Source organism: Dama dama, chromosome 30, assembly GCF_033118175.1.
Source record: "Dama dama isolate Ldn47 chromosome 30, ASM3311817v1, whole genome shotgun sequence".
Classification (NCBI taxonomy): Eukaryota; Metazoa; Chordata; class Mammalia; order Artiodactyla; family Cervidae; genus Dama; species Dama dama.
Window position 1 is genome coordinate 42,364,646 of NC_083710.1, and position 144,179 is coordinate 42,508,824.

The window sequence follows — 144,179 nt, forward strand, 5'->3', positions numbered from 1 at the left end:
AAACAAAGGGAGAAGAACCAAATCAACAAAATTAGAAATGAAAATGGAGAGATCACAACAGACAACACTGAAATACAAAGGATCATAAGAGACTACTACCAGCAGCTCTATGCCAATAAAATGGACAACTTGGAAGAAATGGTCAAATTCTTAGAAAAGTATAACTTTCCAAAACTGAACCAGAAAGAAATAGAAAATCCTACTAGACCCATCACAAGCATGGAAATTGAAACTGTAATCAGAAATCTTCCAGCAAACAAAAGCCCAGGACGAGATGGCTTCACAGATTAATTCTACCAAAAATTTAGAGAAGAGCTAACACCCGTCTTACTCAAACTCTTCCAGAAAATTGCAGAAGAAGGTAAACTTCCAAACTCATTCTATGAGGCCACCATCACCCTAATTCCAAAACCAGACAAAGATGCCACAAAAAAAAAGAAAACTACAGGCCAATATCACTGGTGAACATAGATACAAAAATCCTTAACAAAATTCTAGCAAACAGAATCCAACACCATATTAAAAAGATCATGCATCATGACCAAGTGGGCTTTATCCCAGGAATGCAAGGATTCTTTAATATCTGCAAATCAATCAATGTAATACACCACATTAACAAATTGAAAGATAAAAACCGTATGATTATCTCAATAGATGCAGAAAAAGCCTTTCACAAAATTCAACTTCCATTTATGATAAAAACTCTCCAGAAAGCAGGCATAGAAGGAACATACCTCAACATAATAAAAGCCATATATGACAAACCCACAGCAAACATTACCCTCAATGGTGAAAAATTGAAAGCATTTCCCCTGAAATCAGGAACAAGACAAGGGTGCCCACTCTCACCACTACTATTCAACATAGTTTTGGAGGTTTTGTCCACAGCAATCAGAGCAGAAAAAGAAATAAAAGGAATCCGGATAGGAAAAGAAGAAGTGAAACTCTCGCTGTTCGTAATTTTCTTTTTTAATTATTATTTACTTGAATGGCTAGAATGACCAAAGGCATTGACTCCAAGGCAGACAGTAGTATTTTTTAGGCATGCTTTTTACAGAGCTATCAATAATCTTGTTAAACATAGAAAGGAGTTAAGTGTACAATCCAAATATTGGTGATGAAAGCTGTGTAGTCTCCAAGAAATAATAGTAGAAAAAATATGATCATTATAATTGAAATGAGATAATCTTACAATTATTATTGGATATGACTGTTTTGCCAAACTGATACAGCATTTATTATCTAGAGCCAGGATGGAAATCTCCAGATCTCTAAAGGACAGCCATAACATTTGCTTATTTCTGTTCCAGACACATGTACAACTATCACTCTTGTTTAACCTCTCTAATCTTACTTATATTAATGCAAACTTTGGCATATTTAAGTGAAAAGTCAAGAAACAGAATTACTGTAGGTGACTTGCTTGGTAGTCTAGGAGAAACTTTCCATGGCAGTTTTTTTTTTTTTTTTTTTAACTTCACTAAGGTTTCTTTTATTTATCTTTTAACTTTTTTTGTTGTTTGTTTGTCTGTTTTCTACATTTTTTTCCCTGCTTACTGAGTTCTTTTATTTTTTTGTCAGTTCTGAAAGATGGTCATTAGTGCAGGGCATTTGAAGATGAAGAATATCTATGAAATTTCTCCCTTACTTAGTATTGACCCTGGTCTACTCCATCCACAGTATTCAAGTGGATATATATACACATGAAACTTGGGAAACCAATATCCATTTTTTAGTAGAATTATTTTGAAAGTAAATTTTTCTTTGTTTGTATTTTGCTAAATGAGATTCCAAGGGAAGTGAAATGCTTTAGGGAGGCATTCCTGAAACTTCTGTAAACTAGCCTAGAGACTATGTTTATAGTCAAGTTTTCAAAATAAAAAATGACCTGTCTTTCCTATGAAGAGAGATATTCCAGTATTAAACTCCTGCCAAACAAACTTTGTTGGGGTACCTGAGAGTCATGTTACAAATGGCAAGGAAAATAAAAAATGGAGCTGCTTGTAAAGTTTTACTGTTTGGGACTTTTACCTCTGTGTTTGTTTGACACTGGAAGAAAGTTACATTGTAACTAATTTCTGATAGTCCCTGAGAAGGTTCAGCTGTAGGACTGTGCCACTTGAGCTGGGCATCAGGTATACTCATAACCTTTCTCCAAAGAACATGGCAGATAGGAAATATGGGAACATTATTGACAAAGGCCTTTTTAGCCCCTATGCAGCATCATTATTTTTTCAAGATTTTGGTTGTTTTTCAGTCATTAATTTGTGTCTGACTGTTTGAGATCCCATGAGCTGCAGCATGGCAGGCTCCCCTGTCCTTCACTGTTTCCCAGAGCTTTATCAAATTTAGGTTCATTAAGTTGGTGATGGTATCTAACCATCTCATCCTCTGCCACCCACTTCTTTTGCCTTCAATCATTCCCAGCATCAGAATATTTTCCAGTGAATCGTGTCTTTGTATTAGGTTGCCAAAATATTGGTGCTTCAATTTCAGCATCAGTATTCCATGACTATTCAGGGTTGATAGATTTCCTTTAGGATTGACTGATTTGATCTCCTTGAAGTCCAAGGAACTCATAAGAGTTGACTCTTGCACCAAAATTTGAAAATAATAATTCTTTGGCACTTAGCCTTCTTTAAAGTCAAACTCTCAGATCTGTACATGACAGCTGGAAATATCATAGCTTTGACTATATAGATTTTTGTTGGCAGAGTAATGCCTCTACTTATTAATACATTATCTAAGTTTGCTATAGCTTTCCTTCCAAGGAGTGTCTTTTATTTATTATTTTTTTTTTTTGGACGTTCATTTGTATTTATTTCTTGATTCCATGTATAAAGGATGTCATACAATATTTCTCTTTTTCTTTCTTTCTTTCTTTTTTTTTTCTTACTGTAGTGGTTTTTGCCATACATTGACATGAATCAGCCATGGATTTACATGTGTTCCCCATCCCAATCCCCCCTTCCGCCTCCCTCTCCATCCCATCCCTCTGGGTCTTCCCAATGCACCAGCCCTGAGCACTTGTCTCATGCATACAACCTGGGCTGGTGATCTGTTTTACCCTTGATAGTATACTTGTTTCAGTGCTATTCTCTCAGAACACCCCACCCTCGCCTTCTCCCACAGAGTCCCAAAGTCTGTTCTGTTCATCTTTGTCTCTTTTTCTGTTTTGCATATAGGGTTATTGTTACCATCTTTTTAAATTCCATATATATGCATTAATATACTGTATTGGTCTTTACCTTTCTGGCTTACTTCACTCTGTATAATGGGCTCCAGTTTCATTCATCTCATTACAACTGATTCAAATGAATTCTTTTTAATGGCTGAGTGATATTCCATGGTGTATATGTACCACAGCTTCCTTAACCATTTGTCTGCTGATGGGCATCTAGGTTGCCTCCATGTCCTGCTATTATAAACAGTGCTGTGATGAACATTGGGGTGCACGTGTTTCTTTCAGATCTGGTTTCCTCAGTGTGTATGACCAGAAGTGGGATTGCTGGGTCATATGGCAGTTCTATTTCCAGTTTTGAAGGAATCTCCACACTGTTCTCCACAGCGGCTGTACTAGTTTGCATTCCCACCAACAGTGTAAGAGGGTTCCCTTTTCTCCACACCCTCTCCAGCATTTATTGCTTGTGGACTTTTGGATAGCAGCCATCCTGACTGGTGTGTAGTGGTACCTCATTGTGGTTTTGATTTGCATTTCTCTGATGATGAGTGATGTTGAGCATCTTTTCATGTGTTTGTTAGCCATCTGTATATCTTCTTTGGAGAAATGTCTGTTTAGTTCTTTGGCCCGTTTTTGATTGGGTCATTTATTTTTCTGGAATTGAGCTGCAGGAGTTGCTTGTATATTTTTGAGATTAATCCTTTGTCTGTTTCTTCATTTGCTATCATTTTGTCCCATTCTGAAGGCTGTCTTTTCACCTTGTTTATAGTGTCCTTTGTTGTGCAAAAGCTTTTAAGTTTCATTAGGTCCCATTTGTTTATTTTTGCTTTAATTTCCAATATTCTGGGAGGTGGGTCATAGAGGATCCTGCTGTGGTTTATGTCAGAGAGCGTTTTGCCTATGTTCTCCTCTAAGAGTTTTATAGTTTCTGGTCTTACATTTAGATCTTTAATCCATTTTGAGTTTATTTTTGTGTATGCTGTTAGAAGGTGTTCTAGTTTCCTTCTTTTACAAGTGGTTGACCAGTTTTCCCAGCACCACTTGTTAAAGAAGTTGTCTTTTTTCCACTGTATATTCTTGCCTTCTTTGTCAAAGATAAGGTGTCCGTAGGTACATGGATTTATCTCTGGGCTTTCTATTTTGTTCCATTAATCTATATTTCTGTCTTTGTGCCAGTACCATACTGTCTTGATGACTATGGCTTTGTAGTATAGTCTGAAGTCAGGCAGGTTAATTCCTCCAGTTCCATTCTTCTTTCTCAAGATTGCTTTGGCTATTCGAGGCTTTTTTGTATTTCCATAAAAATTGTGAAATTATTTGTTCTAGTTCTGTGAAGAATGCCGTTGGTAGCGTGATAGGGAGTGCATTGAATCTATAGATTGCTTTGGGTAGTATACTCATTTTGACAATATTGATTCTTCCAATCCATGAACACGGTATATTTCTCCATCTATTTGTGTATTTTTTTATTTCTTTCATCAGTGTTTTATAGTTTTCTACGTATAGGTCTTTTGTTTCTTTAGGTAGATATACTCCTAAGTATTTTATTCTTTTTGTTGCAATGGTGAATGGTATTGTTTCATTAATTTCTCTTTCTGTTTTCTCATTGTTAGTGTATAGGAATGCAAGGGATTTCTGTGTGTTAATTTTATATCCTGCAACTTTACTATATTCGTTGTAATTTTCTCTAGTAATTTTCTGGTACAGCCTCTTTAGGGTTTTCTATGTAGAGGATCATGTCGTCCCCAAACAGCGAGAGTTTCACTTCTTCTTTTCCTATCTGGATTCCTTTTACTTCTTTTTCTACTCTGATTGCTGTGGACAAAACCTCCAAAACTATGTTGAATAGTAGTGGTGAGAGTGGGCACCCTTGTCTTGTTCCTGATTTCAGGGGAAATGCTTTCAATTTTTCACCATTGAGGGTAATGTTTGCTGTGGGTTTGTCATATATGGCTTTTATTATGTTGAGGTATGTTCCTTCTATGCCTGCTTTCTGGAGAGTTTTTATCATAAATGGAAGTTGAATTTTGTGAAAGGCTTTTTCTGCATCTATTGAGATAATCATACGGTTTTTATCTTTCAATTTGTTAATGTGGTGTATTACATTGATTGATTTGCAGATATTAAAGAATCCTTGCATTCCTGGGATAAAGCCCACTTGGTCATGATGCATGATCTTTTTAATATGGTGTTGGATTCTGTTTGCTAGAATTTTGTTAAGGATTTTTGTATCTATGTTCACCAGTGATATTGGCCTGTAGTTTTCTTTTTTTTGTGGCATCTTTGTCTGGTTTTGGAATTAGGGTGATGGTGGCCTCATAGAATGAGTTTGGAAGTTTACCTTCTTCTGCAATTTTCTGGAAGAGTTTGAGTAAGACGGGTGTTAGCTCTTCTCTAAATTTTTGGTAGAATTAATCTGTGAAGCCATCTCGTCCTGGGCTTTTGTTTGCTGGAAGATTTCTGATTACAGTTTCAATTTCCATGCTTGTGATGGGTCTAGTAGGATTTTCTATTTCTTTCTGGTTCAGTTTTGGAAAGTTATACTTTTCTAAGAATTTGACCATTTCTTCCAAGTTGTCCATTTTATTGGCATAGAGCTGCTGGTAGTAGTCTCTTATGATCCTTTGTATTTCAGTGTTGTCTGTTGTGATCTCTCCATTTTCATTTCTAATTTTGTTGATTTGGTTCTTCTCCCTTTGTTTCTTAATGAGTCTTGCTAACTAATAGTTTGTCAATTTTGTTTATCTTTTCAAAAACCCATCTTTATCTTTGTTGATTTTTGCTATGGTCTTTTTTGTTTCTTTTGCATTTATTTCTGCCCTAATTTTTAAGATTTTTTTCCTTCTACTAACCCTGAGGTTCTTCATTTCTTCCTTCTCTAGTTGCTTTAAGTGTAGAGTTAGGTTTTTTATTTGACTTTTTTCTTATTTCTTGAGGTAAGCCTGTAATGCTATGAACCTTCCTCTTAGCACTGCTTTTAAAGTGTCCCATAGGTTTTGGGTTGTTGTGTTTTCATTTTCATTTATTTCTATGCATATTTTGATTTCTTTATGATTTTTTCTATGATTTGTTGGTTATTCAGAAGCATGTTATTTAGCCTCCATATATTTATGTTTTTAATAGATTTCCTTTCCTGTAATTGAGATCTAATCTTACTGCATTGTGGTCAGAAAAGATGACTGAAATGATTTCAATTTTTTTGAATTTACCAAGGCTAGATTTATTGCTCCCGATGTGATCTATTCTGAAGAACGTTCCGCGTGCACTTGAGAAAAAGGTGAAATTGATTCTTTTTGGGTGAAATGTCCTATAGATATCAATTAGGTCTAGCTGGTCCATTGTGCCATTTAAAGTTTGTGTTTCCTTGTTAATTTTCTGTTTAGTTGATCTATCCACAGGTGTGAGTGGGGTATTAAAGTCTCCCAGTATTATTGTGTTATTGTTAATTTCCCCTTTCATACTCATTAGCATTTGCTTTACATATTGCGGTGCTCCTATTTTGGGTGCATATATATTTATAATTGTTATATCTTCTTCTTGGAGTGATCCTTTGATCATTATGTAGTGTCCTTCTTTGTCTCTTTTCACAGCCTTTATTTGAAAGTCTATTTTATCTGATATGAGTATTGTGACTCCTGTTTTCTTTTGGTCTCCGTTTGCATGAAATATTTTTTTCCAGCCCTTCACTTTTAGTCTGTATGTGTCCCTTGTTTTGAGGTGGGTCTCTTGTAGACAGCATATACAGCGGTCTTGTTTTTGTATCCATTCAGCCAGTCTTTGTCTTTTGGTTGGGGCATTCAACCCATTTACATTTAAGGTAATTATGGATAAGTATGGTCCTGTTGCCATTTACTTTGTTGTTTTGAGTTTGTGTTTATACAACCTTTCTGTGTTTCCTGTCTAGAGAAGATCCTTTAGCATTTGTTGAAGAGCTGGTTTGGTGGCGCTGAATTCTCTCAGCTTTTGCTTGTCTGTAACGCTTTTGAATTCTCCTTCATATCTGAATGAGATCCTTGCTGGGTATAGTAATCTGGGTTGTAGGTTATTCTCTTTCATTACTTGAAGTATGTCCTGCCATTCCCTTCTGGCCTGGAGGGTTTCTATTGATAGATCAGCTGTTATCCTTATGGGAATCCCTTTGTGTGTTATTGGTTATTTCTCCCTTGCTGCTTTTAATATTTGTTCTTTGTGTTTTATCTTTTTTAATTTGATTAATATGTGTCTTGGGGTGTTTCACCTTGGGTTTATCCTGTTTGGGACTCTCTGGGTTTCTTGGACTTGGGTAACTATTTACTTCCCCATTTTAAGGAAGTTTTCAGCTATTATCTCCTCGAGTATTTTCTCATGGCCTTTCTTTTTGTCTTCTTCTACTGGGACTCCTATAATTCGAATGTTGGGGCATTTCACATTGTCCCAGAGGTCCCTGAGGTTGTCCTCGTTTCTTTTAATTCTTTTTTCCTCTCTGCTTCATTTATTTCCACCATTTTATCTTCTATCTCACTTATCCTATCTTCTGTCTCCGTTATTCTACAGTTGGTTCCCTCCAGAGTGTTTTTGACATCATTTATTGCATTATTCATTTTTAATTGACTCTTTTTATTTCTTCTATGTCTTTGTTAAACATTTCTCACATCTTCTCAATCCTTGTCTCCAGGCTACTTATCTGTAACTCCATTTTGTTTTAAAGATTTTGGATCATTTTTATTATCATTATTCTAAATTCTTTTCCAGGTAGATTCCTATCTCCTCCTCTTTTGTTTGACTTGGTGGGCATTTTTCATGTTCCTTTACTTGCTGGGTGTTTCTCTGCCTTTTTATCTTGCTTAGATTGCTGTGTTTGGAGTGGCCTTTCTATATTCTGGTGGTCTGTGGTTCCTTTTTATTGTGGAGGTTTCACCCAATGGGTGGGGTTGGATGATTGGCTTTCAAGGTTTCCTGGTTAGGGAAGCTTGCATCAGTGTTCTGGTGCATGGAACTGGATTTCTTCTCTCTGGAGTTTAATGGAGTGTCCAGTAGTGAATTTTGAGATGGGTCTATATGTTTGGTGTGACTTTGGGCATCCTGTATGTTGACACTCAAGGCTATGTTCCTGTGTTGCTGGAGAATTTGCATGGTATGTATGGTATGTCTGGAACTTATTGGCTCTTGGGTGGAGATTGCTTTCAGTGTAGGTATGGAAGCTTTTGGATGATCTCTTATTACTTAATGCTCCCTGTAGTCAGGAGTTCTCTGGTATTCTCAGGTTTTGGGCTTAAGTCTCCTGCCTCTGGGTTTCAGTCTTATTCTTCCAGTAGCCTCAAGACTTCTCCAACTATACCGTACTGATAATAAAACTTCTAGGTTAATGGTGAAAAGATTCTCCACCATGAGGGACACCCAGAGAAGTTCACAGAGTTACATGAAGAAGAGGAGAGGGAGGAAGGAGATAGAGATGAGCAGGAGGAGAAAAAGCGGGACTCAAGAGGAAAGAGATAGATCTACACAGTACTCTGTTCCCTAAGTGTTCTCTGTAGCCCAGAACACCCACAGAGATTCACAGAATTGGATTGAGAAGGGAAGGGGGAGGGAGGAAATAGAGGTGATCTGGGGGAGAAAAAGGAGAGTCAAAAGGGGGAGAGAGTAATCATCACACTCTTGAGTAAAAATGGGTACTGAAAAAAAAAAAAAATGGGTACTGAATGTTGGATTCTTAAATGTCCAAAATTGATATCAAATACTGAAAAACAAAGAATTAAAAATCTAGAGTAGAGGTTAGACTATTAAAAATACAATATTAAAAACAAAAACAAAAAAAAATTTAGGAAATATATATGAAATTTGCTATAAAAGTAGGGTCTTTTTTTTTTTTTGCAAGGTTATAGTGAAATGAAAATGAAAATTAAAGAGTAATAGAGGAGTAATAGAGGACTTTAAAAAAAAAGGGAAAAAATAAAAGAAAAAGAAAAAATGTTTAATTAAAAAATAGTAAAAATATATGAAAATGAAAATGAAAATTAAGGAGTAGTAGAGGAGTAATAGGGAATTTTAAAAGAAAATAAAAGAAAAAATATAATTTAAAAAATAAAAGAAGAAAAAGAATTTTTTTTTAATTAAAAAAAAAAAAATAGTAAAAATATATCCAGGAATTTCCCTGGATCTGTTGTAGGCAGTGTGAGTCCAGTTCAGTTTCAGATAGCTCCTTGTTCCAGCTTACACTTCTCAATGTCTCTAGGCCCCTTCCAGTGTAGTTGGTGTTAACTACAGGGATTTTAGTCTGTTGCCCCTGTCACTTCTGAAGCAGTCCCCTTTGTTTGTTTGGCTTCTGTTTGCCAGTCTCTTCGGTGTCTAATTTCCACCCTGACACAGGCGGGCGGAAGTGGTCTCTTGTTTAGGTTCGCTTGTTCAGTCGTGCTGTGGGGAGGGAGGGGCACTACAGACAAATGTCACTGGCGTGTGTGGGGAGCACTCGCAGTGTTCCGGCCACACGTGGTTTGCCCCCACTCGTGGCGGATGTGTGTGCTTCCCCTGTCGACACCACTCAGGCTCCAGGCTGCTCTATAGGGAGTAGGCCCCAAGTTGCCTGCGGTTCCAGTTTTCGGGTACTCCACAAAAGCGCAGACTCGGTTGGGCCGGCGTTTTGTGCCTTCCCTGGCCAGAGCAGCTCAGGCAGCCAGGAGCTTGAGAGCGCAGTCTCCCCGGGTGCGGTGTGCCTTATCCCCTACGCCATTCCCAGCCTCAGTTTCTGCGCGCATTGGTCTGGTGCATGTGCCTTGTGTCTGTTCTGGGGAGCTGGTCTCTAGCCGCGACCCTCCCAGCGGATGTCAACCATCCAGAATCTCAGGAAACCTTTGATTAGAAACTGGGAACCTGTTTGCAGTTTGGTAGGGGATGCCATCTCTAGAGCCGAGTTTGCCCTTTCCTCTCCCCCCTGCCTCTGGCAGGGGATGGGCCGGTCCACCACCGCCAGCTGGCTCTTCTCTGGAATTGCTCAGTCTTTCCTTTGTTCCTAAGCAATGCTGCCCGCTCCTCTCCATTCAGCCCCCACTTGCTGGTGGCAGATGCGAGTATCTGGGGTACTTTTCTGCTGGGATTTGATTTTAGGCATGTAATCTGTGGGTTTTATTTATTTTTCCTCCCAGTTAGGTTGCCCTCAGAGATTCAAAAACTTCCCCCAGACCTGCCAGTGAGAGGGTTTCCTGGTGTTTGGAAACTTTCTCTATTACGACTCCCTTCCGGGGATGGGTCTCTGTCCCTAACTCTTTTGTCTCTCTTTTTATCTTTATATTTTGTCCTACCTCCTTTCGAAGACAATGGGCTGCTTTTCTGGGCACCTGATGTCCTCTGCTAGCAATCAGAAGTTGTTTTGCGGAGTTTGCTCAGCATTCAAATGTTCTTTCTATGAATTTGTAGGGGAGAAAGTGGTCTCCCCGTCCTATTCCTCTGCCATCTTAGCTCCTCCCCCTCCAAGTGTCTTTTAGTATCACGGCTGCTGTCACCATCTACAGTGATTTTGGAAACCAAGAGAATAAAATCTGTTACTACTTACACTTTTCCCCCTTCTGTTTTCCATTAAGTGATGGAACCTTTTGAATGTTGAATTTAAGCCAATTTTTCACTCCCTTCTTTCACCCTCATTAAGCTTACCCACACAATATATTTCTGAGCCACCATGTTTGGAAACCAATCTTAAATAACTAATTGCTTTTGCAATGTAACATCTTAGGGTGATAGATTATCATTGGGTTAAGTATGTACTAACATGCCTTCTAATAAGTTTTAATAATTTTTTTGATGAGGTTAACACAAGGTGTTAAAAACTATTAAAAATCACATGAAGGAAATACGAAGCATCCATAATTATCTGCTGGAAAAAAGACATTAGATGATATATTTAAAAAACCAATCAGAAATCTCAAGCTGAATTTAAGATGGTACAATATTGGTAAATGTTTGTCTGATTTTTTAAAAAATAAATGTATAAGTATTAAATGAAGGCTGAAGGCATTTCCAAAACATTTGTGGAAGAAGCTTTTGCCAATATGCTATGAATACAATTTTTTCCAGTACCATTGGTGAGGAAAGTTCTATGATAAAATGGAAGTATTTGGCTATTATATATATTAAATATTCAATTACCTCATGGAACTTTGAGATTTAATGTTTATCAGTCCACTTTTTTTTTTTTTTTTTTCTTTACTTACCTCCTTATAAAGGTTTTCTGGAGAAAAAGCAAAAAGACATTCATCATGTCACTATTGAGTCTCAAGGTCTGTGTGGCAAAAATGTTTTATTGAAAAGAAATGCATTGACATTCTGCTTGTATATCTGACTCATCAATTTGGTTAATAATGTATGTGTAGATCTACTCAAGGCTAAGAAGAGGCACATACATCATAGAAAACTTACCTGTGTTACTTCTTGGAGGTGAGCCAATAGGATTTAAATTTTAAGGAGGAACTGTGATATTGACATGCAAAAATATTTTTTAAAAGTATATGAATATTTATTTATTATATAAATGTATAATTATATATACATATATATAACTAGTTTTACATTTTTTCTTACCATAGCTTTTTAGCACATAAGAACAGGTTCTATGGCTAACACAAATGTAGACATTCAGTTCTTCAGCAAATATTTACTGAATTGATTCTGTGAGTCTGATATGCTTTATTATTGTTATTTGTCACTCATTCACTCATTAACTCATTCATTCAAAATGTGTTATATGCCTTCTATGCACTAGGTAGGCATTTATGTGCACATAATTTCTAAATATCCCTATAGCTTTTCAAAAGCAGACCAGTTCACCTAATATATCCATACACAATATTTAGTTTTATGTGGTGAATCAGAAACTGAATTTCCCACAGCATCCTTCTATATTTTTCACTAATACAGACACTGAACTGTAGCTGTACACAGCTAAAGACTACATTTCTCAACCTCAATATTAGGAATATTGAGTCATGTGACTATATCCAGGCTAATGGACTTGAGTAGGAAGGGACGTATTCAACTACTATACCATTAAAGGCCAGAAAGATGGCATTCTATGTCTCTTCCATTGTTTCTTATAGTTGAAATATAGACTTGATAAATGTGACCTTGGCAATTCTTTGACTAAGAAATGGAGGCGATGTGTTGAAAGCCTCAGATGAATAAGATAGAAGGAACTTGAATAGCTAATATCATGGAACTTCTGTCATCTCAGGACTAAGTTATTAATTGAAAGAGAAGTTAAACTTTAACATTTATTAGCTACTGCACATTGGCCTTTATAATAGCAGCTTATCCAGAATACTAATAACTACATCTGGCTTTCATTTAGACTTTATAATAACATTTTGAAAATTGTTCAGTTTGCTGGATGCCCTGCTGCTGTAGATACAGACATAAGAGGAAAAAAAAAATTGTATACTGATATATTGATGGGGGAAAAAAATGAAAAAACACAAGAGCTCTGTCTCATTCTACGTTTCCCTTTCTCAGTCTTTAAACTCTTACATAACATCTCTCAATATACAACTGATGGAAGATTTTAGCCCTCATTTTTCCAATGTAGAGCAGGAATCTTAGGCAGAGGTAAAATTAACTTTTCTGAAAATTATATTATGAATATGTAATCAATGTTATAAAATAAAACAGTTTAAAGAAATAAGTGGATTTGTTGAATTGTTATATAGGTGACTTGCCTTTTAAGAAATTGAATTTTTAAATATGTATTTATTATTTTTTCAAGAGTCTAAATTTTATTCCTTTTCCAAAGTATTCTTTAATTCATCTTCCAATAAAGGTTGCAAGTGTTTCTGAGTTTCAGCTTCAGGACATGACTTTAGCTGCCTTGATCTAGCTTTTACTTTAATAAACATTCTGGAAAAAATATCATCTTTTAAGTATCAAGCAATGTATTTTTAATAGACTCTTGATATTCTCACTTTACCATCATAACTGGTTTTAATATTCTCAAGCTGACTAGTCAGAGTATTACCTCATACTTAGAGTGATTTGATCAATGTTGGGTGTGTGATGAAAGGAAGGAAAACCAGAGTCAAGGTATTATTACCCGACAAGGCTGGTCCAAATACAAAAATTTAAAGATACTGATGGTCCTCATAATGATATTGTCTTCTATGTCTATGAACAGTATGTGTCTTTATGCATCAAATGTTATATAGCATAATTTATAAATAAAAGACTAGCAAAAATACACAAAATGCAACTGTAATATGTGACTGTATTATTCCCTCTCAGAAAATGAAGATAAAAATTAGTGAAACAATTCATCTATTGTAACAAATGTACCACTTTGGTGGGGGATATTGAAAATGGGGAAACATGTGCATGTTTGAAATGAAGTGCATATGATACATCTCTATATTTTCTCTTCAATTTTGTTGTGAACCTAAAACTCCCCTAAGAAAATAATGTTTTGGTTTAAAAACAAAATACAGGCACAAATGCCCTATTAACCCCTTTTCATCAACTTAAAATATTCTATATACAGATATCCCCACATAGTTTTCTGTCTCAAGGGGTTACTAAAAATTTGGAGCCACACAGGACAAAGATGAGAGAAGAAAGTCAAAACTGAAGATGACAAAACTGTAGCAAAAGGAAATATTTTTTTCTTTTTACTGATTTACACTTGTATGTGTCTCAAAAAGAAGATAATTCAATTACTTGTGAACTGAATGAAGGCAGTAGACATTGCATAAAACAAAATGTGTGAGCCTATAGAAGCCTGGAAATCATAATTAAGGAAATGTTACACATTTAACACATGTGTATTAAATGTATTAAGCCTCTGAAGAGATTATAACAATGGATGGGTTATGAAATGATGATTACACTTATGTCACAAAAATCATTAATTTATAAGAAGTAGAAATATGGACTCTTCTTGGATTAAATGTCATATTTTCTCTAAGTAAAACTAGAAATAAATAAATAAGTAGATATTTCAATGGAAAACTCATTATAAGAATCCAAAAAACCTATGAAGTATTTGTGTTGACTTCCATTTTCATAAACATGGTGCAATAGATGGCTAGACTTAGTCTCTTGATATTAAAAAAAAAAAAAGTTCAATATCATGTAAAAACATCTCTTTATAAAGCCATGTATTAGCAAAAAAAAATATTAAAAATTCTTCAGACAAAAAGACGTGAAGGTCGGAACTTAGAACAGTAAGTAGATCACAAAAGTCAAATTTTCCTTGAGGGAATTTTCCAAACTTAGTGAACATAAATATGTTTTTAAGTTACCTAAGACTTATGGAACAGATATAGCCCGACAGAGACCAAGAGATAGCATATCAAATATTCATGCCCTTAGTTTAAGGGTAAACTAAAAATAAAAATAATGTTACCACCTCCAACCAGTACCTACAAATGAATACAACATGAGAATTTGTAAAAAAAAAAAAAAAAAAAAAAAAAAATGCTAGATTTCACAAAGGCTATTTCTCAAATTCACTGTGACTGAGTGGCCAGAAAACCCTAAATCCCAGAATGTTGTTCTAAGTCACAGAATAATATTTCTCTTTTGTGTCTTACAGAAATAAATGTATTTTTTTCCCCTAGAGTGATCCAAATTTATCCCACTCTTTGCATATTTCCATAGTTAAAATTTTCTAGGAAATAAACTATACATAGTTAATAAATAAATGAATATGAATAAACATGCACACACACAAATAAGGTAACATGAATTAAAATCAACAGAATAAAGAGACAATGAAAGCAAAAACCATAAAACTTCTAAATATTGCAACAATCTGTAGGAGAGTATACTAGTACAACATTTTTTTTAATAAATAAAAGATATAAGTAAAGCATTGGTACAGAATAAACATTTGAATAATAATTCTAGAAATTAAAAAATATAATGACTAAAATTACTAACTCAAATCTAAACATGTTGACCTAAAGAATCTAGAAATAAAAAGAGTACATTCTTCATGATTCATTTTAAATAAATATAAAGTCAAACAAGGCAGTTCTATAGTAGAGGTCAAGAGAGTGCTTACCTTCAGAAAGGTTTGATCTAATATATATAAGGGACAGCAGAGGGGGCATTTCTGGAGCATATAATCCAGTTTACATGGATGTATTGTTTGTAAAATGCATTGAGTTATAAAATTAAGATTTTGTATCTGACTGTGTTTATATGATATATGAGTGAGGAGTTATTTTATATACAGATATAAAATAAACTCATTTATTGATTATCTAGTTTAAAACTTAGCTCATATTTAATTTAGTTTTATTTATACTTTTATTCATTATCCTCCAAAAATTTCTTTGAAGAGATAATGACTGAAAAATTTCCAAAACTGATGAAAACACCAGCTATATATCCCAAGAGGTATAAAGTAGAATAAATCTACACCCAAAAATAACTAAATGAAAAAGCCCAACAAATGAATAATATAGAATAAGATACCATACATAATATAACTCAGTAATTAAAATAAATGTAAATCTACTATATTCTGAAATGATTTGACATTGGATAAAAGAATGCAGTTAAATATATGTTATTTTCAGGAGAAAAATTATAAAATAAAGATGCAGGAAGATTAAAATATAAAAAATAAAGTGGTGCATGATGATGCTATAATCAATCACAAAAGCTGTTTTGGTAATACTGGTATGTGTGTGTACTCTGTCGTATCTCTTTTTAACCTGCTGATCTGTAGCCCACCAGGCTCCTCTACCCATGGAATTTTCCATCCAGGAGTATTAGAGTGGGTTGACATTTGCTGCTTCAGGGTATCTCCCTGTCCCAGGAACTGAACCTGCATCTCTTGAGTCACTTGTATTAGCAGGTGGAATTTTTATCACTGTGCCACCTGGGAAGTCTGGTAATATCAGTAGCAGGCAGCAAAAAAATAAAACAAAACAAAAATAATAATTAAAAAACAAAACAAAATTACCAGAAAAAAATGAAATTACTTCATAAGGATGAAAATTTCAATTAATCATGAAAGTTAAATTTAGTTTACACACAAAAGTAGCACAGCCTCAATTTTTTTTAGAAATCAGAAGCATAGAAAGATATATGAACATAGTAGGGTATTTTAAACCACTGCTTAAGGAATTGATAAAACAAATAGTGAAAGATTTGGATAAATATATAAAAACTTCCAAACTCATTCTATGAGGCCACCATCACCTTATGAGGCCACCATCACCCTAATACCAAAACCAGACAAGGATGACACACAAAAAAAGAAAACTACAGGCCAATATCACTGATGAACATAGATGCAAAAATCCTTAACAAAAGTCTAGCAAACAGAATCCAACAACATATTAAAAAGATCATACATCATGACCAAGTGGGCTTTATCCCAGGAATGCAAGGATTCTTTAATATCCACAAATCAATCAATGTAATACACCACATTAACAAACTGAAAGATAAAAACCATATGATTATCTCAATAGATGCAGAAAAAGCCTTTGACAAAATTCAACCTCCATCTATGATAAAAACTCTCCAGAAAGCAGGCATAGAAGGAACATACCTCAACATAATAAAAGCTATATATGACAAACCCACAGCAAGCATTATCCTCAATGGTGAAATATTGAAAGCATTTCCCTTAAAGTCAGGAACAAGACAAGGGTGCCCACTCTCACCACTACTATTCAACATAGTTTTGGAAGTGTTGGCCATAGCAATCAGAGCAGAAAAAGAAATAAAAGGAATCCAGATAGGAAAAGAAGAAGTAAAACTCACTGTTTGTAGACGACATGATCCTCTACATAGAAAACTCTAAAGAGGCTGTACCAGAAAATTATTACAGCTAATGAATGAATACAGTAAAGTTGCAGTATATAAAATTAACACACAGAAATCCCTTGCATTCCTATACACTAACAATGAGAAAACAGAATGAGAAAGTAAGGAAGCAATACCACTCACCATTGCAACAAAAAGAATAAAATACTTAGGAGTTTATCTACCTAAAGAAACAAAAGACCTATATGTAGAAAACTATAAAACACTGATGAGAGAAATCAAAGAGGACACAAATAGATGGAGAAATATAACGTGTTCATGGATAGGAAGAATCAATATTGTGAAAATGGCTATACTACCCAAAGCAATCTATAGATTCAATGCAATCCCTATCAAGCTACCAACGGTATTTTTCACAGAACTAGAACAAATAATTTCACAATTTGTATGGAAATACAAAAAAACCTCGAATAGCCAAAGCAATCTTGAGAAAGAAGAATGGAACTGGAGGAATCAACCTGTCTGACTTCAGACTATACTACAAAGCCATAGTCATCAAGACAGTATGGTACTGGCACAAAGACAGAAATATAGATCAATGGAACAAAATAGAAAGCCCAGAGATAAATCCATGTACCTATGGACACCTTATCTTCAACAAAGGAGGCAAAGATATGCAATGGAAAAAAGACAACCTCTTTAACAAGTGGTGCTGAGAAAACTGGTCAACCACTTGTAAAAGAATGGAACTAGAACACCTTCTAACAGCATACACAAAAATAAACTCAAAATGGATTAAAGATCTAAATGTAAGACCAGAAACTATAAAACTCTTAGAGGAGAACATAGGCAAAACACTCTCTGACATAAACCACAGCAGGATCCTCTATGGCCCACCTCCCAGAATATTGGAAATTAAAGCAAAAATAAACAAATGGGACCTAATGAAACTTAAAAGCTTTTGCACAACAAAGGACACTATAAACAAGGTGAAAAGACAGCCCTTAGAATGGGAGAAAATAATAGCAAATGAAGCAACAGACAAAGGATTAATCTCAAAAATATACAAGCAACTCCTGCAGCTCAATTCCAGAAAAGTAAATGACCCAATCAAAAAACGGGCCAAAGAACTAAACAGACATTTCTCCAAAGAAGACATACAGATGGCTAACAAACACATGAAAAGATGCTCAACATCACTCATTATCAGAGAAATGCAAATCAAAACCAAAATGAGGTACCGTTACACGCCAGTCAGGATGGCTGTTATCCAAAAGTCCACAAGCAGTAAATGCTGGAGAGGGTGTGGAGAAAGGGGAACCCTCTTACACTGTTGGTGGGAATGCAAACTAGTACAGCCACTATAGAAAACAGTGTGGAGATTCCTTCAAAACTGGAAATAGAACTGCCATATGACCCAGCAATCCCACTGCTGGGCATACACACTGAGGAAACCAGATCTGAAAGAGACATGTGCACCCCAATGTTTATCACAGCACTGTTTATAATAGCCACGACATGAAGGCAACCTAGATGCCCATCAGCAGACAAATGGATAAGGAAGCTGTGGTAAATATACACTATGGAATATTACTCAGCCATTAAAAAGAATTCATTTGAAACAGTTCTAATAAGACGGATGAAACTGGAGCCTGTTATATAGAGTGAAGTAAGCCAGAAAGACAAAGACCAATGCAGTATACTAATGCATATATATGGAATTTAAAAAGATGGTAACGATAACCCTATATGCAAAACAGAAAAAGAGACACAGATGAACAGAACAGACTTTGGAACTCTGTGGGAGAAGGTGAGAGTGGTGTGTTCTGAGAGAATAGCATTGAAACAAGTATACTATAAAGGGTAAAACAGATCACCAGCCCAGGTTGGATGCATGAGACAAGGGCTCAGGGCTGGTGCACTGGGAAGACCCAGAGGGATGGGATGGGGAGGGAGGTGGGAGGGGGGATCAGAATGGGGAACACATGTAAATCCATGGCTGATTCATGTCAATGTATGGCAAAAACCACTACAATATTGTAAAGTAATTAGCTTTCAACTAATAAAAATAAATCAAAATAAATAAATAAATAAAAACTTTGATTAAAGATTTAAAAAGTTAATCTATAGATATATGATATTATGATAGCTCTATAAAATTCTATATCACACTGAATCCAACAACTAGAGGAAACACTCTCCTTTTAAACATACATTAAATTTTCACTTGTTGCAAAGTATGCCACAAGTAGCAAAGATTTCGAAGTTTGTTACAGTTAACATTACACAGAAAATGAATAAGTTAAAAAGTAAAAATAAATGATAGCCAGAAAAAAATGTTAAGAAGTTAAGAAAAAGGTTTTCAAATACTCATGAATCAAAGTTACTGTCCTACGGGAAATTGAAAACAAGCTGAAATTAATATAGTATTTTAAAACTTGTTAGCTGAATCTATTATATTAGTAATATTTAGAAGGAAATGTGACAAATCAGGTGTCAACATATGCAGTCTACTATTCTTTTTTATACAAGTATTAAGAATCTTTTTGATAGACTTTTAAGAAATTGTGAAAAAATACAAAGATATTTCTATTTTCAATAATCTGTGTGTGGCACATATAATTTAAAATATTCACTATCTGCTCATTTATAAGAAAATATTTATTGACTTAAACGTGTATATAGAAAAGAAAAATAATAACCTTAACAGAGTAAACTTCCTAAGAAATTGATAAAAGACCTGTAAAGCAAATCTAAAGAAAAGAGAAGAAAAGAGTCAAAATAAGAGTAGAAAGTAATAAAACAGAAATCAAATGCATGGTTGTTATAAAAAAAAGAAAAAGCCAAACTTGTTTCCTTGAAAAGTCTAATAAAACCGACACGCTTCTGGTGAGACTGATCAAGAAAAAAAAAAAAAAAAGTAGGCACACGTAAAGAGTACTTGAAGTAAAACACAAGACACAACTCAGATGCTCCAGACTTTAAAAAGTTATTAATAGGATACAATCAGCAAAAGGAATATAACCAGCTTCCTCAGAACATTAAAAAGAAAATGCTATGGAAAAAAAAAAATGATACTACTAATTTAAAACACTCATGATACTAAGTGCAAAATTTTAAATTAAATATAAACAACTTAATTTAAATGCTTCTTCTCTGCAAATCACCCTCTGTGTTTTTTCAGTCTTTTAATTTTATTGAGGTATATAATTGCTAAATCAAAGATATCTCTGGGTAAATGTCACATTACACTTGAGAATATGTGGGTTACTTTCAGTTATCTTTTGATATGATTTCTAATATAATTCCACAGTGAAAAGAGAACCTACTCAGTATGATTTCAGTACCTTTAGACCATGAAGTTTTTGCTCCTTGTTTTATGTCCATGGACACACTCTAGTGTCTCCTGGTTTATAGTCTGAGGGAAGCTGAATAACGTATTTATCCCACTGCTGTGTAAAAATTATATAAATCTTAATTATGATGTATTGGTTTCATAGGGCTTTTTAAATCTATTATATCATTTTAGTCTTCTGTATATTCATTCTGTTAATTTTTGAGAGTTTAACATTGAAACTCCAACTAAAAATCTCAATTTATTGACTTAAAATATAATTGTAATACATGGTGGAACTATATGTAACTTTGCTTTGCATTTTCCAAGTACCTATAAATGTGTTAACGTATTTTCATAGATAAAGAAAAATATGAGCAAATAAAATCCAGGCATATTTGAAAAAACAATATGTTGTAATCCAGTTAAGTTTATTCCAGGGATGCAGGTTGGTTGAATAAACATTAGATCACTGAATGCAATTTAGTACAATGAAAGAAGATATGTATGACTATATCAACACATGCTAAAGAAAAAATGTAAAACTCTCTCTCACTCTATATGCATATATATGTATATATATATATGTAATAGCTTTCATTATTTTGAAAGTTTTTTTTTTTTTATAAATCTAGAAGTAAAAAGGGACTTTTTTCTGAAAAAAAATCATTAAAGCAGGGGGTAAAATAATCATTAATTCAGATATCATATACATATTTAACCTCAGAAATAAGCCTGTATGCAGGTGAAGAAGCAACAGGTAGAACCAGACATGGAGCAGCAGACAGGCTCAAAATTGGGAAAGGAGTACGTCAAGGCTATATGTTGTCACCCTGATTATTCAACTTATATGCAGAGTACATCATGAGAAACACTGGGCTGGAGGAAGCACAAGCTGGAATCCAGATTGCCAGGAGAAATGTCAATAACCTCAGATACACAGAAGACACCACACTTATGGCAGAAAGTGAAGAAGAAATAAAGAGTTTCTTGATGAAAGTGAAAGAGGAGAGTGAAAAAAATGACTTAAAACTCTGTATTCAGAAAACTAAGATCATGGCATCCAGTCTCATTCACTTGATGGCAAGCGGATGGGGAACAAATGAGAGACTTTATTTTGGGGTGCTTCAAAATACTGCAGATGCTGACTGCTGCCATGAAATTAAAAGATGTTTTCTCCTTGGAAGAAAAACTATGACCAACCTAGAAAGCATATTAAAAAGCAGAGACAGTATTTTGCCAACAAAGATCCATCTAGTCAAAGCTATGATTTTTCCAGTAGTCATGTATGGATGTGAGAGTTGGACCATAAAGAAAGCTGAGAACCAAGGAAGTGATACTTTTGAACTGTGGTGTCGGAGCAGACTCTTGAGAGTCCCTTGGACTGCAAGGAGATCCAACCAGTCCATCCTAAAGGAAATCAGTCTTGAACATTCATGGAAGGACTGATGCTGAAGCTGAAGCTTCAAAACTTTGGCAACCTGATGAGAAGAGGTGTCTCATTGGAAAAGACCCTGATATTGGGAAAGGTTGAAGGCAACAGGAGAAGAGGGCAGCAGAGGATGACATGGTTAGATAGCATCACCAATTCAGTGGACATGAACTTGAGCAAACTCTGAGACAGTGGAGGACAGAGGAACTTGGTGTGTTATAGTCCATAGGGTTTCAGAGTTGGACATGACTTAGAAACTGAATAACAGCAATATAACAATGTTAACTTCTGTAATAATCAAGCCCCCAAATCTTACTGGCTTAATAATGATTTTTTTTTCAATGATAATAACTCTATTGGGTGATCCATGATAGTTTCTTGCAAGTTATCTTTATTGACTCTACTTCTTTTTCAAAGGTGCATCATCCCATCCTAGGACTTCCTTAGAATTCTCTGCTGAAGTTCCAAATTGTTTCATACAATGAGCAAACTGGAAGAGCAATGCTGTTCTTGTTCAAGAACAAAACTGGAAGTAACATATGTTACATCAAAATCTTACAATTTCAATTTTACTAAATGCCCACAAAGACTAAAATGATTCCTAGTCATCTACTAGATTTTTCATTAATAATTTAGTTGGTGGGAATTCATATTTATTTTTTCCTTTATTTTATATGTAGAATTCACCAATTTCATTCTTAAGGGAAAAAATAAAAACAAAAACTTCAACTCCTACTGAACTCAATGAATTTATTTCAGTGTTCAGAATCTCTAGCCAATGAAACTGCTTCTCTTTTAAGTGTAGATTATGATCTAGAAATCTAGCAAATAAAATAAGTTAATCAGTCTCCATCCTCACTGCTGCCCAGTCCCACTTTCAATATAGTGATAAAATAGAGACAAGGTAATCACAATTAATCTTCTTGTGGCAAGATGAATAATAGATTCCCAAAGTTGCCCATGTCCAAATACCTGAAACCTGTGAATATGTTGTCATAGATGGTAAGAGATTTTTTTTACTGACATACTTAAGGATACTGATATGAATAGGCTCAATGTAATCACAAGAGTATTTATAAGAAGTATACTAGAAGAAGAAAATAAAAAGGGGGAACATCATGTGATAATGTAAACCAAGGAGAAAAGGAAGATCTTGTACTGCTGACTTTTAAGACTGAAGAAGGGGCGACAAGCCAAGGAAAGTAGGCAGACTATAGAACTTTAAAAGGCAAGGAAATGTACTCTCTCCTAGAGCCTGTAGAAGGAATGTGACACTTGAAACCATTATACCTCTGGTCAATATAACTGTAAGATAATAAATTTGTATTGTTTTGAGCAACTAAGTTTGTGGTAATCTTTTATAGCAGCAAATAGGAAATGAATACAGGTTTTGGTACCTAGGATTGGGGTATTACAAGAATAATAACCTAAAAATGTGGAAGTAGCTTTGGAATTGGTTACTGAGAAAAGGTTGAAAAATTGAATACCTTGAATGGACTGTTAGTAGAAATAAGGGTATTAAGTATTCTGCAGATGAAGTCTCAGAAGGAAGTGAGGAATATAGCAGAGAAATTCTACATTGTCCTTGAGAAGAGCTAAATCATCAAGTTGGAATGTTGCTAGAAATATAGGCATTAAAGTCCTCTTGATGAGAATGAGAACAGAGTGGGATACATGATGGAGAAAAATTTATTAGAGAATGCTAAGTCTCTAATAAATATATCATAAATATTATAGAAATGTACACATTAAAATTGCTAATGATGATGATTTAGAACATAATTAGGAGCAAATTGCTGAAAATTGGAGGAAAGGAAATCCTTGCTCAATTGTGGCCAAAAAACATAGCTGAATTGGGTCCTCGGTTATTTGGAAAACACAAGCTGTAATCAATGTACTTGGATCAAAGTGTGGAAGTGCTGTCTTGATTTCTTCTTGCTGCTTATAGTAAAATGAGGGGAGGCAGAGGTAAATTGAAGGCAGAAATAAAGCAAAAAGAAACCAGGCCCTTGGTGTTTGGGTATCTTGGTGTTTTAGGGTATTTTCAGCCTATGCAGTTTGCAAAAGGCACTAAAATGAGGAGATTCATTGTGAAAACCTCATGCTCCAGTGAGAAAACCAATAATGTGACTGGATAACTTTTTGTCTCAGAAACAAATAAGGCTCACAGCATTCAATCACAGAGAGTGATCTTAGAAGAAATTAGACATGTGACTCAAATTCCCCCAGTTATCTCAGCTGAAATAAAAAAGAAAGAATTACTTTGGAAGGAAATGCAGAAGAACCTCCATTCATATTGGAGTAAATCTCTCTTACTTACAAAACATATGAGGTTTGAAAGATGGTTTTATTTAAACTAAAAACAATGCATTAGTTTATTCCACACCATAACATCTTATGCCCAAATAGACTTTTTGGTCAACTCAATATTTAGAATACACATATAAGAGAGGTCTAAGATATTTTTCTTTCTTTCTGACTCATTTCACTTAGAATAATCCCTTAGGTCCATCCATGTTGTCACAAGGGGCAATATTTCATTCTTTTGATGGATGAATACATTTCCATTTTATATACATTCCACTATTCCTTTATCCTTCCATCTATTCATGGATATTTTTATGGTATTTCCATATCTTAGCTATTGTAAATAATGCTGCAATGAGCATGGAGTGTATATATCTTTTCAAACTAGTGTTTTGTGGTTTTTGTTTTTTGGTTTTTTTTTTTGCTTTTTTCTTTATAATCTTCAGATAAATGCCCAGATATGGAAATGTTTAATGATGTGGTATTTCTATTTTTATTTTTTAAAGAAATCTTTATGTTGTTTTACATAGTACCCATACCAGTATATTTTCCCAAGAACAATATGTGAGTTTCCTTTGTTCCACATCCTCACCAACATTTATTTCTGGTATTTTTTACAACAGCCATTCTAACAAGTATGAAGTGAATCTCATTGCAGTTTTGATTTGTTGTTCCCTGATGATTAATGGTGATCATCTTTTCATGTATGTGTTAAGCTTTTTTATGTCTTTGCAAAAATGTCTATTTAAATTTTCCTCCCAATTTAAAATCAGATTGGTTTGCTTTTTGCTGTTGAATTGTACAAGTTTTTTATATAATTTGGATATTAAAAACTTATCAGATATATAATTTGCAAATATTTTCTTCCATTCAGTAGGTTATCTTTTCATTTTGTTGGTGGTTTCAAATGCTATGCAGAAGCTTTTTAGTTTGATGTAGCATCTTTAAATTTTTGTGTTTTTTTTGTTGTTATTTTGCCTTTTTTGCCTTTGCTTTCAGTGTCAGATTAAAAAAAAATATTGACAAGGCCTAAGTTAAAGAGTTCACTGCCTATGATTTCTTCTAGACATTTTATGGGTTTAGGTCTTACATTGTAGTTTTAATATATTTTGAATTAACTTCTGTTTATGATGTAAGATAATGGTTTTATACTTTTATGTGTGACTGTTTAATTTTCCCAGCATCATTTATTAAAGAGACTGTCTTTTCCCCATGGAATAGTATTGGTTCTTTTGTTCTGAATGAATTGACCATACATGTACGGGTTTACTCCCAGGCTGATAATTCTGTTTCATTGATCTATATGCCTGTTTTGATTATTATAGCTTTGTGTTATAGTTTCAAATTGGGAAGCATTATGACAAGCTCAGTGTGTGAATATACAGCAGGGTATATCTTTTTATGGTGACAGACAGCAAGTATACTTATGGTGGTGACTATTCTGCATGTAAATAAAACATCAAACCATTATGATGTGTAAGAGGAGCTAACAGTGTTGTAGGTCCATTATACTTCAAAAAGAGCTCAAAAAAAAAAAAAAAAAAAGGAAAAAGAAAAAAAAAAAAGAGAGAGAGAGATCAGATTTGTGGTAACCAGAGTTGGAGGTGGGGGGTAGAGTGTATTGGTTAAAGGTATAAACTTCCAGGTATAAGATGAATAAACACTAGGTATGTAAAGTTCAGCATGATAAATGTAATTAACTCTGCTGAACTCTACATATGACAATTGTTATGAGTAAATCCTAAGAGTTGTAATCACAAGGAAAAAATATATTTTGCACTTCTTTAATATTGTATCTGTAAACTAAGTTTATGGCATCCTGTCTCATCACTTCTTGGCAAATACATGGGGAAACAATGGAAACAGTGACAGGGTTTATTGTGGGGGGTGGGGCAGAAAAATGACCAAAGATGGTGACTGCTACCATGAAATTAATAGACGTTTGCTCCTTGGAAGAAAAGTTATGACCAACCTAGACATCATATTAAAATGCAGAGATATTGCTTTGCCAATAAATGTCCATCTAGTCAAAACAATGATTTTCCCAGTAGTCATGTAAGGATGTGAGAGTTGGACTATAAAGAAAGCTGAGTGACAAAGAATTGATGCTGTTGAACTTGGTGTTGGAGAAGACTCTTCAGTCCCTTGGACATCAACGAGATCCAACCAGTCCATCCTAAAGGAAACCAGTTCTGAATAATCACTGGAAAGACTGATGCTGAAGTTGAAACTCCAATACTTTGGCCATCTGATGCGAAAAACTGACTCTTTTGAAAAGACCCTGATGATGAAAAGAATTGAAGGCAGGAGGAGAAGGGGGCGACAGAGGATGAGATGGTTGGATGGGATCACCGACTCCATGGTCATGAGTTTGAGTAAATTCTGGGAGTTGGTGATGGACAGGGAGGCCTGGCATGCTACAGTCCATGGTGTTACAAAGAGTCAGACACAACTGAGCGATGGAACTAACTGTATGATATAAAGGCTTTTCACTAAACTTATTGAAGTAATCATTGCTGATATATATAAATCAAATCAATACATTGCACACCTTGAATTTATACAGTGCTGTATGCCAACTTCATCTCAATACAACTGGAAGAAAAAAAAGAGGAAGAAATCTGGACTCTCCCCACCCCCCAAAAAAAAACCCAAAACTGTGATGCATAAATTTAAATATAATATTGAATAGCAATTTTATATTTCCATTCTATTTTAAAATATCTATTTAATAAATATCCTCTAATTTTCTTGAAAATATGTTTTTTAGTGGAATATATAATGATCAGGAGGAACCTGTGGAGCCCAGGAAAATTTTAATTGTCTTTGTGTCATTTAAGGAGAAGGCTTGGTAATAAGTAAGTTCATTCATAAGAGTATAATTAAAGGCCTATCTATACAAATCAAAAAGAAAATGCAGCTGTGAAGTAAAGAGTACTTAAAGCTATATAAACTGCAAATTTCTATATAAATTACTTGGCTTTCCATTTTTGTTAAATATTTAATGATTTTAGAGTAGATTCTTGCTTATACATCTGTCTCTTTGCTTTTCTCTATAAAAAAGTAGAGCAGATGGGGAGAGTGAAACAATATAAAGATAAATCTCCTTGCTAAATGTGAATTCACTAATATTTAGGATCTTGGCAGCAGCAGTTGTGTGTCATACCTGAATGGCAGTTCTATAATCCTCCATCTATAGAAGACAGCTGTTTTGTGTATTGAAATACTTTTCCCTTTTTTTTTTTTTTAATATCCACACAAGGCAGACGTGAGACATACACGTGCATGTGTATGTGTGCACAAACGTATATGTGTATATATACATATATGTTTGTATATAGATATGTGTATCTATAGTTTCTCAATTAATCTTCTGTTGCAAATATCTTCCACATGTAAAACTCCATTATATTAATATCTATACTATATTTGGGCTTCCCTGGTGGGTCAGATGGTAGAGTCTGCTTGCAATGAGGGAGACCCGAGTTCAATCCCTGAGTTGTGAAGGCCCTCTGGAAAAGGAAATGGCAACCCACTCCCATATTCTTGCCTAGAAAACCCCATGGACGAAGAATCTGGAGGGCTACAGTTCATGGGGTCGTAAGGAGTCGAACATGACTGCACCACTTCACTTTCACTTTCATGAATATTCATAAAGAAAAGTAGGAAAACAAACATGTCTTAGAAACAAACATACTTTTGAAGACTTTCTTTTAGATAGTGAGACTCAAATCTGCTGGATGAGCATACACAGCATTCATCTATATCATTCCAATAATTTTAGATCAGTTGAGTTCAGTTCAGTTGCACAATTGTGTCCGACTCTCAGCAATCCCATGGACTGCAGCAAGATAGGTCTCCCTATCCATCACCAACATCTGTAATTTACTCAAACTCGTGTCCATTGAGTCAGTGATGCCATCAAACTATCTCATCCTCTGTCGTGCTTTTCTCCTCCTGCCTTCAACCTTTCCCAGGACCAGGGTTTATTCATTTGAGTCAATTCTTTGCATTAGGTGTCAAAGTATTGGAGCTTCAGCTTTGGCATCAGCTCTTCCAATGAATATTCCGGATTGACTTCCTTTAGGATGGACTGGTTGGATCTCCTTGCAGTCCAAAAGACACTCAAGAGTCTTCTCCAACACCACAGTTCAAAAGCAGCAATTCTTTGGTGCTCAGCTTTCTTTATAGTCCAACTCTCATATCTATCCATGACAACTGGAAAAACCATTGCTTTTGACTAGATGGACATTTGTTGGCAAAGTAACGTCTCTGATTTTTAAAATGCTGTCGAGGTTGGTCATAACATTTTTCCAAGGAGCAAGTGTCTTAATTTCGTGGTTGCAGTCACCATCTGCAGTGATTTTGGAGCCCCCCAAAAATAAAGTCTGTCACTGTTTCCATTGTTTCCTCATCTATTTGCCATAAAGTGATGGGATCGGATGCCATAATCTTAATTTTCTGAATGTTGACTTTCAAGCCAACTTTTCACTCTCCTTTTTCACTTTTATCAAGAGGCTCTTTAGTTCTTTTTCACTTTCTGCCATAAAGGTGGTGTCATCTTAATATCTGAGGTTATTGATATTTCTCCTGGCAAATTTGATTCCACCTTGCGCTTCATCAAGCCCAGTGCTTCTCACAATGCATTCTGCATATAATTTAAATAAGCAGGGTGACAATAAACATCGTTGATGTAACCCTTTCCTTATTTGGAACCAGTCCATTGTTCCATGTCCAGTTCTAACTGTTTCTTCCTGATCTGCATGTTGATTTCTCTAGAGGCAAGTCAGGCGATCTGGTATTCCCATCTCTTTTAGAATTTTCCACAATATTGTGACCCTCACAATCAAAGGCTTTGGTATAGTCAATAAAGCAGAAATAGTTGTTTTCCTGGAAATTTCTTGCTTTCTCGATGATTCAGTGGCTGTTGACAATTTGATCTCTGGTTCCTCTGCCTTTTCTAAATCCAGCTTAAACATCTGGAAGTTCACAATTCACATACTGTTGAAGTCTGGCTTGGAGAATTTTGAGCATTACTCTACTAGCATGTGAGATGAGTGAAACTGTGCAATAGTTTGAGCATTCTTGGCATTGCCTTTCTTTGGTACTAGAACCAGAACTGACCTTTTCCAGTCTTGTGGTCATTGCTGAATTTTCCAAATTTGCTGGTATATTGCATGCAGCGCTTTCACAGCATCGTCTCTCAGGATTTGAAATAGCTCAACTGGATTTCCATCACCTCCACTAGTTTTGTTTGTAGTGATGCTTCCTAAGGCCCACTTGACTTTACATTCCAGGATGTCTGGCTTTAGGTGAGTGATCACAGCATTGTGATTATCTCGCTCATGAAGATCTTTGTATTGTTCTTCTGTGTATTCTTGTCATCTCTTCTTCTGTTTCTGCAAGATCCATACCACTTCTGTCCTTTATTGTGCCTATTTTTCCATGAAATGTTCCCTTGGTATCTATAATTTTCTTGAGGAAATCTCTAGTCTTTCCCATTCTATTGTTTTCTTCTATTTCTTTGCACTGATCACTGAGGAAGGCTTTCTTATCTCTCCTTGCTCTTCTTTGGATCTCTACATTAAAATGGATATATCTTTTCTTTTCTCCTTTGCTTTTCACTTCTCTTTTCACAGATATTTGTAAGACCTTCTCAGACAACTATTTTGCTTTTTGCATTTCTTTTTCTTGGGGATGGTCTTGATCACTTTCTCTTGTACAGTCAGGAACCCCCGTCCATAGTTCTTCAGGCACTCTGTCTATCAGATCTAATTCCTTGAATCTATTTCTCACTTCCACTATATAATTGTCAGGGATTTGATTTAGGTCATACCTAAATGTCTAGTGGTTTTCCTTACTTTCTTCAATTTAGGTCTGAATTTCACAACAAGGAGTTCAGGATCTGATCCACAGTCAGCTCCCAGTCTTGTTTTTGCTGACTGTATAGAGCTTCTCCATCTTTGGCTGCAAAGAATATAATCAATCTGATTTAGATATTGACCATCAGGTGATGTCCATGTGTAGAGCCTTCTCTTGTGTTATTGAAAGAGAGTATTTGCTATGACCAGTGTGTTCCCTTGCCAAAACTCTATTAGCCTTTGCCCTGTTTCATTCTGTACTCCAAGGCCAAATTTGCCTGTTATTCCATGTGTTTCTCAACTTTCTACTTTTGCATTCCAGGCCCCTATAAAGAAAAAGACATCTCTTTTGTGTCTTAGTTCTAGAAGGTCTTGTCTGTCTTCATAGAACTGTTCAAGTTCAGCTTCTTCAGCATTACTGGTTGGGGCATAGCCTTGGATTACCATGATATTGAATGGCTTGCCTGGGAAACGAACAGAGATTGCATCCAAGTACTGTATTTCAGTCTCTCTTGTTGGCTATGATGGCTATTCCATTTCTTCTAAGGGATTCTTTCCCACACTAGTAGATATGATGGTCATTTGAGTTAAATGCACACATTTCAGTCCATTTTAGTTTGCTGATTCCTAAAATGTCGACGTTCCCTCTTGCAATATCCTGTTTGACCACTTCCAATTTGCCCTGATTCATGGACTTATAGTTCCTATGCACTATTGCTCGTCACAGCATCGGACTTTACTTCCATCACCCGTCACACCCACAACTGGGTGTTGCTTTTGCTTTGGCTCTGTCTTTTCATTCCTTCTGGATTATTTCCTCACTGATCTCCAGGAGCATGTTGGCCACCTACCAACCTGGGGAATTCATTTTTCAGTGTCCTATCTTTTTGACTTTTTATACTGTTCATGGACATAAGTAAGTGAACAAAGCTTTAAAACCTGAAAGATAAAATGAATCCCAAGACTAAACACAAGCAATCATTGAGGCAAGTTGCACATGCCACAGAGGGATTTCTGTTCCTACAGTGGAATCAGATTTCTTCGGGTATAATTTGCTGCTGATTTTAGAAACTCTTCAAGTGACATTAGCAGTTACAATTCAAACTTTTAAAAATAAATTTCCTTAGACATAAAGGAAATCCAACCAGTCCATCCTAAAGGACATCAGTCCTGAATATTCATTGGAAGGACAGACTCTGAGATTGAAAATCCAATACTTTGGTCACCTGATGAGAAGAACAGACTCATTTGAAAAGACTCTGATTCTGGCAAAGATTGAAAGTGGGAGGAGAAGGTGATGACAGAGGATGAGATGGTTGGATGGTATCACCAATTCAATGGAAATGAGTTTGTGTAAACTCCGGGAGTTGGTGATGGACAGGAAGTCTGGCCTGCTCCAGTCCATAGGGTGCAAAGAATCAGACACAACTGAGTGACTGAACTGACCTGATATTTTGAGAAAGATTGTGAAATGAATAGTAATAAAGAATAATGTTGATGCAACCACAGTTAAAATACATCTATTTGAGCATAGCTAGATGAGATTGAGAGAATCCCTGTTTCTGTTTATTTCTCATTACTTTAGTAAAAAATAAATTTCTATTTTTGAATATCTATTTATATAAAGATACATTCCATAGTAGATTAAAATAGTCCATCAGGATATAGATACTTCAAATTTTCAAATTACCTTCATACTCTAGGAAACTCAGATTTCAAGTCTATCAGAACATCATATTATTATTTTTCATGAATCTGAAAAGGGAAAATGCTTTAGAAATGAAGGGTTCTCCTGAAGAGTGAGAGAGATTGTCTTGGTGTCGATATCCAAGCACACTTGTTGACATTTAGTAAACACTAAGTTTCTACTAGTAGAAATACTCAGATTCTTTAGTGTCTTTTTTTGAAAGTTTTTTTTTTTTTTTTGTATTAAGCTGTTTATATATTTTGGAGATTAATCCCTTATCAGTTGCTTTGCTTGCAAATATTGATATTTTATCATGTTCTGTGGGTTGCCTTTTTATTCTGTTTATGGTATCTTTTGCTATGCAAAATTTTTAAGTTTAATTATGTCTCATTTGTCTATTTTTGTTTTTATTTCCTTTACTCTAGGGAATGGATTGAAAAGATCTTCCTACAGTTTGTGTCAGAGAGTGTTCTGCCTATATTTTCATCTAAAAGTTATAGTATCTGACCTTATATTTATGTATTTAATCCATCCTGAGGTTTTTTGTTTTTTGGTTTTTTTTTGGTATGGCATTATAAAAAGTTCTAATTTCATTATTTTACATGTAACTCTCCAGTTTTATCCAAAAAAGAAATACAGATGGCCAAAAGTTCATGAAAAGATGTTCAACTTGACTAATTGTCAAAGAAATATAAGTCAAAACTAAAATGAAGTATCACCTCACATCATTCAGAATGGCCATCATAAAAAGAGAATATTATGAACAACTATATAGCAATAAAATGAATAACCTGTAAGAATGAACAAATTCTTAGAAAATTTCAGTCTTCCAAGACTGAACCAGGTAGAAATATAAATTATGAACAACCCAATTACAAACCCTGAAATTGAAGCTGTGAACAAAAGTCTCCTCAAAAATAAAAGCCCAGGATGAGATGGCTTCACAGGAGAATTCTATCAGCCATTTAGAGAAGAGTTAATGTCTATCCTTCTAAAACTCTTTCAAAAAATTGCAGAGGAAGGAACACTTCCAAACTCATTTTATGAGGCCACCATCATCCTGATACCAAAACCAAAAATAGACAACACAAAGAAAAGAAAACTATTGACCCATATCACTGATGAACATAGATGCAAAAATACTCAACAAACTTGTTTTTAATAAAGGAGGCAAGAATATGCAATGGGATAAAGACAGCCTCTTCAATAAATGTGCTGGGAAAACTGGAAAACTACATGTAAAAGAGTGAAATTAGAACACTTCCTAATACCATATGCAAAGATAAACTCAAAATGGATTAAAGACCTAAATGTAAGACCAGAAACTATACAGCTCTTAGAGGAAAACATAGGCAGAACTCTCGATGACATTAATCAAAGCACAATCCTCTATGACCCACCTCCTAGAGCAATGGATATAAAAACAAAAGTAAACAAGTGGGATCTGATTAAACTTAAAAGCTTTTGCACATCTAAGGAAATTCTAAGCAAGGTGAAAAGACAACCCTCAGAATTAGAGAAAATAATAGCAAATGAAACAATTGACAAAGGATTAATTGCCAAAATATACAAGCAGCTCATACAACTCAATGCCAGAAAAACAAACAATCCAATAAAAAAGTGGAAAAAAGACCTAAACAAACATTTCTCCAAAGATGACATACAGATGCCTAATGAACACATGGAAAGATGCTCAACATCACTCATTATAAGTGAAATGCAAATCAAAACTACAATGAGATATCACCTCACACCAGTTAGAATGACCATCATCAAACATTCTACAAACAATAAATGCTGGAGAGGGTGTGGAGAAAAAGGGACACTCTTGCACTGTTGATGGGAATGTAAATTGACACAGCCACTATGGAAGATGGTATGGAGATTCCTAGGAATAAAGCCACTATGACCCAGCAATCCCACTACTCTCACTGTTTGCAGATGACACGATCCTCTACATAGAAAACCCTAAAGACTCCATGAGAAAATTACTAGAGCTAATCAATGAATATAGTAAGGTTGCAGGATATAAAATTAACACAGAGAAATCCCATGCATTCCTCTACACTAACAATGAGAAAACAGAAAGAGAAATTAAGGAAACAATTCCACTCACCATTGCAATGAAAAGAATAAAATACTTAAGACTATATCTACCTAAAGAAACAAAAGACCTATATATAGAAAACTATAAAACACTGATGAAAGAAATCAAAGAGGACACAAATAAATGGAGAAATATACCACGTTCATGGATTGGAAGAATCAATACAGTGGAAATGATTACACTACCCAAAGCAATCTATAGATTCAATGCACTCCCTATTAAGCTACCAATGGTATTCTTCACAGAACTAAAACAAATAATTTCACAATTTGTATGGAAATACAAAAAACCTTGAATAGCCAAAGCAATCTTGAGAAAGAAGAATGGAACTGGAGAAATCAACCTGCCTGACTTCAGGCTATACTACAAAGCCACAGTCATCAAGACAGTATGGTACTGGCACAAAGACAGAAATATAGATCAATGGAACAAAATAGAAAGCCCAGAGACAAATCCACGCACCTATGGACACCTTATCTTTCACAAATGAGACAAGAATACACAATGGAGAAAAGACAATCTCTTTAACGAGTGGTGCTGGGAAAACTGGTTAACCACTTGTAAAAGAATGAAACTAGAACTCTTTCTAACACTATACACAAAAATAAACTCAAAATGGGTTAACGATCTAAATGTAAGACCAGAAACTATAAAACCCCTAGAGGAAAACATAGGCAAAACACTCTCTGACATAAATCACAGCAAGATCCTCTATGACCCACCTCCCAGAGTAATGGAAATAAAAGCAAAACAAACAAACAAACAAAACAAAACAAACAAGCAAAAAAACAAATGGGACCTAATTAAACCTAAAAGCTTTTGCACAACAAAGGACACTATAAGTAAGGTGAAATGACAGGCTTCAGAATGGGAGAAGAACATAGCAATTGAAGCAACTGACAAAGAATTAATCTCAAAAATATACAAGCAACTCCTGCAGCTCAATTCCAGAAAAATAAATGACCCAATCAAAAAGTGGGCCAAAGAACTAAACAGACATTTCTACAAAGAAGACATACAGATGGCTAACAAACACATGAAAAGATGCTCAACATCACTCATTATCAGAGAAATGTAAATAAAAACCACAATGAGGTGCCATCTCACGCCATTCAGAATGGCTGCTATTCAAAAGTCTACAAGCAATAAATGCTGGAGAGGGTGTGGAGAAAAGGGAACCCTCTTACACTGTTGGTGGGAATGCAAACTAGTACAGCCACTATGGAAAACAGTGTGGAGATTCCTTAAAAATCTGGAAATAGAACTGCCATATGACCCAGCAATCCCACTCCTGGGCATACACACTGAGGAAACCAGAATTGAAAGAGACACATGTACCCCAATCTTCATCACAGCACTGTTTATAATAGCCAGGACATGGAAGCAACCTAAATGTCCATCAGCAGATGAATGATAAGAAAGCTGTGGTACATATACACCATGGAATATTACTCAGCCATTAAAAAGAATACATTTGAATCAGTTCTAATGAGGTGGATGAAACTGGAACCTATTATACAGTGTGAAGTAAACCAGAAAGAAAAACACCCATAAAGTATACTAAGCCATATATATAGAATTTAGAAAAATGCTAATGATAACCCTACATATGAGACAGCAAAAGATACACAGACGTATAGAACAGTCTTTTGAACTCTGTGAAAGAAGACAAAGGTGGGATGATTTGAGAGAATAACATTGAAATATGTATATTATATGTGAAACAGATCGCCAGTCCAGGTTTGATGCATAAGACAGGCTGCTCAGGGCTGGTGCACTGGGATGACCCAGAGGGATGGGGAACACATGTACATCCATGGCTGATTCATGTCAATGCATAACAAAACCACTACAGTATTGTAAAGTAATTAATCTCCAGTTAAAATAAATAAATTTTTTAAAAATTGAAAAAGACACATGTATCCCATTGATCATCGTAGCACTATTTACAATAGCTAGAACATGGTAGCAACCTAGATGTCCATCAACAGATGACTGAATTAAAAAAGAGTGGTACATATACACAAAGGAATATTACCCAGCCATTAAAAGGAATTCATTTGAGTCAGTTCTAATAGATGGATTAACTGAGAAACTATGATACAGAGTGAAGTAAGTCAGAAGAAGAAAGATAAATATCGTATTCTAGCACATATACACAGAATCTAGAAAAATGGCACTGAAGAATTTATTTACAATGCAGCAAAGGAGAGTGAAAAATTTGGCTTAAAACTCAATATTCAGAAAACTAAGATCATGGCATCTGATCCCATCACTTCATGGCAAATAGATGGGGAAACAATGGAAACAGTGACAGACTATTTTGAGAGGCTCCAAAATCACTGCAGATGGTGACTACAGCCATGACATTAAAAGATGCTTGCTCCTTGGAAGAAAAGTTATGACCAACCTAGACAGCATATTAAAAAGCAGAGACATTACTTTGCCAAAAAAGTTCTGTCTAGTCAAAGCTATGATTTTTCCAGTATGTATGGATGTGAGAGTTGGACTGTGAAGAAAGCTGAGCGCTGAAGAATTGATGATTTTGAACTGTGGTTTTGTAGAAGACTCTTGAGAGTCCCTCAGACAGCAAAGAAACCAATCCAGTCCATCCTAAAGGAAATCAGTCCTGAATATTAATTGGAAGGACTGATGCTGAAGCTGAAGCTCCAATACTTTGGCCACCTGATGTGAAGAACTGACTCATTTGAAAAGACCCTGATGCTGGGAAAGATTGAAGGCAGGAGGAGAAGGGGATGACAGAGGATGAGATGGTTGGATGGCATCAACAACTCGATGGACATGAGTTTGAGTAGGCTCTGCAAGTGGGTGGTGAACAGGGAAGCCTGGAGTGCTGCAGTTCATTGGGTCACAAAGAGTCAGACGTGACTGAACTGAATGGAGAAAGAGACATAGAGAATAGACTTATGGACATGGGGAGAGGGGAGGAGAGGGTGAGGTGTATGGAAAGAGTAACATGGAAACTTACATTACATAGCCAACGGGAATTTGCTGTATGGCTCAGGAAACTCAAACAGGGGCTCTGGATCAACCTAGAGGGGTGAGATGGGGAGGGAGATGCAAGGGAGGTTCAAAATGGAGGGGATATATATAGACCTATGTCTGATTCATGCTGAGGTTTGACAAAAAACAGCAAAATTCTATAAAGCAGTTATCTTTCAATTACAAAATAAATTAGTTTAAAAAATCTACAAACAATACATGCTGGAGAGGGTTTGGGGAAATGAGAAAACTTCTTCACTACCACTATGGACAATGGTATTGAAATTCCTTATAAAACTATAAAAGCTACCATATGGTCCAACAATACCACTCCTAGGCATATATCAAGAGGAAATTATAGTTCAAAAAGATACATGCTTCCAAGTGTTAATTGTAGCACTATTTGCAATTTCCAGGACATGGAAGCAACCTAAATGTACATCTGTGGATGAATGGGTAAGAAAGATGTGGTGTATATATAAAATGGAATATTACGCAGTCATAAAAATGAATAATAATGCTGTTTGTAGCAACATGGATGGGCCTAGGGATTATCATACTAAGTAAAGTAAGTAAGACAAATATCATATGATATCACTTGTATGTGGGATTTTTAAATGATACAAATGAACTTATTTACAAAACAGAAATAGTCACAGATGTAGAAAATAAACTTATGGTTACCAGCAGGGGGAGGTAGAAGGGATAAAATGGGAAATTGGGATTGGAAATACACATTACTATGGGTAAAATAGATAGCTATTGTATAGATTGTATATCGTATACAATATGTTGTATTGATTGAGATCTATTGTATAGATTGGGAAGTTCTGCTCAGTACTCTGTAATGACATTTGGAAAAATAAAATAGAATGGGTATATATATATATATATATATATATATATATATATATATATATATATGTATATAAAACTGATTCACTTTGCTATACAGCAGAAACTAACATAAATTTTTATATCAACCATACTCCAGGAAAATTTAATACTAATTTAAAAAAATAAATAAATAAAAGGGTCTTCTACCATTACCAATGAATTGTCTCATAGAACTCAGTTCTTTGTACATTTGAGTTTTTTTAAACAAGAATTCCAGAATATAGATTTTCCTTGGAAATCTGCATCACAAAATTCTGGACCTTCAAAATTCAGAGTAGACTTCTCATTCAAGGGCAAGTCGAAACCATGCCACATACACAGAAAGACACAAATGCACTTTCCTTCAGAAAAAGTGAAAGTCACTCAGTCCTGTGCAACTCTTTGTGACCCCGTGCACCATACAGGCCATGGAATTCTTCAGGCCAGAATACTGGAGGGGATAGCTGTTCACTTCTCTAGGGGATCTTCCCAACACAGGAATCAAACCCAGGCCTCCTGCAATGTGGGCAAATTCTTTACCAGCTGAGCCACCAGGGAAGCCCAGGAACACTGGAGTGGGTACCTATCCCTTCTCCAGCAGACCTTCCTGACCCAGGAATCAAACCAGTTTCTCCTGCATTGCAGGCAGATTCTTTAGCAGCTGAACTACCAGGGAAATCCTTTCCTTTAGAAGTAGACGGTTAAAAAAGAAATGCTAAATATATTACCTAGTCAACTTCACAATAACACCAGATTATGCCTTCATTTAACTGTCTAAACAATGTTGGTTCTCAATACATATTATTCAGTACCTAAAAATTAAATTTAAAGGTTATACATTTTTATTCTTCCCAAATTTTTCTGTCAATATTCTTTTTTATTTCTCATCAAGAGGAAACAACTTGGCAGATGACTATATTTGGCTGAAACTTAGCAACAAAAAATTGTACTGGTGTCTTCTGTGGTGGTGATCTAGTTGATAAGTCTGACCTTCACAACCCCAAGGACTGTAGACCACCAGATTCCTCTGTCCATGGGACTTCCCAGTCAAGAATACTGGAATGGGTTGCAATTTCTTTCTCTAGGGTAATCTTCCTGACCCGGGAATAGAACCTGTGTCTCCTGCATTGCAGGTGTATTTTTCTTTTTTTTACCATTGAGCCACCAGGCAAGCTCCTGTATCTAATTGCAATTATTCACAAGGCACATGTATATAGCCAAGTAATGGGAAGAAAAAATTCATGTTACCATCTATTACTTTTAGACTGGGAATCTTTTAAAAGAACATGTTTGTTTTTGTGAGGAGGAGACCCATTTCATTCCTCTACCCCTTACAAATAACCTTAATTATCAAAGAGTGCAAAGAAGGTACCCACCCATAGTTCTCAGTGCTTTCAGGGTCATTATCTAGGAGATATTAATACTCTGATTACTTAATAATCCCATATCTGTGGGATTCTAAATTAGGGTTTCTTAGGTGGCCCAGTGGTAAAAAATCTGCCTACAATGCAGGTGACCTGGCTTTAATCCCTGGGTCAGGAAGATCCTCTGGAGAAGAAAATGTTAACCCACGCCAGTATTCTTGCCTGGAGAATCCCATGGATGGTTGTCTGGTGGGCTACAGTCAATGGGGTCTTAAAAGAGTTGGACACAGTTGACCTACTAACATGGGATTCTAATTATCCAAGCTTCACATCCATTGATTTTTTTTTTTTTTTATTTTTCAGCATAGGTGAATTTATTTCAAATTATCTAATTATATCAAGATATATCCAAAAATAATTATAATAATCTATTAGATAGAGGCACTTTATGTGAAAGTGAAGTCGCTCAGTCGTGTCCGACACTTTGAAGCCCCATGGACTGTAACCTACCCGACTTCTTCCTCCATGGGATTTTCCAGGCAGGAGTACCGGAGCGGGTTGCCATTTCCTTCTCCAGGGGATCTTCCCAATCCAGGGATCCAATCCATATTGCAGCGAGCCGCTTTATCCTCTGAGCCACCAGGGAAGCATGAAGATTAATAAACCACTGCCCCTTCCTTCCCTAAAGGAACTCAATATAGATCTGAATGAGAAAAGCAATGCATAATTACCAAAAAAAAGATATGCATGGTATTCGTTAACTCAACAGATACGAAATTGATCTGGCCAACTCAGAGCAATTGCTACTTAATGACATCTACCTCCAAGAAAGCATTTGTTTTGATCCAGAATTATTTGATCTATTTTTGATAAAACTGCTGAATACAGGAACATTTTGTTGTTTATTACCCCACTGAATTTGTTCCTTTAGAAATGTGTCTATGTAAATGGTGTGCTGGGAAATATACTTTACTCTCTATTCACTGACTGAAGTAGTCATTCATGGTTCATTTGACCACTCTAGGGTTCAAGTTCTCTTATCTGAAAGTGAAAATGCAAATCACTTCACAGATATAAAGCCTGGCATCAATGCTACTTTTAAAAATCTCATGATTCATTAAGACACTTCATAGTCTCTGTACCCCAAACCTCTATTAGGTGCTTAAGTGTTACCAAAGCTTTATCAGCAAGTACTCAGGCACCACTCACAGGAAGCACTCACACTGTGAAGGGCATGTGCTCATTTAGTAAATGCCAAATGTACAGAGTTTTAAATAATGACAATGTGCACACTTAAAACAGATCCCCATTGCCAGATTTAGTTAAGCACCACCAATTTTGAATGTGCACTTAACATCTATGCACATATTTTCCCTGCAAAACTGAGAGAATTTCTAAATTATATTAAAATGTTTTCCATCAAAATTATGTTTCACTGAGAGGTAACTAGATGGAAAGCACATAATATAAAAATGAAATAAAAATGCAAGCGTATAATAGCAATGTATTTTAATACTGAAAATGCTATATATACCGTCAGTGGCTGTACATATGATTGTTTTAACTAATACATTGAATAGTTGACATATTTGATCCACAAGGGCTTCCCTTATGGCTCAGCTAGAAAAGAATCTGCCTGCAATGTGAGAAACCTGGGTTTGATCCCTGGGTTGGTAAGATGACCTGGATAAGGGAAAGGCTACCCACTCCCATATTCTAGCCTGGAGAATTCCATGGACTGTACAGCCCATGGGGTCACAAAGAGTCAGACACGACTGACTAGGTGATTTTAGTCTTACTTGTGCAATAGTATAGTAGGAGAACTACTTAGATGATGAATGAATACCTTTCTACATATATAAAAATATTTCTGGTGATTTTTCCAATTATCAGCATATATTAAAGAAATACAGGACGTTAAAATAGCCTGTGTGTGTGTGTGTGTGTGTGTGTGTGTGTGTGTGTGTGTGTGTGTTTCTTCTTTATAGTATGAAGAAGAGATGTAGTAAGTTTTGTCCTTCTGCAATTAGAGGGAAGAGGGTCCACATATTAATGATGTACACATCACAATCTATTTATATATCAAGATGTTCATATAGGGGAAAAATATTGAAATAGATTTCAAGTGATTGAGAAACCAACATCAGTTCAGTTCAATCACTCAGTCATGTCTGACTCTTTGTGACCCCCATGAACTACAGCACGGCAGGGAACTGTCATCCACTATCTCCCAAATTTGCTCAAATTCATGATCGAGTTAGTGATGCCATCCCACCACCTCATCCTCTGTTATCCCGTTCTCCTACTGCCTTCAATCTTTCCCAGCATCAGGGTCTTTTCAAGTGAGTCAGTTCTTTACATCAGGTGGCCAAAATATTGGAGCTTCAGGTTCAGCATCAGTCCTTCCAATGAATATTCATGCCTGATTTCCTTTAGGATTGACTGGTTTGATCTCCTTGCAGTCCAAGAGACTTTCAAGAGTCTTCTCCAACACCACAGTTCAAAAAAATCAATTCATTTACATTCAGCTTTCTTTATGGTCCAACTATCACATCCATATGTGACTACTGGAAAAAACAGCTTTGACTATGGACCTTTGTCATCAAGACCCAGATCAGCCAGTCCCTCCCATCAGGAAGCTTCCACAAGTCTCTTATCCTTATCCATCAGAGGGCAGACAGAATGAAAATCACAATCACAGAAAACTAATTAAACTGATCACATGGGTCACAGCCTTGTCTAACTCAAAACTATGAGCCATGCCATGTAGGGCCAACCCAAGATAAGATGGACAGGTCATGGTGGAGAGTTCTGACAAAAGGTTATCCACTGGAGAAGGGAATGACAAACCACTTCAGTATTCTTGCCTTGAGAAACTCATGAACAGTATGAAAAGGCAAAAAAGAAACCAACATGTAAAACATAACATATATATATATATAAACTACTATATATTATATTAATACTATATTAACATATATTAACTATGTATTAACATATTACTATATTAACATATATATATGTTAATATTATATATGTTATATTATAATATATTACTATTATACTATTGTATAATAATATACTATATTATTATAATATACATATTATATATAATATATAACACATATACATAACATATATATATATATTATATATACACTACATTACTATATACTATATACATATATTATATATATAATGTATTACTGTATTAACATATATATAACATATATATATAGCATAACATATATACTATATTAACTATATTAATTAACTATATTAACATATAACATATAGTATTAACATAATACTATATTAACATATAAACATATATTAAACTACTTTTACAAAGTATATGCATGTATGGCCTATGAAGATGACATTTTTTAAATTAATTTATTTCTATTGGAGGATAATTATTTTGCAATATTGTGGTGGTTTTTGCCATACATCGACATGAATCAGCCATGGGTGCAAATGTTTCTCCCCCTCCCATCTTGAACCTCCCAACCACCTCCCTCTCCGCTCCAATCTTGTGGCTTGTCCCAGCCCACCAGCTTTGAGTGCCCTGCTTCAGGTATCAAACTTTCACTGGTCTATTTTATATATGGTAATATACCTGTTTCAATGCTATTCTCTCAAATCATCCCACCCTTGCCTTCTCCCACAGAGTCTAAAAGTCTGTTCTTTGCATCTGTGTCTCTTTTGCTGCCTTGCATATAGGATCTTCATTATCATCTTTCTAAATTCCATATATATGCATTAATATATAGTATTGGTGTTTCTCTTTCTGACTTACTTCACTCTGTATATTAGGCTCCAGTTTCATCCACCTCATTGGAACTGACTCCAATGTGTTCCTTTCTATAACTGAGTTACATTCCATTGTGTATATGTACAACTTCCTTATTCATTCATTTTCCAATGGACATCTAGGTTGCTTCCATGTCCTAGCTATTGTAAACAGTGCTGCAATGAACATTGGGGTACATGAGTCTCTTTCAATTCTGGTTTCCTCTGTGTGTATGCCCAGCAGTGCAATCACTGGGTCATATGCAACTCAATACTAGAAAGATGAACAGTCCAATCAAAAAGTGGGGAAGAGACCTAAACAGTCATTTCTCTAAAGAAGACATACAGGTGGCTAATAAACACATGAAAAGATGCCCAACATCACTTATTATTAGAGAAATGCAAATCAAAATCAAATGAGGTCTCATGACACACTGGTTAAAATGGCCTCCATCAAGAAGTCTACAAATAGTAAATTCTGGAGAGGGTGTGGAGGAAAGGGAACCCTCTTACACTATTGGTGGGAATGCAAACTGGCACAGCCACTATGGAGAACAGTGTGGAGATGCCTTAAAAAAAAAACTGGAAATAGAACTGAAGATGATATTTTTAATGTCTGACCTGTAGAATACTTTCACCAAACATTCTAGTCCAGCACAAAACACATCATTACTAACAGATCTAGGATAGATATTTGAGTCTGCATTGCAACTGGTTTTACAGGAAGCTAATAATCACTGCATTGCTTGTCTACATTTTTTTTTTTCTTCAGATTTCTTGCTATTGTCTTGTTACATGAAAAACAAAACTATCATCTTGTAACATTTGAAACTGAGTTGATAAATTAATTGACAAACATAATTTTGAGAAAAAATGTCTAATTGATTGTTACATGTTACTTAAATGTGTTCTCCTATTCAACTTGAACCTCCTTTCCAGAAGCAGTGCTATAGACAACCATTTTGATCTTCAATGCTCAATTTTTTTTTAAAGCATTCAGCAGTTAATGAAATTGGCATTAAGGAAGAAAACTTGATGAAAACAAAAGATAGAAGTTCTGCAAAACACTAGATATCCTTCAATAAAATTCTAATTTTTAAAAATAATTATCTCACTTATGGTTGTTCTAATTTAAGTTTTCACAGAGTTTTATTCATTTGGGCTTCTTGATGTCTTATTCTTGTGCCTTATGGAACCAACATAACAACTTGGATGTCTATTCTTTCCTATGGACCCTCAAACTTTTTTTTTTCCTTTACACTGTTTATAAGAGTTACATTTACACACTCCTATCTGTAGCATTCTCCACTAATAAAATTCTCAACAAAGGAGGGTATGAATTGTTTTATAATTTAATACTTTTCACATTTGCATTCCTAATCCAATATTGAAAATATATCTCAGAATTGGCTGAATCACATCCCTTTAAATTTTTAATTCACAAAGTAAGTTTTGGAGCCAGTATGGTACATTGCATCAAAGCTTGTGAAAATTGTAAAATATAGGGGCTTACTTACATTTGCTTAATTACTAGGTTTAGTGTCAATCTTCCCTGGGTCAGATCAACTATGACAAGTTATTTCAGGATCAAATGAGACAAAGCATGCCAGTGTGATCCCAAGGACATACTTCTGTCTACTTAGTTCCTAAAGGTTTGTGCATGTGGTGATAGATACTGAAAATTTCATGAGCCTCTCTCAAATATGGCAAATGACTACAACATATGATAGAACACTGTAAGTGCTGTAAGAACTTGGTTTATATTTGTCATGAATCCTGATGCTGAGAAGAGAACAACATTTCTATCTGAAAGAGTAAACTCTACCGGGAACTTTCTGAAAACATTTTTAAAAAATTCAGTGAACAAATCATTTTTGCAATGGATACACTTTTTGTTTTGTTTTGTTTTGTTTTCAAATAAACTGAGTAATTGCCTGATTATGCAGGTAAAAATATATTTTCAAAGAAATCTGTGAAAGTTTTGGCTGCTTGCAGTGTGTGATTAATTTTCTTAACTGATTATTAAAATGGTGAAAAATGTGCCAAAGCTAATCAGCTTGAGAAGCAGTTAAAGGCTGTCAAATAGTAGAAAATATTCTTATCCTGTTATACTCAATGTCCATCCTTGTTTGAGTAAAAGAAACCATAAATTCTTATCAATTAAACAAGTAATTATTAATTATACAAAGTCATTCTCTGAAGCCATTTATAAGGAGAGATAACTGAGTTCATTGTGATAACAATAAAAGTGCCAACAGGATGAAGTTTATACCCAAGACTCTATGATAGAATTCCAAACTGCTTCTCCAATTTCCTTTCATTCCCTATTCCACATATCACTTACCACTGTTTGGGTGGACCAGACTATTCTATATCTTACTGCTTTTATCCATACTGAATCCTGTGGCAATATCCTCCTCCTGGCTTCTTCCTTCCTATTCCCAAGTTTGGAAATCTCTTGATCATCTTTTAAGACATTAATCAATAAAAATATCTCTATGTATCTTATCTCACAAGTCAAGGCTAACAACTGTTATATTGCTATATATCAGTTAAGTTCAGTAGCTCAGTCGTGTCAAACTCTTTGAGTCCCATGGAACTGCCCCATGTGTCTGAGGCCCCCGTGTCCATCACCAACTCCTGGAGATTGCTCAAACTCATGTCTATCGAATCAGTGATGCCGTCAAGCCATCTCATCCTCTGTCATCCCCTTCTCCTCCTGCCTTCAATCTTTCTTAACATTAGGGTCTTTTCTGGTGACTCAGTTCTTCGCATCAGGTGACAAAAGTATTGTAGTTTCAGCTTCAGCATCAGCCCTTCCAATGACTATCCATGCCTGATTTCCTTTAGGACTGACTGGTTTGATCTCCTGCATTCCAAGGGACTCTCAAAAGTCTTCTCCAACACCACAGTTCAAAAGCATCAATTCCTTTTCTCCACATCCTCTCCAGCATTTATTGCTTGTAGACTTTTGGATGTAAATCCATGTCTGATTTATGTCACATCCATACATGACTACTGGAAAAACCATAGCTTTGACTAGACACACATTTGTTGGCAAAGTAATGTCTCTGCTTTTTAATATGCTGCCTAAGTTGGTCATAACTTTTCTTCCAAGGAGTAAGCATATTTTAATTTCATGGCTGCAGTCCTTGGCTAAGAGGAGACTCTGCCTTGGGCCCACCGGTGTAATAAACTGCACTCCACTATCTGCATTGTCCTTCTGAGTGAGTCTGTTTCCCGGAAAGCGTGGCTATAACATTTGGTGCGTTGGCCGGGAAACTCCTCACTTTGAGGAGACAGGTCTCATTTGAGGCCACCCCGAGGCTTTGTGGCTTGAGTCTCCTAGAGGGGGGAAGGCGCCTCGCCCCTCTGGAAGGATTCTGCTTCTCAACGCCCGGACCTTTCATGTCAGCAGGTAGTGGACGGCAGCAGGGGAACTGAGCGCTCAGGTCAGGAGGAACCCACCCGGCAGGGTGGAAGAGGGGGCCTGATCACCCCCCTGGGAGAGACTAGAAGGAGCGGGGACCCACAGGAGCCTGGAATAGGCAGGCGGCGATTGCTTGGTACACAGGCCGACGAGCGTGCTAGGGTTTAAGAAGGAAATTTGTGAAGGTCATTTAGGAGGTGTTTTCACGCCATCTCGGGGAAAATTATTACCAAGCGATCGCCAGGGGATTTTTAGGATAGGAAACTGGTCCTTGTATGCTCGTATTCTGCCCTCCCCCAGGAGGTGTCCTGTCTGCTGTGAAATTCTTGACCCCCTTGGAATTGTTAGGCTAGAAGGAGGGGGATACAGAAGTGAGTATGAATTGGCTTTTCCGGAGATGGCCTGGGACATGGGATATTTAACCCATCTGTGTTTCTGATCAAGCCCACCAAGGCAGAATGGACTTTAAGGGAGAAACAGTCTTGGACCATGTGATGTTCTGGTTCAGCTATGCTGACTGGCAGGTGAAGACACGCCAATCCCCCTTCTCCCTCTGGGGTCTGGCAGGTAAGGCTCTTCTCGCCCCAATTAGGAAGGAGGCAGAATGGCAATTTAAGTGTCACTGAGTGAAAATGTCAGAAGTACATAGGGTACTGAGAACTTCGTAGACAGAACGAAAAGGAAAAGTAGAAGAAGGTCCCAGAAGGTAAGCAAGATGGGGGAAAGTGAATCTAAGGCAACTGTATTGGCGTGCATGATTAAAAATTTAAAGAAGGGATTAGGAGGAGACTATGGGGTGAAGATGAAGCCTAACTGCCTCCACATACTCTGTGAGGTCGAATGGACCCTTATGGGAGCAGGATGGCCACCAGAGAACACCGTGAACTTAAAAATAGTGGAAGCAGTCTACACAGTAGTCACAGGAGAGCCAGGACACCTGGATCAATATCCATCTATTGACTCATGGCTAGGGTTAGCTCGAGACACTCCTACTTGGACAAGTTTCTGTATCCAGAAGGGAAAGGGAAAAATATTAATGGCACAAAAATTGACTGATGATAAAAAAGGAAATTCTACAGGATTTGGACGGGGATGACCTGACCCCTCCCGCATACTGGATAATGACACTCCTGCCTCCCAGTGCTTCACCAGGACCGGAGGCCGCCTTAATGCCCGACCCAGGGCCAGGTGAAGTTTCTGCAACAGCCAGCTTTCCCGGAGTTCGTAGAGCCGCTGTTTGGGCAGGCTCCGATCCCGGTGACAGAAGCCTCTGGCCAACACTTCCAGAATCCGGCTCCAACCGAACCGCCCAAGCTATACCTGCCTCTCCCGGTGAGTACTGACAAGAGGGGGAGGGAGATGTTGGAATTAAGCAGAGACCGCGCTTTGCCAGAGAGCCTGAGGGAATAAAAGAGAACAGACAAGAGACTTACAGTGCTAGCTGCTGCTCTGGGAAAGTCTATCTCAGGCCCTCCAGAAAACCTCATCTGCCCCAGGGACAGGACAGCCCTTCAGCCAGTCCCAAGGGAGGGCCTGGGCCCATTACAGCTAAACCAGTGTGCCTGGCGCTGAGCTTTTGGCCACTGGAAGAATGAATGCCCTAAGGCAAGGAAGGAAGAGGAAGCTCCTGCAGTTGTGGGGCTTGCTGACCTGGAAATTAACTAGGGCTGCCAGGGCTCCGAGATATCAGGTCCCTGAGAGCCCACGGTGACCTTAAAAGTGGGGGACCAAAACATTGAATTCATGGTGGATACAGGAGCAGAACTGTCGGTAGTAACAAAACCTGTGGCACCTCTGTCCACAAAGACTACCGCTGTAACTGGGGTATCGGGAGAAGAGATGACTAAATCGTTTTGCCAGCCCAGAAAATGTCAGATGGGGAGGTGGGGGGCACCAAGTGATTCATGAATTCCTCTACATTCCTGAGTGCCCAGTACCCCTGTTGGGAAGAGACTTGCTCTCCAAACTAGGAGCACAAGTGACTTTCTCCCCTGAGGAGAGGCCCACCTTCTGGACGGACTCTATGACTTATTTGTCCTCTCTCTCAATACCAACCCAAGATGAGTGGAGGTTGCATGAGCCTCTGAAGGCAGAACCGGGTGGGCCAGAAGAGCATGAGGGAGCTAACTCAATTATTCCCTGAGGTCTGGGTGGAAGACAACCCCCCCTTCCCCCAGGCTGGCTAAACATCACGCCCCAGTGATAATGGAACTCAAACCAGGCACCATCCCGGTTAGAGGGCGCCAGTACCCGCTATGGATGGAAGCCTGAGCCGGCATATTGCCCTACATCAATAGATTGAAACAAGCAGGCATTCTAGTAGAGTGCCAGTCGGCTTGAAATACGCCAATCCTGCCAGTCAAAAGGGAAAGAAGACAGGACTATAGGCCTGTACAAGATCTCAGGCTAGTCAACCAGGCTACTGTGACTTTACACGCCACTGTTCCAAACCCCTATACCTTACTTAGCCTCCTCCCACCGAGGACTAAAGTTTACACTTGCCTAGATCTCAAGGATGCCTTCTTCTGCATATGCCTCGCCCCAGCGTCACAGCCCATCTTTGCCTTTGAATGGGAAGATCCAGTGGGGAGCACCAAACAACAGCTCATCTGGACTCCCCCACAAGGGTTTAAAAACTTCCCAGCCATCTTTGGGGAAGCCTTGGCTTCTGATCTGGACTCATTCCATCCGGAAGAGTATGGATGTCAGCTCCTACAATAGGGGGATGACCTGCTGCTGGCTGCCTGAGACCAAGGAAAAATGCTGGAAAGGGACAAATGCACTGCTCCAGCTGTTGATTGAAGCAGGTTACCGGGTGTCGAAGAAGGCACAGATCTACAAAGAGGAGGCCCAGAGTTCTGAGATGGTGGAATGAACCAACCGGACACTTAAAGAGACTCTCCAAGTGGATCAGAGAGACTGACTGCTCCTGAGTGGACTTGCTCCCAATGGCTCTGCTCAGACTCAGGATGACCCCACAGTCCCAAGGCTATTCTCTACACGAAATTGTGTATGGGAGGCCTTCTCCCATAATAAAACAGGTGTCAACAAATTTGCCTCAGGTAAGGGGGGATAGGATTTCACAGCAGATGGAACTGGGTAAGGTAATAAATCGGGTAACTAAGTTTGTACAAGAAAGGGTGCCGTTCCCCCTTGGGGAACAGATTCATGAGTTTACACTTGGTGACCAAGTATGGGTCAAAGATTGGAAACATGATTTGCTAGCCCTTTGGTGAAAGGGCCCTTATGTTATTCTAACTACCCCTACTGCAGTTAAAGTTGCAGGTATTGTCCCTTGAGCCATCACACCAGAGCAAAGAAGACATACCACGCTGACCTGGAGGACGCCGAGTGGACCACCCAGAAGGACCCCACTGACCCACGGGAAACCAAGATCATTCTGAGGAGAAAGAAGAAAACTAGGTCCCAGATGAGCCCTCTACAGAATGGAGCTGGGTAAATGACTCCTGCTGCTCGGCCTCACCAATGCAATTTTGAACTTGGGTATGTGGGGCTATGCCCCTGTTAGTAATAGACAGACTCCCCTGGTGGGTATCGTCACTCCGTTATGGGGACTTTAACAACAGAAAGGAACTTTCCTCTCTCTCACCAACCATAACCTTTCTTTGCCCTCTGGTGTTAGAAGAAGCCATCAATGGGCCAGGGACATAGGGTTACATTTAACATGAACACCAGCCTTACGGAGATAACAAAGGCTTATACCTCATATGTGAGAATTAAAGAGGAAAAGGGCTCCCTTACAAAAGGGGGACAGACCTCCCGGTGCCTTGAGCAATACTACCAGGTCTGGGATGAATATTTCTGGATGACTCCTGAGAAAGGACAGTTGATTGCCCCTGCTACTATTTGCTGGGAACAAAAAGAACAGAAAGTTGGATTTGGAGACCATCCCCTAGACCCAAAAGAATTGTTATTTGTCCCCTGAACAAAGTAAACAAATCTTGGAAGTTACCTATCACCCTAATCAGTCTGCTCAGTGGCCCGGTTCCGACTGGAAATATAATCCTGGAATCCGCTGGGTAGCCCCCAATGGGACCCAGTGGCTCTGTGGGCTTAACTTATGGCCATGGTTACCAGTTGGCTGGGTGGGGCGTTGCACATTAGGATTTGCTTTCGCCCATGGCAGAATTAAGTCTAGCCTACACCAGCCTCCAGTAAACCTGCCTTATCTGCATGCAAGATGGACACGATCTGTGTTCCAATGGTATGACTATCTTGCTGCCTTGTTTATACCCTCTGTAGGGACAACGGATATCATGGTTAAGATAGAGGCCTTAACTAATTTCATTAAACAGGCCCTCTTAGACAGTACTAAAGCCATTCAAGCTTTGAACGAAGAACAGATTCAGATGAGGAAGGCAGTAATTCAAAATAGGATGGCATTAGACATACTCACAGCAGCCCAAGGAGGGACTTTGGCGAATGGTGTGTACATCCCTGACCTGTCTGAAGATGTATCTGTTGCCTTGGAGGATATGCAAAATCAAGTGAAAGCCATGCCTAATGAACTGTTGTTATAGTAATCTTGATCATACTGCTTTGTGGACCCTGCTTCCTACAATGTCTTGTGAATTTTGTAACCCAGAGGTTGATAGCATTCTCTCATGTGGGTGGCAGGAGGGCTAAGGTACAATATATCTCAATAAATGATGCTCGTTATGGAAACTAAGAGCATCAAGAGGGGGGAATGAAGAAGGAATTCATAGGGCCTGGACTCCATCTCAGGTCTGTCTGTGCTGATCGTGCACGGCCACCTCTCCAGTGGACTCTGAACTCTGTGCTTAGCGCCTGTGGGAATGACAATGGAAGGATAAGACCCCCCTCTGGGCAGGGGAATCTTGAAGAACAGACACTAATCACCCCTGCCTCCGGACACTATCTATCAGAATGTAAGCACAGGCTTATCAGTTATTAACTATTTGGAATGTAACTGCGGGCTTATTGATTATTGACTGCTTGAACACATAACACGTGAATGATGGGGTTATTGTAGTTGTATTTACCCTTCCTTTGTTTATGTAAGTCTCAAGGGAATTGGGGTAGTGGGTTTGGACACATGGGGTATAAAAGATTTTCACAAATGCTGGTCGGGGTCCTTGGCTAAGAGGAGACTCTGCCTTGGGCCCGCCGGTGTAATAAACTGCACTCCACTAAAAAAAAAAAAAAAAAAATTTTTCATGGCTGCAGTCACCATTTTCAGTGACTTTGGAGCCCCCCCAAAATAAATAAATGGATAAAGTATGTCACTGTTTCCACTGTTTCCTATCTATTTGCCATGAAGTGATGGGAACAGATGCCATGATCTTAGTTTTCTGAATGTTGAGTTTTAAGCCAACTTTTTCACTCTCTTCTTTCACTTTCATCAAGAGGTCTTTAGTTCTTTGCTTTCTTCCATAAGGGTGGTGTCATCTACATATCTGAGGTTATTGATATTTCTCCCAGAAAACTTGATTCCAGCTTGTGCTTCTTCCAACCCAGTGTTTCTCATGATGTACTCTGCATATAAGTTAAATAAGCAGGGTGACAATACACAGATTTGATGTACTCCTTTTCCTATTTGGAACCAGTGTTTCTGTTGCATGTCTAGTTATAACTGTTGCTTCTTGACCTGCATACAGATTTCTCAAGAGGCAAGTAAGGTGGTATGGTATTCCTATCTCTTGAAAAATTTTCCACAATTTGTTGTGGTCCACATAGTGAAAGGCTTTGGCATTGTCAATGAAGCAGAAATATATGTTTTTCTGGGACTCTTTTGCTTTCTCAATGATCCAGCAGATGTTGGCAATTTGATCTCTGGTTCCTCTGCCTTTTCTAAATCCAGTTTGAAAATCTGGAGTCTCACAGTTCATGTACTGTTGAAGATTGGCTTGGAGAATTTTGAGCATTACTTTACTAGCATGTGAGATGAGAGCAACTGTGCAGTAGTTTGAACATTCTTTGGCATTGTCTTTCCTTGGGAATGGAATGAATGATGACCTTTTACAGTCCTGTGGCCACTGCTGAGTTTTCCAAATTTGTTGGCATATTGAGTGAAGCCCTTTCACAGCATCATCTTATAGAATTTGAAATAGCTCCACTGGAATTCCATCACCTCCACTAGCTTTATTCTTAGTGATGCTTCCTAAGGCTCACTTGACTTTGTATTCCAGGATGACTGGTTCTAGGTGAGTGACCACACCATCATGACTATCTGGGTCATGAAGATTTTTTTTTTTTGCATAGTTCTTCTGTGTATTACTGCCACCTCTTCTTAATATTCTCTGCTTCTGTTAGTTCCATACCATTTCTGTCCTTTATTGTGCCCTTCTTTGCATAGAATGTCCCTTTGGTATCTCTAATTTTGTTGAGGAGATCTCTAGTTTTTCCCATTCTATTGTTTTCCTCTATTTCTTTGCATTGATCAATGAGGAAGGCTTTCATATGTCTCCTTGCTATCCTTTGGAACTCGGCATACAAATGGGTATATTTTTCCTTTTCTCCTTTGTCTTTTGCTTCTCTTCTATTCATAGCTATCTGTAAGGTCTCCTCAGACAACCATTTAGTCTTTTTGCATTCCTTTTCCTTGGGGATGGTCTTGATCCATGCCTCCTGACAATGTCATGAACCTCGGTCCATAGTTCTTCAGGCAATCTGTCTATCAGATCTAATCCCTTGAATCTATTTGTCACTTCCACTATATAATTATAAGGGAGTTGACTTAGGTCTTACCTGAATGGTCTAGTGGTTTTCTCTACTTTCCTTTCATTGACTAAGCATGAAGATAAATTCATTCATGTAACACTTTTGTTTTTTATCATATGTCTCATAGCAATGATAGCAGCAACAGAAACATCAGACATTTATTTGGACTTGCCTAGTGCTGTGAACCATGCTAATAGCTTAATATCCATTATCTATTTCATTTAATGCTCAAAATAATCCCCTGAAGGTGGTGTAATTATTTTCCCCTTTTAAGATAAGGAAAGTGAACAAAGAGAGATAACACACTTATCAAATGATAGTGTCACCAAAGGAAAAAAAACAAAACCTCAGGTCACCTAACTCCAGCACTTTCCATTTTGAACAAATAGGAAAGCAAGTCCTTATATTTTTGATATGTGGCCTAATAAAATTCTTTAGTTAGTGACATAAATAACAAAGCATCTGAAAATAATTTCCTATTAACTCCAAATATAGGTGATTCTTCATTAGAAAGTATCTATTGCTTGCATCTTTTCAAAATGTCATCATAGTTATTAATACATTGTGATTGTGACATACAGAGATTCCATTATTTACCCTGGTATTATTCTATGTATTTTTGTCTAGTTCAATACTGTATAGACTTAATTTATCAGCCATCTTATCCTTCAACTATTTCTTTCAATGAACATATCCCATTTTACTTCTAAAAAACTTTTCATTTATTCAATAAGACCATGGAATATAAAAACACTTGAAAAATTATATCTGACCCTTCAGTTAAATGACTTTTAGATATAGCTTTAATTGTTTTAACCCTTTATTTTAAATGTATAAAAATTATGTTGATTGTTTGCATGTGAATATACACACAAGTACACAGAAAAAACTACTGTGCATTAAAATTTCCTTTTGTTTATATTAACACATATGAAATCCAATCATTATGAGTTTTGTGCTTCTAAATTAAGGTGAAAGAGGTAAATTGTGTTAAAATTCAACATAGAAATCACAACAGTGTTCATCTATGGGGCATGAAGATTGACTTGATTGAATAATTAGGAGACATTTGAGGTGAAGAACAAGTTCTATATCTTGACTCATTTCTTGGTCTTCCAAAAATCTATCTCTTCAACTTATTTTTTTCTTCTCTTATTATATTGTAGTTTATTTTTAATTCTCCTTGAACTGGACTTCCCTTGTACAATATATTTTTAGCATTATATCTTTACCAACTCTATTACCTAGTCTGAAATGTATTTTAGTTACTTATCTTAAAAGAATCCTATATACAAAATGTATGTCCTTATTAGGGAAGGTAAAAGCTAAGGTCTCCCTATGGGCAAGAATCAATTGTTTTTCATAGTATTTTTGAATTATTCCTGGATATCAAGCTTACATAGATAGAAAAATATTTTCTTATATCGGATAAGATTCCAAGTTGCTATAATATTTGTATGACTGTCCATATTACCAAAGTTGTGTGTGGTTTTTTTTTTTTTTTTGCTTTTGCAAAGTTTAGAGGTATATCTTTGAAAGACAATATTCTGAAGACTTCGTTGCAGAAAAAGAGCTAAAAAACATAATTTGCTTCTTTTCCTATTGTGGGAAATCTTGCTGCTCTATCCACATATTATATAGCATGCCTATTAGCTCATTGATAATTTTATGAAAATTGCCTAGATCCCCACTGTATAACAGGTGTTGTGTGAGGCTCAGAAGCTACCCAGACAAACCCTATAGACCCCTGCCCTCAGGAGTTTCGGATCTAACAGAAGAGATAATAACCTTAGGACAGCCTTTTCTACAAAAGTAAAATTTCTCAAAAAACTAAGACCATGTTGTTGCTGTTCAGTCACTCAGTTGTGTCTGACTCTTTGCAATCCCATGGACTGCAGCACACCAGACTTCCCTGTTCACCGTTTTTCAGAGCTTTGCTATAACTCATGTCCATTGAGTTGGTGATGCCATCCAAACATCTTGTCCTCTGTCATCTCCTTCTTCTCCTGCCTTCAATCTTTCCCAGCATTAGGTCTTTTCCAACGAATCAGTTCTTCGCATCAGGTGGCCAAAGTACTGGAGTTTCAGCTTCAGCATGAGTCCTTCCAGTGAATATTTAGGATTGACTGGTTTGATCTTACAGTCCAATGGACTTTCAAGAGTCTTCAGACTTTATGGTCCAACTTTCACATCCATACTTGACCACTGGAAAAAAAAAAAAAACATCCTAACCATTGTTGGCAAGGTAATGTCTCTGCTTTTTAACATGCTATCTAGGTTTATCATAGTTTTTCTTAAACAGAATAAGCATCTTTTAATTTCATGGCTGCAGTCACCATCTGCAGTGATTTTGGAGCCCAAGAAAATAAAGTTTGTTGTTTCCCCACCTATTTGCCATGAAGTGATGGGATTAGATGCCATGATCTTAGTTTTTTTAATGTTAAGCTTTAAGCCAGCTTTTTCACTTTCCTCTTTCACCATCAGCAAGAGACTCTTTAGTTCCTCTTCACTTTCTGCCATTAGGGTGATGTCGTCTATATATCTGAGGTTATTGATATTTCTCCCAGCAATCTTGGTTACAGCTTGTGCTTCTTCCAGCCTGGGATTTCACATGATGTACTTTGCATGTAAGTTAAACAAGCAGGGTTACAGTAAACAGCCTTGACATACTTCTTTCCCAATTTGGAACCAGTTCATTGTTCCATATCATGTTCTAACTGTTCCTTCTTAACATACATACAGGTTTTTCAGGAGGCAGGTAAGGTGGCCTGGTATTCCCATCTCTTTAAGAATTTTCCACAGTTTGTTGTGATCCACACAGTTAAAGACTTTAGCATAGTCAATTAAACAGAATTAGATGTTTTTCTGGAATTCTCTTGCTTTTTTTGTGATCCAACAGATGTTTGCAATTCGATCTCTTATCAGGAATTTTTACAACTCAGAACCTTGAATAACATCAAACAATTTCTACAAGATTATTTTTTTCTCAACATTTATAAGACTTTTTTTTTTTCTGTCATCAGTGAATATACAGTTTTGTGGAGAAGTTTCTAAAAACAAATAATTTTGCTGTAATATGATAAATTCTAAAAGAGGCCTAAGTGCCTTTAATGGCTTTTGTACATATAGACTAATTTTAGTGAAATATTTACTGTAAAAAGTTACCATTAAATTGTGTTTCCACTAACTAGCCTTTATTGACTTTTACAGGGTAATTTCTGAATACTATATATATATATAAAGACTGGAGTTTTAACTTATTTTTTTTTCCTTCCAACAATAACTCTTTTGTATCTCATATGAGTGGAACATCTTTACTTAAAACTATATTGATATAAAATGGAATGCTAACTTGCAAATCAGGATGTGACATGTCCGGTCTCATTCTAACACTTTGTATAATTATTTTCAAGTGTTTTTTGATGTTAAAATGGAACTCTCCTTTCTGACATGAATCCTTGCCCACCCCAATTCTGCCCAGCAGTAGTGTACTGGTCAGCATGCACTTCAGCATATGCCTCTATCAAATCATATTTTTCTAAATTCTTCATGAAAAATCAATAAGGAGAAAACAATTTCTTCTTGAAATCCCTTATCTTGAATATCATAATGCACTCATGATTTATTCAAATATTGATATTCTATTTTAGTTGTTTTATTCTGAATTGATTTAGATTCTTTTCTTGTTCTGGTTTTTTTTTTTTTTTTGTCTTTTATTTTTATTAAAGCATTAATTTTCTTAATCTAATATTTTTGTGGGTACAACATTGTCTTTTAATTTGAAAAGCAGAATTTGAAATTCAGTAGCCTTTAGCAATTAGCTCAGTTTGTTCAGATTTCAAAGAGAATGAAAATAGGTATTAAAGAGAAATGTGGAAGTGCATGAGGCCATCAGACAGCTCTCAGTTGACAGTCCTCTTCAGGACTGCCTTGCCCAAACCACATTATCCTCCACATAAGTCACAGTACCTTCCAAAGACGGCCTGAAACCATTGGTTGATTCATGTATGGTTATAGCCACCCAAATCCTTTGCTCTTATTCAGATCAACTTTTAAAGATCCATTTCAGATTTGTAGATCTGGGTGGATCATCTGAGGTGGGACAACATCAATGAGACAGCATCACAGACTAATTCCATCATCTTCCTGCCACCTCCCTACTCGATCATCTTTCAATCCTGCATCCTCCCTACAACTTTTCTAATGTTAAACTCTAGTCTATATCCTAAGCTTTCTCCTACTTGCTAATCTCCTCCTTAGTCTGTTCAGAGGGAAATGTTGAGAGGAACTCTGTCCTGTGAGCTCTAAGAGAGGATCAGTTGACTTAAACTTATTTGGAAAAATCTGACTTATTCTTTGATTGGATGCCTTGGTGAGGAAACAACCACCATTCTCTGCCAACAATTCCACCCAATCTAACAGCTGGCTAACCGTGTGAAGGAAATTCAGTATTCTCTCACTTTGAAGATTTTACTTAATCAAATAATGTAGAAAGCTTTTAGCAGTTTTTCCCTGAAATATGGGAGAAAATAACAATCATTCAAAAGAACAATAATTTTCACAGGATCTGTCGAACTCAAGTTTCTACTGTAAGATCATTGCAGATCCACAAATTGATCCAGTGGGAAGAGCTATGATGTTGCTTGTGCTTTTTCTCTTCCAAAATATGAAATTAATTCTCATGTCTTTTCCAGATTTATTTAATAAAAATGAAGGAAGATTAGAACTCATGTAAAATCAATTCACAAAAATTTAGAGAGGAATATAATTTTAGGGCTTCCCTGATGGCTGGCTCAGTGGTAAAGAATCTGCTTGCCAATGCAGTAGATATGGGTTTGATCCCTGATTTGGAAAGATCTCACATGCCAGGGAGCAACTAAACCTATGTGCCACAACTATTAAGCCTGTGCTCCAGAGCCTGGGAGGCGCAACTAGTGAAGCCCGCACTCCCTAGAGCCTGTCCTCTGCAACAAGAGAAGCCACCACAATGAGAAGCCTGTGCACAACTAGAGAGTATCCCCTGCTGGTTGCAAGAGAAAAGCTTGCACAGCGATAAAAACCCAGAACAGACAAAAACTAAATGAATAAATTGTAAAATATATATATATATATATATATATATATATATATATATATATTTTAAGTTACCTCTGTTAGGTATTTAAGATGTAGGATTTTACAATCTGTATAGTTATGTTTTCTCCAATAGTTAATGTTTAGGGAATGTCTGAAAAGCCATCCCCCCTCTCACCAATACTGTACTACATTGTCATCAAAGTTTTTGTATATCAAGAATTTGTACATACACTGTCCATGCAATTTGCCAGGCAAGAATGCTGGAGCAGGTGGCCATTTCCTACACCAGGGAATCTTCCTGACCCAAGGATATATTACACATCTCCTGCATTGCCAAGAGGATTATTTACCATTAAGTCACCTGGGATGCCAATATAACTACACTAGTTCCTTGACAAATTTGATCCAGCCATCTCTCTCTTATGGATAAAATTATGTGTGTGTATGTTGTATTTCAGTTCAAAATCTTATCATTTTTATTATTTCAAATTCAGGCTTTAGGACATGAGTTTGAGTAAGCTCCAGGAGTTGGTGTTGGACAGGGAAGCCTGGCATGCTGCAGTCCATGGGGTCACAAAAAGTCATACACAACTGAGCGACTGAACTTAACATGTCTGCATGGAACACACACCATCAACTAAAACTCTTGAATTGTGTAACTGGTAACCAAAGATAAATACATGTGTATATCTAAAAATGCACTTAGCTGCACATTTCAGATGTTCAAAATATTGTTTTCATAAGAATGCAAGTAGTATTACTAATATTTTGGAATGTTAATATTTTATAATATTAATAATGACTAATCATTTTATAATTTCAACAAGGCCTAGAAAGCCATGAAGCAAAGCTGATTAATGCTTTTCTGATGTAGATTAGAACAACAAGGAAGTGCATTAATCAGAAGTACTGCATTGCTTGTCATATTCTGTTGCTTAAGCAGTCCATGTATTACATTAGCCACTGAATTTTAAATGAATCAAAATAACATATTTCATTAAATTAATTTACTCCCTAAGGAATATGTTCTATAGGTATTAGCTGTATATTTGGGAATTAAGAATATGTTTCCTCAAATTTATATAACCATTTACAACTCATGTCATATTTACATTGCCTGCTGTTGGCCTATTACAAATCATGCAACCCACACCTATTCAGAATATAATCCTAGTCTATAAGCATAGCTTGGATACATTATTCAAGTTTCAGAGGAGGAGACACAGTTCATTGTTTCATTGAAAATTGAAGTGGCCTTGAAATGTGTCAACCTATTCTGCAGAGCTTAACCTCCAGTATCGGATGTGAAGACAACAATCTTAGAGAATCTCTTAACCAGATCACACAATCACAAAAGGTCAACTCCCTTAATAAACCCTGTTTCTGTTTGTAAGCATGTGTTTGCACATATACATGCAAAGTCTGCCTCTCTGACTGAACCCTCACTGATGCAATTCTCCTGAACAAGTCAAGCAAAAGGGGTTTTGCCTCCAGGAAAAAGAAAAGAAAAGCAAAAACAGCAACAGCAGCAATAAAACCCTTCACCATTCTTTTACCCTGAAGTTAATTAAAGAAATGTCCTGATAAACCTACTGTTAGGGGAAGCACACTGACTGAAACCGCCCACCCTGGCCAGGCACCACAGTAACCATTTGCATGAGTTGTTTTATGACAGGAGATCCTGATAAGGAATACGGAACTAATAAGCCACCACCAGCTGGAAGAGTTCGGGAAAGGTCGAGAAGAGACCCTGCCTGTCTGTTCACTTCCCAGAATCCCTCCTGCTAGCATCCATCTTGGCTGAGCGTGCACCACCAGGAAAGACTCTGAATTAGAATGATTGGCCAAAGCCACCCAGAAACTAATCCCATCACCATAAAACCCAAGACTGCGAGCCACGCGGCAGAGCAGTTCTCCGTACCCTCCTGCTCTCCACCCAGGTGCCCTTTCCCAATAAAATCTCTTGCTTTGTCAGCACATGTGTCTCCTCAGACAATTCATTTCTGAGTGTTAGACAAGAGCCCAGTTTCGGGCCCTGGAAGGGGTCCCCCTTCCTGCAACACTATCACTAAATTTACTGATTAGTTGGGAGTATACTCATTATCACATATGTATAAATTTATAGATATTTGCTTTTCTAAAGCAAAAAACCTTCAAATATTACTTTTTTGCTTTACTATAAACCCCTATCAGGAAATCTGAATTATATGGTTGAATGAAGCACAAGCTGTAATTAAGATTGCCAGGCACAGATGACACCACGGTTATGGCAGAAAGCAAAGAACTAGAGCCTTTTGATGAAAGTGAAAGAGGAGAGTGAAAAGCTTGGCTTAAAACCCAACATTTGAAAACTGAAGATCATTGGCATCAGGTACCATCATTTCATGGCAAATAAATGGGGAAACAAGAGAAAAAGTGACAGACTTTCTTTTCTTGGGCTCCAAAATCACTGCAGATGGTGACTGCAGCCATGAAATTAAAAGACACTTGCTCCTTGGAAGAAAAGTTATGACCAATCTAGACAGCATATTAAGAAGCAGAGACATTGCTGACAAAGGTCTATCTAGTCAAATCTATGGTTTTTCCAGTTGTCATGTGTGGATATGAGAGTTTGACTATAAAAAAATTGTTGAACACTGAGAAACTGAAGCTTCTGAACTGTGGCATTGGAGAATACTCTTGAGAGTCTGTTGGACTAGAAGAAGATCAAGTCAGTCAATCTTAAAGGAAATCAGTACTGAATATTCATTCTAAGGACTGATGTTGAAACTCCAATATTTTAATCACCTGATGGAAAGAACTGACTCACTGGAAATGACCTGATGCTGGGAAAGATTGAAGGCATGAGAGGAAGGGGAAGACAGAGGATAAGATGGTTGGATGGCATCACCAATTCCATCCACATGAGTTTGAGCAAGCTCGGAAGTTGGTGATGAACAAGGAAGCCTGGCATGCTGCAGTCAATGGGGTCACATATACATAGTTATTCACTTTCATAATTATTCACATTTATATTATTCTGCATATCAACCGTGTAAAGTTTTTTTTTTTTTTTCACTTTTAGCTACAAGTAAATGAAAATTGAAAATTGATATTCTATAATTTTATATATACATCGAATTTTGCCTTGAGAACCCAAAACAAATAGTATGCAGTTTGAGGCAATTATCTTTTACAGAATGGTCTCTAAATGAGTATCCCTGTCCCCAAACAAATTCCACTAGTTCTCCCACCTACTCGTTGAGCAGCCAAAATGTTTGCATGCTCATTCGCTAGGTTGTGTCCAAATTTATGTAACCCTTCGGGCTGTAATCCATGAAGTTCCTCTGTCCATGGAAATTTCTAGGCAAGAATAATAAAGTGGGTTTCCATTTCCTCCTTCAGGGTATCTTCCCCAACCCAGAGATCAGATCTCCTGAATCTCTAATAAAGTACCAGACAGACACTTTACCACTGAGCCACCTGGGAAGCACAACCAAAATACTCACCCAAGTTCCATGTCAATATGCTTCCTGGATTAGAAGTACTCCATCTGGTTGAGATGCTACCACTGACCGAGAGGTCCACAGGACAGACTGGGGCTTGAGTCTGACCAAATTTGGTGTATTATATTTTCCCAGCTGTAGGTATAGGTGGTTGATGGGATTATTCCAGCTGATAAGATTTCTTCTTTATTTAGAAATCTTCTAAACAAAACAAACCAAAAACCCAGACACTTTGCTGTATTCACTAACTTAATTTATGTTGTTTAGTCACTAAGTCATGTCTGACTCTTACAACCCTGTGGACTGTAGCCCACCATACTCCTTTTCCCATGGGATTTCCAGGCACGAATACAAGGTCACCATTTCCCCCTCCAGGGGATTTCCCAACCCTGGGATTGAACCCACATCTGCTGACTCTCCTTCATTGTATGTGGATTCTTTACCATTGAATCACCAGGAAATCCCCCCAGTAAAACAAGGAGTATCATCACTTTTGAGTTTTTTGTTATAAGATTATATATAAGCACCAACTTTATTTCCAGTATGATCAGTTCAGTTCAGTTCAGTCACTCATTCATGCCCAACTCTTTGTGACCTGATGGACTGCAACATGCCAGGTTTCCCAGTCCATCACCAACTCCCAGAGATTGTTCAAATTTATGTCCATTGAGTCTGTGATGTGATAAAACCATTTCATCCTCTGTAGGCCGCTTCTCCTCCTGCATTCAATCAGTTCCAGCATCAGGGTCTTTTCCAATGAGTCAGTTCTTCCCATCAGGTGGCCAAAGCATTGGAGTTTCAGCTTCGGCATCAGTCCTTCCAAAGAATATTCAATTGATTCCATTTAAGATGAACTGGTTGGATCTCCTTGTAGTCCAAGGGACTCTAAAGAGTCTCCTCCAACACCACAGTTCAAAAGCATCAATTCTTTGGTGCTCTGCTTTCTTTATTGTCCAACTCTCACATTCATACATGACTACTAGAAAAACCATAGTTTTGACTAGATAGACCTCTGTGGGTAAAGTAGTGTATCTCCTTTTTAATATGCTATTAAGACTGATCATAGTTTTTTCTTCCAAGTAGCAAGCATCTTTTAATTTCATGGCTGCAGTCACCATCTGCAGTGATTTAGGAGCCCAAGAAAAGAAAATCTGTCACTGTTTCCATTGCTTTCCCATCTATTTGCCATGAAGTAATGGGAATGGATGCCATGATCTTAGTTTTTTGAATGTTGAGCTTTAAGCCAACTTTTTTACTCTCCTCTTTCACTTTCATCAAGAGGTCTTTAGTTCTTCTTCACTTTCTGCCATAAGGGTGATGTCATCTGCATATCTGAGGTTATTGATATTTCTCCTGGCAATCTTGATCCTGGCTTGTGCTTCATCCAGCTTCCTCCAGCATTTAGCATGATGTACTCTACATATAAGTTAAATAAGCAGGGTGACAACATACAACCTTGATGTACTCCTTTCCTTGTTTAGAATCAGTCTGTTGTCCATGTCCAGTTTTAACTGTTGCTTCTTGACCTGAATACAGATTTCTTAGGAGCAGGTAAGGTGGTCTGGTATTCCAATCTCTTTAAGAATTTTCCACAGTTTGTTGTGGTCCAAACAGTCAAAGGTTTTGGCATAATCATTACAGCAGAAGTAGATGTTTTTTTCTGGAACTCTCTTACTTTTTCAGTGATCCAATGGATGTTGGCAATTTGATCTCTGCTTCCTCTGCCTTTTCTAGATCTGGCTTGAACATCTTGAAGTTCATGGTTCATATACTGTTGAAGCCTAACTTGGAGAATTTTGAACATAACTTTGTTAGTGTGTGAGATGAGTGCAATTGTATGGTAGTTTGAACAGTCTTTGACATTGCCTTTCTTTGGGATTGGAATGAAAACTGACCTTTTCCGGTATGATAGGTAAGCCAATTCTTTTCATAAGTTAATCTTTGCCTAAGGATGTCTTGGTAAAGTTCCAAGGCAAATGACTTTTATGGTAACCACATTCAGATCCCAATAGTATGCCGCTGCTGCTGCTGCTAAGTCGCTTCAGTCATGTCCGACTCTGTGCGGCCCCATAGACGGCAGCCCACCAGGCTCCCCCGTCCCTGGGATTCTCCAGGCAAGAACACTGGAGTGGGTTGCCATTTCCTTCTCCATCCCAATAGTATAATATGCCCCAAATTCTGTGTGTGAGTGTATGCTGTCTGACTCTGCCACTCCATGAACTGTAGACTGCCCAGCTCCTCTGTTTATGGAATTTTCCAAGCATGAATACTAGAACTGGTCTCCATAACCTACTCTAGGGGATCTTCTCGACCCAGGGATTGAACCCATGTCTCTTGAGTCACCTTCATTGGCAGGCAGATTCTTTACCCCTGCATAACCTGGGAAACTCCAAATTCTAGGTTAAGTATATACAAAAATTTACTGCTATGTTTATGAAATTAACCAGCATTTTCTTGTTAATATGAACAAATCCTAAGTAATGGCTATTGCTTTTCAAGGTAGACATGAACAATGCATATATAATTCTGGGCTGTGTGTGTTGTGTGTGCGTTCAGTTGTGTCCATTGACTATGCCCCACCAGTCTACTCTGTCCATGGAATTTTCCAGGCAAGAATACTGGAACATGTTGGCATTTTCTCCCTCAGGGTATTTTCTCTATCTGGGACTCAAACCTGAATCTCCTGTGTCTTTTTCATTGGTAGGCAGATTCTTTACCTCTAGGGCCCCCTGGGAAGACTTTGTGTGTGTGTGTGTGTGTGTGTGTGTGTGTGTGTGTGTGTGTGTGTGTGTGTGTGTAATTACCCCACATAAATAATCAACTAAAAAAGAAACTCTATATATGCAGGCTTAAAAGGTGATTATATTTTGCAAAGTAGTTTCCTGTGGTGCAATTCATTCATACTACTCCTGTGTATATATATTTCTTGTTGCAAATGAGACTTTACTCATTTATAGAGGAGAAGAAAGAGATGGGGACAAGATTTCTAAACTTGAGCTTAAGAGTCATTTCCAAGATATATTTCTACTGTCAAGGTTTATCACCAATTTACATAATTGATGTTTCATCTACAATATCACAACTTTTTTTTACAATATAGATAATTAGCTAGTCTTCACTTCCAGCTTATTATTTCTATCCTCTGAGGAGCCTTGTGGTATAATGGACAAAATGTCAAGAATAATTAGGAATAATGATGGTGGCAACTATGCTATCAAATGACGCATATCTTGGCCTGATTTTTTTATGCCTTGCCTTTGAAGAAGATATTTAGATGATTTAATGCCCTCTCCTAGGCTTTAAGTTTTCTTAATGCAAAAAAAAAAAAAAGTTTCTGAAAAAATTTCCCTTTATGTTCATATATATGTCACACAAAGCCTGGGTTTGTATATTTATTTTCATATTTAAGGGAGTAAAATCAATAGATCTCAAATACCCCACAGCTTTTTAGAATTTCTACATGTGTTATCTTCCACATATTTTGAAAACCACTGAAACTATTTATCATGGTGTATGAAGTCAGCAGAATTTTTTTTTTCCCCTTTGGGAAAAAAATATACATTTTTCTTTGATGATACCCATACATATCCGTTTATTTCTTAGGTAACCCAGTATATGATCATTCTATACATTCTCCAAGTGTGATTCCTCAAAATAACTTAGCTGAGAGAAGAAAGCATTGTATACTCTCACATTGTCATATTTGGCCTAATTTACAAAGTTTAGGTCCAATATTAAAGATGGACCTAAACTCAGAGGATAAGTGATTTATTCTAGTCAAACAATTGGCAAGTAAATGTCACTAGATATAGAAGCCAGTGTTTTCTGAATTTTAGTTATATTGTCCAAGTCCTTTTATAATTCCTCTAACAGCATATTATTGTACAAGAAAGCCAGATTGCAAGCATTTTCAATTTTTTTATCATTTAAATAATAAAAATGCCTTTTAAAATACAAATAGTTAATATCATAAAATAAATATCTAAATTTTATTTAATGTAATGAAGCATCAAGTTGATAATCCCAGTCTAGAAAGGATCCACTTAAATAGCACAAAGAATGTAGAAGTTTAGAGAAAGAATATTTAATTTTTATATATAGCCTTAACTCCCAAAATCTCATCTGTCAACCAATATCAAATATTATTGAACTTATGAAGTCAATGTTCACTTCCACATGCAGTAAAGGGCAAAAAATGCAACAGAAACATAATCTGTAAGAAGATGACCCTTTATGGGTCTCTGGATTCCTCAAAGATTTGTCATGAAACAAGGAAGTGATGCAGGAAATCTTATGTATGGAGATGCTGTTCAGTGATGTTTACTTATGGGACTATGTTCTAGAAAACCACAAGGAGAGATGCTTCTACAAATGTGCAATGTCCCTGAAGAGAAGGCAATTTTCTGCCACCATCCAAATCCATACTAATCATGTAGTATGATTTAAAAAAGCAGAATAAGCCTGGAAGGAAAAAGATCTAATGCTTCATTTAAAGAGAAGCTTCCTCTTGTTCCCAATGGGACCACTTCATGCAACATAAGAAGGCTGCCATCAGATTAAGTCTAATGCCACAAAACAAATTGACAAAATAACTAAAATTCTTAAGGACTCAGAAGCATTCACAAGAGTAAGAGATTAATGCAGATCCCTTTATTCTTAATGTCTGAAAAATAAAAAATTCACATCACTACACATGTTGCAGGTTACCACCAAGTTACATATGTTTATGAAATTAGTAGTTGGAAATCTTTGAGGATGGAATCTTCACCTCTCCCAGGTATGAATGCTTCCTTGATTCTGAATGAAGCTGAAATGTACTCCAGCAATGCAGAAGATGCCACAGTTAACTGTGGTGAATATTTCCAGTGGTTGATAATTCCAAATTAGAAAATCTAAAAAGTCATGATTTGAAACTCCTTAAAATAATATTTTTATGTATTTTATATGTTTTAAATACTTCCTTGTCTGGTTAATATTTATGACTCTATATAGAAGCTACCTTGATGCTGCAGTTGGAAAGTTAATAATTTACAAAGACTGCTTTGTAGTCTAATGATAGCACTTGACTTTTGCTACTGCTTGAGGGCTTGCAACTTTGATGTTTCCATCTTAAATTAAGAGAAAAGGAAGAGTCAGGTATCAGATCTTATTCAGTTACTTTCCTGAGGGGTTCTTTTAACTGAGTTCCATGAAGTCATAATGTCTTTTTAACAAGCATATAGATTACAAAATAAAACCTTGTTCCATTATCTTCTTAAAGGAAACCTAGAGAGGTGTTTTAGAAGTTTGAGTAGCATGGCTTCTTTTGCAAAGTGTAAGTGTACTGTTACCTGTCTGGGAACACATAAAAAGTTTTCAAAGGGGTTTACTATGTAAGCAAATGTTTTCTTCCTCCCCAATTCAAATTCATTAATTTTCCTTGAGTGTGTGTGTGTGCTTTAATTTAGAGAAACTCTCTGGATGCATAGATTTTATTTACTAGTTTGATAACAGCTGTGTACAATGAACACTATTGCTTGCTACCTTGAGACCTAAGAATTGACAGGTAATGGTTTTTAAGGCAACCAGCAGTGCCAATTATCCAGCCTCAGTGTCCAGAGTAGCTGGCAGACTAAGGCTCAGCAAGTTGGACTAGTGCATATTGAGAATGCTTAGCAAAAACTCAGAGGATCTTCTTATCCAGTGGATGGATACTATCTTTAGTTATTCATCATCACTGAAATTGTTATTCCCACATTCCAAACATACTATTAGAATTCATCAACTCTGCTATTTTATACTGTAATGCTGCTGCTGCTGCTGCTAAGTCACGTCAGTCGTGTCTGACTCCGTGTGACCCCACAGACAGCAGCCCAACAGGCTCCTCTGTACCTGGGTTTCTCCAGGCAAGAGTACTGGAGTGGGTTGCCATTGCCTACTCCTATATTGTAATAAATTATACAAATACAACTAAAGTTTGAAATGTACTTATTTTAATGATCTGTCAAATAAAAACTGAAAATTTTTATTGAACAATTCAAAAAATAAAAAGCTTGCTATTGAAATATGAAACAGTGATAATCTGAGAAATGTGATTTCTTTTGTTGTTGTTCAGTCACTCAATCATGTCTGACTCTTTGTGATCCCATGAACTGCAGTATGCCAGACTCCCCTGTCCTTCACGATTTCCCAGAGAGTGCTCAAATTCATGTCTATTGAGTCAGTGATGCCATCCAGAATCTCATCCTCTGTCATCCCCTTCTCCTCCTGCCTTCAATCTTGCTCAGCATCAGGGTCTGTTCTAATGAGTCGGCTCTTTGCATCAGCTGGCCAAAGTATTGGAGCTTCAGCTTCAGCATGAGACCTTCCAATGAATATTCAGGATTGATTTCCTTTAGGATTGACTGGCTTGATCTCCTTGCAGTCCAAGGGACTCTCAGGAGCCTTCTCCAACAGCACAGTTCCAAACATTAATTCATTGGCACTCAGCTTTCTTTATGGTCCAACTCTCACATCCATACATGACTACTGGAAAAACAATGGCTTGATTAGGCGGACCTTTGTTGGCAAAGTAATGTCTCTGTTTTTCAATATACTGTCTAGGTAGATCATAGCTTTTCTTCCAAGGAGCAAGTGTCTTTTAATTTCATGGCTGTAGTCACCATCTGCAGTGATTTTGGAGCCCAAAAAATAAAGTCTGTCACTGTTTCCATTGTTTCCCCACCTATTTGCCCTGAAGTGATGGGACCGGATGCCCATCCAGTTTTTTTATGTTGAGTTTTTTAAATGTTGAGTTTTAAGCCAGCTTTTTCACTCTCCTCTCACTTTCATCAAAAGGCTCTTGAGTTCCTCTTCACTTCTGCCAGTAGGGCACAAATAATCATGATTTCTGATTACCAAGCAAAACGAAACTTGTTTAGTCGCTAAGTCGTGTCTGACTTTTTTGTAACCCCATGGACTGTTGCCTCCCAGACTCCTCTGTCCAAGAGATTGATTTCTCAGGCAAGAATACTGGAACGAGTTGCCATTTCCTTCTTGCGGGGAGGGTGGGGGTGGTATTCATGATCCAAGGATCGAACCTAGGTCTCCTGCATTGACTACAAATTATTTTCTTTACTGCTGAGTCATCTGGGAAGTCCAAAAGTAAATTGAAACTAATCAAATGTTTTGAACTTATTTGCTGAGGATTTCTATTTTGTAGACTGCATAAGACTCACCACATGAGAAAGAGCAAATATAGTGATGAAATTATTTCTGACACCAAGAAAGACAGAAACCTCATTCTGTGCTGCTTACTCACTACTGGTAACTAAATAGTAACTAGGTTTATGTGGTTGGTAAAAGCTTGAAAGAACCACATAAGTTTTAATTAGTTTAAGAACTAGTTTTCAGTATCTTTGCTGTTACCTGGTAGGAATTCCAGAAATAAACAAGATGTTTCTGTGCTGTGCTTAGTCGAATTTGACTCTATGCGACCTCATGGAATGTAGCCCACCAGGCTCTTCTGTCCATGGGGATTCTCCAGGCAAGAATATTGAAGTGAGTTGCCATACCCTTCTCCAGGAAATCTTCCCAACTCAGGGATCGAACCCGGTTGTCTCACATTGCAGGCAGATTTTTAACGTCTAAGCAACCAGGGAAGCCCATGCTAAAAACCAATCATATCACAATAGGTCTAAAATCAGTCAAAGAACTTAAATGACATCTTTTATGCTACTGTGTGAACACTTTGCTGAGAAATTTGTTAAGCACTTTAAAATTTGATGAGATTTCACACATTTGATTATTTCAAGAAGATTCTGAGTACTTAATATGTTGTTTTTCTAATCAGTCTTTTCAAGCAGAATGTACAATTAGCTCTTGAATTCTCATTTTAAGCATTTTTAACTAGTTGAAATAAGCCATAAACTGGATAACCTATATATATATATATATATATATATATATATATATAGTGTGTGCTTCCAGAAAAGATATTGTGCAATATTTTGAACTTTTCTGGAGTTTTTCCCTGGGTCTTTTTTACAAATTAAGTTCCTGTTCTTTGCTAAAACATCACAGGCAAGTCTTTCTAAACCCTGACTATACAATACTAATGTTCTGTCAAATTTACTTTTTTTTTTCCTTCTTACAGCTTTTGAGTTATATGATTTGTAAAAACCTATTTATGTCTGTCTATTTATCATCTAATCTATCATCTTCTACCTGTATATGTGTACAGACATATGTGTATAGATAGATTTTGTCCATTCATATTTATTTCACCTTACCAAATTCCTGTGATAATGTCAGAAATTCTAAAGAGCTCGCCTTATTTCTTGAGGCTCCTTTATTGATTTGTTCTACAGGGGATCAGTAATGATCCAGAGATGTGCCTTAGGATCTTTACCATATGGTAGAGATTAGAGAAGGAATGGAGTGTGTTAGTGATAAGAAGAATACCTAAAGAAACCCAGAAGCAGTATGAATAAGTTAGAATAAGTGGAGAAAAAATACTGGAGAAAAAATTTACTTTATTAGTTAGTTTTTCCCAGAATCATATTTAATCCCATGACTTTTCAAAAAATTAAATTGATTAAAGATTTACAGGCTTTGTTATTTTCACCATTGACCTAATGAAAAAATACTTTAAAAATAATACATCTTACCTAATATTTTCAAAATTATTTTGTTGTATTTTATTGTTATGAAAATAAAAATAAAATTTCAAAATTGAAGTTTTGTACAAATTTGCACAAAATTTCTTCCTTGTGGCCACAAGTCCTATGTTCTCATTGATTCTGGTCTGGCATTTAAGAAACAGATTACACTTCTAGAGAAAGGCAAAACAATTTACCCTAAGTTTATGTTTTCATAAGCAAAGTGATTTTAGATAATTACACAATTCAAGCAGAGTGGGTTTGAAGCTACATTATACAGATTGTATAATAGTGTAATGCTTTAGCAGAGCACTGCTAAGGAGTGTGGACTTCTATTTCTAGTATTAACTCTTATTCTAATTAGATTTGTGAACTTGAACTAGCCACAGTGTCACTTGGTCTCAATTTTCTATATATTTCAATAAACTGAAGCACTTAGCCTAAATAATGCCAATTCTTTATTCTAATACTTTGCATTTACCTCAGTTCCTAGGTCATAGCCTTCAAATTCCTGACCCTTTTATTCATTAGAAAGCGCTTGCATATTTTTAAGAGTGTAAGTGCTAGCGAAAGTGCAAGTCGTGTCTGACTTTTTGCAACTCCACGGACTGACTGTAGCCCACCAGGCTCCTCTGACCATGGACTTCTCCAGGCAAGTATATTGAAGTGGGTAGCTTTCTGTTTTACCAGGGTATCTTCCCAACCCAGGTTCTAACCTTGGTCTCCCACATTGCAGGCAGATTCTTTACCATCTGAGCCACCAGGGAAGCCCATAAGACTCAAAGAGGAGTATCGAATCTACTTTTTTGAACGATAGTTTAAAGATATTATCTTTGGACAAAATTTCCAATGAAAAGTATATATAAAATGTTAGAAAATAATTTAAATAGCCATTTAAATTGATTCATTTAAAGGACAGACTGAAGACAATATTCCTGTGATAAAATACAACTTTGAGGACTAAATATGAACTGACTTTCAATGCTTGAAATGAGAAACTATTTTTAAACAGAGGTAAGGTAAACTATACTTTTGGTGTTTCTGTTGTGAGAAGTAAATACTTATTCTAATACATTTAAGCAAACAGTATTAATGATTAATGATATTTTTGATTCTGTAACTAGATGTAAAAATTATTAAATAATTAATAAAGTACTCTATACTGCAAAGTATATCCATCTGCTAAGAAATTCTGTGTGTATACAAGCTATTAATATTGAAAGCCTTACACAAAATCATGAGGAAGAGACTTTGGGGTTGAAGCAATAATATCTATTAAAGTACACAGGTTTTTAATTTATTATTTTTAATGATCTTGTTTAATGCTAAGTATTGAATGTTTACTATAAAATGTTGATAACATAGTCATAAAAGAGGTAATTATCTAATAGTACAAATTATAATGATTTTTTTTTTTCTCAATCCTGTCTTCTGTTACAATAATGAATCGCTATTGAGGAACTACTGCTAAAGTGTAGTTATTGTGCTGGATTTTAAGAAAAATATGAAGGAGAAAATATGTACAATAAAAAAAGTCATAGTTCTGTATATTACTTCAGTTCAGTTCAATTGCTCAGTCATGTCTGACTATTTGCAACTCCATGGACTGCAGCATGCCAGGCCTCCCTGTCCATCACCAACTCCCAGAGTTTACTCAAACTCATGCCCATTGAGTTGGTGATGCCATCCAACCATCTCATCCTCTGCCTTCCCCTTCTCCTCCTGTCTTCCATCCTTCCCAGCATCAGGGTTTTTTCAAAATTGTCAGTTCTTCACATGAGGTGGCAAAAGTATTGGAGTTTCAGCTTCAGCATCAATCCTTCCAATGAATATTCAGGACTGATTTCCTTTAGGATGGACTGGTTGAATCTCTTTGCAGTCCAAGGGACTCTCAAGAGTTTCCTTTAACATCACAGGTCAAGAGCATCAATTCTTTGGTGCTCAGCTTTCTTTATTTTTTAATTTATTTATTTTAATTGGGGGCTAACTACTTTACAATATTGTAGTGGTTTTGTCACACATTGACATGTATCAGCCATGGGTGTACATGTGTTCCCCATCCTTATAGTCCAACTCTCATATCCATACATGACTACTGGAAAAACCGTAGCTTTGACTAGATGTACCTTTGTGAGCAAAGCAATGTATCTCCTTTTTAATATGCTATCTAGATTGGTCATAACCTTTCTTCTAAGGAGCAATTGTCTTTTAATTTTGTGGCTGCAGTCACCAGCTGCAGTGACTTTGGAGCCCAAGAAAATAAAGTCTCTTACTGTTTCCGTTGTTTCCCTATCTATTTGCCATGAAGTTATGGGACAAGATTCCATGATCTTAGTTTTCTGAATGTTGAGTTTTAAGCCAACTTTTTCACTCTCTTCTTTCACTTTCATCAAGAGGCTCTTTAGTTCTTCTTCATTTTCTGCCATAAGGTTGGTGACATCCGCATATCTGAGGTTATTGATATTTCTCCCAGCAATCTTGATTCCACCTTGTGCTCCATCCAGCCCAGCGTTTCTCATGATGTACTCTGCATGTAAGTTAAATAAGCAGGGTGCCAATATACAGCCTTGACATATTCCTTTCCAGATTTGGAACAAGTCTGTTTTTCCAGTTCTAACTGTTGCTTCCTGGCCTGCATACAAATTTCTTAGGAGGCAGGTCAGATGGTCTGGTACTCCCATATCTTGAAGAATTTTCCATGGTTTGTTTGTGATCCAAAGAGTAAGTTGTGAGAAAATTATTCACAGTGAGTTATTATTCACAGTAAGTTGTGAGAAACTTAAGTTGAGAGAAAATTATTCAGTGGACCATTTTTAGCATATTACTTGTGCATCCAGTAGAGACAACATTTCTGAGACATATATGAGAAAAATTTTTTCAAAGTCATTATCTTCTCATTCTCAGTGTTTAAAAGATAATCTTTTTCTTCATATTTCATATCATATTCTAACTTTTAGTTTGACTTCTTAAAAAAAACTGTGATAAAATAACAATTATAGAGACATATTTAAATTAAAAATTTAAGACCATTTAACTCAATTTCTATATTTTAAAAATAACAAACCTGAAGCTCAGACAGATTACAGTACTCAAGAATTCCCTCCCTTTAGGCCCATGACATTCCATTCTGTCTCTCTTAGGTGAAACCATCATTGTAAAGTTACTGGTGATGAGGCTACTCTCTGGTCTAACATAGTCACCAGGATTGCCTAGAAATATACCCCTCCTTGTTGCCTTGAAAATGTAATATCATAGATCTTTACATGGCAGAGAAGTGAAAGGTGGATAAATATTTAAAGGGACCATTAAGTTCAATGATAAATTATTGCCATTTTTATTAAGTAAAAAATGATAGAAAAGTTATGATAACAATACACAAAATATGCCAATTTGACTCTGTTCAGTGTAGTCCATCTAGCACATATATATATATATATATATATATATATATATATATATATATATATATATATATATCAAATTACATTCATAAAGCCCACCTGTTTCATTAAGCTAATACTGTGATACACTATTGAACATATCCATTCAGTATAGATAGATAAGCATACAGTTGTGTAGTTGTAATCCTATAATTGTTTTATTCTTCTGGAAATCAGAGGCATTTGACGTTAAGTTGCAGGGAATTTATCTTCCTAACTTTTAAACGAAGACACTTTTGATAGCCAAAATGCTTCAGTTAATCTCTGAAAATAGAATCCTGAGGATCTCATAATCTATTTTCATTAAAAAATTATTAGTCAGCCACTAGGAATAGGATAGTAAGCAAAATAAACATGATATTTGAATTTTAAATGTGAAGAGGATAAAACAATTACAACATAATACAGTATATTATGATGTATAAAAAGTGTGTCACAGTAGAAAATAAGTCAAGATAGATTAAATTAGTACACATGGAGCTGTGTTTTTAAATCACTTTCAGTTCAGTCACTTGGTTGTGTCTGACTCTTTTCAATCCAATGGACTGCAGTATGCTGGGCTTCCTTGTTCATCACCAACTGCCAAGCTTGCTCAAACCCATGCCCATCCAGTCGGTGATGCCATCCAACCATCTCACGCTCTGTAATCCCATTCTCCTCCTGCCTTCAATCTTTCCCAGCATCAGGGGCTTTTGCACTGAGTCAGTTCATCTCATTAGGTGATCCAAGTATTGCAGCTTCAGCTTCAGCTTCAGCATCAGTCCTTCCAATGAATATTCAGGACTAATTTCTGCTAGGATTGACTTGGTGGATATCCTTTGCAGCCCAAGGAACTCTCAAGAATCTTCTCTGATACCACAGTTCAAAAGTATCAATTCTTAGATGCTAAACTTTCTTTATGGTCAAACTGTAACATCCATACATGACCATTGGAAAAACATAGTTTTGACTAGATGAAACTTTGTGGACAAAGTAATGACTCTTCTTTAAAATACTTTCTCTAGGTTGGTCATAGCTTTTCTTCCAAGGAGCAAGCATCTTTTACTTTCATGGCTGCAGTCAACATCTGCGGTGATTTTGGAGCCCTTGAAAATAATGTTCTTACTGTTTCCATTGTTTCCCCATCTATTTGCCATGAAGTGATGGGACCAGATGCCAAGATTTTCATTTTTTGAATGTTGAGTTTATAAGTCCGTTTTTTCACTCTCCTCTTTTCATTTCATCAAGAGGCTCTTGAGTACCTCTTTGTTTTCTTCCATAAGGGCAGTGTCACCTGCATATCTGAGGTTATTGATATTTCTCCTGGCAATCTTGATTCCGTCTTGTCCTTCATGCAGTCTGATTTTCCCCATGATGTACTCTGCATATAAATTAAATAAGCAGCATGACAATATACAGCCTTGACATACTCCTTTCCCAAATTGCAACCAGTATGTGTTCCATGTCTGGTTCTAACTGTTGCTTCTTGACCTGCATAGAGATTCTCAGGAGGCAGATAAGGTGGTCTGGTATTCTCATCTCTATGAATTTTCCACAGTTTGTTTTGATCTGCACAATGAAAGATTTGGCATAGTCAATAAAGCAGAAGTAGATGCTTTTCTGGATTTTTCTTGCTTTTTATATGACCCAATGGATGTTGGCAATTTGATCTCTGGTTCCTATGCCTTTTCTAAAACCAGCTTGAACATCTGGAAGTTCTCGGTTCACATACTGTTGAAGTCTGGCTTGGAGAATTTTGGGCATTACTTTGTTACCGTGTGAGATGAGTGTAATTGTGTGGTAGTTTGAGCATTCTTTGTTTTTGCCTTTCTTAGTGATTGGAATGAAAACTGACCTTTTCCAGTCCTGTGGCCACTGCTGAGTTTTCCAAATTTGCTGGCATATTGAGTGCAACACTTTCACAGCATCATCTTTCAGGATTTGAAACAGGTCAACTGGAATTGTATCACCTCCACTAGCTTTGTACATAGTGATGCTTCCTAAGGCCCACTTGACTTCACATTCCAGGATGTCTGGCTCTAGGTGAGTGATCATGCCATTGTGATTATCTGGGTCAAGAAGATCTTTTTTGTATATCTTCTGTGTATTCGTGCCACCTCTTTTTAATCTCTTCTGCTTCTGTTAGGTACATACCATTTCTGTCCTTTATTGTGCCCATTTTTGCACTAAATGTTCCCTTGGTATATCTAATTTTCTTGAAGAGATCTCTAGTCTTTCCCATTCTATTATCTTCCTCTATTTCTTTGCACTGATCACCGAGAAAGTCTTTCCTATCTTTCCTTGCTATACTTTGGCACTATGTATCCAGATAGGTATATCTTTCCTATTCTTCTTTACCTTTAGCTTATCTTCTTTTCTCAGCTACTTGTAAGAACTTCTCAAGCAACCATTTTGCCTTTTTGCCTTTTTTTCTGGGGATGTTCTTGATCACTGCCTCCTGTACAATATCACGAACCTCTGTCCATAGTTCTTCAGGCACTCTGTCTATCCAATCTTATCTTTGACTCTATTTGTAACTTCCACTGTATAATCAAAAGGGATTTGATTTAGGTCCCACTTGAATGGTCTGGATGTTTTCCCTACTTTCTTCAAATTAAGTCTGAATTTTGCAAAAAGGAGTTCATGATCTGAGCCACAGTCTGCCCCTGGTTTTGTTTTTGCTGACTGTATAGAGTTTCTCTGTCTTCAGCTGCAAAGAATATAATCAATCTGATTTTGGTATAGGCCATCTGGTTATGTCCATGTGTAGAGCTGTCTGTTGTGTTGTTGGGAGAGGGTGTTTACTATGATCAGTGCATTCTCTTAGCAAAACTATTTTAGCCTTTGCCCTGCTTCATTTTGTACTCCAAGGCTAAGCTTGCCTGTACTCTGAGTCTCTTGATTTCCTTCTTTTGCATTTCAGTCCCCTATGATGAAAGGGACATATTGTTTGTTTGTTTGTTTTGTTTTGTTTTTTAGGTATTTGCTCGAGAAGGTCTTGTGGGTCCTTATAGAATGGTTAAACTTCAACTTTTTCAGCATTAGTGGTTGGGGCGTAGACTTGGATCACTGAGGTATTGAAAGATTTGCCTTGGAAACATAGATCAGTGTCATTTTTGAGATTACACCCAAGTACTGCATTTTGAACTATTTTGCTGACTATGAGGACTACTCCATTTCTTCTAAGGGATTCTTGCCCACAGTAGTAGATATAATGGTCATCTGAATTAAATTCGCCAATTCCAGGCCATTTTAGCTCACTGATTCCTAAAATGTTGATGTTCATTCTAGCCATCTCCTGATAGGCACTTCCAATTTGCCTTGATTTGTGGACCTAAAATTCCAGCTTCCTATGAAATTTTGTTTTTAACAGCATTGGACTTTTTCCATCACCAGTCACATCCACAACTGGGTGTTTTTTGCTTTGGCTCAGTCTCTTCATTCTTTCTGGAGTTATGTCTCCATTCTTCTCCAGTAGCATATTGGGCACCTACTGAACTGGGGAGTTTATTTTTCAGTGTCATATCTTTTTGCCTTTTCATACTATTCATTGGGTTCTCAAGGAAAGAATATTGAAGTGTTTTGCCATTCCATCTCCAGTGGACCACATTTTGTCAGAACTCTCCACCTGTCTAAGATAATCCATCCATCTTGGGTGGCCCTACAGGGCATGGTTCATAGTTTCTTTGAGTTAGACAAGGCTATTGTCCATGTTATCAGTTTGGTTAGTTTTCTGTGATTATGGTTTTCATTCTGTCTGCCCTCTGATGAATAAGGGTAAGATGCTTATGGAAGCTTCTTGGTGGAAGAGACTGACTGTTGGGGATATTGGGTCTTGTTCTGGTGGGCAGGGACCATATTCAGTAAATCTTTAATCCAATTTTCAGTTGAAGGACAGGGCTATGTTCCCTCCCCATTGTTTGACCTGGGGCCAAACTGGAGCTGGGTCTCCACCCCTGGACATTCACAGGCAAGTCTGGCTCAGTCTCTTGTGGGAACACTGCTCCTTTCTCCTGGCTCCTGGTGGGTGCACATAATGTTTTGTTTGTGTCCTCTGAGAGTCTGTTTCCCCCGTCCTGTGTAAGTTCTATAATCAAATCCCACTGGCCTCCAAAGTCAAATTCCTTGGGGGCTCTTAGTCCCTTTGCCAGATCCCCAGGTTGGGAAATCTGTTGTGGGTCCTAGAACTTTCTTAACAGTATAAGAAATTATTTGGTATAATTGTCCTGCAGTTTGTGGTTTGTCTACTTGGTGACTCTATGGTGGGGCTAATGGCAATCTCCTCCATGAGGGTTTATGTCACATGCTGCATGACCCGGGTCTGCTGCAGCCGTAACCCTGGTCCCCATGGAAGGCCACTGCTGACCCGTGCCTCCACAGGAACACTCAAACAATCAAAGGCAGGTCTGGCTCAGTCTCTGTGGGCCTCTGGGTCCTGGTGAACACAAGGTTTTGTTTGAGTCCCCCAAGCATCTCTGGCATGTATGGGGTTTGATTCTAAATGTGATTTCACCCCTCTTACCATCTTGTTGGGGCTTTTCCTTTGCTCTTGCACGTGGGCTATCTTTTTTTGGTGTGATCCAACATTCTATTGTCAATAGTTGTTCAGCAGCGAGTTTCAATTTTGCAGTTCTCTCAGGAGAAGTTGAGCACATGTCCTTCTACTCTACCATCTCGTATGAATTTTTTATCGGGTTATAATTTACATATATAAAAATGTGCCCATTTTAATGTATAGTTTGATGAATTTGACAAATATAACAATGTAACACTATAAACAAATATAACCACTATCCCAAGCACTGTTTTTATCATCCACAAAGATTTCTCATGGCTTTCTCAAATTATCCTCCCCCTAAATGTCCCCGAAGGCAAAGATGGTTCTGATTTAAAATACTACTAATTCATTTTGTGTAATAAAGATTCCATAATAGGATCATGCTTACATCTTTTGGTTGTCATTCCAAATCCTGGAGTTTAAAGTTCTTATATTAAAATTTGTAAGAGGAGGAATACAGGTAGTATATCAAGTTCATACTACAATTAAATTCAGCTTTGGGCCTTGGGACATTATGCATTACTCTATGGAAGCATTCTCTTGTGTTCTTATACTGCATTTTTGTATTACATTTGTATGTTATATTTATGAATTTTGCACACATAATACTCTCACATTGTTAAGAATATTAAGTTTATTGTATCACTTTCTAAGTTTTCTAAACAACTGTTTTTTTTTTATCTTAAGATATTTGTCAGTTTTGTAAATAGCTAAACTTTTTTGTCTCTCATGTCCTTTGATTAATGTCAAAATTCTGACCCACTCTTGGCAAACACATTGAATATATGCTATCTATTTATATAATAACCTCATTTCTAACTCCATTTTGCATCTAGCTTTTTGAATTTCTTTAGCACATCTATATATATGCACATATATTTATCTTTTTCTCTAGTATATAAGTCAGAATGAGCTCAATCCATCAAATAAAATTATGTTCAGTATTTTAATTATTGTCAAATTGATGTAAATTCTAATCATTTAGTGATTAGTTCTGAGTACAACCCAAATTTATTGTCTTTACCTCAAATTTCATCTTTTTTAAAAATGTAAGATGTCTTTTGTTATCGTGTGAAAACAATCTCTAGTAGAACTCTGAGCAACAGGCTTAGATGTATTACAAATTGATTTAGTTATATGCTGGCTATATATACCCCTTTGTTGTTAGTATTTATGTGATTCACACTTCCAAGAAGCTAAGTCCAAATCCTACCAGCTGTTATAGCAATTCAGTCTTAGCCCATTACTCTAATTAAACTAAGCTTGTTATCAGTGCTTCCATTTTCCTGCAAAGAGAAAGTCAAAGAGGATATACAATCAATGAACTTTCTGAGATTAATTAGGAGAAAAAGAAGCCTCTAAACATTTCTGAAATAGTAAAATACTTTGATCTATAACAAACCATGTACATCCCCAAACATACATTTGAAATAAAAGCTTAAAGGCATAAAAATTATGCTCATAATATAAATTATTGTTGAAGCTAGCCAGCTTCCTTTTCATTCAAAATAAATTGCTGTTATATCATGTACATAAAGCATGTAAATATTATAAAAATGTAAAAATTGAGACTCTTTTATCTTATTGAAAATAAAAATGCTAATAATATTTTCAACATAAGGAAGAAATAAATTCCCTGTATGCAAAATATAAATAATTTGCACATATAGCTTCATTACCTAAAGACAGGAAGAATATGACTGAGACAGTTGTATTAGGTCCTTATTCAGGATGAACATTTTGCTTTATAATATGAATACAAACTTTTATATTTAAATGAAATGTAAAAGACCACAAAATTAAGTCGAGATTGTATATTATTTTTAGTTATTATTTTGCTTGTGGCCTTAATATTTAAATTACTAACAAAGTAGGAACTTCTGAAATTCAAATAGGCTTGTGTTTAAAGGTAAACTTGTTTCTGACCCTCTATGTGGGAAACAGTTTCCTAAGTCTAAATTAAATATATCAAAGAAATCCTCTCTAATGCAGGTAAGTTAGCACCAGAGGTATGATTCTCAAACAACCATGTCTACCAATGGTAACTTCCAGGGAATTAAATTAAGGACAAGCTCCCCTTCCTTTTAAATACACAGAATCCATCATCATCCTCAAATGCTGGAACCTTGTCAGAAAGAAATGTATGGAGAAATTCAGAGGCATGGCATGTTTGGCCAAAGTGGAAGTGAGGCAGTATGGAGTGCATGCAGACCTGAGCCCTGTTGTGCTAAGCTATTATCTAGGGCTTGAAGGTCTTCTGGTTTCAGGTAAGCTGCCATTAAGGCCTTGAAGGTCTTCTGTTTTCAGGGTCTCAGCTGGCAAAGCAGTTTTGCCAAGAAATGGGCCATTGACTCTTCTTTAAAACCTTCAGCATTTATCCTTCCATCTTCATTCCAATCATCAGGGCCATTTCAATCCTATGTTGCCTCTTTATAGCATCATTGTAAATGCTTCCTGATTTATCACTCAGCTAGCCCATTTTCAACCCTATCTCACTTATTGCCAGAATGCTCTTTCTAAAATACATATCTGATTAGAGTATTTATTTAACCAAACAATTCTAGGTTTTCATACAACCTCTGGAATAAAATCCATAACCATGTCCACTGAAATATAAGATATCCAATACCCGGCCCTAAACTATTACTGAAAATGACTGCATTCAATAACCTAAATTTAACTTCTCTCCACCAAACAAAATATTTCTGGTGTCACAGGAAGCCTTACAAATAGCTGAGAAAAGAAGAGAAGTGAAAGGCAATGGAGAAAAGGAAAGATATCCCCATCTGAATGCACGGTTCCAAAGAATAGCAAGGAGACATAAGAAAGACTTCCAAAGTGAAAAATACAAAGAAATAGAAGAAAACAATAGAAAGGAAAAGATTAGAGATCTCTTCAAGAAAGCTAGAGATACCAAGGAAGTATTTCATGCAAAGATGGGCACAATAAAGGACAGAAAGAGTATGGAGCTTACAGAAACAGAATATATTAAGAAGAGGTGGCAAAGAATACACAGACGAACTATACAAAAAAAGATCTTAATGACCCAGATAACCACAATGGTGTGATCACTCACCTAGATTTAGACATCCTGAAGTCTAAAGTCAAGTGGGCCTTAGGAAGCATTAGTACCAACAAAGTAGTGGAGGTGATGGAATTCCAGCTGAATTATTTCAAGTCCTAAAAGATGATGCTTTGAAAGTACTGCACTCAATATGGCAACAAATTTAGAACACTCAGCAGTGGCCACAGGACTGGAAAATGTCATTTTTCATTTCAATCAAACAGAAGGACAATGTCAAAGAATGTTCAAATATCACACAACTGCACTCATTTCCGATGCTAGTAACATAATGCTCAAAATCCTTCAAGAGAGGCTTCAACACTATGTGAAATGAGAACTTCCATATGTACAATCTGGATTTAGAGAAGGCAGAGGAACGAGAAATCAAATTGCCAACATCTGTTGGATCATATAAAAATCAAGACAATTCCAGAAAAACATCTACTTCTCCTTCATTGACTACACTAAAGCCTTTGACTGTGTGGATAATGACAAACTGGAAAATTCTTCAAGTGATGGGAATACCAGACCACCTTACCTGCCTCCTGAGAAATCTGTATGCAGGTCAGGATGCAGCAGTTAGAACCAGACATGGAACTGGTTTGAAAAGGAGTATGTCAAAGCTGTATATTGTCACCATGCTTATTTAACTTATATTCAGAGTACATCATGTGAAATGCTGAGCTGGATGAAACAAAAGCTGGAATCAAGGTTGCTGGGAGAAATATCAATAACCTCAGATATGCAGATGACACCACCCTTATGGCAGAAAGCAAAGAGAAACTCAAGAGCCTCTTGATGAAAGTGAAAGAGGAGCGTGAAAAAGCTAGGTTAAAACTCAGCATTCAAAAAACTAAGATCATAGCATCCAGTCTCTTCACTTCATGGTAAATGATGTGGAAACAATGGAAACAGTGAGAGAGTTCAAATTCTCTGGCTCCAAAATCACTGAGGAGGGTGACTGCAGCCATGAAATTAAAAGCCACTTGCTCATTGGAAGAAAAGTGATAAAAATCCTAGACAGCATATTAAAAAGCAAAGACCTTACTTTGCCAGGTAGCTCCGCTGGTAGAGAATCCACCTGCAATGCAGGATACCCCAGTTTGATTCCTGGGTTGGGAAGATCTGATGGGGAAGGGATAGGCTACCCACTCCAGTGTTCTTGAGTTTCCCTGATGAATCAGCTGGTAAAGAATCAGCCTGCATTGTGGGAGACTTGGGTTTGATCCTTGCGTTGGGAAGATCCCCTGGAGAAAGGAATGGGTACTGATTCCAGTATCCTAGCCTCGAGAATGCCATGGACTGTATGGGGTTGCAACGAGTCAGACACAACTGAGTGACTTTCATTTTCTTTCACTTTACTTTGCTAACAAATGTCTGTAAAATCAGAGATTTGGTTTTTCAAGCAGTCATGTACAGATGTAAGATTTGGACCATAAAGATGGCTGAGCACTGAAAAATTGCTGCTTTTGAACTGTGGTGATAGAGAAGACTCTTGAGAGTCCCTCGGATGGCAAGGAAATCAAACCAGTAAATCCTAAAGGAGATCAACCCTGAATGCTCATTGGAGGCTGTGCTTCCTGGTGGATGCACATCATCGACTCAATGTACATGAACTTGAGAAAATTCCAGGAGATAATGAAGGACAGGGTAGCCTGGCATGCTGCAGTCCATTGGTCACAAGGAGTTGAACATGACTGGGCAACTGAACAACAGCATTCATTGGAATGACTGATGCTGAAGCTGAAGTTCCTATACTTTGACTCATTAGAAAAGGCCCTGATGCTGGGCAAGATTGAAGGCAGGAGGAAAAGGGGACGACAGAAGACAAGTTGGTTGGATAGCATCACCAACTCCATGGACATGAATTTGATCAAGCTCCAAGGGATGACTAAGGAAAGGGAAGCCTGGCTTGCTGTAGTCCAAGGGCTTGCAAAGAGTTGGATGTGACTGAGTGACTGAGCAGCAACATCAAAATATATAACTGAGTTTCTTTTGGCATATGTTCCCTTATTTTGAAAAGCTCTTTCACCTACTTAATGACATGGGAAATGGCCACTTAACTCTGACTTGTCGAGTATGTTAGTTGTATAAAAATGCCTCTGAATCCCTATTTTGTTGTTGTTGTTATTATTTCCTTGTGCCCCCATTATATGTTTTACACTATCTTATCATTAGTACTCTTTACCATGTTCTGAAATTGTTCCTTTATATGAGATAAGTCAACTATTTCAATTTTTTTTATTGCTAAATACTAAAAAAAAGTCTGTAAACAGTCATATTTTTAATCACTTGACTTCTGACTCCTTAAGCCAGAAAAAATTCAGACCATGGGTGAGCACCAAGTCCAAGATCATCTGTTCATAAAGAGGGTTGATAAATACACGTAAAAAAAGATGAGGTATTACCTCACATCCTCACATATGTCAGAATGGCCATCATAAAAAAAAAGAAAAAAAGAAACTACAAATAATAAACGTTGGAGAGGATGTAGAGAAAAGGGAATCCTCCTGCATTGTTGTTGGGAGTGCAAATTGATACAATCACTATGTAAAACAGTATGGAGGTTCCTTTAAAAACTAAAACTACCATATGACCCACAATCTGATAACTGTGCATATACCCTAAGGAAACCATAATTGAAAAACACACGTATGTTTTTCACCAATGTTCATCACAGCACTATTTACAGTAGCCAGGACATGGAAGCAACCTAGATGTCCATCAACAGATAACTGGATAAAGAAATGTGTACATGTACACAATGGTATATTACTCAGCCATAAAAAGGGACATATTTGACTCAGTTTGAATAAGATAGATGAACCTACAGCCTCTCACACAGAGTGAAGTAAGTCAGATTCTTAAACAGATAATATTTGGGGATGAATTTTAAAAATTATCTTGAGACAAAGCTTTTAAAAAATGACTTTAACTGAGGACATTCCCCAACTTTCATGGTATAGGACATATTACGGTAGACAATGCCCTACACCCAGTACCCAGCAGATATCCTAGAATTTAGAGAATGATCATCCTATTCAGAATAACTATGAGGTCCTGGATAGTATATTTATGTATTCTCTTGGATTTTTTTTTTTTTTAATTCTTAAAGAATGAAGGATAACACAGTATTCAGTCTAATTTACAAAAGAATTTGCCTAATCTTGTCACTGCTGTAATTTCAAAGCCTAGAAAATTGTCTATAACATGCTAAATATAAAAAATAAAAATATTTGTTGAGTGAATTAACAAATAGGCATAAATAAAGTTTAGGCTAACAAGAAAAGAACTTTGACCTAGATAAACTTTCCTATATTGCAGATGATGAAACTTTCCTAAAAAATGTCCCTCTCAAAACTGTAAATCTCAAGAGTAGTAGAATTAAAATAAGAAGTCCAATAGCCAAGGACAGTGCTAATTCCATTAAGCCAGCATTGCCACCATATTTCTAATCAAATTCTCCTAGTAACTGCTATTGGATAGGGCATGAAATTGCCTTTCCTATAGGGAAAATGAGCAAAATATCAGCAATTTTATATGGTTAAACATATATGAATTTAGAAAGATAGATAGATATAGGAGATAGACCTATTTAGATACATTTGCAGATATATTTATGGATGTATCTTTATAAATAGACTTTATATAACTATACATACACATACAAATACACACACATATACACATATTTGCACATAATTCATAGACGCACACTTACCATTTGAGTGAGGGAGGTTTAGAGTACAAATGTAAAGTATGTTACTTTCTTTGTGTTTTCCACATCTTTTGTTCTACTTAATAGTAAAAATATATATATATATATTGATTCAAATTGAGGCAGATCAAGTTGTTTGGACCATTTTGTGTCTCCCTTCAAGAAACCTATCTTCTAGATGATGCTTTTTTTTCTTTTTCCAAAATCCTTCCGTCCTAAGTTCTTTCCTAGGAAACTTAGAATAATAGAATATTCTATTAGAACTATTATAATATTCATATTTGAAATTTGTCTTTCAAGAAGACATTTGAAAATATTAATCTACATTGTTCATATAGAGTATTTTCTTTAACACCCTTCAATTCCTAGGGGAAAAGTTTGAGCTAGGTAGAGAAGAATTATGAAATGATGTTAGTATTTTAGGTTTTTGATCACCATTAAAATGGCAAATTAATTATTGTATTTGTCTTGGATATTTTTTCCAGTGCTGTGAAAAATGGTGAAGGAGGGCATCAGGCAGCCATTAAAGCAGTCAGTTTGTTTTAACATAATTAGTAAAATCAAATAAAAATTCCCCCTATTTTTTTATGCTTCTGGAATCTTCTTGGAAACTCCACGTTGCTCCTCTTCTGTCTCTTGACATGTAAGGGTCATAGAAGCCTATTAAGCTTAAGAAGAATTATCTGGCAAATAATTTGATGGATTTCAAAGGCCATAAGCAATATTTGAGTTTCTGGAGGACACGGACTTTGTTAGAAACAGAGTAGAGATACTGGAAAAGGTTGAAAAATGGAAATTGTTGGAGATTTCCTAAGGAAACTTAAAAATAAATTTAAAACATTTGTAATTTCTCAAAGAAAAGTGAGGCTTGGTAGCTGAAAAAATACATGAATTATAGAAGTTTTCATCAGGACTTTAAAAAAAAACAATAGTTTCAGGGTTATCTCTGGCCAATCATTATTTTTTTAACTTTCTATTTTATACTACAGTATACTCAATTGACTATACATATAAGGACATGAACTTAAGCAATCTCCAGAAGACAGAGAAGACAGGAAGGCCTGGCGTGCTGCAATCCATGGGGTCACAAAAAGTCGGACACAACTTAGTGACTGAACAATAACAACAAAAACATAGTCAATTAACAATGCTGTGATAGTTTTGGGTGGACAGCACAGGGACTCAACCATACCCAATACATGTATTTATTCTCCTCTAAATTCCCTTCCCTTCCAGGCTGCCATATAACATTTAGCAGAGATCCTTACAACAATTACTTTATTGTTGCATACACTTACAAACTGTTATATTGGCTATCCATTTTAAATATAGCAGAGTGTACATGTCGATTCTAAACTCCCTAACTACCCTTTCCTCCATGTTTCCACCCTGACGACCATAAATAAATTCTCTAAGTCTGTGAGTCTGTATCTCTTTTGTAAATAAGTTCATTTGTATTGTTTATTTTTAGATTCCACATATAAGGGATGTCACATGACTTCCTTTTTCTCTGTTTCGGTCTGACTTAATTCACTCAGTATGAAAATATCTAGGTCCATCCATGTTGCAGCAAATGGCATGATTTCATCTTTTAATAGCTAAGTAACATTCCATTGCATACATGTACCACTTTTTCCTTATCCATTCCTGTTAATGGACATTTAGGTTGCTTCTTGGTCATTGTGAACAGTGTTGTAATGAACTTTGGTGCGCATGCATCCTTTTGGACCGTGTTTTTCTCCTTGTATATGCCCAGGAATTGGATTGCAGGATCATAGAGTAGCTCTTTTTTTAGATTTTTAAGGAAACTTTATATATTCTTCATAGTGGCTCTACCAGTTTATACTAACCGTGTAAGAGGATTCCCTTCTCTTCACATCCTCTCCAGCATTTATTGTCTGTGGATGTTTTAACAATGGCTATTCTGACCTGCATACGATGTTACTTCAAAAAAAAAAGATGTGACTACATTGTACTTTTAATTTGCCTTTCTGTAATAATTAGTGATGTTAGGGTATTTGATATAGGAGTGGTGGTGAGGAGGGAATGAGTCTGATGCTCCATCTCAACCCTTCATTTCCACATTACCTGGAAGTTCTCTGAGTGCTACCTAGTATCCATTTCATATAAATACCTGTCTTTCCCATGTTTGAGTACAGGATGGGGCCAACAATCCACCTTAGTCCACCAGGGGTCCCTGGACAGATTCACAACTACAGTCTGAGAGTTAACATGAAGGAAAGTGAAGTCACTCAGTCGTGTCCAAGTCTTTGCGACGCCATGGACTGTAGCCCTACCAGGCTCCTCCGTCCATGGGATTTTCCAGGCAAGAATACTGGAGTGGGTTGCCATTTTCTTGGGCAAATTAACAAGATGGTGTCAGTCAGGCTCTTTTGCCCCATTCTCTCATGCTGTCTCACCCCGGGCTCTGTAAACAATGACTTTGCATGGTTATGTAACAGCTGATATTACTTATAGCATTGTGTGTGTGCATTTCAAGGTACTCACTTGGTCATGGGCTGTTTGCAGTACACCTGTATGAGCTTCATCATGAAAGCCCTAGCTACAGCTGCACTGGGGCTACATTTGGAATGGCGTCATGGTGATCCTATAGAAGGTTATGTTATGGTTCCATTATGGCTATGTTATGGCCATGTTGTAACTGCTGCTCTGGCTGCTGTGTCAGCCAGGGGAGAGGCTGTGTTATAGCTGTCATGCCAGCCAGGAGAGAATAAATGTGTCTGCACTTCCTATGGCTCCTTGATTCTTCTTCCTTCCTCTTGGCTCACATCTCGCTTACCCTGGGTTCAGAGAACAGTGTGACAGTGAGACAATTGGCATTGTGAGCAGGATCAGTGACACAACAGAGAAAACAGTTCATAAGCATAAGAAACAATGAGGTCATTGTTCTAAGAACAGGCTAGATGTATAATGCAAATGTTGGTGCGCTTAATATTGTGCTAGTGGTCTCTTAGGCTATCTGCATTTTTTTTTAATTCTTTTTTTCTGTTTTGCAGCAGTTGCTAGTTAAAGTCACTCAATCACGTCTGACTCTTTGCGACCCCATGGATTATGCAGTCCATGGAATTCTCCAGGCCAGAAACCTGGAGTGGACAGCCTTTCCCTTCTCCGGGGGATCCTCCAAATTCAGAGATCAAACCCAGGTCTCCCGCATTGCAGGTGGATTCTTTACCAGCTGAGCCACAAGGGAAGCCCAAATTGCAGCAGTGATTTCCACCATTCTCTCTTCCAGATCACTTATCCATTCTTCTGTCTCAGTTATTCTATTAATTTGTACTAGTGTATTTTTCATTTCAGTTATTGTATTGTTTATCTCTGTTTGTTTGTTCTTTAACTCTTCTAAGTCTTTGCTAAATATCTCATATCATTTCAATCGTTGCCTCCATTCATTTCCTGAGATCCAGTATCATCTTCACTATCATTGTCTGAATTACCTTACTGGAAGATTGCCTATTTTCATTTCATTTAGTTTTGTTTGTTTGTTTGGTTGGTTGTTTCTTATTCCTTCATCTTGGAAATAATCCTCTGATTTTTCATTAAGAAAAAATAAACATTTTCTATAGTTGTATTTTTCATTCTGAAGGTTGCAGGATTATAGTTCAAGGTTCTGCTGTCTGCCCTTTCTTAGATGAGGCTATCTAAGAGGCTGGTGCAAGCTTCCTAGTGGGAGGGACTGGTGGTGGGTAGAATTGGGTCTTGCTCTGTCTGGTGGGCAGGGCTGTGCTCAGTAAAACTTAACTCCACTTTTGTCTGCTGATGTGGGGGCTGCATTCCCTCTCTGCTAGTTTTTTGACCTGTGGCAGCCTAGCCCCGTAGCCCCCAGGCTCTGTGGCGGGGCTCTTGGTGGCCTTCAGGAGAGCTCATGCCAATGGTGTCTCCTAGCACTTCTGCGGCCAGTGCCCTTATGCCCAGTGAGCCACAGCTGCTTCACACCTCTACAGGAGACCCTCCAACACTAGCAGGTAGGCTCCGTTCAGTCTCCTCCAGAATCACCACTCTTTTCCCCTGGATATCAATGCACACAAGATTGTGTGTGTGCCCTCCAAGAGTCTCTGTTTCCCCCAGTCCCAGAGAAGTCCTGAAATGAGATTCCACTAGCCTTCAAAGTCAGATTTCTTGACATCCTTAGTTCCTTTGGTGTACCTCTAGGCAGGGAAACATGAGCTGGGTCTCAGAACCTTCACAACAGTGGGCAAAATTCTATGGTTTAATTGTTTTCCAGTTTGTGGGCTGACCACCTGGCTGGGTATGGAATTTGACTTTATCATGATTGCACCCCTCCTACCATATCATTGTGGTATCCTTTGTCTTTCATGTTGGGGTGTCTTCTGGGGTGGGTTCAAGTGTCCTCCAGCCAATGGTTGTTCACCTGTTAGTTGTGATTTTGGTGCTCTTGCAGAAGGAGTTAAGCACATGTCTTTCACCTCTGCCATTTTCATCAGAACTTTTAATCTGTAACTTCAAAAGAATGGAAAAACCTAAGCAAATTTATATGCAAGCTGCCCAGAACAGAGGGTATACAAATGTCATAATATTAAATAGCAGGTCCAAATGCCATGGGTGTAATAAACATAATTTTTAACTTATATATAGCCTTGCATATATATCAACCAAGAAGCTCAAAAAGTCCACAGATTAGTAACTTTTAATCTGGAAAATATTAACTTGTAAATGGTTATTCCTTCAGACTAGCAACCTGCATTTTTCATGACAATTTTTTCTAATCACTGTATTACCTATGAACTATGACTAATTAATGATTATAGCATTTTGAATATTCAGCATGTTATATTTATGCTAAGTACCAACAATAACATTAAGGACAGATATGTAGTACATCAATGAACCCTTACAAAAAATAAACAAATAAAAAATATAATTATCTCATTCCCATAACCATTATTTGTCCAAAATTAAAATCTTTGCATTCACATTTACCAATCTAGGGACTATAATAAGTTAGTTATTTATTCCAGTTTTGTCCAGAAATCACATACTGAGAAATATTTCACACGTTGGGCTATGAGAAAACTGAGCAGCAAAATGTGATTTTTGCATTCAAAACTTAAAATCTTTCCAGGAGACAAAAGTTATACACTTGACTTCACAATCTACTCATGGAATCATGTATTTCCTTAATTCAGAGTAACTATGTTATTGGTAATAACAATCAAACTTGTTATATTTTCAGTGTTCTTACTCTCTTAAAATCTCCTAAAATAATTGCATACCTAGTATATGACAAGATTTGATTTTGAAATTATGTGATCTACTGATCATTAAGTTATAGTTAAAAAATACATGGATCATATTCATATTCACTGAATAATAAGTGGAACATATATGAGAACTCATACTTAATGGAATATTACTAATAGTAAAGACAGAAAAACATGCTCCTAAATATGTCTGGGCATAGAACATTTGCTATATTTGATCACTGTATTTTCTTCTTCTGAATAATTTCCATGTTTTTCTTTGGGTATTCATAGGCCTACCCAGGCTTCCCTGGTGGCTCATATGATAACGAATCCACTTACAATCTGGGAAACCTGGGTTTGATCCCTTGGTTGGGAAAATCCCCTGGAGAAGGGAATGGCTACCCACTCCAGTATTCTGGCCTGGAGAATTCCATGGACAGAGTAGGATGTCAGGCAAGAGTCCATAGGGTCAAAAGAGTCGAACATACCTGAGCAACTTTCATTTTCACTTTTTCAGGCCTACTCACTCCAGAATTCTTGCCTGGAGGATTCCATGGACAAAGGAAACTGGCAGGCTACAGTCCATGGCGTCACTAAGAGTCAGACAAGAGTGAGGGGCCATCACTTTCACTTTCAGGCCTACCATAGAGTCCTTGTGCTTGAGAAACAAACTGACCAGAAGATGGAGTTGAGGAGGTGGATATTGAGAGTAAGAGTGGGTGGTAGCAAACTCTGTTAAACCAAGCAACAAATTTCATCCCGTTACTCAAAAGGATCAGTTCAGTTGTGAGAGAATTGCAGTACTATCCTTCAAATAACTAGGTTAGAACTGTTTTTTCCTCCACCTATGCAAAAATGAAAAAGCTATTATTCTCCATTACCTTTTATCATGAGGAAATCAGCCTAAGAACAGAGAAAGAGGACAAAAATGAAGAAGTCTTAAACAGAAATGAATGTCTTTTCAGACCAGGTTTCAAACTTTTCTTATATCTACATTACTCAGATAAATGAGCCAGAGTACCACCTCTGCTATTTGAGATGGATTTCATACTAGAAACATTGTATTAATCTCCCTAGTTTGCAAGTAAAATTTTGTGGTTATCTCTTGCCATATTGTCTTTTGCCATACTCCCCTGGAGAAGGAAATGGCAACCCATTCCAGTATCCTTGCCAGGAGAATCCCATGGATGGAGCAGCCTGGTGGGCTACACTCCACGGGGTCACAAAGAGTCAGACAACAACTGAGCAACTTCACCTTCACTTGCCATATTAACTGGAAATCTACTCTAAAATGATATGAATTGTACAATAGTATGAATGGCACAGAACTTTTGTTCTACATTGGTATAGATTCATGACTACACCAAAGTCCTTAGAATATATACATATTTATATATATTATATCTACACTGTGTTGTTAGTTGCTCAGTTGTGTCCAACTCTTTGGAACCTCATGGGCTGTAGCCCACCAGGGTCCTCTGTCCATGGGGATTCTTCAGGCAAGAATACTGGAGTGGGTTGTCATGTCCTCCAGCAGATCTTCCCAACCCAGGGATTGAACCCTGATCTCCTGCATGGTAGGTGAATTCTTTAGTATCTGAGCTACCAATGCATGCATATCTATATGTGTATATACATGCATATATATTTCAAGTATGAAGTGTATTTTGCTTGTGAAAAATTTTTAACATTTTTCTTTATTTTTCCTTGCTGGTTGATTCTAAATAATCCACAAATTTGCTTTGTATGACTGCTGTTATAAATTATATTCCCCTCCTAAAAGTTTCCTTTATAGCTCTTTTGATATAGATGTCTCTAACCCAGAGAATCTTTTCTGTTCCTGAATTCCATTATGAATGTTCTTCCTTTTCTTTTCCATAGTGTTTTTATTTTCATTCTATTCTATGGTTTCTAAAATATAGCTGATTTAACAAGGTTTCATGAGATAGTTTGAAAACTCACAGTCCTCTAAAATATGACTATTTCTCTTTGGGTCTCTGGAATTCATCCCTACCACTGAAGTGTGCACAACTTAGAAAGCAATAGGTTTTTTTGTTTGTTTGTTTGTTTTTAGATAGATATTGATAAAAAGCATAAATAAATTAGGTAGATATTTGAGAATACTTGTTATATGGCTAAGCCAATACATTTATATTATCATTATTACATTTTACAGTATCCCAAATAAGAATTCTATCCTGGTAATCACTATTGTTAAAAAACTATATAGAAAAATTCTGTTCTTAAGTGTGGATTGAATAGTGACTTGTTTCCAAAGAATACACTTTGGAAAGAGAAAGAAAGAAAGAAAGAAAGAATAATTTCATAGTAAAGAAACTTGGCCCCCACCCCAGTACTCTTGCCTGGAAAATCCCATGGACACAGGAGCCTGGTGGCTGCAGTCCATGGGGTCGCTAAGAGTCGGACACAACTGAAGTGACTTAGCAGCAGCAGCAGCAGCAGCAGCAGAGAAACATGGCAAACATTCCCTCATTCTTGTGATCATAATTAATGCCAACAACAATAGGTCATGTTGATGTATGTACTCTTGATATGATGTAATGAGAATAGAACCTGTCTCTGGTTCTCCAACCAAAAATTCACAATCTCAGTCCAACAAAAAGAAACACATGAGACAAATTCCAGTTGAAGGACCATCTAAAAAATACCCGAGCAGTACTCCTCAAAACTGCCAAGATTATTCAAAACAAGGGAAGTGTGAGAGAGTCTATAGTCAAAACGAACCTAAAGGGGACATGATGACTAATCACAATGTGTCATGCTGGATGAGATTCTGGAATAGATAAAAGGCATTAGATGAAAACTAAGGAAATACTTGGGGGGAGGGGAAAGTATGAGTTTTAGTTTCTAACAAGTGCAATAGCAGCTCATTAGATGTGACAGTATATTAATGTAGATGTAAATCATTTGGGAACTGACTGTGGCTCAGATCAAGAACTCCTTTTTGCCAAATTTAGACTTAAATTGAAGAAAGTAGGGAAAATTACTGGACCATTCGGGTATGACATAAATCAAATCCCTTATGATTATACAGTGGAAGCTACAAATAGAGTCAAGGAATAGATTTGATATACAGTGTCCCTGAAGAACTATGGATGGAAGTATGTGACTCTGTACAGCAGGCAGTGATCAAGATCATCCACAAGAAAAGAAATACAAAGAGGCAAAATGGTGGACTGAGGAGGCCTTACAGATATCTGAGAAAAGAAGAGAAATGAAAGGCAGAGGAAAAAGGAAAGATACACCCATTTGAATGAAGAGCTCCAAAGAATAGCATAGAGAGATAAGAGAGCCTTCCTCAGGGATCAATACAAAGAAATAGACAAAAAAAAAAAAAAAAGACTGGAAAGGCTAGAGATCTCTTCAAGAAAACTAGAGATACCGAGGGAACATTTCATGTAAAGATCGGCACAAAAAGGACAGAAATGGTATGGACCTAAGAGAAGAAGATATTAAGAAGAGGGGGAAAGAATACACACAATAACTATACAAAAAAGATCTTAATGACCCAGATAACTATGATGGTGTGATCATTCATCTAAAGCCAGAAATCCTAGAATGTGAGGTCAAGTGGGTCTTAGGAAGCATCACTATGAACAAAGCAAGTGGAGGTGACGGAATTCCACCTAAGCTACATCAAATCCTAAAAGCTGATGCTGTGAAAGTGTTGCACTCAATATGCCAGTAAATTTGAAAAACTCAGCAGTGGCCAAAAGTCTGGAAAAGATCAAAAAGGCAGTGTCAAAGAATGTTCAAACTACCACACAATTGCACTTATCTCACATACTAGCAAAGTAATGCTCAAAATTATCCAAGTCATGCTTCAACAATTTGTGAACTGTGAACTTCCAGGTGTGCAAGCTGCATTTAGAAAAGGCAGAGGAAGCAGAGATCAAACTGCCAACATCCCTTGGATCATTGTAAAAGCAAGAGAGTTCCAGAAAAACATCTACTTCTGCTTTATTGACTATACCAAAACCTTGACTGTGTGGATCTCAACAAACTGTGGGAAATTCTTCAAGTGATGGGAATACCAGACCATCTTACCTCCCTCCTGAGAAATCTGTATGCTGGTCAAGAAGCCACAGTTAGAACCAGATGTGGTACAACAGACTGGTTCAAAATAGGGAAAGGAGTATGTCAAGGCTGTATATTGTCACCCTGCTTATTAAACTTATATGCAGAATATATCATACGAAATGCTGGACTAGATGAAGCACAACCTGGAATCAAGATTGCCAAGAGAAATATCAATAACCTCAGATACACAGATGATACCACCCTTATGGCAGAAACCAAGAACTAAAGAGCTTCTTGATGAAAGTGAAAGAGGAGAGTGAAAAATCTGAGTTAAACCTCAGTATTCAGAAAACTAAGATCATGGCCTCTGGTCCCATCATTTCATGTAAAATAGATGGGGAAACAATGGAAACACACTTTATTTTTGGGGGCTTCAAAATCACTGCAGATGGTTACTGCAGCCATGAAATTAAAAGATGCTTGCTTCTTGGAATAAAAGCTATGACCAACCTAGACAGCATATTAAAAAGCAGAGACATTACTTTGCCAACAAAGGTTCATCGAGTCAAAGCAATAATTTTTCTAGTAGTCATGTATCAATGTAAGAGCTGGACCAAAAATAAAGCTGAGTGCCAAAGAATTGATGCTTTCAAACTCTGATGTTGGAGAAGACCCTTGAGAGTCCCTTGGACTGCAAGGAGATCAAACCAGTCCATCCTAAAGGAAATCAATCCTTGATATTCATTGAAGATTGATGCTGAGTCTAAAACTCCAATACTTTGACCACTTGATGCGAAGAACTGACTCACTGGAAAACCCCTGATGCTGGGAAAGATTGAAGGCAGGAGGATAAGGGGACAACAGAGGATGATATGGTTGGATGGCATCACTGACTCAATAGACATGAATTTGAGAAAGCTTCGGGGGTTGGTAAATGACAGGGAAGCCCTGCATGCTGCAAAGAATCATACACTACTGAGTGACTTGATTGAACTTAAATAATTTGGAAAATTATTTTGGAGTATATAGTAACCAATTGTTCTATAGTCACACTTATTTGTAAACCAAAAATATTCTAAAATAAAAAGGTTATTAAAAGAAATACTACATTTAGGATCCTTGAACTGACCTACCTTATATATTTTCTACTTTTGACCCACTAACATAAAGTCTAAAATTAAAACAGGTGAAGTGACAATCCTGGGCCATATTCCCATGCCCATACCACTGGGCTCTTTCATTTAGGTAGAGAAAAAGTCACAAAACTTCAAAGAGAATCAAGGTGGGGGGTGGGGGAGGGAAGTCCTGCTTCAGGATTTGGATCAGGTTCTCAACTTCATGAGCTTGTCAAAAGCAGCAAAGTGGAGCCATTTTAAGGGGACAGGTGTGAGAAATTTGGAGAATAAAAGTCAAAGCCTAGAGAATATACACTCAGGCCCATTTCTTTTTACATTTCTTTTTCCTTAATTTTCCCTCTACTTTTCCCCAATGACCAAGAATCATTAGTGTTCTTCATATGAATCACACCTTCTTAACCTATGGGTAGAACAAGGAAATACTAAAAGGTCAATATAACATTTACTGTGAGTCACTGAAATGATAAATAAATTTTAAATAGAATACATATTAAAATGACAACTTTTAAAGATCAAATAGAATGTGATCATTTGTTTGGTATATGTCAGTCATATTTATCATAATTTTTAGCAATAGCTCTTATTTTTAAGTTTAATAAAAATCATGGTGCATGCCATGCTCTTGTCATTTAGTCACTAAGTGGTATCTAACTCTTTGTGACCCCACAAACTGAAGCACGCCAGGCTTCCCTATCTTTCACTATCTTCTGGAGTTTGTTCAGTTGCATGTCCATTGAGTCAGTGATGATCTCTAACCATTTCATCCTCTGCTGCCTCCTTTTCCTCTTGCCCTCAATCTTTCCCAGCATGAGGGTCTTTTCCAATGATTCCAGTCTTCACTTCAGATGGCCAAAGTACTGGAACTTCAGCATCAGTCCATTCAATGAATATTCAGGGTTGATTTCCTTTAGGATGGACTGGTTTGATCTCCTTGCTGTCCAAGGGACTCTTAAGAGTCTTCTCCAGCACCACAATTCAAATGCATTAATCCTTCAGTGATCAGCCTTTTTTATGGTCCAACACTCACATCTGTACATAACTACTGGAAAAAAACATATCTTTGACTATATGGACCTTTGTTGGCAAAATGATGCCACTGCTTTTTAATACACAGTTCTAGGTTTATCATAGTTTTTCTTCCAAGGATTATGTATGCATTCATGAGACATATTTATTCTTACTTATAATTGTATCACCCTCACATGTTGACACTTATACAATAAAGGCCATATAATACTGTTTTGTATTTAGAAGCTATATCTTGTCACCATCAAACAAGTGTTCTGTTGTATCACTTAAAATAGACTAATATATCCTGTTAATAATCTTTATCTCTCATATTAATTGATATTCATCTTCATTTTACACTTTCATCTCATCTCATATAGTGATCTGCTACTAAGTAACAAGTTTATTGATTCATAATTTGTATGGGTCAGAAATCCAGGTCTGAATCAGCTGGATCTTCTGATTAGGGTCCCACAAGTCTTCATGCAGCTGATTGACAAGCTGATTCATAAGGTTGTCTTATTGGGAATATCTCACTTCTGAGTTGTTGCATTTTCCCATTAGATCTTTGGTAGAATTTGTTTTCTTAAGTCTGTAAGGCTGAGAGACTGGCTTCAGGATGACTGTTGGTTGTAGGATGTCCTCAACTCTGAGAGGCTGCTGGCAGATTCTTCCCATATGTGCTTTCCTAATGTAGCTACTTTCCTCATCAAACCAGCAAAGAAAACCGCTAGAGCAAATTAGCTAAGAAGATATATTCTTATACAGGTAACATAATCACAGGAGGAACAAGCTATTAACATTTACAATGCTACTGCTTAGAGGCAAATCACTTATCCCTCCTACACTCCAGGGAAGGGGCTTACACATAGGTTTAAATACTGGGAGTCTAGGAATATAGTGTATATGTTCACGCTAAGTCACTTCAGTCATGTCTCTTTTTGACCCCATGGAATATAGCTCGCCAAGCTCCTCTGTCCATGGGATTCTCCAGGCAAGAACACTAGAACGGGTTGCCATGCCCTCCATCCAGGGAAGGGAACACAGTGGAACACCTTAAAGTTTATCTATCACAGTGGCATTGTTGACACATCATAGTTCAGAATTATGACTCTGTAACACTTTTCAAAATATGTCATGAGACATATTTGTTATATGAATTGTCTATTGAAAACTATAATTGCAATTATAGTATGAACAAAATAATGTCAAAATTCATGGACTGTTTTATATAATAGTGCCATTTATGGAAAATAGTTGATTTTAGTTATTTCTTTTCATATGTTTATTAATTTCCAAAGAATTTATTTGAAAGATCACCCATGGAAATAATACAGTATCAGTAGTTTCATATGAGGAAAGCAAATGAGTAAATTTTTATTTTATTTATATATTTGAACCATATTAATGACTACCTATCCAACAATTTAATTGAGAATTTTAAAAATTCACATATATAATTGCAAATAGCCACAAAGTCTAAGCAATTTTGCAAAGGGTTAAAGCTGAGACTCATCCTTATTCTTTCTGTAATTATTAGTGATAATGTTTGTAACACAAACTTCTAGCTAAAGAGCTAGTAAATGTGGGCTTTAACAAAATAACTTCTATTAAACACTCTGACAGCTAAAACTATTTTAAACTTTCACATTCTTTTTTGCTGGTCCACAAGAGAACTGAAAAAAGGAAAGTAGTATACATAAACATAACCCAAAGGGTGCTGGCAAGAGAAATACTTACTGGCAGACCCCAGTGACAAAAGTAAAGATCTCCATAGCATCAACATAAAATGTTGACATCATTTTAGGTATGTTAATATCTATTTTTTAAGATAGCCATATTAGAATTTGATGATTTTGGCTGTTGAAGACCAAAGTATGATTTGAGATCTATGGTTTTCACAAAAACCAATCTTGCACATTTTTCATTGTTGAAAAACTAACAGTGTGAAATTGTAAAAGAAAGAAAAAGTAAGAGCAGTGTTTATGAGCTTACAATTTTTAAGGCAAGTGCCTTTAAGAGTCCTCAGAATGAAGTCACTGAGCAATATTAAAACCATATTTTGAAAACCTTTTAAATAGCTGTTTGCAATGGTCTCATAAATGCTCTCTTCTGAGCTCAACCATTTCTGTTTTGTTTCTGCCCATGAGTTTGAATGTTGCCCTGGAGACTAAGGGATATCAGTTAGAGTACTGGTAACCGCAGTCAGACTGCGGCCAGAGCAGATACAGATGTACAAATCCATCTCTCTCCATTTGAACAGTCTGCTAAATTCTGCATGCAGCTTTTGGCCCTGAATGGTTTTTAACTCTTCCATAATATATATTCTGAAATGTTAATTATATATTACTTTTCACTCTATCTCCTGGTCTTTATTTTCTATGTTTTCTCATTTTGGATGTAAAATTTGGATATAAGGTATCTGATGATTACATTGAATCCCTGTAGAATGAGTGTCTCCAAGAAGATTATGGTCTCAGGACATCTGTGTCTGTTCTTTGGTTGTACAAATAACGTGCGGTGAAACAGAGCATAGACCAGGAATACAGAATAAAGTTCTCTCAAAGTTGCAGCTTGAAAAAAAGGTAAGAAACTGGATGATGGTATGATACGGGTCATATTTTTCTCCCCTTAACTTCCCCCCCTTAACTTCATTGCTTGGGTAGTTTCGTCACTTTCCAACGATGTCTCTTCATTCTTCTGTTCGCTCTTAACTATTTCAGATGATTTGGCTTAGCTGTAGTAAATGAACATATCCAGCAGAGTCAGTTTTTAACAGAAAACTGAAATTGGGCAATTTTCCCACTTATGTCCACCCACAAGTGTTAAGTGAATATATCAGCAAAGCAATCATGTATAAATTCCCTCTTGCTGTAAATGAACATCTTCTAGAAATGTGTTGCCAAAGGCAGTTCAGTTCTACTTTTAAACAGAACCCATCCTACTTGTGAATGCAGACATCTATTTTTGTTCATATCAGAATGCAGACCATTACCGCTGAATAAGTTTGGAGCCACAGCCACACTTAGAAAATGAAAACAGTGAGTGTTTTTCTACTAAGAAACCAGCGACACGATACACATTCATTCATGTTATATGGTTCTGGCATCTGCCATCTGTAGCACACAAGCAAATTCCCCTAATTACTGACATCTCCCTAGGAAGACGTGTGTGTCTCCCGTGTTCTCGCCGTGTGCTTTGCACTTTCCTTTTCTTCAGCTCCCTTGTGGACCAAAAGTAACACTTCTGCCAGGTGAGCTTAACAGATGCCATTTTCTGACCCAGCCAGTAAAAGGTCTGTTGCTTTGTTTCTGGCTGGAAATATTTCTTTTCATACTGTGCAAGGTTTGTGTTTTTCAAATGGAAGCACCAGCTTGCAGTTCATGTGCCAGCTTACAATCCTTATCAAAATTAGAACATTTATTCCTGGTGCACCTAACATACATCGATCAAAGGCATGTAATGCATGCCAAAAATCTAATCCACGAAAACAATGCTGAGTGAGAAATGTGATGGAGTCAGGTACAAAGAAACTCGGGAAAGCAGCTCTCAGTGCTAGTGAGCACCCACAAGCACTCACAATTGCACACACGCCAGGATCTGCAGATACATCCAAGGTCAAAGCCAAATGACATGATGAAGAAAGCAAAAGATGTGAACTCAGAAGATATACAACTTTTCTATACAGTATGGTTATATCTGAAAAATTTCTGTGAAAATTCCATTGCTGACTCTTCATTAACGTCTCTTTTTTAAAGATCTTAAAATCCAAGGCCACTGTTTTTGTCATCTTGATAGTTTTCCACTACCTACTTCCCTAAAATACCCCAATCCTTTGACTTCCAGCTATCTTTTTTACTGGCATTTCCTTCCTGTTCTTTAGAATTCATTGATTTCCTTCATTTGTACACCATCATTGCGCTTGTGATCTTTGTCTTACAAAGCTAAACTTTACTTAGCCATTCCACAAATATTTATAAGGTGTCCATCATGCCCCAGTTGTCATTGTGCTATATTTTCTTTTTTTTTCCTTTCTACTGAGATATAAAAATAGGCATTTTTTGATATAAGCATTTATATCAAATATAAATGATATAGGCATTTATATTTTTGATATAGGCAAATAGGATAGGCATTTAGTAATATAAATTTATTTTTATATCCCCTATACCCTTTATACAGGATAAGATACAAAGTGAGAATTTAGTAAGACCTTTTCAATTAAGGAAAATATAAGATAGAATTACAAGCTGCTAAGAGTGAGATGAGTATTACACTTTAAACCAAACATATAGCAAGTATTTTGTATGTTGGAAGTTTATATGTAATAGCGGCAATACATTTCTTGGTAGAATTGCAAGGTAAGTTCTAAACTAGGACCATAGCATTTGATATGCTAAGGAAGAGGACAGAATTAGAGCCAGAGTAGAACTATCAGAACCATGACTAATTGTACACAAGAAATAAATTAGAAGCTTTTTTGGAGTGACTTCTAGGTTTAGGGATGGATGGCAGAACAAAAGCTAGTATCATGAATCAACTTTTTGTTTTTGTCATGCCCTATCTTTCAGGCACACAGATGAAACCTTCAGCATCACTGAGTTTTATTCCCTTTCAGCTTCATTATCCAAGATGGATAAACTTTTCATCCAGCATTTATTTAATAACTATTTACTAGATGAATGACAAGAGAAGAAACCAAACAGTCACAAAGATTTATGCATGAGACCTAGGTGGCAATTTAGTCAATTTATGGATAGTATTTAAACCAGAGAAACTGGTACATGTACATATTCACAAAGTGCTATGAAAACACTTTTAAGGATTTACGAAAGGAGGAGGGATACTTGCATTTGACCGTTGAAGAACAAGTAGCCCTGAACTGAGTAGTGGACATTCTAGCTAAAGGAAACTGCCTCTGTCAGCAGCTCAGAAAGAGCATACTACATTTAGGCAAATCCCCAGGTTCCAGCCTTCCCTAGCTCTTCCTTCTTCTAACAAAAGGACAGTGTTCATCTAAGTCATAAGATTGTTATGCTTTGTACAGGAAGTCAAGCTAAGAAATATACTGAATTTAAATAAAATCAACTTACGGTATCAAACCCCACAAGGTCAAAATGATGTCATAATTTGTGCTTGAGTTTTGACTTCATTTCTCAATTTTACACCATGTGTGTAAAAAGTATAGAGTAATAACATAGAACTTTCACTTTTTCAAAGTCCTTTGAGAAACTGGGTCAAAAAAGTTTGACAAAAATTACATAAAGTTTTTCAAAATACAGTTCACTTATCCCCAAGCAATATTTAAATATATTTTCTTAATATATTGAATAGTTGTATATCATCACAGGGACATTCTAATGATGAATTAGCTGTTTTACATGACTATTTTCCTCAAAAATATGAATTTATAGGGACAATCAAGAAATCGAAACACACACAAAGCAAGATCTCTATAATATTGATATATTGTGTTATACTTTTGAAGATTTTGTCTAGTATAAAACAACAACAACAAAAAAATATTTCCTAAGACTAAATTTTAGCTTCTTGCTAGATTTCAACTTAACGTTCTTTCCACATGAAATGAAGATAGGGAAGGGACTGTGCTAAATTTGAGCTATAATAGCCTAAATTCTTCAAATTTTGAGAAGTCTTAAGCTGAAAGAGATGTATAATCACATTGAGTTTCCTGTTTCCAGAGAGTACAGAACTCCTCCCATTCATGAAGAAGTTGTAACAGCCTAATCTTTGTGCTGAGTGTTGAATTACATGAGAACCAAAGGTAAATTGAGAAAGAACTGGGAAAATTGGCAACTAAACAATCAAAGTTATTACTTTCTTTCTTCTTGAAGAACTCTTCAAAGGGTAGAATGTATAAGAAACTTTCTTAAGCAGTATGATTTTCTTTTCTTTTACATTTTCTCCATGACAACTCTCTACCGTCCTCGCAGTAGGACTTTCAAAATGAATGTGATCAAGCAAATCTCTAAGGAGGCAGAAAGAAAGCAGAATACCAGTTTTCTACTTCACATTGCCCACCAGATTCCCTCCTTGTTATCTACCTTTATTTCAATATCTTACCAGCTGAGCAGGTAGGGGAATGGTTTTACCCTGAGGGTCATTGATCCCACTTAGCACAATGTCAAAACGTCTCTCTAACCTGCTATAGCAAGTTATCTGGTAACAATCCCAGCTCAAGCATCACTGGTGCAACTAGAATCAATACAGCTGTCAGACACAACTGAGAGAAGCTGTTTTCTACACACATTCCCTGTGTTCACATGGTTGGTTTTGTCCACTTGTGTTCAACTATTTCCATTTTAACAATGCTTGAACACAGTCCTTTCATAAATGAGGTAAGTGAGAGCCACCAAAACAGGCACTGGAAATTTAAGCTATATATTCTCTATGTTGATAATTTCAATATGCACAGCAACTGTGGTTTTCATTTATTAATAGCAATCATTTCCAAATCAATGGGTTGCTAAATATGTCATGGTTAGAGGAAATTTTCGGTACTGACTCTGTATGCTTGGGGTCATCTTATTCTATTTCTTTTCCAGTTACCTACAAATAAAGTAAAAGGATATTCTAAAGCTTCCTGCCTGCTGGTGTTTGACACCTTTCACAGTCACTTAAATCCAAAACATACCTGCCAACAACCAAGATTTCTTCTTCCCAATGGAGGTAACTAAAGATGGCCATGTTTTCTGTGATTTGTTTTTGCTGACTGATTGGGAAATGTCCCTCCCTCACTCTTTGGGTTTGCATGATTCACTGTGCTATATTATGCATTATGCACTGAAACTACAGTCTCATGGTCTCTTTTATTGCATCATCATTCTAAGCTTGCTCAGCAACCGCCTTTCACTCTGTGGTCTGATTTCCTAATTTGTCTCTCTATCTCTGCTGATCCCAGAGCCTCAATGATCCCTCTGCTTTCTGCCCTAATCACGTCATGAATAGATACTTTTCTTGCTGTCATTATTTTGAGTGCAAATTAGAATAATGGCTATAATTTTTTTAGACTTTTCTACATGCCAGATACTGTGATAAGTACTTGACACACATTATCTAATGTAATCCTCAAAAATAAAAATGTATGAAGGAGGTACTGATATTAGCCTCTTTTAGAGGTGAGAAAACAAGATCAGAGAAAATATTTATATTAAAAACTGTTAGAGATCTAATAAATGACTCAAGCCTGTCGGATACCAGAGTCTACAATCCTGCCTGTTAATCTCAACAATGTGAGGAATAGTTCCTAGGTAAAGTGAGACTAGGAACATATATCCCATTCTCTGAACATTTTCTGACCTCTTTCAAAATTTGCCAGCCTATCCCATATCTAAAGAAATAATAGTATGCCTAAGAAGCAACAATGTGGCTCTTGGACAAATTATTAATATTGATAGGGAAGTCAAAATTATATTTTAGCATTTTAAAATATTTTGCTTTTTCCTTCTCATCCATGGGCTCATATTGCATTTATAGTTAGTTTTGTCAAACAAAACCTAGTTGTATTCTTTATGATTGAAATTATAGAAGGCCCATCACCAACCCCCTCTAGAGTTTGGACTATTTCAAAGATTAAAACAGGAGTTCCACAGATGGAGCTTAAAATGTCAACACTATTACTGACAGAGTTACTGTCAATTCTGCTGGATTAGTCAGAATTAGGCTGAGTCTTCCATTCAATCTGGGACAGTGGTCCCTGTGAAGCCTCAAACCAGTGGTTTTTCACTGGGAGTGGTCCTCCTCTCTGGCAATATCTGTAGAAAGTTTTTGGTCCTCACAAGTTGGAAAGCATTACTGGCATCTAGTGGGTAAAATAAGCCAAGGATGTTGCTCAACATTATACAATGCACAAGACAACAGACATAACAAACAATTATATGTTTAAAATGTCAGGGGTGGTTGACAAACCCTGAGGGAAGTTTATGAAAGGGATTGGCATGGAGTACAATACATTTCTCTGGAAGAAGGCAGATACATAAGGGAAGCAAGAGTGATGATACTAATTGCATTTAACCTAGTTCCTGCCTTACAAAGCATCATCAATTAGACAATTCACACATCTTGCTCTGGTAAGGAAGAAGGGAAGAAGCTAAGAGGGCCAAACTATGTGACACTAATTTTTGTCCCTCAACAGAGAAATGCTAACTCTAACACCTATTAAAATAATGTGATTTGTTCATATTTTCTAAATAGATTCTAATGGCATAGGACCAAGATAATATGAAGGTAGTTTGACTTTGTATCATATATTTGTTTAATTCATGCTCAGAAGAATAATGAACATTTTATTCATATTTAGGTCCATCATACTGGGAAGGAATGACTGATTTCAATGGGTATTTTTACCTATGTTATCTATCTTTTTAGGCTCTACATAAGTGCATACATAGCACTATTCTTAGGTGGAAGAAAAAAGAAAAACTAATATAGTTTGAAGAATGCATATTTGCTTTATTGATTAAACAATTCAAATTGAATTTGACTAGTTACTATAATGTCCCAGAAGCACTTAATTAATCCTACTGTTAAATTTAAATAAAGGAGGAGAAGCAAAAAAGGAGGGCAGATAGGCAGTCATTTAAAACCACAAAAATTGAGGCTTAGGTTGCTAGAGCAAAATTAAAAATAGATCAAAACAGATGCCTCTAAATTTACTTAATTTTATTTTTCTGACCCTTCTCCCACTTTCACAATCTGAAGCATGTCGGCTTTTCCTTCCCTTATTTTCCTTCTTTGCGTCTGAAAAGAGGCCAGTGCCTCTTTTAGTGTACCGTCAGATGCTAGCTATGTTTCTCTTCTCCATTGTTTTGATGTCTATATAAAATAATCTAATAGATTAGCTACAACAAGTAAACATTAAAATGGGAACCTATCCTTGATGCCACCAGGTTGCATCAGAAACATTTGCTATTCTTGAAAGAAGAATAGCATAATTTTTCTTTTTAAAACTGTAACAAAAAGACCAAGTCCCAAAGCAGAGGTACATTCTAATAATAGCAGTTGATGCTTTTGAACTGTGGTGTTGGAGAAGACTCTTGAGAGTCCCTTGGACTGCAAGGAGATCCAACCAGTCCATCCTAAAGGAGATCAGTCCTGGGTGTTCGTTGGAAGGACTGGGGTTGAAGCTGAAACTCCAATACTTTGGCCACCTGATGCAAAGAGCTGACTCATTTGAAAAGACATTGATGCTTGGAAAGATTGAGGACAGGAGGAGAAGTGGATGACAGGGGATGAAATGGTTGGATGGCATCACCGACTCAATGAACATGAGTTTGGGTAAACTCCAGGAGTTGGTGATGGACAAGGAGGCCTGGTGTGCTGTGGATCATGGGGTCGCAAAGAGTCAGACATGACTGAGCGACTGAACTGAACTGAACTGAATGTTTAACATTATTAATTAAACAGTTACCATGAATCAGATATCATGTAGATAAAAGTTTATACATTGTATCATTTTATCCTTATGTCATATCTCTGAATGAAGTTTCGAATTGTCTCCATTTTACAGATAAAGGAACTTCTCCAATGACAAACAGAGCACCCTGGGATCCAGACTCAAGTTTGTTGACTGCATATTCTATCACTTTAACCACTTGTTGAAAATAAGTTCATTAAGGAGTAATCATAATAACAAATATTTGGGGGACTAATTCATCCCTAAATGTAAGGAAACCAGTAGTATCATGATAGGGTTTAAATACTTCAAAAATGTTCCTTGTTGTGTTATAAGCCTTCATTACACCAAAATAGCTTCCATCAAGTGATTTTTAAGTAAATGTAAATTGTTTTCCCCAAGTGAGAGGAAAGAGTCTTTATGTTTCCTGGTATCTAGTAACTCCCAGATGACCTGCTTGGGCAGCAGAAAAAAGGGGGAGTTACTGAATAAGAAATAATGTAGAGAAGGATAATTCTACTTGTAGAGAAAAATGAATTCAGTTTAGAAATGCTGACTCAAGTACATTGTGTATAAATATTGTTTTTGAGGATTTGGGAACACCCTTCCTTTCAAAATAGAATCTGTTTTTCAAAAGGAAATCTCTTATTACATAGTTTTAGAAGGGTCACCCCTTCTTCACTCTTTGCAAAAGGGTGGACATATGAATGACACTTCACCAAGCAGAGCAAGATCTCTCTGCTTACAGCAATTTGTTTGAGGATAATATGTAATGCAGTAGGGCCAGGTGAAGTTATCCCTTTAATTTTTATTGGTATTATCTGAGAAGAGTGAATGGTATAACTAAGTACCATGTAGACCTTAAGCTGCCACAAATTACCTTTGCCATCATGTTATAGAGTCTTCTGGTTATTTCACTTTCACAGAACAAAGAAGAGAAAGATAGACTGACTCATCACTTGAACACCAGTACTAAAAAATGCACAAAAGCAGATTTCAAATTATGAGAATCAAGAAATTCCTTTAAAAAATTAATTTGAATTGTGTACTTGTAACTTGCAATCAAAAGTGTTAACACATAAAAGCTGAGATAACACAAAAGTGGCAATATTATCACTCTCACTCTTCTCCACCCAGCTGAAGATGAAGTTGTACCCACTTTGCCCATATGCTGGGGTACAAATTCCAGACTGTTGAACTACTTCTACCTCACACTGAAACATCAGCTCTCCTGCTTTCAGCTTAGTTATCACGGTTTATTTGAAGGCATGCCATATCACTCTGCAACTCTCCCAAAATGATCAACACAATTCCTCCATCTTTCTTGATGACTTCAACACCTATCTCACTTGCTTCTTCCTTTCAGGCTTAATCATTTATAGTTCCTTTAATAACAATGTCAATGATTTATTAAATTCCTCGATCTAGTCATCATTATCATGCAATTCTGTCCTTTTTAACTGACTTTTAACTTTACATCACTCCACTTTCCTGGCAGAATTTTCACATTTGTCATGGTCATCCCATGTGTGTGTGCATATGCCCCGTCATATCTGCCAAACTCCTCTAGCCACAGGATTTCCCAGGCAAGAATACTGGAGTGTGTTGCCATTTCCTTCTCCAGGATATCTTCCCGACCCAGGGATCAATCCCATGGTACAGTTCAAACCTCAATAAGCAAAACAGGACTTACCCTTTATAATGACCTTGAAATATTGGGTCATTTGTTTCTTTCAGTTCTGACTATGAACTTCTTCTCATCAACTGTCTTCAAATTATACTTGATTTCATTTTTCAAACTAAAATTTCTACTAAAATATTCCAATATTATTATTATTATTACCATAGTATACATTCCTTTTTAGTTTTACCATTTCATTCACTTATTCATTCCTTTATTCTTTTTCTAGTTTTATTGGAAAATAACTCAATATTTAACCTGTTGACACAGTTTCTCCCTCACTGATGACATCCATCTCTCATTAATGATACTGATTTTACTTTTTCTTCCTAATATTTATTTCCTTGTCTCCATATGCATTATTTCCACCCTGGTCTGACTATGTTAGTTATTTTAGGCTTCTTAGTCTCCCCATATTTATTCTTGCCTTGTTATTATTCTATCCCTCACACATAGGTTGTTTTTTAAATGAAGTATTTTGACATCATCTCCTGTTTAAGACTTATTAATTTCTTCTCATTACTTCTAGAAAAAAAAAAAAAAAAGAAATCTTTACTATGGCCACCAGGCCTCATTAATTTGACCACTACATTTATACCTTTTTTTCTCTAATCTTGGGCTTCCCTGGTGACTCAGCAGTAAAGAATCTGCTTGCAATGCAGAAGGTGAAAGAGAAGCAGGTTCGATCCCTGGGTCAGGGAGATCCCCTGGAGGAGGGCATGTCATCCCACTCCAGTATTCTTGCCTGGAGAATTCCATGGATAGAGGAACCCGGCGTGCTACAGTCCGTGGTGTAGCAAAGAGTCCTGCCTCTAATCTTATACCACATATTCGTTAGCTCTTTAAGATTCAAACATACTGTCATTCCTTCTTACTACTGCTTCTTTGTGTAGTATTATTTTTTTCCATTTGGAATGCCCTCCCCTCTGCCCTAGTTAACTTCCCATAGTTAACTCTGATTCAACATTTATATTTTTCTCCTACTTAGATACTCAAGAAAACCTAAAACTGTTACCCAAGCCATGTCAGGTTTCTGTCTTACATGAACTCCTATAACTTTTTTTTTTCCTTCTGCTTGCTTGTCTCAGTTTGTATTATTATGAACACTGTTGATGATTGTTTAATGTTTATCTACTCAACTCAGTAGAAATTCCTAAACAGATAATTGCTAAATAAATAGTTAGAAGAATGGAAAAATTAGTTTGAAACCATTTTGTCCTAGGCACTGTACTATATACTGGATATGTGAAAAACTACAAGGAAACTGTGGGCACATAAATGTATATTTGTGGCCACATCAGTGTAATAGTTCAGGTCCAGCTTAGTTAAGCTCAGGCTAATATGCATCCAGAAGAGGATCTCTAACACAATCTGAGGACAAATGTAATAGGGAAAAGACTAGAACTGGAGATATTACTTAGGAAATAAAGAGGTATTGCCATACTAATCTCCACAGCTTATACCTTTTCATTCTGGTCTCCCTGGGATGAATTGTTCTGATGGAAAAGATAATTCAGTCCACAATCAATATTTATTTAATTCATTAACCAGATTTTCATTGACTGCCTACTATGTGCCAGACAGTGTTCTAACTTGAAAATGTAGAAATGAATGAAATTGACTGTCTTTGTTTTCAAATATTTCCCAGTTCAGTCTGGTAGAGGCTTTTATGATACAATATGGTAAAAATATACTAAAGAGTGCCAGATAATATGGAAGCACCATAGAGGACCATTTAAACAGCCTGCTAGATTTGAGAAGGTTTTACTTATTTTTGTGAAAACTGAGGTGAGTCTGAAGATACACAAAGATTAAAAAGTTAGATAAAAGCATTGCAAGCAGAAAAATGATTAAAAGATGAGCTTGAAGATATGTAACCCATGTAGTTTCACTTTATGGTATAGGCTATCTTAAGGAATATTTAGAAATGAGTCTAAAAAATTCACATTTGTCAATTTTTTTAGCAAAAAAATTCATATATATGGGAAGAATATATTGGAAGACTGAGCATTTCAAGAAGAGGTGTTATTCTTACTAATCATGCAGAATTCTACTCAGAATGTTTCCAAGATAATGTGTTCCTTACATTTGCTCCCTCAGCATCCTGTGCTTGCCTCCATGTAATACACTGCAAGGCATTTATCAAGCCTGTCTGTTTACAAGTAGACAGTATAGGCTCAATGTATACTTTTAGATCAGTGAGTGAATGAGACAAAATGTCAATTAGTATGTTACAGAGTCCTAACATTGATTAATAAAGTTTACATATTTACCTTTCAAGTGATGCTAAATCACACTTAAATTGATTTCTTTGTTCTACAGAAATATTATTAAATTTTCCCCTGGAAAACCTTTATATCATCCCAGTGGAACAAAGTCAGGAATTTGATAAAGATAAAAACACAAGGAAATATTGTTGAGTCAGTCTTCCTTCTTCCAAATTAACTTTGTGTATATCAGATATCAGACTGACTCTTTGTTCCAATGAGAAAAGCAAATATTAAGTGAATGCAGTTTTTTGGTAAGAAAAAAAGTAATAAGTAAGGTATTAAGTTAAATAATTCATAGAGGTCAAAGAATTTTTCAGTGGTTGGGTTTGAGAAAAAGTAATAAATATATCTTTATTCATGAAATATTACTTTCAAAGTTACAAAAGAAAATCTAAAGATACTGTTTGGTTTTAAACATCTTTATTTTTGTTTTTCTACCTTAACAAAAATCTTCCTACTAATTTATTCAATCTATCATAGTTAATTTAAATACCACATGAAATTTTAGGCAGATGTTATGTCATAAATATCCAGAGTATAAATATTAAAATTATGCTTACAAGCATAGAAAAGGTCTATTTTTATTTTAAGTAATTAGCACATTTTTGGAATGCTTTTACAAATACTTCTCAACTATGAGAGAGCAGCAGCATGGATTATCCAAAGCTATGAATAGTCCAGAAGGCATTTGTCTGCAATTTGGGGATACACTTTTTTGGTAACAGAACCACATTATAAACTTATGTTACTTAAGCAAAAACTCAGATTAGTTTACATTTCCTGTGTACATGGGAAATCATTTATTGGCTGAGCTGCAAGGTTAGTTGATGAGATATATGTTGGGCTTTGGGAGTAAGAAAAAGCAGCCCCACAGATAATAGATTTGTCGTAATACTTTTCTTACCTCATTTCATTAGCTGCATTCCCGTTCCTTTGATTTTGACCAGATTTTCTTTTCATTGACATTTAGATAGTTTATTTTGTTATATATTATTTTTATTTGAACTAAAAATATTTAAAGTGATCAATGGTAGCAATTAATGGATGTGTGTTATATTTTCAATATTAAATAAAAATTTCACACTTCCTGTGATGAAGCTAAATGTGTGCCTATAAGCAATAATGTTGAAAGATAAATAAATAGCAAATTATGCTCAATGCATACCATCAATAAAGATTGTCTTTGAAGATAAATTCACTAATTCCTTTTTGTTTATTTGTCTAAAACTATTAAATGTATGTTAACTCATATAGAAGATTACATTGAGATCTGGGAATATAGTAATTGTTAAAATAGAATATCTGTCTCTACAGAGCTTACCTTCTGGAGGTAAACTTCTTTGTTTAAATGAGATAAAGTACAAACTAAAATAACTTTGTATAAAGAATTCTATGTGTTATAAATATTTCATAGCTTGGTTATTTACATGCTGATATCATTCTTATTTCATTTTAGAACAAAACATATATCCACTTATTGGAATAGAAGATGGAGTAGTGAGTGAGAATGGAGGGGAAGCACAGATGTAGAAAAATGCTATTTCAGGGAGGAAGCTGAGAATTCCATATTAGGATACAGAGAGTGAGTATGACTGTGTTATTTCTAATTAGCTATGCAAATAGTTGTTTCCAGTGCTGGTGCATAACTAGGGAATAGGGATGGCTTTTAGGATATCTATTCAGAGAGTGGCTCTACAGAAGTCATGGGAAGAATGAATATAGAAGACTGACAAGATGCAGTAGTAAGCATTCCGATTAGCCTCCACAAATGTTTGGAATTCTAGCTAGTGGACTGAGTAATATAAGGGAAAATGCTCTCTAAAGGAAATATAACCAGTCAAGAATAGCAGGTAGAGTTAGGTACTTGAGCTAAGATTCTACTCCTTGAGTGAAACTAGAAACAGGAAGAGAGAGAACTGAAATGGATAAACCCAGACTTTTGTTTTACTCTGTAGATTGACTCAGTTTACCTGTGGAGGAATGAATTCCAGGTGTGGCTATCATTGAAGAAGTGGGCCCCACTGTTCTGGGGTGAGCCAGAGATGGGGTGAGGGTTTGCTAGCAGTACTAGATTACTAATAGGCATATCATCATTTCCTTAAGACATTAATTACCTGCAGGGAACTCAAAGCTTTGATTAGGAAATTTTTAATTTGTTACCCCTCAAGAAAACATGAAAGCAGTCATGATGGGAAAGTCAGAATATTTTGGGGATATTAACCATTAGACTTTTCAAATTATACATGAGAAAGGGACTCATTGACTTATAAGACTATATACTTCTAGGGATGTTATACTAACTCTGACTATGCCTGAGTATGTTTTGAGGACACACTCAGAAGCACAGAGTTCCTATTATATGAAACACACTTCTGCCATTATCTGATCTGAACCTATAAATAAGATAAACAATAGAATAGAGGTAGACTTATTATTTTTGTTTCTTTCAAGTTGCATCTTTTATACTGGCAATTCAAACACATAAAAGTAACAAAGATAGTTGCCAGTGTATTATAGCTTTCTCCTTGGAAAAAAAAAAAAGCCTAGAGAGCATATTAAAAGCAGAGACATTACTTTGCCCACAAAGGCCTGTCTTGTCAAACTATGATTTTTCCAGTAGTCATGTATGGATGTGAGAGTTGGACTATAAAGAAGCTGAAGGTCGAAGTATTGATACTTTCGAACTGTGGTGTTGGAGAAGACTCTTGAGAGTTCCTTGGACTGCAAGGAGATCAAGCCAGTCCATCCTAAATGAAATCAGTCCTGAATGTTCATTGGAAAGACTGATGCTGAAGCTGAAGCTCCATACTTTAGCCACCTGATGAGAAGAGCTGACTCCTTGGAAAAGACCCTGAATCTGGGAAAGATTGAAGGCAGGAGGAGAAGGGGATGATAGAGGATGAGATGTTTGGATGGCATTACCGACTCATTGGGCAAACTCAATGAGTTTGAGCAAACGCCTGGAGATGGTAAAGGATGGGGGAGCCTGGTGTACTATAGCCCATGGAGTTGCCAAGAGTCAGACACAATTGAGCAACAGAAGAACAAAATAGGTGATCAGTTATCAGTAATAAGCTTCATTTTCTCCCCTCTTCCTTTCAACCTCCTTTCTTTTTAACCTTTTTCCCCCCTCCTTCATTCTTTATCTGGAGTAGGAAATGACAACCCACTCCAGTATTCTTGCCTGGAAAATTCCATAGACAGAGGAGCCTGGTGGGTTGCAGTCCATGAGGTTGCAAGAGCTGGACATGACTAAGTGATTTTCACTTTTCACTCATTCCTTATCAGTAACACTGAAGTCAAATCTTTAAAGCCTTTTATCTTTCACACAAAGTACAGTTTAGAAAATAGAAATTATTCTACTTATTGGAATCATAAATGAATTTAATACAAAGAATAAAGAGTTAATCAAGTCTTTGGAAGGCATGGGCATGCTGCAGTCAGGAAGCCATCATTCTACTAATAATTTGAGGTACCACCAACTAGCTCCAATCCAGAATGCAAGAAAATGCTGTCCACACTGCAGCCCCAAGGCTGGCCAACAGTGATTTTCATTGCTCAGGAAGCTGGATAGTAGACTTTGGAATGTTGAGTCTGGTTACCACAGTTTGTTATATCTCATGATCTTGTTGCAAGAGGAAAGAGCTGCAGGAGACAACTTCACCCCACTTCCACCTTCCAAGCTGTGTATTTGCGCAACTATTACAATACCTAACCTGCATACAGACCCAGGTAGGATCTGTAAGAGAGTGTGGGAGAAGTGGTTTTCAACTTTCAATCATCATGAAATTGAATGAAGCTGCACTAGAGCTTGGGCAAGCCAAATCAGATGTCTATGACAAGCTAGTATAATGATGTGTGTTGACCACCCAGCTGTTTTCTGTTTTGTTTTGTTTTGGTTTGTTTTTTTTATCATTTATGGTTTTTATTAAATTTATGTCTTATATTTCTGCTTACCTCTCCGCGACCTTGTAAATCCCGTATACATCTTTTTATGTAAGTCCAGTAGCCAGTTTTGTGTTTCTGTAACACTGCTGTTGCCTGGCATATTTACTGTATCATTAACTCAACTTAAGGAATACTCTTCTACAATTTAGGGAAGAAATATACTATAAGGTTAACTCCAAACGTATGTACCTAAACGATTACTTATTTATTATGGTCCTAGAGATAACTGACATGTTACTTCATCAGAATATTTGCTTTGAACAAGTATAATTTGTATAATTCTTATGCTAATCAGTATTAAAATTATTGAATGATTAATATGATCAAAGGATTATAAAGAAACGTTTCTTGAATTTTCACTTGTTCATAAGTTGACTTTTCAAATGAAAAAACATTTATTGCTTAATTTTTTTCTTATATATTTAGTATCATGGACCTTAAGTTTGCAAGAAAAGTTAGCAAAAATGATAAAAAAAAAAACCAGCAAATATCATTTGCATAATCAACATAGTTCATTTCTTAGTCTTCTTTTTACTGGAATTGTATTTCCTTTGCATATGCTTTAACTATACATAGGTTCATATTTCCTATCTTATTTATAAAGGGTTAAACGATTTCACAGTAAGAAATAAAACTTTATTTATTCTAATAATAATTCTAAAACCATTTCTCTTAGTCTTTTAAGCCAAAACTGAGGTTACTTCTCTATCAACTGTCACCATATTTTCTGGTTTGCTAAACCTGCCTCTAAAATTAGGCTTGTAAAACTAGTTTTTAATCAGATAACCTACTAAAATATCTGCTATCTTTTTTGGACAAGCATTTTGCTCTGTTCAAAGCATGTTCTGTTATCAGAGACTGTGAATTTATGCTGTCCCTTGGTTCAGAATGCTGGACCCAAGAGTCTGATGTTGTATTTACTGCATGAACAACAACTTAATTAAGTGTTGCTTTAGAAACATCACCAGAGCTTTGTTTCTGGTATTGCACTCAGGCATGTATCACATTGTTTTGACACATGCAGTGGGAGATTTGCTTTGCAGTTAGTTATGTTTTTGGAGCACTACTAGTAAAGACAAAAGAAAGGAATAATTCTGTTGAAGAGCAGAGAAAATACTCTCAGATCCAAAAAGTGGCTATAAAAGACAGAATTAAGAGTAAAATTTTCTTTTGAGAACACTCTCAGTAAAATGAAATTTCCTCTTTGGTCATAAACTGCTTAAAAGTAAATGTTTTTTAATGCTTTTTAAAGATTAATAAGATCAAATGTACATTTTTTTCCTTTCACATTTCCATACTTATCTACCTAAGGACCATATTTTATATTCCTAAATAAATGCAATATTTTAATTTTAGATAATCATTTACCATGATAAAAGATGTTTAAAATGGTATTTTAAACAATAACAGTATTCTAAACAGTATAAACCTAGAAGGATTTAGGAAAGAATGAAGGAGCATGAATGTATTTTCACACTCTCTTCTGCAAAGAAATAAACCTTTTTTTTCCTTCCTGGTGTGCTCTGAAAATGCACTTGAATCAAGAGGAATTGAATGCACCTGCCTCAAAATCCTAGACTATCATTGACTTCATATTGGAGATTGTAAAATTAATACAGTTGTTTGACAAAGATCCAAAAAGCTGAAGAAAGGAAGTTACCAACTAAAAAGAAAAGAACAATGTCTTCAAAGGTCATGTTGTTTAGACTCTCTAGACAAGATGACCAAAAAGATCAGTGAAGGAAAGTACCTCAGAGGGACATGGAGCATTAAAGATCTACAAGATAAAGAAAATAATGTAATCATTTTCAAAAGTTTGCCCATATTCTTTCTATCTCAGCAGTCTTGTAGGACAGTACCCTTAGCCTGTGGAATCTGATGCTATCTCTGACCAAAATTGCTTGGTCTTGTGTGGAAAGCCTCCTACACACACACATAACTGGGTCCAGGAACCCAAAAGAGCTAGAACAGTTAAATAATAAGATGCTTATTAATACTGTTGATCGCTACAAAAATGGAAAAAAATTATTTGATTCTCTTAATGGAATCTAAACTCTTTTGGTAAAATAAATATCTATTCCCAATGAAAATTCCTAGTAAAGTAAAAAAAAAAAAAAATGATTAAACTAGTAATTTCTCATGCTGACTGCCAACATCATACAAAACAGAAAAACATATTATTCCAATAAACTCAAGAACTAGGCAATGATACACACTTTCGCCACTATTATTATTATTCCAAATATAACTGCAAGTAGCCTTGTAACTTACATTGGCCAATGAAATGAGAACAAGTTACATGGCTACTTACTTTTTTTTTTAAGCCTATTCTTAGTAAATATTAGTAAATTCTTAGTAAATAGAGTAATGTTTTAACATGGCTCAATGTTTTCTTTTTACTCAGATCAGAATCAAGTCAGTTTCAGAAAGAGGTAAAGGAGTTACATTTTTCTTTAATTTTGGTCAATTTAATTATAGATGTAAATACAGGGGAAAAGAAAAGATTATCATAAAATATATTATCGTAATTCAAGAGATAAAAATAATTTAACTGACATAAATAATAATTTAATTTAATAAAATTTGACAAAGAAGAAACTGGTTACTGAACATTTCTATTCAGGAGTATTAAGATATCATATGGAACAGAAGGTTAAGTGAGAATAGTGTATGAAAATTTTTTTATATATTTGATTTGTTAAAACTTCAATTTGCAAATCAATGTTTTAATATCCCTTTAGAAATGGTATGTAATATATTTATAAAATCATAAATATTAGGTCAGAAAATAGATTTTACTTGATTGCAAATGAGACTATATTTAGCAAATAGTTCTGAGAGTTAGTTCACAAGTGACTATATTAGTTATAAAATAGTTTGTCATTAAAGTTTTCTTACCTAATTAACAGAACATGAGTCTGTATCTTTTGAATTCTCTCCCTGAAATGTGGAAGCATTTGGGAAATAACCCTTATCTGTTAAATCTCTCTGTCTTCAACATGTAGAAAAAGTAGTAGTTCTCATTTATGGCTGTGTCAGGGTATATTAGATTATATTATGGTGGCAAACAAACTGAAAATCACAGTGGCTGCAAACAGCATCTTTTATTTTTTCTTTGTGAAGCCTGCTATGGTTCTTTGCAACTGTCCAGTGAAGCTGTTTTTCATATGCTGAAATGATCTATATGTCAACATGTATCTCCATAGCCATGTAGTAAAAGAAAAAAACAAATTGAAGAGTTAGCAGATCTTTGATGATTAAATATTTTCACCTAGAATTGATATGTGTAATTTTAGGTCAAATGTCATAGTCACAAAAAAAAAAAACACACAACCTAATCTCTCATCAAGAAGAAGAGTACAATTTACCTGTTTATCCAGATGATATAGAAAATCAGATTTTATTGAACAGCAGGAGTGTATAGTACAAGAATGGTTTGAAAATATTTTTATTATAAGTAATCTAAATTAGAAAAACATTAATAATATAACTGCTCATAACACTCAACATCAGTTCAGTTCAGTTCAGTCCCTCAGTCATGTCCAACTCTTTGAGACCCCATGAACCACAGCATACCAGGCCTCCCTGTCCATCACCAACTCCCGGAGTCCACCCAAACCCTTGTCCACTGAGTTGGTGATGCCATCCAACCATCTCATCCTCTGTCGTCCCTTTCTCCTCCTGCCTTCAATCTTTCCCAGCATCAGGGTCTTTTCAAACGAGTCAGCTCTTGCATCAGGTGAACATTCAAATAATAGTCATGCACATACACACACATGTACTCACTCCATGCCCAAATAATGTAAATTACCCAAGAAGATGGCAAAGTTTGGCCTCACTTAACTAAATTACTTATACAAATTAAAAACTAATATAATGAACATGGGTTTTTATTAATGAGGTTAGATAATAATTAACAGAATATATCTTCAATTCTAAGTAAGAATTGTCTGAAGAAAGGGAGCCCATGGGGAAGGTGGGAGGGAAGTTCAAGAGGAAGGGGACATATGATTTCCTATGGCTGATTCATGTTGATGTATGGCAGAAACCATCACAATACTGCAGAGTATCTTCCAATTAAAAATAAAATTTAAAAAAAGAAAGGGAGCCCAGAATAAAAGGAAAGTGTAGGTCTTTCATTTGTATCTGAAGGCATAAGCTTCTCATTTTAATCTCCAAAGTTATCAATGCATCAAATTGAGAAAAAAAATTCCCCATGTAAAAGGTATCCATATGTAGTTTTATCAGTTGCCTCCAATTGCAGAACTCCATGATACAGTATATCTTTCACTCATCTGCCCCCAAACCTAGAGCTATCTCATACCTATTCTCCCAGCAGCAAGTGTTTGTGGAATTTGGACACTCAACTCCTCTCTATAGTCCCTGATTCTAATATCCCTGTATCTATAGTCTCTGATGCTATGCACAAATTCTAGCAACCTCAAATTTTAATATGTCTTTAGGTTTCTGTTACCTCATCACTTTTGATATCTTTTTACTTATGAATTCTTATGACTAGTAGCTTCAGTTTTCTCATAACTTCGTCTAACATACCACCTCTACTATCTCAATGTCTCCATGTCTCCTCAAGTGTTATTGCTGTATTCAAATGCTGGTGTTTTTCTGTGTTACACAGATAAATTCCTAAGAAAGGAATATTTTGGTTTCCTTTGAATCAGTTTCTTACATAGAGCCCAACATATTTTTCTCAAGAGCAGGCACATTAAAACAAATGAAATACATTTTACTTAAGGAATTCTCAATAGGTTCACTACTGAGTGCAGAGATCCCAGTCAGTAATTGTCTCGGAAGAAAACAGTAGATAATGTATGTATGTATATATATACATATATATATATATATGTATATATATACATGTATATATATATGCACACACACACATATACACACACTTATGGCTGTTAATGTTGTTTTATGACAAAAACAAACAATTATCCACCAATTAAGCATAAATAAATTAAAAAAAGCAGTCATAGCAATTATCAACCATAGTATTATAAAACTTCAGTTCAGTTTAGTACAATTCAGTTGCTCAGTCACGCCAGGCTGTTTGCGAACCCATGGACTGCAGCATGCCAGGCTTCCCTGTACATCACCAACTCCTGAGCTTGCTCAAGCTCATGTCCATTGAATCAGTGATGCCATCCAACTGTCTCATCCTCTGTCATCCCCTTTTCCTCCTGCCTTCATTCTTTGCCACCATCAGGGTCCTTTCAAAGGAATCAGCTCTTCACATCAGGTGGCCAAAGTATTGGAGCTTCAGCATCAGACTTCCAATGAATATTCAGAATTGATTTCCTTAAGGACAGACTGGTTTGATCTCCTTGAACTCCAGGGGACTCTCAAAAGCCTTCTCCAACACCACAGTTCAAACGAATCAATTATTTGGTGCTCAGCTTTCTTTATGGTCCAACTCTCAAATACATACTTGATTACTCAAAAAAAAAAAACATAACTGACTAGATCAACATTTGTCAGCAAAGCAATGTCTCTGATTTTTAATATGCAGTGTAGGTTGGTCATAGCTTTTCTTCCAAGGAGTCTTAATTTCATGGCTGCAGTCACCATCTGCAGTGATTTTTAAGCCCAAGAAAGTAAAGTGTCTCACTGTTTCCAATGTTTCCACTTCTATTTGTCATGAAGTGATGGGACCGGATGCCATGATCTTCATTTTTTTGAATTTTGGTTTTTTTCATTTTTTTGAATGTTGAGTTTTAAGCCAACTTTTTCACTCACCTCTTTCTCTTTGATCAAGAGGCTCATTAGTTCCTCTTTGCTTTCTGCCATAAGGGTGGTGTCATCTGCATATTTGAGGTTATTGATATTTCTCCCAGCAATTTGATTCCAGCTTATGCTTCATCCAGCCCAGCATTTGGCATGATGTACTCTGCATACAAGTTAAATAAGCACGGTGAAAATATACAGTCTTGACATACTCCTTTCCCAATTTGGAATCAGTATGCTCTTCACGTCTTGTTTTAATTGTTGCTTTTTGACCTATGTACAAATTTCTCAGAAGGCAGGTCAGGTGGTCTGATATTCCTATCTCTTTCAGATTTTTCCACAGTTTGTTGTGATCCACACAGTCAAAGGCTTTAGGGTAGTCAATGAAGCAGAAGTAGGTGTTTTTTTTTCTGGAATTCTCTTGCTTTTTCTATGATCCAGTAGATGTTGGCAATTTGACCTCTAGCTCTTCTGCCTTTTCTAAATCCAACTTGAACACCTGGAAGTTCACAGTTCATATACTGTTGAAGCCTGGCTTGGGGAATTTTGAGCATTACATTGCTAGCTGGTGAAGTGAAGTGAAGTTGCTCAGTTGTGTCCGACTCTTTGCACCCTCATGGACTGTAGCCTACCAGGTTCTTCGGTCCATGGGATTTTCCAAGCAAGAGTCCTGGAGTGGATTGCCATTTCCTTCTCCAGGGTATCTTCCTGACCCAGGGATCGAACCCGGGTCTCCCACATTGTAGGGAGATGCTTTTTCCATCTGAGTTACCAGGGGAGCAGTTTGAACATTCCTTGGCATGCCTTTCTTTGGGAATGGAATGAAAACTGACATTGTCCAGTCCTGTAGCCACTGCTGAGTTTCCCAAACTTGCTAACATATTGAGTGCAGCACTTTCACAGCATCATCTTTTAGGATTTGGTATAGCTCAACTGGAACTCCATCATCTGCAATAGCTCTGTTCATAGTGATGCTTCCTAAGGCCCGCTTAACTTCACACACCAGGATGTCTCGTTCTAGGTGAATGATCATGCCATCATGGATAGTTTTTATATAGTTCTTCTGTGTATTTTTGCCCCCTCTCCTTAATATCTTGTGTTTATGTTGGGTCCATACCATCTCAGTTCTTTATTGTGCCCATATCTGCAAGATATGTTTCCTTGGTATCTCATATTTTCTTGAAGAGATCTAGTTTTTCCCTTCTATTGGTTTCCTCTATTTCTTTGCATTGATCACTGTGGAAAGCCTTCTTATCTCTCCTTGCTCTTCTTTGGAACTCTTCATTCAGATGGTTATATCTTTCCTTTTCTCCTTTTCCTCCTCTTCTCTTCTTTTCTCAGGTATTTGCAAAGCTTCCTCAGACAACCACTTTGCCTTTTTGCATTTCTTTTCTTGGGGATGGTCTTGATCACTGCCTCCTGTACAAAGTCATGAACCTCTGCCCATAGTTCTTCAGGCACTCTCTCTATCAGATCCAATTTCCTGATTCTATTAATCACTCATCACTTCCACTGTATAAATGTAAGGGATTTGATTTAGGTCATACCTGAATGGTCTAGTGGTTTTCCCTACTTTCCTCATTTTAGGTCTGAATTTGACAATCAGTTCATAATCTGAGCCACAGTTAGCTCTTGGTATTGCTTTTGCTGACTGTATAGAGCTTTTTCATCTTCAGCTGCAAAGAATATTAACAATCTAGTTTTGGTATTGACCATATGGTGATATCTATGTATATTGCCATCCCCTGTGCTGTTGGAAGAGGGTGTTTGCCATGACCAGTGCATTCTTTTGGCAAAACTCTGGTAGCCTTTGCCCTGTTTCATCTTGTACTTCAAAGTCAAACTTGTCTGTTATTCCAGGTATCTCTTGACTTCCTACTTTTGCATTCCAGTCCCCTATAATGAAGAGGACATCATTCTTTGGTGTTAATTCTAGGAGTTCTTGTAAGTCAACAAAACTTCAACTTTGCAGTTCAACTTCAACTTCTCCAGCACTAATGTTTGGGGCATTGCCTTGGATTACTGTGATTTGAATGGTTCACCTTGGAATTGAACAGAGATCATTCTGTCATTTTTCAGATTACATCCAAGAACTGCATTTTGGACTCTTTTGTTGACTATGATGGCTACTACATTTCTTCTAAGGGATTCTTGCCCACAGTAGCAGATATAATGGCCATTTGAATTAAATTCCCCCATTTGAGTCCATTTTAGTTCACTGATTCCTAAAATTCCAATGTTCAGACCACTTCCAACTTACCTAATTCCTGGACCTAAAATTCCAGCTTCCTATGCAATATTGTTCTTTACACCACTGGACTTTACTTCCATCACCAGTCACATCCACAACTGGGTTTTTCTTTCTTTCTTTTTTTTTTTTTTTTGCTTTTGGTCCCCCTCTTCATTCTTTCTGTAGCTATTTCTCCATTCTTCTCCAGTAGCATCTTGGGCACCTGCCGACCTGGAGAGTTCATCTTTCATAACTTTTTGCCCTTTCATACTGTTCATGACATTCTCAAGGCAAGAATACTGAAATGGCTTGCATTCCCTTCTTCAGAGGACTGTGTTTTGTCAGAACTCTTCACCATGACCCAGCCATCTTAGGTGTTCCCTTATGGCATAGCTCACAGTTTCATTGAGTTAGACTAGGCTGTGGTCCATGTGATCAGTTTGGTTAGCTTTCTGTGCTTGTAGTTTTCATTCTGGCTGCCCTCTGTTGGCTAAGGATAAGAGATTTGTGGAAGCTCCTTGATGGGATGAACTGGCTGTTGAGGAATCTGGGTCTTGTTCTGAAGGGCGGGCCCAAGCTCAGTAAATCTTTAATCCAATTTTTCCCTGATGAATGGGGCTGTGTTCCCTCCCTATTTTTTGGCCTGAGGCCAAACTAGGTCTGGGTTAGGGTTAATGGCAACTTCCTTCCTTATCCCAGTCCTGTTTTATTCAGTGCCCCTAACCCCTTGGCAGGCCACTGTGGAACCACACCTCCCTCTGGAGACTCCTGGACACTAACAGGTAAGTCTGGCTCAGTCTCTTCTGGAGTCACTGCTCCTTTCTTCTGGGTCCTGGTGCATACAGACTTTATTTTTGTACCCTCCAAGAGTCTGTTTCCCCAGTCCTGTGGAAGGTCAGTAACCAAATCCCACTGACCTCCAAAGTCAAATTCCCTGCAGTTTTCAGTCCATTTGCTGGATCCCCAGAACAGGTTGGGAAACCTGTTGTGTGTCCTAGAACTTTCATAACAGCACAGAAACTTCTTTCACATAAGTGTTCTCCAGACTGTGCGTCCTCTCTTGTTGGTTCTATGGTGGGGCTGACGACACCCAAAGTCACGTCTGGCTCAGTCTCTGTGGGGTCTCTGGGTCCTGGCTTGCACAAGGCTTTGTTTGAGCCCTCCAAGGGTCTCTGGTGGGTACAGAGTTTGATTCTAAATGTGATTTTGTCCTTCTTACAATCTTGTTGGGGCTTCTCCTTTGCCCTTAGATGTTGGGTATATTTTTGGTGTGATCCAACATTCTGCTTGTTCAGCAGTGAATTGCAATTTTGGAGTTCTTGCAGAAAAAGATGAGCACATGTCCTTCTACTTGGCCATCTTAGAGTATTACAAAACTTCATAGTACATTACCGGATTTTCCTGGCAGTCCAGTGGTTAAGACTCCACACTCTTTTTACACTCTTATTCTCTGAGTTGGGACTAAGGGAACTAAGATCACACATGGGGATAACAGAAGACAATAATACTGAGGTAACATCTGTTAGACATTAGTGTGTGTATATATATATATTTATTTATTAATAAATATATATATTTTCATATATATATATATGAAAGAAGAAATTTAAGGAAATTTCTAAGAGCTAAACATGCAATAAAGAAATTATACTTTTAGAAAAATTATTCCTTGAATAATTAATACCTCAAAATTCTATGTAATTTTGTTATAGCTACATTTCTTTCTAAGTCTTCTTCAGTTTATCATTTATTGGTCTAATCTTCTACCTCACCTTGAATATGTACTCATATTTTTCAATTGACAACCACTTTTCTCTTGCTCTTATAACCTGAAAAGATCCTTGGAGTCCATAGATTATGTTGAATCCAGGAATAAAATCCCAGTGGGTCACTCATGTTTGTAAGTTCTAAAGTACACTTTATTAGCATATAAATTGAAAATAGCAACTTTGATCAGGCTGTTTAATGAAAAACAGCTCTTAGATCAAGTAAAAAACTATTTCCTTAATCCAGTTTGCTTAAAAAACAACAGCAAAACCACTTATCTGATTACTGAAAAAAGTGACTAGGGACAGGAAATCAAACTGATGGCTGAATCAGTCAACCTTTAGGAAAAATCTTATGTTACCCCAACTGGATACACATACAGACAGAAGCCCTTCCAAGAATGTTCCTAATGTCAAGGTCTCTAGGGCAATAAAGTCTTCCTGTGATGAAGTCCATTAGGCAGCAACCTTATTAAACATGGCACACACAATTAGCTTTGGGTGACTACTTTCAGACTTCTCCCCTGTGACAATACAATGAGTCTTCATTTTTTTTCAATAAAGGGTAATGGCTTTGATCAGACCTAACTTCAATTTCCCTAAGTAAAAATATTCCTAGAAAGCCTTTTTTAAGACTCAATACCATGTAAACTTTCTATTTTTCTTATTCATGACATTTTCAGTCTATATGCAAATACCATAATTATAGAATGGACCACTTTATTAACAGTTATTGCTGAGGGCTACAATTTTTATAATTATATTACACAAAGAGTATGTCTAATTTTTTATAAAGTTAAAAAAATTCATATTGCTGTTTATGTTTTCACTCATTTCGGATATATACATTAATATAAACAATAAATCACAATTTAATTGAAAAGGACATCTCACTATTAATGGAAACTAGATGACCAAGAATGGAATACACACATGCTACTACATAATGAAAATATAGAGAAACAACAAGTATTACCTTCTAAAGTAGCAACATAAAAATCTACCAGAAAAATAAAATAATACTACAAAAAAAAATCTAAAGATGTTTTGTGACAAAAAATCCAAAATGTATATAAAGAAAAATATGTACTTTGATTTAAACATTAAAAAATAAAGAAATAAAAAGTATGCCATATAGCAATAATGGGAGATAGCAGTGTTCCATGAACAGATTAATACTGCCAGTAGAGTGGTATAGAAAATATGACAGTTTCTTTTAATAGATTTCATTTACAAATCCAAATGAAAGGAAAAAAATTACCAGAGGTTCTTAAAAATGTTGTATTACTTTCCTGTTGTGACTTTAACAAATTAGAACAAATATTGTGGCTTAAAATAACATCAGTTCATTATCTTACAATTCTGGTAGTCAGAAGTCCTCCAGAAAAGTGTCTCACTGACATTAAAATGTTAGCAGGGTTATATGCATTTGTGGAGGCTCTGGTGGGAGGCAGGGGTGAGAACCTATTTCCTTGCTTTTTCCAGTTTGTAAAATCTGCCTGCATTCTGTGGATTTTGGCCCCTTCCAATGCACTGCAATATTCCTAAAAAATGTTCAGACTCTCTGCCATAACCAATGATGTTGAATTGTTTTCTCTCTTCTTCTTCTTTTTTTTAATAGTTATTTTGGCTGCATTGTGAGCAGCTTGTGGGATCTCAGTTCCCTGATCAGGGATCCAGCCCAGGCTTGGTGGTGAAAACACTGAGTCTTAACCACTGACTGCCCAGGAATTGTTTTTATATCAACAATACTTCTATTCTTGCTTCCCCTGGTGGTTCAGATGGTAAAAAATCTGCCTGCAATGCAGGAGACCTGGGTTTGATCCCTGGGTTGGGAAGATCCACTGGAGCACAAAATGGCAACCCACTCCAGTATGCTTGCCTGGAGAATTCCACGGGACAGAGAAGACTATCTGGCTACAGTCCATGTGGTAGCAAAGAGTCAGACACTAACAGAGCAACTAACACTTTCACTTTACTTTGATTCAATTCATATATCACATACAAATATTTCCTCTTAAGGAATTCTTGTTAGAAGAGCAAAAAGGATCACCTATTTTCTTATAGAGAACAGAATGTATTTTCTTACATATTCAGTTAATAATATCCCCTAGGATATTCAGTATTCACAATAATTGTTTTCTCCTAATTCCTATTTGACTTGTTTCCTTATAAGTCTCCTGTTTTATAATGGTGCAAAGCACCTGCACTTTAAGTGCATAAAGGAGAGCATGACTTTTTATTAACTATGTTGTACATCCTATCAAAAACCCAGTGGAGAAAAACAGTGTTTAAAGTATACTTTAAAATCATGTTTACACAATTGGGTTTTAACTTAGCCTTTGAACTTTGACTATGAGTCACTAAATTAAAAAAAAAAAAAATACTTCTTTATTGGTCCTAAAGTCATTGTTTGGATACTATTTATTTCAAAGAATAGAAAATTTTAAGCCTTAAGCCTACAAATATGTTTGGTATAAAAACATATAACTCTAACATTTGAATCTTTTTAGATGGTATTATCTGTCCCTGGCTACACAGAGACATGACACCCAGCTGTCAATATCTCAAAAGAAGCCACTTTAAGCATTTGTTACCTGGTTGACTCTTGAAGGCATTTGTGTTTTCTTTCCCTTGCCTATTATATTCCTAAATATTACTACATTGAATTGCTATCACCACTTAAGTCTGCTAAAACCTAGTCTTTGTTAAGGACTGATGTTTTTTTTCCTTTCATCAATGTCTTCCAAATGTTTATAGTATCATTAAATTTTTTTGACCAATTATGCCTAGACTATGTGTTTTAATAACACTTTATTTTTTTATTTTATTAACACTACATTAATGTATTATGTATATTATAAAGCATGCACAAAATGGACATTAAAATATAAGTGAGTTAACAATATAAGTAGAAATAATATTTATACAGTATCCCACTATGAATATCATTATTCTAGATATTATCTTTTCATTTCTTATACCTAATGGCTAGTGAGAAACCTGGAGACAGTGGTGATGCCCACTGAAAGAAATCTTATTGACTTGATGTTGGCAATGTTGTTTTTCTGCTTGAATATTCATTTTCTCAAGTCCTGCTTTTAATTTATTAAAATATTCCTTTTTATATCTTTTTGAAAAAGGAATGAAGTAGTATAAAATAAACATTCATACACTGGATAGAGTAGTCATATATTTCAGAATGATGGTGATGTGTGGGGGCTGAGTCGTGTCTGACTCTTTGCAACCCTATGGACTGCAGCCAACTACGCTCCCCTGTCCATTGGATTTTCCAGGCAAAAATATTTAAGTGCACTGCCATTTCCTCATTCAGGGGTGCTTCCTGATCCAGGGATCAAACTATTGTCTCCTAAGTCTGCTGCACTGGCAGGCAGATTCTTTACCACTGTGCCACCTGGGAAGTCCATATATATCATAATATTGGAGCTCAAAGAGCAATTAGATAAACAGTATAATTGCACATGAGAGTAAAATAAGATAAATTTTAAATTATGTTCTTAAGGTCACATCCTGTCTATATTTGTCACATCAAACTTAATACAATATATTTGATTTTCTTTAGAGCTTCCAATTGGATTTTTATTCTTCAGTTGGCTGATACCTTAGGAATAATTTTTGAATACACTCAAATTTGAAAAGACTGCATTCTTTCCAAAATCTAATGGAAGTTTTGAAAGCATTCCATTGATGAAATACAGATCTGTTCTTCTCATAACATTCTAGGCCAAAATGTACTGTATTATAAGCATGAAATTTAGTGGTTCTTCATCAGGATTACATATCAGACTACTATCCCAGGAGATATTATCAGACTCAAAATGCCAAGTCCTTTTGTAAGATGAAAATCACTTGCAGCCTCTTGACATGTGAAAAGAAAATTAAAGGAAAGGAACAGAAAAGAAAGTTTCTCAGAGCAATATGTAGACATTTCTACTTAAGAGTGAATTGAATACAGAAACCTGAGGTAATGATTAAAAAGCAAAAATTTAAATTAGTGAAATTTAAAACCGCACCCTAATTAAAGCAACTATAAAAACTGACAGGCTTCAGTGTACATCTGATGTGACCAGAATGCCAGGATGTATGGTCTTTTATACATAAAGAGTGCTCTATTTACTTTGTCATTTCTCAACACTTAAATGGCTTTGATTTGATTTTACCATATCAAGTCCCTAGTTGAATAATAGATTAGAAGTCAAATATGTTTACCATAATCACTTACATAGGCAAAGATCTTATGAAATCTAAAATGTTCCAGCAATAGTGACATAAATATACTAAAACTTTAAATATATATAAACTATAATTGGTCATTACTGCATTTATAAAGCTTTTCTAGAGACTTGGAACTTACTGTTTTGTTTTTCTAGAGACTTGGAACTTGGGCTAGAGATTTAGCTCAATAAGCCTTAATGGCTAAATAACATAATTGGTGATTCACAAAATGAGACATGGAAATGAAAATGAATAACAATAAAATTTTGAATTTTGTACTGTTCTTTTCATTTTCTAATCACTGCCAAAGCAATGAAGTATGATTGCATAGCTCATACCTGGATAAATAAATAAGAGATAGATAAACGGATGAATTTGGATTATTATGCCATTGCAAAAAATGCTAAAATGATAAAAATTCATTTTCTTTATTTGGACAAATCTGGTAGTTATATTAAAATATTCACTAGGGAACATTTTTCAAAGTTTTACAGTGTCTTTTATACTGTTACACATTCTGATTTTGAGAGGAAGAATTGCCCTGGAGGAGAAAGCCTTCAGAAAGGAGAGGGAACACAAGGACTCAGGGAAAAAAAAAAAAAAAGTTTGCAACTGCTCAGAATGATTAGTACAAGAAAAAGGAGGAGGAGACATCTGTTGGTGAAATGATTTTTAGAGATAATTAAGTGCATTCATCCAGAAATAACACATATTATACATCGTTTGCAGGCACACATGGCTTCACTAAAAACAAGAGAGACTTGGAAAGGCCCACAAAGATAATCAGCAGCTTTGATCCTATGTCACCAGAATGTCAGTCTTCCCCTTGTGCCCCACCTCAGCCTTCCTCAAACCCTTTCAAGTTCCATAATAGTTTCCATTTCAGGTTATGTTTACTGTTTACAGAGGTAAGCTTTATTGGTGGGTATTGTCAGAAAAGTGTAGCTTGATCCTTGTATTCTTTAAGTCACTTAGATTAATATGTTATTTCAATCTCCTGAAATTTAATTGGATTTCTGGGCATTTCAGAGGTCCATACATAAAGAATATTAACGTTGAAAATAAATGGATACAGATTTCTTTTAAGCACAAAATAAAGCAATTGATCTGACAGTAATGACCGTTCTGAAGACAATGAAAATTAACCTCAGAAATAAAGTTTGTTTTTGTTTGACTTGCTTGCTTATTTAACCTTCTTACATAATAAAATGTATGCTTCATATATCTGTATGTGATTCCTTCATGTGCAGTTCTGGATATGTTCTGCAAAGGGCTAAATGACACTAAATGAAATGTGTCATTAAGTGAAGGAAATAAGAAAGACCAAGGTAAGATTTACATGTGTCATTCATTTTGCAAAGAATACAAAAAATTAATCTGGTTTTTCAAATCTAAATGAATTTGAAAGTTTTAGATCACAAAAAATATATATAAATAAAATTGGAAGACAGTGATTTCTTCTTATTATCTGAGATTAACCATAACATCAAAGTGAACAGTACCTCCACAAGTCATTTGATGTTGAAAAGTTTTCCAATATAAGGCCCAAATGAACTTCTTGCGCTCCCATCTCAGCTTTGCTGCTATTATACATTTCTTGTCACTTGAGCATTTATCAAAAACTCAGTGATTCTTAAAGATCTATAAGGACATCTACTTTGAATTTCCTTTTAGTAAGGATGTTTTGGGCTTTCTTGAGGGTTCAGTGGTAAAAAAAAATATGCCTGCTATTCAGGAGCCACAAGAGATGCATGTTCCACCCCTGGGTCAGGAAGATCCCCTGGAGTAGGGCATGGAAACCCACTCCAGTATTCTTGCCTGGGAAATCCTATGGGCAGAGGAGCCTGGATGGCTACAGTCAGTAAGGTGGCAGAGACTCTAATACGACTGAAGCACCTTAGTATGCATGCAAGAATGCTTCCAACTCCAGATCATTCATCCTCCACAAAATAGAATTAGTCCTTAAATAGCAAAATATAATATTGCACATTATGGAAAATCCCAAGGTGGGATGCTTCTATAGTTGATAAACTTATCAGCCCCAAATAGAAACCCAATTTATCTGTTTTTATCTTTTCAGTCTACCATCACTACAGTGTTAGTGAACCTCATGATTCTAAGATAACTGCCTTTGTTCCAGATGTATAAGGAAAAGGCACCTTTGAAAAGCCATAAGCATGAGAAGAGGTATGCCCCTTCCTTACATTTCTTTTTATGAGTGAAGATATCTTTCTCAGATGTGTCTAGCATGGTCATATCTTGTAGGCTAGAATCATGTCACATGGACATTCACAAGCCTATCTTTGGAAAGACAGAATAGAATTACCATGATTACTTCAGTTCAGTTCAATTCAGTCACTCAGTCATGTCTGACTCTTCCCCACCCCATGGACTGCAGCACACAAGGCCTCCCTGTCCATCACCAACTCCTGGAGTTTACTCAGACTCATGTCCATTGAGTCGGTGATGCCATCCAACCATCTCATCCTCGTAGACAAATTAAGATCAACTAGCATATGACTTTCTGCTGCCTAACTGATATGGGAGCTGAAATGGCAAAGGAGATGGTGTTGCCAGTGGATTAGCACTACAGTGTCTGATATATATTATATTTCTTCCACATCTATTGAAATAATCACCAGTTTTTTGTTTGTTTGTTTTTAACAATACTTATTTTGGTAAGAGTCTTATTTTGGTAAGAGTCTCCACTTATAGAAAACAAGTAACTAAAGAAGAGACCACATCAGAAAGCTTTTTTTTTTTAATTTCACATTTTACTTGATGCCGTGGTTTAATTATAATAGGTAATCTATAAGACTTTTGAGTGAATGAATAAATGTATAAGTTTTGTTTTTCATTTGCACAATTTTATTCTTACCTATGACTAAATAGGCTTTTTTTTTTTTTTTTCTTGACTTGATAAAACTTTTCCTCAAATATATTTTTGGAATGCTTTTTCCTGAGAAGAAAACATTTTAGGTAGGAAAGGAAGCGTAAATTCAATTTGCTTTTTTATAAAAATCAGAGGTATTTTTAAACTATAACTTTTCTAAAATGAAGTATAACAATATAAACAAAGATGGAATTTGGCTCATTTTAATAGTGTGGTCTCTAATTAAAGTAAACTTGAAATAATTTTAAATTAAGTGATCTGACACAATTTTGTGCAAAAGTTTTCATAGATAATATAAACACCAAATGTTGGGGAATGACTTTTGAGCTTTGCCATTTATCATTAAACAAAAAGGAAAATATACTTGTAGTAAAAATGAATCTTATATTTTATGTGGATTTTATCATAAAGAAATTCAAACACAGATAAAAAAAATCTGATACATCTTTTTCATCCTCATGTCTACCATTCATGCCCAGGTGTCATTTCTCTAGTGGAATTTTACCCCAGCTGTCTTCCCTTTATTTCAGTCTAAGAAAGAAAATTCCACTACTTCGAAATTTAATGCATGGATTCAGTCACATCAACTTCGGACCTGATATGTGCTTACTGACTATATGTTGTCTAGAAAATGAAGAAAAATGGCATTGGCCTGATAATCAAGACTGTTCCTAAATTAGACTCAATTCAGCTTTTTTTTTTTTTTTTTTTAGTTATTTTACTTTTTGGTATTCACTCACAACTCATTCTCTAGTTTAATTGTACATCCACAGTTTCTCAAACACAAGCTCTGCTTTCTCCAACTGCCAACATTTTCACTATTTTCAAGATGCATCTAAACTGTTATGCTTATTTGGAAAGCTTTTCATTATATCTCTACTGTCATGTAATCTTTCCTCCTAATTAATAAACTTTTGTTAATATTTCTTATAAGCCATAGCTATTCCTGAATTGTGTCCCCCCACCAAAAATGTGCTGAAGTTGAAGCTCCAATACTTTGACCATCTGATGCAAAGAGCTGACTTATTGGAAAAGCTGGGAAACATTGAGGGCAGGAGGAGAAGGGGGCAACAGAGGATGCCATGGTTAGATGGCATCATCAACTCAGTGAATGTGAATTTTAGCAAGTCCTGGCAGTTAATGAAGGACAAGTAAGCCTCATGGGATCACAAAGAGTTGGAAACAACTGAGCAACTGAACAGCAACAACAAAGATATATTGAAATCCTTAACCCTGGTGCCTCAGAATGTGACCTTATTTGGAAATGCTGTCTTTAGAGATGTAATTAAATTAAAACTGGATCATACTGGAGTGGACCCTGAATTCAACATGGCTGATGCCCCTAGAAGAAAAAACACAGAAACACAAGTGAAGACCAAGAGACTGGAATTATGCAACTTCAAACAAAAGATTGCTGGTAAACCATCAGAAGAGTGAGGAAGAATTCACCTACAAGTATTAGAGGGAGTGTGACCCTACCAGCACCTTGATTTTAGACATCTCACCTCCAGAATTTTAAGACAACATGAGTTTGTTATTTTAAGCCACCAGGTATGTGATACTTTGTGAAGGAAGCTTTAGGAAGTTTATACAGTCACTGCATAAATTTCCTGTTTTGATATGGGTATTATCCTACAAAAATCACATGGCTATTATTTTCCTCCTTCCCTTTTCTCTACCTATTCTATTATTCAACACACTAACACAAACTTTACCCTCTCTTTATCATAAATCATGTAAAGGCAAGCATTTTCCTTTATTTTAAAAAGTATTCATCCTATTTTAAGCCCTTTCAGTGACAATAATTGTTGCCTAATGAAAAATAAATTAAAACATCCTGAGACAGTTTTATGATCTAACTCTCCTCTTTAGTGAATGGAAATGCTTCAGGCAAACACCTAAAAGTATTTACAAAGTAATCCTTTGTACATTTCCTCTACAAACCATCTGGCATACAAAGCATATGCCTCCTGGCAAATAGTGTTTCAAGTACTGCCTGACTTAAAACATACAGATGCATAGAAAAATATTCAGTCAATTGTATAGATATAAATAATTAGTGACCTAAAAGCTGGTTCTGTCTTAACATTTAGAATGCCCAGAGTGATTGGATAAAGTAAAAAAAAAAAAAAAAAAAAACCGAGAATCAGTTAATTGCATGTATATATGATATACATAAATATATGTATATATGTATGCATGTATATACACAGTCTAATATATATAAGTGAAGCCCATTCTGAGAGTGTTTATAAGTCCAATTTGTTCATAAGTCCAACAAAGTTAGCCTAGGTACCCAACTAACACAATTGGTTACGTAGTATTGTACTATACTATAGGGGCTTCCCTGATGGCTCAGTAAGTAAAGAGTCTGCTTGCCACAGTAGCTGTGTGTTCCATCCCTGGGTCAGGAAGATTCTGGAGGAAGATTCTCTGACCCCATCCCTGGGTCACTCCAGTATTCTTGCCTGAAAATCCCTATAGACAATTTACCTGGCTGGCTACAGCACAAAGAGCCTCAAAGAGTTGGACACAACTGAACTACTAAGCATAAGCATACTAATAGGTTTATAATATTTTTCACACAATACATAAAATAGAAACACAAAAACAAACATTTTTAACCTTACAGTACCTTGAAAAGTACAGTAGTGTAGTATAGTAGCTGACATACAGGAGCTGGCACTGACTGAACAGGCAAGAAGAGTGACTGGAGTGAGGAGAGGAGGTGGGAAATGATAGAGCTGAAGGATCATCAGCAATAGGAGATGGAGGACAATCTTCAGTTTCACTTATACCTGACATTGATGGCACAGCTCCTGGTTCCTTGCTGGATTCAGTTGTATGTGCCCTCTTGAGAAAGTGATCCAGTGATGTCTGGGAAGTAGCTCTTTTTCTCATCATAGATGATGTGGTAGCATGCACTTTGCTGCATTCTGAACAGCTGCTGCAACCCTCCTGTACTGTTCTACATTCAGGTCCTGTGCCTCAAGAACTTACAGTGCCTCTTCAAATAAAGAAAACCCCCTCACCATTTCCTGCCTTGTGGATCTCTTTGGCTCTTCAGTTACTTCTTCCCCCTGTCTCTCTCAGTCCTTTTCTGGGCCTCCAATTCTGTCAGATCTGCATTAGTAAGCTTACCATGTTGCACAGCAAGGAGTTCAATGAAGTTGTCCTATTGCAGATCTAGCTCCAGTTTGTGCACAAAAACATAATCTCTTGAGGATGCAAGCACATGACAGGATATGCCAGACACATGAACTACCCTATGTGAATCAGACATGTGAATGCCCCTTCCTATCTTTGAAAATTTGTAACTTGAAGGTTGGTATGTAGGTGGCTAATTGCATGTGTGTGTTTGTGTGTGTGTGTATTAGGTTGGCCAAAAGGTCCTTCGGTTTTATATGTAAAAATAGAAGACTTTTTTTTTTTTTTTTTCATTTTTGCCAAGAATTTTATTGAACAAGGCATTTTGTTCCACTGTCTTCTGCCATTTTTCAGACAACTTCAAAATTCCATTTTCCCCAAGCTTTTTTTTTTTTTTTTTTTTATCTTTTTGAGCAAAGAACTGTTCCAGGTACCTTTTACAGTCTTTCAGGGAATGGAAATTTTGTCCAATAAGAGAATTTTGTAAGGACCAAAATGAGGGGACAACCTAAGATGCAATATGTGGTGAATATGGTGAAAAATTGGAACTTCCCAGCCAAGTTATAACAGTTTTTGCCTGATCATCAAAGAAACAGGAGGTTTTAAAGTATCTTGATGGAAAATTATATATTTTCTGTTGATTAATTCCATACTTTTTGTTGAGTGCTGCTTTTAATTGGTCTAACTGGGAGCAATATTTGTTGGAATTAATATTTTGTTTTCTAGGAGCTCATAATAGAGAACTCCCTTCCAATCCCATGGGAAGCGCCACAGTGGCTTAGACCATAAAGCGTCTGCCTGCAATGCGGGAGAGCTGGGTTTGATCCTTGGGTTGGTAAGATCCCCTGGAGAAGGAAACAGCAATCCACTCCAGTACTCTTGCCTGGAAAATCCCATGGGTGGGGGAGCCTGGTAGGCTAGAGTCCACGGGGTCGCAAAGAGTCGGACATGACTAAGCGACTTCACTTCCTTACCTTTCCAATCCCACAATAAAGACGTCACTTTCTTTGGATAAGTACTAGTCTTTGGTGTGATTTATGGTGGTTCATTTTGTTTGTCCTGTAATCTTTTGCATTCCACATTATTGCATAGTATCCACTTTTCATTGCCCATCTCAATTTATTTTAAAAACAGAGTGCTTTTTCTTACATTTAAAGATGCTTAACATCACTCATTATCAGAAATGCAAATCAAAACTACAATGAGGTACCGCTACACGCCAGTTAGAATGGCTGCTATCCAAAAGTCTACAAGCAATAAATGATGGAGAGGGTGTGGAGAAAAGGGAACCCTCTTACACTGTTGTTGGGAATGCAAACTAGTACAGCCACTATGGAGAACAATGTGGAGATTCCTTAAAAAAACTGGAAATAGAACTGCCATATGACCCAGCAATCCCACTCCTGGGCATACACACGGAGGAAACCAGATCTGAAAGAGACACGTGCACCCCAATGTGCATCGCAGCACTGTTTATAATAGCCAGGACATGGAAGCAACCTAGATGCCCATCAGCAGATGAATGGATAAGGAAGCTGTGGTACATATACACCATGGAATATTACTCAGCCATTAAAAAGAATTCATTTGAATCAGTTCTAATGAGATGGATGAAACTGGAGCCCATTATACAGAGTGAAGTAAGCCAGAAAGATAAAGACCAATACAGTATACTAGCGCATATATATGGAATTTAAAAAGATGGTAATGATAACCCTATATGCAGGACAGAAAAAGAGACATAGTTGTATAGAACAGACCTTTGAACTCTGTGGGAGAAGGCGAGAGTGGGATGATCTGAGAGAATAGCATTGAAACATGTTTATTATCAAGTGTGAAACAGATCACCATCCCAGGTTGGATGCATGAGACAAGTGCTCAGGGCTGGTGCACTAAGATGACCCAGAAGGATGGGATGGGGAGGGAGATGGAAGGGGGGTTCAGGATGGGGAACACATGTAAATCCATGGCTGATTCATGTCAATGTATGGCAAAATCCACCACAATATTGTAAAGCAATTAGCCTCCAACTAATAAAAATAAATGAAAAAAATAAATAAATAGAAAATCTCATGAAGAAATCAGTCAAGGAAGTTTTCTCACAAATTTTGTGGAACCCACATGCCAAAGTTATTCCTAGATTCTGCAAATGACTTTCAATGCTTAATTTGGGTATTTTGAGTATGTCAGATATCTCCCATGTGGTATAACATTGATTATTCTCAATTAATGTCTCAATTTGATTGCTATCAACTTCAACTGGTCTACTTAATCATGGATCATTGCCCAGGGAGAAATCTCCAGCAGGAGACTTTGCAAACCACTATTGACATATTGGATCATTCACAGTGTGTTCTCCATACACTACACAGATCTTTCTTTTCTTTCTTTTTGGATTTCAGTTGTCTTTTTAGGTCTTTTGCAAAATAAAGAATAAAGCATAATGTGCCAAAATGCTTTTCTTATCTTCAATATTAAAATGGCAACATCAACACAAAAAATCACCAATTTTGATAAGCTTTTTAATGCATGCTGATATAAGACAGATGTCATGATGCAATCTAACCAAATTGCTTCAAATGAAGTTAAAGACAACTAAACCCTTTTAGTGTGTGTGCGCTCAGTTGTATCTGACTCTTTGAGATCTTATAGAGTCTTGTAGAGAAGCCAGCCAGGCTTCTCTTTCCATGGGATTCTCCAGGCAATAATACTGAAGTGAGTAGTCATTTCCTACTACAGGGGATCTTCCTGACCCAGGAATTGAACCCACATTTTCTTTGTCTCCCACACTGGCAGGTGAATTCTTTACCACTGTGCCACTTAGAAAACCCAAGCACTACTTGTGCTATCTTACAAAAAAGGAGGAATAAACTTTTTGGCCATCCCATTATAGATATATATACACATATACACATGTACACATGCATGTATATACATATATATATATGAAGAAAATATTAACCTTTCATATGTCTATCACTTAACTTCAAGAATTATCATTTCATGACCAACTTTTTCAATATGCCCACACAGTTTTCCCTCACAACCAAGTGGATTATAAAATATATGTATTTTATTTTCTAAAAATATATGTTTTTTTTTTTTTTCCTCTCACCAATCCCTTCTCTTGTGTCTAGCAATTTCTCTACTTCTGGATACCTAAATAACATTTCTGATACTATCTTAGAATATCTGTATGAGAATGCTTTCCTATTTTTGGTATGAGAATATTTTTGATTAATATTCTAGAATATCTATATGAGAATACTCAGAGATAAGACTTTAATGGTAGAAATTAGGAAAATTTTAAATTTTAGCTGAATGTAATGCATTCAAATTTGAGGGAGAACAGTGAAAAAAGAGTTGTTGGGCTTTTTATTTAGGTATGAATATACAAAAACATTTAAAATGTGTAGAATTTAAAAATTGCAAATATTTCAAAAACTGATCTGTCATTAGTTGCAGAGAAAAAGTTTAGGAAATCAGGCATAATACTGGTTTGAACAGGTGAGTGGTGGCAGGATTTAATAGGCAAGAACAAATTTTAAAAATAGTGCTTTGGACATCTGCCCTCTCATAGTTAATTAAGGGCCATTATGTACGGTAAGTTCATGTAGAGTAGACAAAGCATCTCACAAGGTTTAGGCAATTGAGACAGTGTGAAAGAGGTGACTAATATTTTGGGAAAGGGGCACTGTGGAACATTTTTCCTTTCTAATCCACTCATTTATATATATATATATATATATATATATAATTTTCTTAACATGCAAGTACTTTTCTAAACTCAGTTTACAACAATCATTTTGAAATTAAATATTAATAAAAGTTTATTTAAAAATTCATTAATTTGGTTTTTTAAAAGTATGATTCATGGTTCATATTCTCATGAAGGAAATATTTTAAACAAGTAATCAAGGAAACATAATTTTAGATAATACAAAGAAGAATAAATGAGCAAAATAAAGGGTCAGGTAGTACCTTCAGGAAGACTATTTTAGGGTCATCTAAAGCCTACAATGAAGTACATTTGAAGAGAGATAAAAATGACAAGAGAAGTGAGTTACACCAATATCTGAAGGAACAGCTTTCAAGACAGAGAGAATGTGTGTTCGTGTCTCTTAATCAAAGTTTGACTGTAAAGAGAACAGCTGGAGGGCAGAAAAGAGTCGTAGGCAGAAATGCTAGAGATCTTCACAACAGTAGATTCAGTTCAGTTCAGTCACTCAGTCGTGTCCGACTCTTTGCGACCCCATGAATTGCAGCACGCCAGGCCTCCCTGTCCATCACCAACCCCCGGAGTTTACTCAAACTCATGCCCATTGAGTTGGTGATGCCATCCAGCCATCTCATCCTCTGTCATCCCCTTCTCCTCCTGGCCCCAATCCCTCCCAGCATCAGGGTCTTTTCCAATGAGATTAGGTAAAGTCAAGTAGGTCGATATACCATGACAAGGAGTTGGTTTTAATCTAAATATTTTTGGAGGCCATTTGCAGAGCTTAGAACAGTGAAATAACATGAACTAATTTTAACATTTATGAGATCACAGTGGCAGCTGCCTGAAGGATTGACTTTAAGGCGGGTGGAAGAGTAGAGGCAGGAATAAAGACTGGGGGATTATCACAGCCATTTGGAGAGATGGGTGTGTTTTAGACTAGGATGGCTAATTAAAGGCTGGATTTCCAGAGTATTTTGAAGGAAAAGTAAATGAAAACTCCTGATGGGTTGGATGTGGTTTCCAGGAAAAGACAAAAGTCAACACTAACATTTTTAGTTAGGTTCTAACCACTTGAGTGAAGGTGGTACCATTTTCCCTTGTGGTGAAAACTGAACTGAAAGAGTTCTTTGAGAAAAACAATCTTTGGTCATAATAACATTGAGAACTATACCCAAAGAGAATTGTCACTTAACCTGGGGTAATATGAAAATACTCCTTATCATCGTACTCTTGATTTAATAATACCAATAAGATAATCATTAATGTTCTGCTTCTGGAAAAAAAAAAAGTTTACTGGTACTTTTTTAAAAGTATTATCTTAGAATAAGCATAGACAATTCTGTTAGTATCCCTGACTTCTTTTTTGTACTTTTCTTTAAACAAAGAATATAAGTTCAAAGTTAAATACTGACAGAAAAATTCAAAGCATATGTTTTACTAATATGAGCTCTCATTTTTCACATAGCAGCTACTTAGTAAAAATTTTTTGTTGTTAAAGTATGAGCAAGACTAAGTATTATTATTTGAAAAATTGTTAGCAAGTTTAGCTAATTAAAATCAATAATATTTTCAAGTAGTGAGCATCAGAATTACTTGGGGAGCTGTTTCAAAAGTTCATACCCAAGAGTCAATTTCCTAAACAATGAATTCAGATTCAGTGGAAAGATATAGGAAACTAGTATGTATATAGAGAAAAGACTAATGCACCCTAGTTTTAAACCACTGACAAACTAGAAACACTAGGATCCACACTACTGACCTTAATCTCTCTAAATCACCTTTTTTCTCTTCCTTCTAATCAAACACATATTTCAAGTTTAACCTTCTACAGAAAAATTAACTCATCTATTAAGCTACTGCAAACCTTTGCCTTATATTGAGTCTGTCTTTTTGAAGTGATTTTGAATAGCTTTGATTGCATCCATTATGTAGATTTTGTAGGTTAATTTATAGGTGACCTCTTTCCCCTTTATTTTAAATAAGTGGACAGATTTTTTGTTGCTTTTTGTTCACTTTTGTCCATCTTGTAACAAAGCTAACATATTCTTTTTTTCTAAATGATATACAGTTTAATGGTCTCGACTCCATCATTAGATCACACACTTGCTAAATTAGTTTTGGCTTCCCCATACTTTTAAAATTTGTACTAAGAATCTTCATCTAGATGCATGATATAAATCAATTATTTCCTAAAATCCTGCCCTCTGCTGTGTATTAACTTCATTTAAAAAGTTTAGTGTCACTGGAAAAGCATACTTTTATTTCAGAATACACACCACATATTCAAAAATTATCACAAGGCAGTTTTATATTTTCTGAATTTAAAGCCTCATAAGAATAGTTACTGAGGATGGTGACTGCAGGCCACGAAATTAGAAGACAATTGCTTCTTGGAAGGAATGCTATGACAAACCTAGAGAGTGTATTAAAAATAAAAGACATCACTTTACTGACAAAGATCTGTATAGTCAAGGCTATGGTCTTTCCAGTAGTCATGTGCAGATGTTAGTTGGGCCACAGAGAAGGCAGAGTGCTGAAGAATTGATGCTTTTCAACTGTGGTGCTGGAGAAGACTTGGATCAAACCAGTCAATCCTAAATGAAATCCACCCTGAAAACTCACTGGAAGAACTGATGCTGAAACTCAAATGCTTTGGCCACATGATGTGAAGAGTTAACTCGTTGGAAAATAACCTAATGTTGGTAAAGGCTGAGGACAAAGGAGGAGAAGAGGACAACACAAGATGAGATGATTGGATGGCATCAACAATTCCATGGACATCAACTTGGGCAAACTCCCAGAGATGGTAAGGGATAGGGAGTCCTGGTATGCTTCCTTCCATGGGGTCACAAATGACACAACTTGGTGACTGAACAGCAACAATAGCAAAATCATTTTGTATTTTTATACTTAGGATTTTGCTTTTATTTTGAATATCTATTCTGCCAGGGCAAAGTTCCCATTGAATCCCATGCACTGATCATCTTAGCAGATTTGCTTATGAAACAAATTCAGACTACGCAGTGAAATATACAGTGAATATGGTGAGGTTGTGGAGATAGTGGAATATACAGTGGAGAATATACAGTGGAGATAGCAACAATAGTGGAGAATATAGAGTGGAGATAGTGGAATACACAGTGGAGATACTGGGGAGAAAGAAAGGCAGAGAAACCAGAGATCAAATTGCCAACATCTGTTGGATCATAGAAAAAGCAAGAAAGTTCCAGAAAAACATTTACGTCTGCTTTATTGATTATACCAAAGCCTCTGACTGTGTCAATCACAACAAACTATGGAAAATTCTTCAAGAGATGGGAATACCAGACCACCTAATCTGCCTCCTGAGAAATCTGCATGCAGGTCAAGAAACAACAGTTAGAACTGAACGTGGAACAACAGACTGGTTCCAAATTGGGAAAGGAGTATCTCAAGACTGTACATTGTCACTCTGCTTGTTTAATTTATATGCAAATTACATCATTTGAAATGCTTGGCTGGATGAAGCACAAGGTAGAATCAAGATTATGCTGGGAGAAATATCAATGACCTCAGATATGCAGATGACACCACCCTTAAGGCAGAAAGTGAAGAGGAACTAAAGAGCCTTTGGTGAAAGAGGACAGTGAAAAAGTTGGCTTAAAACTCAACATTCAATTAAAAAAAATTAAAAAAAAAAAAAAACTCAACATTCAAAAAACTAAGATCATGGTATCTGCTCTCTTCACTCCATGGCAAATAAATGGGGAAACAATGGAAACAGTGATAGACGTTATTTTCCCAGGCTCCAATATCACCACAGATGGTGGCTGTAGCCTTGAAATTAAAAGACATTTTCTCCTTGGAAGAAAAGCTATGACCAGCCTAGACAACATATTCAAAAGCAGAGCCAAGAAAGGCCTGTCTAGACAAAACTATGGTTTTACCAGTAGTCATGTATGGATGTGAGAGTTGGACCATAAAGAAAGCTGAGCACCAAAGAACTGATGCTTTTGAACTGTGGGGTTGGAGAAGACTCTTGAGAATCCCTTGTACTGCAAGGAGATCAAACCAATCAGTCCTAAAGGAAATCAGTCCTGAATATTCATTGGAAGGACTGATGCTGAAGCTGAAGCTCCAATACTTTGGCCACCTGATGCAAAGAACTGACTTATTGGAAAAGACCCTGATGCTGGGAAAGGTTGAAGGCTGGAGGAGAAGTGGAAGACAGAGGATGAGATGGTTGGATGGCATCACCAACTTGAGGGACATGAGCTTGAGTTAGCTCCAGAAGTTGGTGATGGAAAGGGAAGCCTGGCATGCTGCAGTCCATGGGAACACAAAGAGTCAGACACAACTGAGTGACTGCACTGAAGTGAGGTTAATTTTACTCTGGATTTATCATGTCATTTTTTTTGCAATTGCAAATTTTTTCATTGCCAAATCTATAAACATATTAATTTGGCTAAGTTTTTGAATGTAAATAAATTGTTAATGCATATCAATATTTATTAAAATTATTTTCCATATCTAAATTTCTTTATCCTATTGTTTTGTTAATAATGAGACAATCTTTTGAGAAGCATACTAAAGAAATAGTTTTCCAAAACTGTTATATTCCAAATAAATAGTCACCTATTAAATATGTTCTTGTGAAAAATCAAAATGGCCTCCTTTAGAGTTGATGGGAGTAAAGGAGAGTTCACTAAAGTTTTGTGTTCCAGGAAAGAAAAACAGGTATTTTAAAAATTGCATACGTTAGAATGACCTGGGATGTTATTAGTACATCAAAATTTTAAAAAGATAAATTAGTAAATTTATTTAAAATGTTCTAAGGTAAACTATAAAATGTACTAAAATCATTAACCTTTAAATAAACACTAGTAGTTATGAAGGAAAATATTCATACTCATAATTATATACTCATTATTTTTGTTCTCAAAATCCTTCAAGCTTTCCTGCCATCAGGAATTTCTCACTGGCCAACATTTGTACTATTGACCCCTCTGCTTGCTTTTATATTGCTTTCCTTCTTCCTCCTCTGGTAGTTTCTCTCCATCATCTTCATCCTCCTCACCATCCAGCCATACTGTCTAATAGCTCTCCACACGTACATTCAAAGACATTGCTGTCAAACATATAACTTCCTCAACAGATCAGCTCATCTAACTCTCCTTCTGGCTCCTGACAGTTACAAAGTATGTCAAATGGCTGTAATTTTAAAGCCAAACTCTCTATGTAAGGTTTTCCGTACAGTAAGAAAATGTCTGTGTCCAGATTTTGCTTAGAAAAAAAAAAATTACCTGGTTCCAGTAATAGTAAAAATTATTTGGTCATGAGTCAGAATTTTAAAAGTATTCCAGATCAATGATGAATTTAAATCATTGGTCTGGAAGAAGTTTCTCAAGTATTAAAAAATGTAATTTACCTTGATATTTAGTACTGTACTAGTCAGGGTTTTTTATTGCAAACAATAAGAGCCCACCTTTAGCTAATTTAAGAGGAAATTAGATTAATTAAATTGATATCAAAAAGGTCATACAGTCTGTGAGTGGCTGAAAAACTATGGTGGCACATAAACTTACTGCAGAAAGAGTTCTGTGTATATTATTTCTATGCCCCTATAGTGCTAGGAGGGATTGGGGGCAGGAGGAGAAGGGGATGACAGAGGATGAGATGGCTGGATAGCATCACCGACTTGATGGACATGAGTTTGAGTAAACTCCGATAGTTGGTGATGGACAGGGAGGCCTGGCATGCTGCAATTCATGGGGTCACAAAGAGTTGGACACGACTGAGTGACTGAACTGACTGACTGAACTGAAGGAATGCCTGCTAAACTGTTAATAACACTCATTGGAAGGTGTGTCTCTAGCAAAACTCCCTGGAGGTTAAAGACCTCATCCCAGCACCCTGCTCCTACAAAAGCCACCTGCTGGGACTTCAGCAAAATACACCAAGAAGCCTCTCAGTAAAATGCCAGTGAGACTTGCTGGCTGGTGATTATTATTATTATTTTCCATAATATAATAGCTAGGAAACTGTTCCTTCAGATGCTGGAAATATGCTGGAGGGTGAGAGTCACTAGGGGCTTCCCAGGTGTCTCAGTGGTTAAAGAATCTACCTGCCAATGTGGGAGACACAGGAGACATGGGTTCAATCCCTGGGTCAGGAAGATCCCCTAGAATAGGAAATGGCAACTCACTTCAGTATTCTTGACTGGGAAATCCCGTGGGCTATTCCATGGAGTCACAAAGAGTCAGACCTAACTGAATGTCTGAGCATGCACACAGAAGAGCCACTGGACCTTATTCATAACACAGGAAGAATTTTGATGTTTGACTCTAGCTGGGTGTCTAGTGGCATCAACAGAGAAGAAAAAGCAACCTTATGGTGTCTTCAAAGAGTTAGGTTATCACAGTGTTTACAAACACAGGGCAGCTATTCACCTTTGACCCAAGTAGAAAACCTTCTTCCATCTACAAGGGAGCTCAGATTTACTTGTGAGCTTGATGTAGACATTGCATCTGTGTTCAAACCAATGTTTTCAGTTCCAAGTTTGGTTCCTATTGTGAACTCAAGTGATGTTATTTACCACTTTGCACAATTGGTGTGTTTGATTCTCAAGCAATATCAGCTCTATGGCTAAAATAAATGAGATTTTATGAAGGCTTTCATAAAAGTTCTTTGATTTTCAGACCATGAGTTGAACCGAGGGTTAAAGGACTTGAGCTTGTCATTTATTTTTTTTTAAATGCTCCAATACACTCAGCAGCCTCCTCTCATAACACAATTCTTATATGTACCATGATTGCTTAACAGTCCAATGCAGCAGCCATTTAGGCTCCTAAGGCATGTGCTTCAGTTGGCACTTCATCAGAATCAACTATAGGTGGTAGCTTGATTAATAGTGGTACAACTGCTTGCCTTGAATTATTAGCATCCTGTGTCCCAGTGGTCAGGATATCAGCACTGTGTACATGCCCATGAATAGGA